Below are 123,346 nucleotides of genomic sequence, written 5' to 3'. Positions count from 1 at the left end.
TTGCATCATTATATACAGGGTCCGGCAGAAGTATGGCCTGCTTGAGTGTAGTGGGTAGGGTAATAATATTAATATGGGTGTAATAATTTATAGTTTTAATTTGAACATTTCACCTAAAATGTCATATGGTGTGCTTGAGTGTGATATTGTTATGTTATAGAATTACATGCTTATGATTTTATAATAAAACATTTTGTAATAAAAAATGGGCGTGATTTGTGCCGGACCCTGGATATATGCCTTTTCATGTAAGAAAAGTTTTACCTACATGAAATGGCTGAACAGAAAAAAAAATTCTAGAAAATTTAGAATGCAAAATTTATATTGCATCTCTACCTGATGAATCATAACTACAGACATTTTAGTATTATCTAATAAGTAAATTTCTTGCTTTTAAGGTCCCATTACAGCTTCATTTTTGTAAGTGAGGTTTACTAAGAAGAACACTATATCTCCCTGTCATCAAGAGCCTAGAGCACAGGTGGCGAACATAAGGCCCGTGGGCAGAATCCTGCCCTCCACTTTGGTTTATTCGGCCCAGCCAAGTGGCCATACTGAGCTCTCCCTTAACTGTTAAGGAGTAGTTACATTTATACAGTCCTAAAATTACATTCGGCCCTTTGAAGGCAACCGCAAAGCTGATGTGGCCCCTGGTGGAAATGGCACCTCTGGCCTAGAGTCTAGGGTAAGCTAGGGTGCTCTAATCATGTACTTGGGAGTTTAAGCGGGGGCTTAATAAGTGAAAGTTGATAATATTGGTATGATGCAAAATTGCCGTACCTAAAAATCCTATTTGTCAGTAATTTGTATTTGCAATAGAAATTTAAGGCTAGGTAAAGCATATGCTTGAAATGCTCACAGTAATCAATTATTCTTTTTAAATACTACGCACAAAGGAGGTATATTGTGGGCTGAAGTGGGCTAGGCAAGGCCAGTGAGAATTGAGTTGGACTCACAAAGTCAGAGAAATTATAGTATATTTATTGCATGCTCATTGTGTGCTAGGCACTGTTCTAAGTGCGTTACATCCATTATCTTATTTAAAATGCATGAACAAAGGCATAAGGGTAGTGATCTATATATTATATTTGGGAGATAAAGAATAGACTTATCAGCTCTGGCATGTGTGGTCCAGTGGATTGAGTGCTAGGCCTTTGAACCGAAATGTCACTGATTCGATTCCTGCTCAGGGCACATGCCAGGGTTGTGGGCTAGGTCCCTGGTTGGGGGAAGCAATTGATCTATATATCTCTCACACATCAATGTTCCTTCCCCTCTCTTTCTCCTTCCCTTCACCTCTCCCTCAAAAAAAAAAAACAACAAAAAACCACATCAGATCATGTTTGCCTTTTTAAGCAAATAAAATATATAGGGCCCCCAGTTAAATTTCATTTTCACATAACAGTATTTTGAATACAATATATTCCAAGTACTATACTAAAATTGCATACTAAAAATTGTTGTTTATCTGAAATTCAGATTTAAAATACCAGATGAGCTATAATTTATCTGCAATCTTATATTTGACTGGAGTGGTAGGAGAGGAAGTAAGGTTCAAAATGGACATTGAAAATGAGATTTTTAGAAGGCCCCAAGAGCTAGACCAAGGAGTTTGGGTATTGTTTTGTGTATAACAGCAGCCACTGAAAATTTTAAATGTTTATGTAGCTGGAGAGTCACAATGTTTAGGAATATAAATCTAGTAGTTTTGTATAGAATCATGGGTATTGGGGTCATGGATAGAGATTTAAAGAAAGAATTTCTTTCAAGAGACTGTTAATAATTTAGTTGAGAAAATGAGGACCAAGGAAGGCATAAAGAAAATGAGAAAGAAGTGAGGTAAAATTTATTGGTCAACATATACGACTAGTGGAAGGAGAAGGTATTGAAGAGTTTGATTCTTTATCTAAAAGATAATTATAGCACCATTGATAGAAAACAGGATACACAGCGATTTAAATGAGACACTTCGGTAATTAGGTAAAAGTATCTCACTTATAATCTTGAAAAGAGGAATATTCTTTTCTATAACTATTCTGTCCTAGAGCAGTGCTGTCCAATATAAATATAATGCAAGCCACCTACATACTTTTAAATATTTTAGTAGTACATTTTTAAAAGTAAAAAGAACCTTGGCTGATGTGGCTCAGTGGATTGAGTGCAGGCTTCGAACCAAAGGATTGTCAGTTCGATTCCCAGTCAGGGCACATGCCTGGGTTGTGGGCTGGGTCCCTGGTGGGGGCCACATGAGAGGCAACCACACACTGGTGTTTCTCTACCTCCCTTTCCCACTCTCTAAAAAATAAATAAAGTCTTTTTAAAAAAAAGGTCAAAAGAAACAGGTCAAATCAATTTAATAATGTTTTATTTAACCCAATATATCAAATATATTATTTTAATGTCACCAGTATACAATAATTATTGAGATATTTCACATGCTTTATTTCATGCAAAATCTTCACTATCCAAAAGTGTATTTTTTCTACTTAAAACACATTTCAGTTTGGACTAGCTACATTCCAGTGCTCAATAGCCACACATAGTTACTGGCAATCATATTGCACAGTTCACTGTTAGAGGGTGGTTATTTCTCCCTAATACCATACCTATAATTTCAGTAACTGCACTTGAAGATACCAGTTAAAATCAATGAGATATTGGCAAACTATGGTTTATAAGCCAACTCTGGCCCACTGGCTGTTTTTATAAGTAAAGTTTTATTGGAACCTATCCATGGTCATTTACTAATATTTGTGTGTTGTCTATGGCTGTTTTGCATAGCAAAAGCAGAGCTGAGTAATTATGACAGAGATCATATGACCCACAAAGCCTGAAATGTTCTAGGCCCTAACTAAAGTTTCAAGAATAGAACACATACTTTATACATTTAAATGGATTTTCAGAAAGAAATAATGTAATGGCTAAAAGATGATATATATGTTAATTCATTTATTCATCAAGGATTTATTTAATAGGTTCCAAGCACTGTACTAGGCCATCAAAGCAGAAGTAAATAAGTGTCCTTAATCTTCAAGAAGTTCAGTCTAGTGGAAAAATAGAGATGTATGCACAGATAATTACAAAGGTATGCTATGATAGATGTTGCCCCAGAGAATGGGAGGTAGTCAGAAGAATGGAAGGCTTCTGAAGATGTCCATCTGAGGTGATTTCTAAGGCATGAGCAGGAGTTATTCAGATAAACAAGAGGTGGATGATATTCTAGGCAGCATAATAGCTATGTGCAAAGGCCAGAAGGTGTTAGCATAACACCCTCAAGAATTAACAGCTAGCTTATGCCTGGAGCATAGGGTGAACTGATGATGTGCAATGAAGATGGAAAGATGGTCGGGGTCTGAATCATGAAGTGCCTTTTTTTTTTTTTTTTAAGGAACTTTGATTTTATAATTTGGGTACTGGGAAAACCTTGTAATTTTTTAGCACAAAACTGCATGAAATTTACATTTTAGGGAGCTAACCGACTACTGTGTAAACACTGAGTAAAGATCCTGGGTAGGAAACCTACTTTAAAATTCTTTAATTGAAGCAATGGCTATGGTGGTGGAGAGGGGAGAACAGGTTTGAGAAATACTTGAATGGCATTTTGCGAAGTGTGTTCTGTAGAACACTAATCACAGTCCTTAGAAGAAAGACTTCCAAGCTATTTGGCTAATACTTCATATTTTATTTGCATTTGGGATTCACAAGGTACTTTAGCAATACATGGAAGTATTAGCCAAATACTTCCATGGTGGGCAAAAATAGGTTAAATTACTAGCCGTCATTACTTAAATCATAAGTAAGGATACAAAATAATAATAATAATGAAGACAAATAATACAATAATAAATTATAATATAATAATAAATAGTTTTGTGTACTCATAACTGTAGACCTAATTTTCCCACTCCTGTATTGAAGGTTCTTGGAAGTCCTGCTTTAACTTAGTATTTTCCAAACTAATTTGATCATAGAGCTGCACCCCTCTTCTTAAAACAAGTATCCATCTCTGTTCTGTGAAACAAGGGTTCCAAGGACTACAGTATTTTTTAACTTCCTTCTTTCCTTTTTTTCTTTTCTTTCATTTCCTCTCTTTCATTTCCCTCCTTCCTTCACTCCTTTCCTCCCTCCCTCTCTCCCTCCCTTTCACGCACTCTCTTTCTCTCTGATTCTTTCTTATTTTTAGAGAGAGAGGGGGAGGGGAAGGAATAAAAAAAAGAGATAAACATCAATGTGAGAGAGAGACATCAATCCAATGTCTACTGCACACTCCAGGATTGGTACCTAACTACAACCTATGCATGTGCTCTGACCCAAATGGAACCAGCAATCTTTTGCTTAGCAGGGCAATGCCCAACCAACTGAGCCACATGGGTCAGGGCAGGACTATAGTTTTGGAAGCCCTATTTTAGGAGCAGAATCAGCAAGTTTTGGCCAACAGATTGGCCAACAGAATGAATAGAAACAAGGGGGAAAGTCTGAATGAATGACTGCTAATGAGGTTACATTTATAAAGATATAAATTGGAAGGAAAAGAGCAAGTTTAATGAGAGGAGGGAGATTACATGCCGTTTTGACAGCAGGTTTAGGCACCTATGGCGTGGACATCTATGTGGAAATATGCAGTAGCTAGGTCAGGAGACACTAAGTTTACAGACAGAGGTTTAGGAGTTAACTTGCAAATTCATCTAAAAGCCACAGATGCTAGTAAGATTTCCTGGGAGAAGAATAAAGGGTAGAGGATGGAGCATCTCCTTGGGGAGATGTTTAAGTGATGTAGAAGAAGAGGGTGATACCAGAGAAAATTGGGAAGGAATGGGAGCTAATGATGTCCTATCCCACAAGGAGATTAAGAAGGTGGAAGTTCAAAATGAATTCTGTAGAATCGACATTGGAAAGTCATTGGGACCTTAGGTAAATTTGAGTGAAGTTGTCAGAAACTAGTTTGGAATGAAGGAGACAGGAGGCAGTAGAGAAGCTGCGAATAGAAGTGTTCCAAAAACCTGGAGATGACAGAATGTTAATAGATGTTAAGTGTGTGATAAAAGCAGATATATGTGAAAGTTTGTAAAAACACTGTAATAGAAGAGGGTCATTTAATCTTTAAAACATTAACCATTGTAGGTATTGATTGTTGAGAGTGGAGTGGGGAATAAGGAGCATGTGCCCCCTACCACCAATTTCCTGGAGGTAAGGGGGAGTGAAAAAAAGAATCCATTTGAAAAATGTTAATTCCTTTAAGCTGCTTTTTTTTCATAGTTACAGCTTTCCTCTTGGAAATGACTACAATGACCAAGCCCAAGTAAATTATAGTCCTACTATAATTACAGATATAGACAGTGGCATCCCTATTTCACAAATGCAAATAGGAAGCCATGATGGCAATTACTTGTCCAGGAAATCCCAGCAGTTAGTGATACAGCTGAGACGAGACTCAAAATTTCTTTGTACTTATCACTCTTATAGCTATGGAGTGAAATAGAAAAGAATGTATAATATGCAGGCATCGTGCTGATTAACATGCCTATGAAAATTCTTTTAAGATTTATAAACTGAGGTTTTAATCCTTTCAGTATCAATTCTGAATTTTAGATCACAATTGACCCTTGAACAACTCAAGTGTTGGGGCGCTGACACTCCCCTCCCCCCACCTCAGTTGAAAATCTGTGTATAACTTTTGACTTCCCACAGCATACTGTTGACTAAACAATTCATTAACATATTTTATATGCATTATATACTGTATTATTCCAACAAAATAAGTTACAGAAAGCATGTTATTAAAATAATAATAAGGAAAAGAAACTACATTTACAGTACTGTGTATATTTATCAATACCGTAAGTTTTTAAAAATCCACATATAAGAGGACTCACACGTTTCAAACCCATATTGCTCAACTGACTTTCTTTCACAGTGACTTAGAAGTTAGAAGGAAATAAAATGTACAGGATGACAAAATGGAATATAGAATTAAATAATAGTACCCATTATTGAATAATTATTGTGTTTCTGCCAATGTGCTACGGGCTTTTAAAATGTAACTCTTACAACAGCCTAGCAAAATAGGTGTATTATCTTCCATTTTTACAGATAAATTTAATGCACTAAAATTTAAGTATTTTGTCCATGATACCACAGCTGTTAAATAAGAGAGTCTATATTCAAACCCATCTTGTTGACTCCAAAGCAATAGCCTTTAGGAAGGGAGGGGAATCTAACAAACTGTAATATATTTTTTTAAACATCTAATCCAGTTAAACATTGAATCCATTTAAACATCAAATCTCTTTCTGTCATGCACTTGGCCAGGCATGGTGGCTGTGACCCAACAGATATGTGTCATCAGTACACTTTATCAGGGGCTTGTGTGTGTGCTCCTGGAGACAAAGTAGCATTTTTGAGGGGCAGGGACTTTCTTGAAGTGTATGAGGAAGGTACTTCCCTCCAATGAGTTGAAGGGTTGACAACTTTAAATACTAACTCCCAAACATTTTCTCTATACATCCACTAGCACCTAACAGAAAGGCTTTGGCACAGGGAGTGGGTAATAAATGATGAGAAGGAAGAGGCATTCCTCTTAGTTTACAAGTTGCTCTTTTTGAACAGCAACATCAGTACACATGATTTCTGAACCTTTTATAGCTGGCTAGATCTTGTCTTGCCTGCACTTGGAGAGGAGGAGCCAGATGTGTTTTCTTTCTGTTATGCACCTGCGTAACAGAAAGGCTTTCTGGACATGTGTAGATGTGCCTTTGGTGTATTTGTGTTTAACACTCTTCATTTGTTTTTGTGGGTCTGGACTCTGTGTTAGGTAAATTCATGAACTTATTCATAAGGACCTCAGCATTTGAGACATATAAATATTTTTCAAAATCATGGAAAAGCAAGACTTATTTTCAAACATTTGTGCAGGGTGGCAGAAAAATACACATTTCAACAAAATCATCTTTGTGCCAGTAACAATTAGATTATTCATTTATAAGATGTGGGACAAAACATCACTGAACTTTTTCAGTAACTTTTAGAAAAATTGCGTAGCATGTTTGAGTTTCATCCCCTGTTAATTGAATTATATAATAGGACTTTAATATCAAAAGTATATGAAAGCTCGTAGAAAGACTTAATTTATTTAAAAGATTATAAAGTGGTGGCACAGGAAAGCTAGCTCTATAGTATCAGCAGTTTATTTCCCTTTGTACTGAATTAAAATCGGAAGGGGGAGGGGAAGGCAAAGCAATGTTAAAGCCAGGAGGTTGAATCATCTATTCTAAGGAAATGAGTCAGTGGCCATGAACCAAAACTTTCCTTTTTCTGAGGCTTTAACTTTGAGAGTTTAACATTGAATTATTTTAAAAATCTAGTTTGCTATTGGTAAATTAAAGGTAGAGTTGTTTGTTTTTTATTCTTAATATTTTATTGATTATGCTATTACATTTGTCCCAAGTTTTCTCTTCTGCCCTCTTCTGCCTGGTATGTCCCTTCCATCCAGCAATCTTCCCCCTTAGTTCATATCAATGGGTCACGCATATAAGTTCTTTGGCTGCTCCATTTCCTATACTGTTCTTGACATCCCCCTATTTTGTACCTACCAATTATGGTTCTTAATCGTGTACCTTCCCTCCATTATATCCCTTCACTCCTCCCCACTGATAACCTTCCATATGATCTCCATATGATTCTGTTCCTATTCTAGTTGTTTGCTTAGTTTGTTTTTGTTTTGTTTTTTTTAGATTCAGTTGTTGAATAGTTGTGAGTTTGTTGTCATTTTACTGTCAGAGTTTTGATCTTCTTCTTCTTCTTCTTCTTCTTCTTCTTCTTCTTCTTCTTCTTCTTCTTCTTAAATAAGTCCCTTTAACATTTCATATAGTAAGGGCCTGGTGATGATGAACTCCTTTACCTTTACCTTGTCTGGGAAGCACTTTACCTGTCCTTCCATTCTAAATGATAGCTTTACTGGATAGAGTAATCTTGGATGTAGATTCTTGCTTTTCATCACTCTGAATACTTCTTGCCAGTCCCTTCTTGCCTACAAAGTTTCTGTTGAGAAATCAGCCGATAGTCTTATGGGAACTCCTTTGTAGGTAACTCTTTTCTTTTTCTTGCTGCTTTTAAGATTCTCTCTTTATCTTTAACCTTCTTTATACCAAAACATAACTTATGATATGTCTTGGTATTGTTTTTTGGGGGTCCAATTTGTTTGGGACTCTGTGCTTCATTGACTTATATGTCTATTTCCTTTTGCCAAATTAGGAAAATCTTCTTTCATTATTTTTTCAAATAAGTTTCAAATTCTTGTTCCTCTTCTCCTTCTGACATACCTATAATTTGGATGTTGGCCCTTTTGGAGATATCCCAGAGTCTTCTCATTCTCTCCTCATTTTTTTTAAAATTCTTGTTTCTTCATTCTATACTGGTTGACCATTTATTTCTTCTTTATATTGCAAATTGTTGATTCGAATCCAGGCTTCCTTCCCTTCACTGTTGGCTCCCTGTGGATTTTTCTTTATGTCTCTTAGTAGAATCCTCACTTCTTCCCATATGACTTTGCCACACCCAATTATTTCTCTGAGCGTCCTTATCACCAGTGTTTTGAACTCTGCATCTGATAGGTTGGCTATCTCGTTTCACTTAGTTCTTTTTCTGGAGTTTTGATCTGTTCTTTCATTTGGGCCATATTTCTTTGTCTCCTCAATTTGGCAGCCTTCCTGCAGAGCTATGTTGACTCCCTGTTTTGGAGCACCTGTTTCACTGTAAAAGGTGGAGCCTTAGGTATTTGCCAGGTCAGGGCAATCTTCTCTGCCACTTTGTGGTGCTGTGTGTGGAGGAGGGGTCAGAGAGGGAACCATGCCTATTGCTCAGCCCTTGTGTTGTATCCAGTCACTTCACCCATTTCCCATTTGCAACCGGCTCCCCTCAAGCTGTTGCCCTAGTACTTCCCAGAGTGGGTGGGTTTGCATATATTCTAGGACTGTGGAAGCCCTTTAAACAGACTGTCCTGAGAGACTGACAGTTTCTTCTGCCACCTCAACCCCTACTGGTTTTTATAACCAGAAGTTATAAGGCTTTATTTTTTCAGCACTGGAAATCTGCTCTGAGTGGTCTGGCCTGGGGCTGTCCTGGGCTTACTCCCCAGGTGTCCCTCCCAGCTTTTGCCTACCACATGTAAAGGTGGAACTGCCTGTTCCATCGGCCACCATCACTGTCTTTCCCTCACCACCACTCTACCACATCCTCTCCATCCTGGCTCCCTATCTCTATCCCTCCTACCTGCCTTAATGAATATTTCTTCTTTAAATCTTTAGTTGTTGGACTTCCATATAGTTTGATTTTCTGGCAGTTCTGGTGGTTTTTTGTTTTGAGGTTAGTTATGATCCTTCTTATAGTTGTACAGGAAGACACAGTGTGTCTACCTATGCCTCCATCTTGGCTGGGAGTCCAAGTTTTTCTTTTTGTTTGTTTGTTTTTATAAATCTCTTAATATTAAAATTTGAGATTCATTCATTCTTTCAACAAATATTTAGTACAAAAATAGGGATATTAAAAATAGTTATGTACTTCAAAACAAGAAAATATGTATTGATTTGGTAATAAAGCATTATGTCAGTATCTTTTTTTACATATTTGGCTCTAGGTAACTAATAGTGATTCCTAATCAGCTTTTAAAGCAAGACTTTTGAGGTTAATAACTGATGACAATTTATAGACTTAGGACAAACCTGGGGTGCTGGTAGCTATTGGCACATCATATTTATATTTGATACACTTGAATTTTTTCCTAAAACATGAATTGCTTCTTAGGAACCTTGAGTCCTTAACTAAACTGAATAACTTGCATTATGACTTATTTTTGAAACTTTAAAAATCTGAACTGTAATTATCATGTTTGAGGGTAAACACAGGTAAGTATCTCAGAGTAAACACTAGTACTGTTAATAGAAAAATTTTCGGCTTTTTGTGGCTGATGATTATCTTTATGATTTGAATTCTTCTTTATAAGATTGGGTAGCATTTTTTATTTTCCCCCAGTCATAAATGATACTTAAGACAGTTAATGCATTTCACACAAGAACATAGTATTTAGAAACCTACTTGAAGAATCTTATGTTTTGTTTTGGTTTAATTTTTTTGGTCATTGAGATAAACTTGAATTATAGAACAAAACAATTTATTTTTACTTAGTGTAATAATATTGTAGTGGTGTCTTGAAGAAAATACTTTAAGTAAATGATAATAGGTACTCTTTTATTTGTTGGCCATCTCATTGAATAGAGCATAGATTTTAGACTAGCATGACAAATTTTCTAAGTTATATCCTGGGTAACTAATCTTCTGATTAATATGCTTAGCAGGGCTATTGTTTCCATATGCTTAGACATGTTAATTTTTCTCCTTTCAACCTATGGTGATTTCTAGGCTGGGTTTTGGGGTGGGGTTTCTTGCTGCATGTCCCATCCTAATAAATCCTGAAGAATGTTGCCTACTGGTACACCTCAGAGTCCATGTTGTTTTGCTGAGCATCAAAAGAGTAATTTAGAAAACTGTGAAATTTTTGGATTCTGGATTACAGTGTCACAAATACTAGAGGAATTAGGATCTGGAAATGTCCTGTTTGTGATGCTGTGAATGTCTTTCACAGCAGGAGGGAAGCCCAAAGATTGAAGAGGTACCCCTTTCCTCAAATAGGTTATATAAGACACTTCCTACCTTTTATAAGGCACTTTTAATTCCATGCCTGACATTGTTGATTTGGGAAAAGTGCATGGGGTTTTGAGTCAAACAAACCTAGGTTTGAATCCCAGCCCTGCTAACTCATTAGCTGAGTGATATTGAAATGTTTATCTGTTTCCTTTTTTTAAAAATGAGAATTGAAATGTTCATGCAGGGTGTTCACCCAATAGTACTCAGGAGAAATTCTCCAGCACAACATCTGGCATGATAAGCGCTCAATAGAAGTTAGTTCCATTTTTCCTTCTTCCATCTAGTTTAATCATTAAAAGAATAAGGCAGGAATAAGACTCAAGATTTATAGTTGGCGTTATTGAAATAATTAAAGGTGAAATTATATGACTAAAATTTGCATTAAAATAATCTGGAAGTGGGATTATAGATGAAACAATATTGACCATGAATTGATAATTGTTGAAGTTAAGTGAATGGGTGTATGGGTATTCATTTGCATGTTTGAAATGATCTACAATAAAAAGTTTTTAAAAATATCCTATACATAAAAAGATATTCAGTAAACAAAGACTTTTTCAAGAGAATGAGGAGCCAACTATTTGTTATACTGTACCTTTTTAAAAATCATGATTGAAAACAGTCATTATTGGTTTATGAATGGCAGTAGTTTTTTCCTTCACCTACACAAAATGTGTAGTCATCAATTCTTTGACTTAAGAGGAAGGAATGTCAAGAGGGAAGCCTGAAAAAATCCTGCAGAGGCTTAAATGTTTTTGTTTAATTTATCTGAGTCACTCCTCAGGGTGGAGATTCTGTGGCATGGCTCCTGACCAACTTATTTTTCAGCTGGAAATCAGAGCATTTGGGCCAGAAGCACATTAAACAAAATGACCACAATGACACTGGAACCAGCTTTATATACAGACAATTACTCTGTTATCTCAGGATAATAATAGAGATCTGCCAGTGTTTCCTCTTCTGAACCATATTAATTTTCTAAGAATAAGTGTATACTGAAAAAATTGAAAAAATTCCAGAGAATGACCAAATGTTGATCACTTGCTCATAAGGATGTGGGTATTCCCACACAGCACTGAGATGTCATACTCAAAAAGTCATGCTTTTTTTTCTTTAATGATTGATTAAAGGCCCATCAATTATTGTAAAAAGCTAAAGATCTACTTTTGGGGTTATAAATTTTTGTTATTATTAGGCTCCACAGTAATATATTTTTAACTTCAAGTTATATTTTATTCATTTATATGTTAGTATATCAAACTTTATTGTATTTTTTCTATTAACATTTATCTCCCTTATGCCCTCCTCCACCACCAGTCACACCCCTCTCTCCCATAATCACTATCGTCCATGCCCACAAATTCTTTTTTTTTTTTGCATGATCCTTCCACTCTTCAACCTTCCCCCCACCACCAGAAGTGTCATCTTGCTCTCTATCTATGAGTTTGTCTCTATTTTGCTTCTTAGTTCAGTTTGTTCATTAGATTCCACATATGAGTGAAATCATATGGTACTTGTTTTTCTCTGACTGGTTTATTTCACAGTATATTGTTCTCCAGGTCCATCCATGTTGTTACAAAGGGTAAAATTTTCTTTTTTTAATGACCAAGTAGTACTCCATTGTGTAAATGTACCATAGCTATTTTATCCACTCATCTGCTGATCTAAAGCTTAAGATCTACTTTTCAAAAATTCTTGCAAATCTTATTGAAATAAACTCTGGAGACTAATGTGATTGAGAAACATTCCTGGAAGAAAAAACTGCCATTGGTATATTTAAACAATTGGCATTCATAATATAGGAACATAATTAGATTAATATGCTTCATATCTCAATCAAGCTTGATGTTCTTAATCATTAATTAAAGATTTATTTTTATTTTTCAATTATATTTTATTGTTTATATTATTACAGTTATCCCAAATTTTCTCCCTCTGTCCCCAATCACCCAGTGCCCCCACACTCTCTCAGGCAATCCCCACACCACTGTCCTGTCCATGGGTCCTTCACATATGTTGTTTGGCTACTGTATTTCCTATGCTGCACTTTATATTCTTATGACTGTTCTGTAACTACCGATTTGTACTTCTTATTTTATTATTATTTATTATTTATTTTAATTGTTGTTTAGGTACAGTTTTCTACATTTTACCCCCATCCCAGCCTATCTCCCCAGACCTCTCCACCTCCCTTCCATTCTACACCCCCCTTGTTGTTGTCCCTGTGTCTTTTATACTTGTTCCTGCAAACCCTCCCCCTTTCTCCCTGAAATTCCCTCTTCTCTCCCCTCTGGTTACTGTCAGACTGTTCTCAGTTTCAGTGTCTAGTTATATTTTGCTTGTTTGTTTGTTTTGTTGATTAGGTTCCTGTTAAAGGTGAGATCATATGATATTTGTCTTTCACCGCTTGGCTTATGCATAATGCTGAGCATAGTGCTTTCCAGTTTTATCCATCCTGTCACAAAGGGTAGGAGCTTCTTCTTTCTTTCTGCTGCATAGAAGTCCATTGTGTAAATGTATCATAATTTTTTGATCCATTCATTTACCAGTGGGCACCTAGGTTGCTTCCAGCACTTGGCTATTATAAATTGTGCTGCTATGAACATTGGGGTGCATAGGTTCTTTGAGATTGGTGTTTCAGGATTCTTAGGATCCTAGCAGTGGAATTGCTGGGTCAAAAGGCATAACCATTTTTAGTTTTCTGAGAAAGTTCCATACTGTTTCCATAGTGGTTGTATCAGTTTGCAATCCCACCAGCAGTGCACTAGGGTTCCCTTTTCTCCATTTGTACTTTTTAATCCTTTCACCTTTTTCCCTTATCCCCGCTACCCCTCCCATCTGACTAGCATCAAAATGTTCTCTGTATCTATGATTCTGTTTCTGTTCCCCTTGTTTGTTTATTTATTTCATTTTTTAGATTCAGTTGTTGATAGATATGTAGTTTTTGCCATTTTATTGTTCATATTTTTTATCTTCTTTTTCATCTTCAAGAAGACCCTTTAACATTTTCTATAATACTGGTTTGGTGGTGATGAACTCCGTTAGCTTTTTCTTGTCTGGGAAGCTCTTTATCTGTTATTTGATTCTAAATGATAGCTTTTCTGGGTAGAGTAATGTTGGTTGTAGCTCCCTGCTTTTCATGGCTTTCAGTATTGCCAATCCTTTCTAGCCTGCAAAATTTCTTTTGAGAAATCAGCTAACAGTCTTATGGGAGCTTCCTTGTAGGTAACTAACTTCTTTTCACTTGCTGCTTTTAAGATTCTCTCTTTGTATTTAATTTTTGGCATTTTAATTGTTATGTATCTTGGGGTGTTCCTCTTTGTATCCATCTTGTTTGGGATTCTCTGTGCTTCCAAGACTTTTATGTCTATTTCCTTTACCAAGTTAGTGATATTTTCTTTTCATTATTGTTTCACTTAGGTTTCCAATTTCTTTAATTAAAAATTTATTTTTTCAAGAACAAAATTAAAAGTCAAGTGTCAATTTAATGCGAGTAGGGATTTTCACTTTGCTGCATTTATAAAGTAATTGTTTATTTCTTTTTAAACATTTTTATAAGAGTTTGAGACAAACTGATGATATATACAACAAGCCAAATGTCACATGCTCTAATTGTTTGTTTCTTAAACTTTCCTCAAGGATGTTGGTATTCTCACCGTATCTTGATAAATTGATTTTTAAGTAACTTTTCATTAAAGTTTCAATTTAAGAATTATGATCATTCAACACTGACATCCACTCGTATATTACTGTGAAAGAGGTAAAGCAAAGAACTATGAGCATCTGAAGGGTTTATTTAATTCTAAGGAGGTTGGGGTATAGTAAGGAAAGGAGCAGGACAGGGAAGGAAGACACCTGAAAGGGGAACAACACTGAAAATTTACTGAAGGTACCAAGTCCTTTTACGTATTTATTTGTCTTGCAGAACTGCTTGAAGTACTTGAAGTTAGCGGCAGTTGTTCCAGAGTCAGGCTCTCTGGGTTCCTGTGCTGGTACCTCGCAGCATTTACTACAATGAGACCTCAGGCAAAGATTGCAGAGGACATAGTTATACTAAAAATTAATCATTTTTAAAATCTGAAATTCATATTTAACTGAGTATCCTTCATTTTATCTGACAACCCTACCACAGGGGCTTCAGCTGGTAAAAGCTTAGAAATTACCTAGAACTGTGCTGATGCATGTACGTGCTCAATGAATGTTAGTGTTTATTTTTGAAATTAGCCCATTTTATAAACGATGGAAAATTCAGGTTAAAGAGTTTGCATTTTGTTCCATAGATTAAAGGGTTGTTTATCTGAATTGTAAAATGCTACAGCTACTTTAGAAAAAAAGTTTGGCAGTTTCTCAACATGGCAAACATAGAGTTATCATGGGACTTAGCAACTAAATCCAGCCCACACTCTAGGGTAGCAGATTAAACCAGGTGTATGTATGAAAATGAGGGGAACACTGGGGCCACCTTAGAGGATGGCTGCCATAGCGTGGAATGGTCACCTTTCCAAATCAGGGTGGAGGATACTTCAGTAAATAAAAAAAGAGACAATGGATTGATGATTGTGGAGGATGGATATAGTATAAAATACAATAAAATGGAAATGGTTGAATTAAGGTGGTAGGAATATAGGTCTTCATCACAAAATCCTTTCAACTTTGCTGTTTATAATTTTTCACAATAAGGTATTCGGGGGAAATGCCCTGAGACTGTCTTTAATTTGGTTTGGCTGTGTACTTTACAATTAATATCTCACATAAATGTTTAATCATTTCTTCTCAGGGGGAACTTATGTCACACGTCTGCCAATTTATATAATGTCTAATTTAAAGAATTTCACAGGTTTAATGGCCTTCACTCTAAATATAACTTACTTTGAAATTTAGGTGAATGGCTGTATTTGATACATTTTGCCTTGATGTACTGTGTTCGTGGAGGGATAGTCCCAGGGATATTGCATATGGTACCAGACGTGTGCCCCACACAAGATTCAGGCTTTTGAACATCTCTGATAATTTCAAAATAAACTCAACTTTAGCAACTTTTTTTGATGTTACAGCCAGTTTTTAAAAAATTATTAGTACTTTTAAAATTTTCAATCCTCACCCAAGGATATGTTTATTGATTTTAGAGAGAGGAAGAGGAAGGAAGAGTGAGAGAGAGAGAGAAAGAAAGAGAGAGAAACATCTATGTGAGAAATATCCATTGGTTCCTTTCTGTAAGTGCCCTGACCAGGGATCAAACCTGCAACCTTGGTATGTGCCCTGACTGGGGTTTGAACCTGCAGCTTTTTTGGTATACAGGACAATGATCCAACCAACTGAGCCACCCATTCAGGACAGCTTTAGCAACTTAAAAACATTGAGAAAAGTTCCTCTTATGTTAGCAGAAGACCTGGTAAATCAGTAATGCTGGTGTCAAAACATGTCTCACCCTCTAGCTTGCCCTCTTTTCACTTAACTAGGTTGTAATTCAATAGCCTAATAGACCGAAAGTGTGGGCTGTGGGATATATTTATCCCCAAAAAAGGTTAAGTTAAGTCAGGACCATCTCTAGTTTGTTCTCTATCTGACATTTCGTGTTGATTTAGCACAAAATGATTGCCGAGGTCAGCAAACAGAGGAAGATCCGTCAGCTGGGATGGCTGAGGTGCCTATCAGTTGGGTTTGGGAGGAAGTGGAAGGTGGGTAAGAGAAACCAGCTGATAAGATGGTGTAAGGCAGACTCTTCCCTACATCAGATTTAAACTCCTGTTGTGGCTACTTTTAAGAAGAAAGCAGCTAATGAAAATCATATGCCTCTAAGTAGGTGGACTTCACCAAAAAAAGAAACCTTTGAGTGACTGCCGTGTAATACTTAATAAAGAAATGCTTCAAATTTCAGATAATGCATTGTCTGATTTTAAATATTTAAAAAACCCTCACAAACCACAAGTATTTTATTTTTCATAAATAGGCCTTTGTGTTGCACCACTAGCCTATGCTTTGGGTTTATTCCAAAAGTTTTCATTCTCACTCTCTCATATTCTCTCTCATATTCTCTCTCTCTCTCTCTCCTCACCCCCTCCACTGAGTGCCTACTACAAGCCAGGCACTGACTGATCCAGGTGCTGGGAATGTGGTGATGCCCAAACAGCCCCAATCCTCCTCATCTGGAGTTTGTAACTGAATGAGGAAAGACAGAGAATAAGAAAATGAATAAATGGGTATTTTGGATCAGTGAGATGCTTCCACTGAATGGTCATGGGAAGCCTTTCAGTGGAGTTACCATTTGAACTTGGACCCAAACATGCAGAAGGAAGTAGCCTTGGGGAGATCTGGGAGCAGAGTGTTTAATGAAGACACAGCAAGTGTAAAGACCCTGAATGGAGAGAAGAGCCAGCATTTCTCCATTATGGAGGATTCTAGCTTTGGGATTGGGAGAGAACTTTTGTCACATTAAGGAAATATTCATGTAGTGTTTCTATCTTACTGAGGGTTTTTTGATCAAGAAGTGATAGTGCATTTTTATTAAATCTTTTTATAGCATCTATAGAGATGATTATAGACATGATTTTTCTACCTAGATTTATTAATACAGTAAGTTATATTAATAGGCTCTCTAATATTATGCCAAAATTGCATTCCCTAGAAGGAAACCCATCTGGGGATTATAATTTTAATGCGATGTTGGATTCTATTTGCTGATGCTCAGTTTAGGCCCCTTGGCATGATAACCATTAAGGATATTGGTCGGTGGTTTTTTGTGTATGCATAATATCTTTGTCATATTTTGGTGTCTGTTATAGTCACTGAAATTATCATAAAGTGACACTATCAATAATATTATAAATTAATTATTAATTATATTTAATATAAATATATAATTATAATAAATCATACAAAATAATGCTATTAATATTAAGAATTTAAAATACAAATTTAGTTTGTAAATTATTAATAATTTCCTATATTTTTAATGCAAAGGAGCCATTTAAATAGCATTGTGAATGTCTTTTGCAATTTTATATTGTGGTTCTCAACCTTCGGCTACATCTGAAATCACCTGGGGAGTTTTCTTAAAAACTACCGATACCTCCCACAGATGCTGATTTAATTGGTCTGGGGCACACATAGCCTGGGGTCCTAGATTTTTCAGAAGCTCCCAAGGTAATGGTAATGTAATGGGAGAGCCGAGGCCGACTGGTTTAGTACAAGGCCCCCCGTGAAACCACCTGGGTGGTGAGCTTGTGTAGGACAGAGCTCTGACCTCTTTCTCAGATTCTATTCTAATTGGTCTGTTTAGATTTTCTCTGTTGGGAAGTATCATTAAATTATACTTTCTTAGTCATATCATCAAGATTTTCTAATTTATTTGCAAGGTTGAGCAAAGTCAGCTTTTAGGAGCATTTTAATTTCTTCTGTACCTATGACAATTTTTCCTTGTTTTATTTATTTTGTGTATTCAAGATTTCTCTTTTTCCTCCTTCATTTATTAGATAAGATTTTATTTGCCTTTTTTGTTTTTAAAGCATCAGCTATTGGGATTTATTTATACCCTTTCTCTGTTTTTTAATTCACTGATCTCTACTTTTACCCTTATTGCCTTATTCTGTTTTCCTTAGAAAAGAAACAAGAAAAATAAAACTAACATATCAAATGATCAAAGCTTAAAGTTTTCCATTTTTCTTTCCTATTTATTTTGACATAACTATTATTTATGGCTATGAGATTTCCTGGGACTGCTGTTTTAGTTGTATCCCTAAGGTCTGATTTGTAGTGTTTTCATTGTTGCTATATTTCACATATTCTGAAATGTCAATTTTTATTTCCTCTTTGATCCAAGTTTTGTCTATTGAGATACTATCCTTTAGCCAATATCTATTAATTCTCCATACAAACACCGATGAGATTGTTTCCTCTTTATCTTCCTTCCCTTTCTTCTCCTACCTAATTTTAGTTATATTATCTATTATCTATATTATATTATTATAATAAAGATTATATTATCTTTTTTGGTAACTAGTAATTATGCCCATATTCTCATTAATCAATTTCTCAGTTCGAAGAAACGTTTTGGCGCACGGTTATTTTTTAAAAAATAGAGGAATCAGTATCCTACCTTTTCTTCAATCCCCTCTCCTCTTTCATATTCCAATTGTTTTCACTTTGTCCAAGTTTACAGCATTTAAATTCAGGTCTGTAAGCACAATTCTCACTTTTGTTTTAGTTCTAATCCCACAATTAGATAGATTCAGTGCTCAGAGGTCATTCTTTATGGGAGCTCCTCTGTTTATGTCTTGAGGACTGCAGTTTGTGCTCTGATGGTTCCTGCAGCGAGAGCTCATGGAACAATATTTCCCGAGTGTTTTAGTATTGCATGTTCAAAATCATTTATTGCCTTTAGAAGTGAATGATGGTTTGGAGTATAAACTTCCTGGGAGAGTTTTCTAGACATTGCTACATTCCCTGTCTGCTATTGATTGTTATCATGGAGAAATCTGAGGCAAATCTGATTTTTTTCCCTTGTGAATATCTTGATTCCTCCGTTCCTACATCTCCTTCCACCTTGGCTGGTAAAGGAATTCTTTATTTTATTGATTTCTTTTAAAACGATTTTATTTATTTGTTTTCAGGAGAGGGAAGGGAGGAATTAAGAGAGGGAGAGAAACATCCACCAGTTGCCTCTCTGTTTCTCACATGCCCCCCAACTGAGGACCAGCCTGCAGCCCAGGCATGTGTCCTGACTGGAGACGTTTCGCTTTACAGATGATGCCCAGCCAACTGAGCCACACCAGCCAGGGCCTTTCTTTATTTTAAAATGATCTTTCATCGCCCTGGCCGAGAAGCTCAGTTGGTTACAGCATCGTCCCAATCACCAAGGTTGTGGGTTTGATCCCTGTTCAGGGCACATACAAGAGTCAATCCATGTTTCTTTCTTTCTGTCTTCCTTTCTCTCTCTCTAAAATTCAATTATTAAAAGCCTAGCTTTTAAAAAAAGAAAATAATCTTTTATCTTCAGCATTTAGTAAACTTATGGCCATTTTGGATGAAGATGTTTATGAAATACGGTATGTTATTTCAGTTTATAAATATAAGTCTTCTTTTATTCCAGGAAAGTTTTCTTGAAATGTATTTTTAAATGTCTGTTCTTGTCTATTATTCATGTTATCTTCTCAGGTTCTGTTATTTTGTGAATACTTGTTTACTTCTGCTTTTATATTTATATTTCTCTCTGAACATTTTGTCTTTATTTACATTTTATTTTGTACCTTTTGCTCATTTCCAAACCCTATATTCCATACTGTATCTCTTTACCCTTGCCCGCCTTCCAGTTTTGCATGCATCTCTGCCAGGGTTTTATTTTTTTCTTTTTCATTCACTTTTTCCCTGAGCTCTGTCAGTTTCTGTTTCATCTTTTGTTATCTCATCCTCTGTTTTCTGAGTTGTTTGTTTCATGCTTGTTTTCTGGAAACAGTTGCTTCATTAAATTTCTTTAAAATTTAAGGTAAAAGATGTGTTGAAAATTGTCCTCTGCTCTGAGGTAACATTTTCATGGTAACTCTTCATCTGCATTTACTGTTCTGGTTTTTTTCCCTTATACTCCTGTCAGTTCCTTTTTATTCTCATCTTTGAATGAGGATAATTTTTCCTAGATTAACTATTTATTTACAGGAGTTTTGTGTTGTGAGGGGGCCCAGGGATGTGAAACACGAGGTCAGTCTGAAAAAGTCTAGCCATTGTTAATACAGCAAGAAAAGTTGGTGTGACATCAGTGTAACCTGGCAACCAAGGAGGCTGGACTGGAACGCGCATGTGTGAACAATGACAACTTCTCTGTACTAGTTAATGGGGGCAGTAAACACCATTGAGTGAGCATGTGTACTGTGTGGCTATTCGAAATGACTGAGCGAGTAGAGCAACAAATCTGCATCAAATTTTACATTAAACTTGAACATTCCTTCACAGAAACAATTTGGAAGATTCACCACAGCTATGGGCAATGGGTGATTGGCAGCTTCATCACAACAACACACCAGCTCATTCATCACGTCTCATGCAGAGTTTTTTGGTGAAACATCAAATTACCCAGGTCACACAGCCCCCTTACAGCCCACATTTGGTGTCCTGCAATTTCTGGCTCTTCCCAAAACTGAAATCACCCTTGAAAGGGAAGAGATTTCAGACTGTCAATAAGATTCAGGAGAATACAACAGGGCTGCTGATGGCAATTAGGAGAACAGTGTGAAATCCCAAGGTGCCTACTTTGAAGGGCACTGAGGTGTCATTGTCCTATGTACAATGCTTCTTCTATCTTGTATCTTCTTCAATAAATGCTTCTATTTTTCATATTACATGGCTGGATACTTTTCTTCTGCCCAGCCAGTAAAGATAGGGAGCTGCAGAGCAGAGGAGAGAAAAGAGACTACACATATGTCCTCATGAACATATGACCGCCTGGGAATATGACTTGTTTGTGGAATTCTATTTAGTCCCGTCTCCCCTGCTATGCAAAACCAAACTAGATCCAGGGAAACTCATGCTACCAGCTGGCCCATCTGAATGAGCTGGTTAAGGCTGTTGTAACAAACTAGCACAGACTAGTTGGCTTAAAAAAATAGAACTATACGCTCTCACAGTTCTGGAGGCTAGAAGTTGGAAAGGTATTAGTAGTGTTGGTTCCTTGCAGAGGTGTCCAAACCATGGCCTGTGGGCCACATGCAGCCCAGGATGGCTATGAATGTGGCCCAACACAAAACTGTAAATTTACTTAAAACGTTATGAGATTATTTTGTGTGTGATAACATGTCACAGTGTGTTTAATGTGTGGCCCAAGACAACTCTTCTTCCAGTGTGGCCCAGAGACCTCAAAAGGTGGGACACCTAGAAACTCTGAGGAAGATATGCCTCCATCGTATTCCCTGGTGGCTGCTGGCAACCCTGGTGTTTCGTGGCCAGTAAGTGCATCACACTCCAATCTCTGTTCCCATCTTCCCATGACATTCTCCTCTCTGTGTCTCATTGTCTACATTTCTGTCTTCTTAGGAAGACACCAGTCTTTGCATTAGGGCCCACCCTAATCCAGGGTGACCTCATCTTACCTCAGTTATATCTGTAAACTCTATTTCCAAATAAGGTTGTATTCATAGATACCAGCGGTTAGAACTTCAACACATCTTTAGTGGGGGACACAATTCAACCCATAATACCACCATATTCCCAGTGCTGTACAAACAGAATCTTTGATTTTTCACCTCAGTGTATGCATCTTATAGGCTGAACTATTAAGCTCTTTCTGAGATATACAACCTTGGGTGCCCTCATTCAGCTTTGTTTCATGCCTTTTCTCAAACTCCACTGCTTTTGGTACCTCTTCCACTTTTTTAAAGAGAGACACCCATTTTAAGTTTTTTATTGAAGACGGGATTTTTATTTCTCTGTCTTGCTTCCTTTTTTGTTGTTGGGTGGCTTCTGAGAGATGGCAGACATCTCCAGACTCAAAATGACTTGGGTTTCTCTCATTCTTTAGGGGTCACTGACACTGAATTGAATAAGAAATGGAAAGTATATGATTTTTGGTGTTTATTTCAGTAAAGTAGCCTTCTAGTGTCCTAGTCTCAGTCTAGTGTGCCAGTTCCACCAACACTGTCTCATAGGTAGAAACTATTCAAATTTGCTTATATTGAAAATTAAATAATTTTTATAAGGATTATATTGAGGTTATATGCAATTGTGATTATTGCATATTGCAATATTGCATATTGCAATTTAATTATATGAGAGCTAAGAAGTTAATATTTATTTTCCTCAGTATATAACAAGTCTGTGTAGTATCTTTGTAACTATGTATTATTGAAAAAAATTTAAGTTTAAATTATTTTTCTTCTAGTTGAGTCTTTCTAAACATTTTAAGAAATCTAAACTGCTCTATCAACTTAAGGAGTTTATTTCCAGTAATAATCATCACTTCTTATATATAGAAAATACTTAAAATATTCTTAGCCCCAAAATATTCCTGGAATCTGCTGATTTACTGAGACTTATTCTTCTATACTTTCTACTATAGTCTACTAAATATCTGATTTTGTTATATGTTAATAACAAGCATGACTGTTCAAGTCTGTCCAAGCTTGTGAATTTTGAACTATTCTCAGTTCAGCTTCAATGTGATTCTTCTTAATGGCAGAGTCAGCAGTTACATGCTGCTACGTAATAGATGCAATCAACATACAGAACTGCTCAGAATTACAGAACACATGAAGCAGCTTATTTCAACCGCTTCCTTGCTCAGGACTTTTGCCAAAGTTGGCTCTTGGGGGTTGTCCGAATTTTGAATAACAGCATTCCTGAGCTACTATTAACCTAATCATGTGAACACCAATGTAGCACAGTGTTTATGAATGTGGACTTGGAGCCCAACTGCCCGGGTTCAGATCTTGACTCTGCAAACTATCTGAGCTTGGGCAAGCTTCTTACCTCTCTTGCACCTCGGTTTCTTCATCTATAAAATTAGGTTGGTGTTGGAGTAAATTGGCTAATGTATGTAAAGCACTTTGATCTGTGCCTGGCTCACCTTAACCAGTTGTGTTAGTTATCATGACAAGCATTAATTATTTTCTTCATTTGCTCCCTGGACCTGCAGTCAAACCAGCAGAGCAGCAACTACTGACTAACTACATCGAGAATTGCTGGTGAAGTGACAGTCAGTGTTCAAAAACCGTTGTTGGAACAAGTCACTGACTGGAGAAGTGGTGTGTAAAGGATGGGACTCTAAGATTGAACCCTCACCTCAACATCTGCCAGACAGGACTCTGCATTCAAAAGATAAAGCACCTCAAATCTCCAAGAACAGTGTCTGGCACAAGAGTGCTCTGTAGCTGCCGGAGGAATCTGCATAGTTAATGAGACTGTTTCAGAGTGGGAATGTTTAACACACTCATTCCAACTATAGAGAAGGAAAAATGAAGTGCTGAACACCAAGGAAGGGATTGTTTCTAATAGGAAGAAATCAACTTGTAATTCTGCCAGCAAATAAAAATTGCTGGTCCAGGAAGTAAGTGTCTGGGGAAAAAAATGAATGAGATTAAGTAATAAGATTAAGTTACTGTATCTGGTCTGTTCTGTGAATAGTTTAACTCTTGTGAGTAAAACTTTCCTATTCCTTTTCAGGAAGGACTTATAAATTTTTAACAATTAAAAGTTCTGAGCAAGGTGTTTGGTTTCCGTTTCTGTCTGTGTGGAAAGGCCAAGGAATGGCGGTTGGAATCACCCATCCTCTCTATATCCCTGACCTCTCTCACAGGCCTCAACTCACTGTTCCTCATGACATACTTCGGTTTTCTTATGGGAAGACAAAGACTTGTAAAGCTATATTGGTGCAGGTAACAGGAGGCCTGCGGATCAGATGGAAAATAAGAGCCCTGTTTAATAGGGCTGATGGTGCCATGAAAAGAACAAAGGCTTTGGAGTTACAGACTGAATTTGCAATCCAGGCTCCAGGACTAACCGGCGGGGGGATTTTATGCTGTTACTTAACCCCTTTGAATCACATTTTTCCTGTCTGGAAAATGGGGTTAATATTACCTTCTGAGGCTCTTGTGAGGATTAAAGATAATCTTTGTAAAATGCTAGGTACAAAGTCGGCCTTCAGTAATAGTATTTTTTCTCAAGAGTAACTGAAGACCCAGCATCTGACCTGATTCTGTTTAAGCCAGCTTGGTATTATTTTCTGTATCCAGTAGTGAAGTGAAAACTAAGAATGCTTATATCATATAAAGATTCTATTCAAGGTCTCTATGCATTAGAGAATAATAAAGGATCTAAACTTTTAGAAAATTTTCTCATATCAAATGATCAGAACAATATGGACATTTGCTTATAATGAAAATAATGAGTTTTGATGTTGGCTGAATAGTGATATAAATAAAATAAAATTTAGACTCTGAGGGTGGAAAATACCTTCTTTCAGATTTCCGGAAACAGCTGCTCTGGTGTGGCATACACAGGAAGTGCTGAAAGATGCTTAAGTATTTTACTAAAGTGCACGTTATACATATTTATACATACATCTTTATTACTTATTTCTGTACCTTTGAGGATGAGTCTTAAAAAATGTAGTCTAGCAAAGCTTTTGCAAGGATTGTCAAGTTTAGGACTGACAATTGATTCATCCTTTGTCATTGTCAACAACTCCTAGTGCTGTAGAAAACAAGCAAGGCTGAGTAGGCAAAAATATGTGAGGGAAGTAAGCAAGAATGTGAGCTGCAGTTCTATTAGTCCCTGGACCTCAGGTAATTTTTTCTACCTATTTTAATTTTCTCGAGTATACCTATTACTTTTATACTTTTATTTTCTGGACTTTTCCTTCTAATCATGGACATATACACATGTATATGTCTCCCCCTACCCCTCTTCCACCCCAATATACACACACCCTTTTACAGATTTATTCTTGGCTAGGCTGAAGGTAAACTAAAAGATTAAACATAGGACTGAAGGACTGAATGAAAAGGTCCTTGTTTCATTGTTCTTTTGGGATTTAAGTACTGATGTTTCAGAACAAAGTCTAAAGAGGTTTGGTTCTTGTATACAGAAGCTGACCTTATAACACATCATTTTGTCCATAGCTTTTTTTATTATTTTTTAAATTATATTTTATTGCCCTGGCTGGTGTAGCTCAGTGGATTGAGCGTGGGCTGTGAACCAAGGGGTTGCTGGTTCAATTCCCAGTAGGGACACATGCCTGGGTTGTGGGCCTGGTCCCCAATGGGGGCCAAATGAGAGGCCACCACACACTGATGTTTCTCTTCTTCTTTTTCTCCCTCCCTTCCACTCTCTCTAAAAATAAATTTAAAAAAATTTAAAATTATGTTTTATTGATTATGCTATTACAGCTGTCTCAGTTTTTGCCCCTTGGTCCCCCTCCACTCAGCACCCCCCACTCCTTCAGGCAAAACCCCCACCATGTTCATGTCCATGGCTCATGTGTGTAAGTTCTTTGGCTCCTCCATTTCCTATACTGTACATCCCCATGACTATTCTGTAACTACCTGTTTGTTCTTCTTATCTCATCTTTTCACCTATTTCTCCACATCCCCCTCCCATCTGGCAACCAGCAAAATGCTCTATGTATCCATGATTCTGTCTCTGTTCTTGTTTGCTTAGTTTGTTTTTTAGATTCAATTGTTGATAGGTATGTATTTTTTGCCATTTTGTTGTTCATAGTTTTCATCTTCTATTTCTTAAGTAAGTCCCTTTAACATTTCATATAATCATGGTTTTGTGATGATTGAACTCCTTTAGTTTCTTCTTGTCTGGGAATCCCTTTATCTGCCTTTCAATTCTAAATGATATCTTTGCTGAGCAGAGCAATCTTGACTATAGGTCCCTGCTTTTCATGACTTGGAATATTTCTTGCCAATTCCTCCTAGCCTGCAAAGTTTCTTCTGAGAAATCAGCTGACAATGTTATGGAAACTCCTCTGTAGGTAACTAACTGCTTTTCTCTGGCCGATTTTAAGATTCTCTCTTTATCTTTAACCTTTCACATTTTAATTATGATATGTCTTGGAGTTGGCCTCTTTGTATCCATCTTGTTTGAGGCTCCCTGTGCTTCCTGTACTTGCATGTCTATTTCCTTTACCAAATTAGGGAATTTTTTTCTGTCATTATTTTTTCAAATAGATTTCAAATTTCTTGCTCTTTCTCTTCTCCTTCTGGCACCCCTATAATGAGAATGTTGGACCTCTTGAAGTTGTTCCAGAGGCTTCTTATACTAGCCTTGCTGTTTTTGGATTCTTTTTTTCTTCTTGTTGTTCTAATTGGTTGTTTTTTGCTTCCTTATATTTCAAACTATAGATTCTATTCTCAGCTCCATCCACTCTACTGTTGTTTCCCAGTAAATTGTCCTTTATTTCAATTAGTGTACCCTTCATTTATGCCTGGATTTTTTTACATTGTTGAGGTCCTCACAAAGTTCCTTGAGCCTGTGTTTCATAATCAGAGCTCATAACCAGTGTTTTGAACTCTGCATCTGACAGATTGCTTATCTCCATTTTCTTTATCTCTTTTTCTTGAATTTTGATCTGTTTTTTCATTTAGGCCTTGTTTCTTTGTCTCCTTGTTTTGGCAGCCTCCCTCTGTTTGTTTCTATGTATTAGGGAGGGATGCTTTGACTCCATGTCTTGGTAGTGTAGGTTAATGTAGTAGATGTCCTTAGGGTCTGGTAGCACAGCCTCCCCTATCACCCAAGCTGGGTACTCAAGGTTCATCCTTTCTGTGGGCTGAGTACACCCTTCTGTTGTAGTTGAGCCTTGGTTGCTGTTGGCGGGTCACTGGGAGGGATTTACCCAGGCCAGTTGACTGCAAGGACTGGCTATGACCACTGACCATTAACTTCCACCATCTGTGGAGGATCAGGTATGCAGGGGAAGGGTGATGGTTGCTCCAATATAGTCCGTAGCTGTCCACTGGGTGTGCTGGCCCTGGGGTTTCCCAGGTGGTACAGGCCAAAGTTAGCCTCCAGCTGTGTTTTGCTTTGGCTGCCCTTCCTGAGTTATAAAGCAATCTGAGATGGCTGCTACTTGTGCTGGGCTTGAAGATTCCCACATGAAGCCAAGCTGTGAAACTAGTCTTGCTGCTGCTAGTGTTGGTCCTGGGGCTTTCTGAAGCCAGCTATTGCTTGTTTGATAGGATTTAGGAAGTTGTGAAGCACGATCCAAGACCAGCCATTCATGTGGCAAAGCAACTTGGGTGGACCTGTAAGTGGAGTGGGACAGAGTCTCTGGGGATCACCATGGTGTGTCAAACAGTGTTAGTAGATTGATGGAGTCTCAAATATGGTACCAGCTTGCTGGCTCTGTGGGGGAAAGGTTTAGAAAAGGGACAGTTGTCTCTGCTCGCTCTGATACCAGACACTTTAATTACTCTCTGTTAAGCCACTGGTGACTTTCAAGCATCTAACCCAGTCTTGTGGCTCAGAGGAAGTGAGTCTGAGTAGGTGAGTATGTGTGTGGGTTCTTTAAGAGGAACTGCTTGGGGCTCCAGAAATTTCTTCTACCAACTCAGTCCCTGCTGGTTTTGCAGCCAGAACTTGCGGGGATTTGTCTTCCTGGCACTGGAACCCTGGGCTGGGAGGCTGGTGTGGAGCTGCGACTCCTTGCTCCTGAAATATTCCTCCCAAATTTTTATTCACCACATGTGGGTGTGGGGTCAGCCTGTTCTGCATCTCTGACCCTCCTACCAGTCTGGAATGGGGTGGTTTCTTTAATTCTGTAGTTGTCAGACTTCCATTCAACTCAATGTCTGATGGTTCTGAGTGATGGTTGTTTTATATTTTAGTTGTAATTTTGATGTGCTTGTGTGAAGAAGTGAGCCACGTCCGCCTACGTCACCAACTGGAAGTCCCTATAGTCTTGAATTTTGATATTTGTTAAGGATCCCAGAAAATATGTCAAAATATTGTACAACAGATTTGAATTTTAAAAATCAAGGTTACATGAGTATGTAATGTACATAGTTTTTGTACTGGTAATCTATTGTTTCATTAAAAATTACCCTAAAATTCAATTCCCTAAAACACTTATCATCTCACAGTCTATAGGTCAAGAATTTAGGACAAGCTCAGCTTGGTGGTTCTGGGGTCTTTCGGGGTCTTTCATGAGGTTGCAATCAAGATGATGGCATTTGGAAGCTACGAAATCTGAAGGCTTGACTGGGGCTGGAGAATCCACTTCCAAAGGGGCTCATTCTTATGGTTGATAAGCTGGTGCTGGATGTTGGCAGAAGGCCTCAGTTTCTCACCACTTGGGCTTCTTCACAGGGCTACTTGCGTGTCTTTATGGCATGACAGCTGGCCTCCCTCAGATCATCTGATCTGAGAAAGAAGGAAGCTGCAATATCTCTTATGACTTAGTCTCAGAAGTCACATTCCACTGTTCCCACAATATCCTATTGTTTGCATGGGTCAGGTCTATACAATATGGAAAGGGACTATACAACAGTGTGAATGCCACCAGGCAAGCATCATCAGGGTCAGTTTGGAGGCTAACTACCAGAATTCTACAAAGTTTGATACATTAAAAAAATCATTTTTTCACACTGTGAAGTAGAGATGGGAGTGTGAGTGTGTGGGGAGGGTTCCTTCTCTTCTGAGACAGTAATTTTCAACTTTAAGCCAATTCTTTTATTACTTTTGGATCTAAATTTTCTCTCCCACTTTTCTCAGTGCTTGTCGCTATCAGTGTGCCTGTTTCTAAAACGTTCTCCCCTCTTTTTATTCACATTCTGGTCTGCCTGGATTTGTGGGCAAATAAAAGTATGGGGTAATGACGAAGGAGCTGAAGTGTCCTTTTCTGAGTAAAACATTTAAGTCTCAGGGAATAATTTCTCTAGAATGATATATTAAAAAAACACAAATTGGACCATGTTTAAAATATGAATATATTGATTGGGTTGGCCAAATAGTTCCTTTGGTTTTTTTGTAAGATGGCTCTAGTGGTGCTTAGTTGAATTTAACTTCATTCAAAACAAATTTTGTTAGATTGTATTATGACAGCTGTCATATCAGCATGCATTTAAAAAACTTATCAAAATGGTAAATTTTTGTGTAGCCATTTTAATATTGAAGATGGAAGAAAATACGCAACATTTTTGGCATATTATGCTTTATTATTTAAAGAAAGGTAAAAAAGCAACTGAAATGCAGAAAAGGATTTGTGCAGTGTATGGAGAATGTGCTGTGACTGATTGAATATGTCAAAAGTGGTTTAAGAAGTTTTGTGCTAAAGATTTCTTGCTGGCTGATACTTCATGGTTTGGGTAGACCAGTTGAAGTTGATAGGGATCAAATCAAGACATTAATTGAGAATAATCAATATTCTTCCACATGGAAGATGGCCAACATACTCAAAATATCCAAATCAATAAAGTTACTGGTGAAAATAAAAAAATGTATCTTTTATTTTACAGGGGAAAAAATCATACAGACTTTTTGTCCAACCCAAGGCAATGGGTTCATGACAGAAAGAAATAGAATTCATTATCTATGCAATAAAGGCACTTGGGCATCAAGCACTCATGCGATACATTATGAAGTTAGATTTATTAGAAGGGATTTCTGGCCTCAAAACTACCACATAGAGAAGAGCCAAGATGAATTTATATATTTGTAAAGACAGTTTGATGGTTGTGTATTTGTAAAAATAATACCTACTTAATCCCCATGTAAGCTCTTTAGTAGACTCATGTTTGCCAACTCTACAGGGCTATGTGTTGCCCCCAGTGTCTGGAAGGACCCACTTTATGAGATGATGCTCTTCTTCAGAGTCTATAGTAGAAGGGCTCCTTGCTCTGAGGGGAGTCTGTGAGTCAGTTAATGAAGAGCCTTGGGAAGGGTGGATTCTGGGTCTTCCTTTAACAGTTTTTCAAGCCATTTCTAACTCTATCTGTTGTCTATCAATGTTTTCTGTGGTCAGCCTTTACTGCACAGTCACTTCTAAGTTTTTATTTCTTCAGAATTGCTGTGAACCAGGAAGGGAAGTGGACAAAAAGGGGTCCTATGGAAAGTAATGTCACAGTGAATAATCTGATCATTAATTCCTAAATGGGTCGTGCCCCAGGCACATAACTTCTTTAGTAAATGGCTTATCTGTGCCTTAAACAAGCCCTGTCCATTGTTCTTGCCCATCTAGGTTAACACAGCTTTTTTTTAAATTTAGTTATTTTTCAAGTACAGTTTTTTGTCTATTTCTCCTATCCCAGTACACAGCTTTGAAATGCCTCTTTTCAGACCCCTCCTGCTAAAGTGAAATGGTGACTACCCTCAAGATAGCACATAATCTTAACCATTTTGTAATCCAATCCATGTCTCGCTTTCTCCCACCTCCATGTAATCTTCCTTCTGTCCCCTCCTTAATTCCAAATGCATAAAAGATGGTGCAAACTGTCATTTCTTAGAAGTGTTTCTCTCAGCCTGTTGAGATCTTGCTTTCAGGCATATCCTCTGTTTGACACAAATAATTTTGATAAAAATTTTCTACAGATTTGGATGTTCTCCTATCCACACAAGCATATTTCATTTAGGCCTAAACATGGATATAATATTATTACTGAAATGAATAATGTAATGCTGCTTAGGCGGTATTACATGAATAAAACCATTGGGACCACCTGGGATTGGCTAGGAGTTGGAGGGAGCCCAGTGCTGGGGGCGTCTCAGTAGAAGACCTGTGAGTTAACCCAGGTAAAACCTGACCTACCTACCAGTCCTAAATTACTTGTGAAGAACAACTCCAAAGGAAGCCTCCTTGGAGCATTCCAAGAAGGCAAATGCATGTGACGAATGTGTGGTGGGCACAGGGGCTGTAAGAGGGCCTTTGGATTCAGTTAGTCTGGCACCTTCAGCTTATCAGGTGTGTGACTTTGAGTAGTTTATTTACCCCTTTTTTAAAAAATGGGAGATAAAAGTACCAAGTAAATAAGATTGTCATAAAAGTTAATGAAAAAATGTGTGTAGGGGTTTTCTTGCCTGATACACAAGTTTTAAAATATTAGCCTTTATTTAAACACACACACACACATCTTGGATTCTCACTATATTTCATTATGGGAGCCCATTTTTAATAGGACAATGAGAATCTTCAGAAATTAAAACCTCTTGGTTAAAGAATAGTGTTTCAAGAATGGGTCTCATGGACTAGTACTTAGGATATAATTATTGGATGAAACGTCTCCATATATGTGTGCATTGAAGACTGTAAGCCTTTGGAAAGTGTGGGTTACTATAGAAAGTGATAGAAAGTGTCCCAATAAGAGTTAGATTTTGACCTTAGTTTAAAGGGCTGCAGGGGAGGATGTGGAAAATTTAAGGCAAAAACCAAAAAAGGAAAGAAGATAACCATCTAAATAAGTCACGCAGAAGCTAGGGAGAAGATGAGGTTAGGTGTTCATTAGTAGGGAAGATTTGGGAGAAAGAACTGCATCCTAGTAGAAGTGGAACTTGATTATTCATGGGAATGAAATCCAGGCTAACCTCAGCTCCAGGTAGGGCTGGATCCAAGGCTCAAATGGTGTGGCGTAGAATGGTTCCTGCCTCCACCTGGTAGTCAGATTCTCTCTAAGTGGTGAGCAAGACACATTTTTTCAGCTCAGTGACCAGCTAGAAAGTATTTTTTGAGAAATCAAATTTCAAAGAGGCCTTCGACCTACCTGGATCATAGGTCCAACTTTCTTTAATCACTGTGGCCTTGGAAGAAATGGGAGTGCCAGGGGAGGGTCATCTGATGGAACCACGTGGGCGGGTTCTCCACCACCAGGAGTTTTGTTTGCTTCCAGCAGGCAGGGCAAAATGTGCTGAGCAGGCGAGAGAAACAGCCACAGCAGGTGCTGCTCTGCCTAACCTCCCACACCATCTGCCAGCACCCCTTGGGCAGACGTAGCTTCTGTTTCAGCTTGACACCAGCCCCCTGAGCCAACGGAAACCTGTGAGGCAATTGTGGAGTTGTGTGCTCACACAAGTTCCTAGAAAACTCATCTTACAGCAGATAGCTGTCGAGAAGACTAAGTGTAGCTTTTTCCGCTCATTTCCCCCACCCACAGAGCACCACTCAGGCTGTGCTGCTCGCTAGAGCTCCGGTCTCCTGCCAGCCAATGCCGCTGTTGTCTCCTCCTGACCGCCACCATGATCATCTACTGAGACCTCATCAGCCATGATGAGATGTTCTCTGGTAGCTACAAGATCCAGGAGGTTGCAGATGCACTGTGTTTGGAGGTAGAGGGGAGGATGGTCAGCAGGACAGAGGGTAACACTGATTGATGACTCACCTGTTGGTGGAAATGCCTCCATGGAAGGCCCCGAGGGCAAGGAACAGAAAGCACAGTAATCGTTGGTATTGATATTGTCATGAACCATAATTTGCAGCAAACCAGCTTCATAAAAGAAGCCTACAAGAAGCACATCAAAGATTACATGAAATCAATCGAGGAGAAACTTGAAGAACAGAGACCAGAAAGAGTAAAGCCTTTTATGACAGGGGCCGAAGGACAAATCAAGCACATCCTTGCTAATTTCAAAAACTACCAGTTCTTTATGGGTGTCAGCATGAATCAAGATGGCGTGGTTGCTCTGCTGGATGACTGTGAGGACAGTGTGACCCTGTATATAATTTTCTTTAAGGATGGTATAGAAATGGAAAAATGTTAACAAATTTGGCAATTTGGATCTATCATACCGTCTGCTGCTTTCATCCCCACAGCAAGACTAGGACAATGGGGCTGATGTTATCTTGAGCTCTTCATTTATTTTGACCTTGATTTATTTGGAGTGGATACATTGTTTTTAAGAAAAAAATGTATCATGTAGGTTATCTAAGAATAAAATGTATTTAAAATTAAAAAAATAAGAGGACTAAGTGTAGGTAGTTCTTTTGTTCCCAGGAATTTGGAGCTATGACAGAACCCACTGAATACCAGGTCAGTGGAATGAAGAGTGGAATGAGGGTATGGCTCAAGTGGTATTAAATGAATGCAGCCCCCAGGACCACCTGGGATGGGCCGCAGGTGGGACCCCAGTGCTGAGGAGGTCACAGGAAAAGAGCTGTGAGTTAACTCAGGGAAAACACTGACCCACTAATACTGAGTTACACGTACAGCTCCCTTGCCAGCGTCCTTCCCATGTACTATGTGGTCTTCAGTTCAATGGGATATTACTATTCGTGCCTAGTAGAAAAATCTCATGAGTATTTTTAGAGAATTGTTTATTGGCCACAAGAATTAGCACACACCCTGTGCTTGACATGCACGCTTCAAAAACATCTGTGTGAGGAGGCATGTGGGACTGGGGCAAGAACCAGCGGAGAGTATGAGCACAGATTACTAGAATGCTTTAGAAATCCTCTCTTGCTTCAGATAAGTGGCTAATTAAATGTGGGGTTGGCTGCTGGAAAAGCGCCAGTTATGGAAAGGAGCATCTGTTGATCACACTTTGCTGCAGCGACTTGGCTCCTTACGAGAGCTGTGTTGGAAAGACAGCAGGGCATGGCTGCTAGCACCAGACAAGCAGGCAGGGTAGGCGGGGTGATTCATCATATTTACTTTCAGGCTTTCGTCTTGTAACGAGATTAATTCAGTAGGACTCAACTTGCAGAGAAAAATGGACCACTCACTGTTTTAGATTCAGGCTTAGGCACAGCAGGTGGGTTTTCCAAGTTGCCTCATCTGACGTTTCCTAGAAATGTAAACTAACATTATTCCATTTTTTGGCAACTGGAAAGTTATATTTGAGCATTCTACAAGTCAGTTGGAAGGACTGGGAATTTCAAATACTCAACTATCTCTCTTGAGCCTGAGCTTGATTTTGTCAAATGATTTTTAACTCTGAGACCATTTTTTTTAGATCTGGAAATTGACTCAGAGAAGTTATTTGCCAAAGGTCACACATTAGAGCTGGGAATTGACAAATATTGTTTAAATCCAGTTCTTTTATATCTTGGAGTCACTTGTAATATGTGACTTTAATTTATGAAGTGTGTCATTTTGTTTAGCACATGACTAAGTGAAGATTTTTGACATCCCTCTTCTCCTGGCTTTTTCCTTTGGTACTTGCAGGGTTTGCTTGCTTACTGTGGTGGCTGTCTTACCGTAAGTGAGCACTGAAAGCTGCAAATCATTTTGCTCTTCCGTAGGCAAACTTTCCTGCTGTGCTGGGCAGATCCCACAGGCAGATCCACTTTGCCAACAGTGATATCATATTCCAGATAATGATGTCCTTTGATCTTTTCAATTGGAAATGGTAGGACTAAGCACATTAAGTTCAAGCAAGCACCATCAGTTAATGACTTCTTAATTGTCAGACATGTCTGATCTTCACTAGTTGACTCTCAGACACCACTTTAATTCACTATTTTAATACGATTTTTATACAACTTCGGGGTTTCTCTATTCAATAATATTTTAGGTCATTCTTTGGTTTTGTTTGTTTTTATGGATGGCACAGATTTCCCCCATATTCCTCTGTACCTTTGGGGTTATTTAATGTAAATGTAATCTTTTCTTGTTTATAGAATTTCTGATATTTGAAAATACTTCTTGGGTTGATGAAACACAGGCATTTTCTGGATGTGTGGGTTTGAGAAGAAGAGATGAACCAGAGAATGAATTTTGATTTAGACTTTTTTACGTAGGCGCCTCTAGTATACCCAGGTGGATATGGCCAACATGCACTTAGAAATGGTTTGGAACTCAGAAGAGAATTTAGGGATAAAGATAGCTCTTTGGAATTATCAGTTTAAGAGTTATATGTGAAACCATGAGAACAGATGTAAATATCCAAGGGAGAAAACATAAGTTGAGAAAGGCTAGTATTAGGGACAGTTGGGTGAGGTATGAGCGACTGGTAAGAGAGAAGACACTATATTCAAAAAGATTGGCAAGTGAGAAGGTGAGAAGTAGAACTGAGAAGTTTTTCAGGGTGAAGGGTGTTGACCACATTTCTTAAACAGAAGAGGAAAAGGGGGGATTGATGGCAAGAAAGAAATTAAAGAAAGAAGAGAATGGGGCCTATGGACGACTTGAGGTTCCAGGATGGTGAGGGTAGTCCCAGGGGCTCCATGGTAAGTCTTGGAGGGGGTCCACATCCTTCAGCTAGAAGAAAGGGCGTGACCGAAAGTCTAAGTTAGGAAGTAGAAAGGAGAGTAATTGTGGGCATTAACTGTCCTGATGCCCTCTCCCGTCTCAATGAAGTGGGAGGCTGAGCACGAAAGGAACACCAGTGGAGCTTGGAAGGTCTTTATCAACTACGATATATGATGCACCTGGATTCTGTGGAGCTCAGAGACTACACTTCCACTTTGAAATGTAAGTCATTTTTCACTTCCTTCTGAACCCTAGGACATCATGATCAAAAGCCAACAACTTACACTAAAGGCCATTCAAGTATGAGGGTCCCCACCACTGCTTATTAAACTCACACTGGAAATTCCTGATGGCTGAAGGCTTGTCTTCAAATGTGGAACTTGATCTAATATAGCAAATCTACGCACCTCGGAGAGATGTAAAGATCAATGGCTGAGTAATTTATGCCTTAACTAATCTGACAAATTGACTCAGTCTTTAAGAGAATGTTATATCTTCTTTGGAGATAGAGTAAAAACTCCTTGGGGCAGGGAGGTCCCCTGAGAAATGTTGGTGTTCCTGAAGTAATAATAGGCTAGAAAGCCTTTTATTATGGGGTGAGTGTGACAGCTAAGAAATGGAAAGAAATAAATGTGAGTCATACAAAGTCCCCATGGCATGACCTTCAGTCACTGTCAATCATATTTAGGAAAATGTGAGGGGTTTCAGTATCATATAGTTTATTTACAGTTTATGTAATAGTTATAAATGCTGTAACTTTAGCTTCCCATCTGGTGAAAATGAGACAAATACAGTTTCACTTTCTTCCTTTGTTTTAATGTTTCTGCTGCTACCAGAGGGAGAAACTCCTTCTTTTACAAAGCGATCAACCATGAGAGAAGGAGCAAGGAAGGAGAGGAGATAAAGATTTTGGCATCTTTTTTTTTAACTTTTTTTATTGATTATGCCATTACATTTGCTCTATTCCCCCCCTCCATTCCCCTCCACCCTGCATACCCCTTCCCCACCATTTCCCCCTTTAGTTCATGAACACGTGTCTCAAATTCTTTAGATTCTGTATTTCCCCTGCTATTCTTACCCTCCCCCATCTATTTTCTATCTACTGTCTATGCTACTTATTTTCTGTACCTTCTCCCCCCTTCCCCTCCTCCCACTCCCCTGTTGCTAACCCTCCATGAGATCTTCATTTCTATGGTTCTGCTCCTGATCTAGCTGTCCTCTTAGTTTGCTTTTGTTTTAGGTGTGGTTGTTAATAACTGTGAGTTTGCTGTCCTTTCACTGTTCATCTTTTTTATCTTCTTTTTCTTAGGTAAGTCCCTTTAACATTTCATATAATAAGGGCTTGGTGATGATGAACTCCTTGAATTTGGTCTTATCTGAGAAGCACTTTATCTGTCCTTCCATTCTAAATGAAAACTTTGCTGGGTAGAGCAATCTTGGTTGTAGATCTTTGGTTTTCATGACTTGGAATACCTCTTTCCAGCCCCTTCTTGCCTGTAAGGTCTCTTTTGAGAAATCAGCTGACAGTCTGATGGGGACTCCTTTGTAGGTGACTGTCCCCTTAGCTCTTGCTGCTTCTAGGATTTTCTCCTTCATTTGAATCTTGGCTAATGTAATGATGATGTGCCTTGGTGTGTCCCTTCTTGGGTCCAACTTCTTTGGGACTCTCTGAGCTTCCTGGATTTCTTGGAAGTCTATTTCCTTTGCCAGATTGGGGAAATTCTCCTTTATTATTTGTTCAAATAAGTTTTCCACTGGTGGCTGTGCCTTTCCCCCTTCTGGTACCCCTATAATTCAGATGTTGGAACGTTTAAAGATGTCCTGGAGGTTCCTAAGCTTCTCCTCATTTTTCTGAATTCTTATTTCTTCATTCTTTTCTGTTTGATCACTTTTTTCTTCCTTCTGGCCCCTCCCTTGGTTTGAGTCCCAATTTTCTTTCCATTACTGTTGGTTTCCTTTGTATTACCATTCATTTCAATTAGTTTAGCTTCCATATGTTTCTCTAATTTGTGACTAAAATCAACCAGTTCTGTAAGGATCCTGATAACCAGTGTTTTGAACTGTGCATCTGAAAGACTGGCTATTTCTTCATCGCTTAGATCTATTGGTTCTGGGGCTCTGAGTTGTCCTAGAGCCATTTTTGGTCTATTCGTGCTGTTAAGTAAGCGGAGCGAAGCCTTAGTTGTTTACCAGGACGGGGCGACCCAGTTCCCTGGTTTGTGATGCTGTGTGTGGGGGCGTGGTCAGAGAGGGAGCAATGGCGGTCCTCTCCGCTAGCCCAGCCCGTCCAGTCACAGCACACGCCTCGGGCCTGTTTATCCAATCGGAATTGTGTGAGCCTGCTGCCCCGCGCAGGCTTCCCTTCTCACTGGTTTCTCCCCACGCAGATGCGGACCCACCGCAGACAGCCCACCACGCCTCTTCCCTGTGTGCTCCCGTAGCTCTCTCTCGATCAGCGCTTTCGGCTGCTTGCGCGTGCACCTCGCACCACCCGGGAATTTTTTCTTGCTAACCTGTTCCGCTGCTGGCTTCACTCCTCGTACCAGTCCAGCTGAGTATCTAGTTGTCCTTTGGACTCCATATTGTCGATTTTCCGTGTGGCTTGGTTGTGACTGCTGTTAAAAATAGTTGTTCTTAGATTTGGTTGTGCACAGAGGCAAGGTGGTTCCTCCACCTATGTCTCCATCTTGGCCGGCCGCCCAGATTTTGGCATCTTAGTGGAGCCCTTAGAATTTTAAATTTTTCATTTGTTTCCTTTTGGGACTTCTTACCTTTACCACAGGTTTCCCATTGCAGAGACTAATTCGGAGGAGGCCCAGAGCAGGCTTACGCCACGCATCCCCAGAACTCAGCAGAAGCCTGCCTGTTCTTGTCCAGGCTTCTCACTGCACCTCAGGGTAGGTACTAAGTAGCTTTCAAAACCTCAGGTATGGCTGGCCAGAACCTGTTTATTCTTGGCCAGTGGCCAACTTTGAGGCCAGTGGCACTGTGGCTCTCAAGGTCCTGCTAATTGGCACATTTGGTTACACACTGGTTGGGGACAGTGGACAGCCTGGGGGGACTTTGCCCTTCCTTTGGCCAAACTAGTAACACAAGACCCTTAAATATGGAGCAAACTAAGTGAAAGAATTAGGGAAAATTAGAACCAGAAGCACTGGAAAATTTTTGCCTTTATGTAAAATTTCCCAACCTTTTCTTCTCAAAAGAAAATTAGCTAAGAAACATTTACTAATCATTGGTCATTTATGGCTTATAAAACTTTCGAAGACTCAGTGGCACTTGCTGTTGCACAGCTGTAGGTTTGAATGTGCCCTTGGACCTCACCTGGTTTTTCCTTTCGCAGGGCATATGTCTACGTTGTCATGTCATGGAGACCAATGGACCTCCAGAAAATGGGAGATTCTTTTGTCAGACACATATCCTGAGGCTTTTTCCATCCAGTGCTGCCAGATGTCAGAGAGCCCTTCTTTCCAGCCTCAGAAGTCACACAAGGCTCTGCCTGCTCATTGTGCCCATCACTCAAAGCTAGCGAAGCAGTGAGGAGCGGTCATAGATGTGGGAGTGACATACCCCCACCATTGTCGTGATCTCTTGGACATATTCCTCCTGTGCCCATGAACGAATCTGAAGGTAGTCTATGAGGATCTTTTTTTCCTGTTTTTAATGAGTGTTCTTTGTTTTCTACTGCATCTTCAAATACAGCCTGCGTCTTATTTACAGTTGGATATATCAAGAATAGTGTTTTCCTGCTTCTGAAGGGCTTAAAAAATAGGCCATATTCCTATTTTTCTGAGAATTTAGTTCTGCTTGTAAGTAAGGCGATAACAGTAGCCTTCTCAACCTATATGGTTCTTAAGTTTATCTTCCCTCTTCACTTTACCAGGAAGTCAACAGGACCCGAGTACATTCAGGGTGGAGGTAAGAGGTGAGGAGTGAAGTGAAGAGGTTGTTCTGCACTGAGAGGCCTGGCGAGTGTTTCAGCCCGGGAGCCCGGAGCTGCTGCAGTAATCTAAAATCAACAGAAGAAGCAATCCAGGGCCAATGAGCAGGGCAGAGTACACAGCGGGACTCAGAGTCAGAGCTTACAAATGGATCTGAGGGTGAAGTTATGAGCCTGCATAAAGCTTTTACAGGGCTTGACTCCAGGAACTAAGGTGATTACATTTCCAGGGTAGTTCATTTAAAGCTGGAACTTTCAGAACTTTAACAGCTTTCTGTTTTCCATAAGTGGTTGGGAACATGCTGGGCATTTGCCTGGTATGTGTTCTGTTCAGCATTCCCCTTTCATCTGGAGGGAATTGCCCACTGCATGTGGTTTTGGGGAGGTTATTGGACCAAGGGTGATTGCCCTCTTCCTACCCTAGACATCCAATGTTTGGTGTAAGACCCAGGCTCAGTGCCTCCTTTCTGGGCCTTTGAATTTCAAGAGAATGAAATAAATATTCAAGAAGATTTCAGAAGCCACTTATGTTGCCAGTGTCACCCTGTGGGCAGCAGTGGGGTACCAGCAGGGGCAGATTGTCCTGTGGCATGACCTTGACTATGATCCTTACTGCCCATTCTCTCTTGGTTTTCAGCCTTCCCATCCAATCTGTGAACTATTCAGTATCTTTCTAATACAGTCCCGTTAAGAGAAAACTAGCCAGGGCTGGCTTTTGTTGCTAGCGACCAAGAATCAGACTGGGCCACCTGAAGTTTCTGTCCTCGAATCTAAAGAGGTATTCCCAGTACTGTTGGTTGGTCTCTGTTTGGAATCATTTGGATGCAAGCATGAGAGAAGCTGGCACATTCCCAAAATGGACACAGCCAACAATGGAGAGAAATTTAATTGAGTATGGGCTCCAAATAGTCAATGGTTGCTGGTGGGGATCCCAGGCCACAGACCTAGGGGGCAAGAGGTACTAAGTTTTTCATGTGTATAAATCAACCTAATTTCAACTTCATCTTTTCTTACACAGCAAGAAGGAAATGTATTCCCAAGTATACCTGACTGGCCCCAAAGCCCCCTCACCTCAAGGGTCATTTGGAAGCCCAGGGTCTCAAAGTGCCAAGATCTGGGAGAGGCCCTCTGGTCACAAGCCATTGGACTGTCTTGGTGACTGCTGAGCCACCCATTGTCCTGGCCAGTGCAGTCCCTTTAAGCCTATAGGCTACTTGTTCCCCTGTGGCACTGTAAGCTTGGGAATCTTTGGCGAGGCTACTACCTAGAGTGTTATCTCCCTTGGTGTCCCACAGAGATAAACTTTTGAAGATTCAGTCACCTCCTTAGGGAACTATTAAAGAGGTGGCTCTTGTCACTAAAGCTTCAGGAACCCAGAGAACTCTGTCCCTCTTTCCTATCTGTAAGAATCTTTTAGTACGATGAACATCCCACTTTCCTCAGGTTTCCCTTTCAAGCCCCCACACCCAACTTCTGAAGAAAAAAAAAGAAGGAAGGTGTCTCACAGGCCAATTGTGCTTTCTGCTCTGCCATGAACCTCCTTGGAAACGAGGAGGCCCGGAACCTATCAAAAGGGAGGAGGGTAGGGAAGGAGGTTTTAAAGTTTTGCCAATAAAATGTAAAATGAGTGAAGGGGAAATAAAATAGAAGTGTGAAAGGCCATGGCTGCCTAGCAGGAGGATTAATTGTATCTGTCATCGGTATCTTCTGTGACTCCTTAAACTTCATAAAAGAGGCACAGTCTGTTTGGGTATGACTACTGTCACTCCCTCCTTTCACACCCTGACTTTTTCGAGTCAGGAATGGGGAGTGTTTCTTGTCTACGTTCTGGAAAACAAGTCAGCATTTCTATCTCTAATTAATATGGGACTTCTACTCTAGCTAGAAACAAATATTTGTGTTATAAATGAAAGCACCAAGATACAGGCGTGCAAGAAATGAAAGTGCCACATAATCCACAATCAAGCTTATTACCGAGTCCCATGTTCCAGCTGTTCCTCTGAACAGGATCCACTTCAATCATGGGTAGCAAGGTGGTTTAGGTGACCTAATAGTTCACTGATACCTTTAAAATAAGCATTTGCCAACAATTTTTAATTCATTTTATATGCTGATTCCAAGAAGCAAAGAACCCACAATTTATAGGTCTAGTTTATTTCACACATGTGAAACCTGGATCCTGGTAAAACTGATGAATCAATAGGAAGTGGTGGTGGGTGGGGGCAGTGAATTTTCATAAAATCATAACCACTACTAAGTTCAAGTCACAGAATCTGATTCAAATGGGCTTAAACCATAGCATGTGTTCCATTTAACAAGGCCAGAGGTAGCTTAGGTCTAGGACTGGTCAATCCAGGGGTCAGTGACATCATAGAAGACCCAGATCTGGTCCTTCATTCCCCTCTACCACCCTCTTGTGTTGGCTCTTCCCCTAATAGTCCCAAGACAGCTAAAGCACTTGTAACCATCAAGATTTCTAAAGTGATCCCTCACTGGTGTGGCTCAGTTGGTTGGGTGTCAACCTGCAAAGCAAAAGGTCACCAGTTCAATTCCTGGTCAGGGCACTGCCTGGGTTGTGGGTTCAGTCCCTAGATGACACACACTGATTTATGTTTCTCTCCCTCTCTTGCCCTCTCTCTAAAAAAAATATTAAAAATCTTTAAAAAAAAAAAGACTTCCAGAGTGAGAGGGAAAGAATGGTTTCTTCTTGCTTATCTTTCCTTAATAGCAAGAGAATTTCTCTCAGAACTCTCCCCAACCCCAGAAGATTCCTTCTCTTCTTTCATTGGCTGTAATTGAATCAAGACCACTTTCTTGGGGCTTGACCCAGGGTGCCCTTTCCACAGCACATGGCCACGGGAACCATATCTCTCTTTTCCCAAGGAAAGAAGGGGTACATTTAGACAGGTAACAAGTGGTGTATTTCATGCCAACTTATACTCCATGAGCTTACAAATAGCTTGTAAATGTCTTTTATACATTTCTGTTCCTGTGGGGTTTTTTGGGTTTTTTTTAATTTTTTTATTGATTATGCTGTTACAGTTGTTCTATTCCCCCCTTCATTCTCCTCCACCCTACCCCCCCATCCCCACCATTACCCCCCCTTTAGTTTATGATCATGTGTCTCAAGTCCTTTAGATTCTATATTTCCCGTGCTATTCTTGCCCCCCCATCTATTTTCTATCTACTGTCTATGCTATTTATTTTCTGTACCTTCTCCCCCCCTTCTCCTCCTCCCACTCCCCTGTTGCTAACCCTCCTTGAGATCTTCATTTCTATGTTTCCACTCCTGATCTAGCTGTCCTTTTAGTTTGCTTTCATTTTAGGTGTGGTTGTTAATAACTGTGAGTTTGTTGTCCTTTCACTGTTTATGTCTCTTTAACTTCTTTTTCTTAGATAAGTCCCTTTAACATTTCATATAATAAGGGCTTGGTGATGATGAACTCCTTGAATTTGATCTTATCTGAGAAGCACCTTATCTGTCCTTCCATTCTAAATGAAAGTTTTGCTGGATAGAGCAATCTTGGTTGTAGGTCTTTGGATTTCATGACTTGGAATACCTCTTTCCAGCCCCTTCTTGCCTGTAAGGTCTCTTTTGAGAAATCTGCTGACAGTCTGATGGGAACTCCTTTGTAGGTGACTGTCCCCTTAGCTCTTGCTGCTTCTAGGATTCTCTCCTTCATTTTAATCTTGCCTAATGTAATGATGATGTGCCTTGGTGTGTTCCTTCTTGGGTCCAACTTCTTTGGTACTCTCTGAGCTTCCTGGATTTTCTGGAAGTCTATTTCCTTTGCCAGATTGGGGAAATTCTCCTTTATTATTTGTTCAGATAAGTTTTCTCCACTGGTGGCTGTGCCTTTTCCCCTTCTGGTACCCCTATAATTCGGATGTTGGAGCGTTTAAAGATGTCCTGGAGGTTCCTAAGACTCTCCTCATTTCTTTGAATTCTTGCTTCTTGACTCTTTTCTGTTTGGCCATTATTTGCTTTCTTCTGATCCACTCCATTGATTTGAGTCCCAGTTTACTTTTCATTGCTATTGGTGTCCTGTGCAATTCCATTCATTTCAATTAGTTTCGCCTTCATATATTTGTCTAATTTGTGGCTATAATCAACCATTTCTGTGAGGATCCTGATTACCAGTGTTTTAAACTGTGCATCTGAGAGTTTTGCTATTTCTTCGTCGCTTAGATTTATAGGCTCTGGGGCTCTGAGATCTTCTTGGGCCATTTCTGGTCTGTCACGCCTTTTAAGTGTGAGAAGCGGCGCCTTGGACTCCCAGGTTGCTGGGTTGTGATGTTGTATGTGGGGGCGTGGTCAGAGTGGGGAAATGGTGGCCCCCTCTGCTGTTTCTCACAGCTGGGTGAGGAGCAGCGCCTTAGGTGGTTCACCTGGGCCGGGCCACTCAGAGTCGCTGGGTTATGATGCTGTATGTGGAGGTGGGGTCAGAGCAGGGAAATGGCGGCGCTCTCCCCGCCGCTTGCTGTGGGGACCCGCTGGGTTCCGGTCCAATCGTCCACTCCCTTGCTTGTCTATCTGCGCACAAATGCGCGACCATAGTCAACACGCAGCCCTGCTCCCCTGCTGTCTCCCCCGCGGTCACTCACTTGGTCGCTCACTAGGTCCAACCCTGCGCCTGGATTCCACGTGCCTGAGTCTGTCTGACCGAGTTTTCCTGTGCAACCCTGCTCCACCAGCCGCTGGTTTCACCCCTTACAGGTCAGGCTGAAGAATTTGTTGTTAACAGACTTCCGAAAAGTTCAATTTTCTGTGTTCTGGCTGTGTTTTCTATTGCTAATATTCAGTTGTCTCTAAACTTGGTTGTGTGAGAAGGCACAGCACATCCACCTATGCCTCCATCTTGGCGGAAGTCCAGTGTTCCTGTGTTTCTTGATGATCTATCCACATGCCCCATGCTTGGGGTTACCCCACCTGCCATCATCCTTTCCCTAACGACCTCAAGTGTCTTCTCTCTCCAAACCACACCCCGTCACATACCCCACTGACAAGACTGATGGAGAGCTCACAAGTCTGTTCTCTTAGTTATGTATTCACTTAATATATATTTATCGAGTGTCTACCATATGTCAGTCAGGCAGAGTGCTAAGTACTAAGGATAAAAAGGTACTTAAAGCACACAAAGGTACTTAAAGCACAGCTTCTTCACTTATGGAACTTGAGGAGGAAGTCAGTAAATGGGTGAACCATCTAGTATGAGGATTGTTATAGAAACCACATTATAAGTGAGGAGTAAGAGAACTACTGATAATGTGGTTCAGGGACACTGTGGAAAAAACATGTATTTGCAAGGTGGATTAGGCTTGGTTCCCAATCCACATTGCTGGTGTTTTCAATTAATGGCTTAAGAATGAATTTTTGAAGAATACTCAATTTCTAAATTAGGAGCCATATAAAGTGTTCCGTGTTAAGAGGAAAGCATGAAGGGAAGGGGTTAAATTCTTTAGCTCTTCAAAGCAGTTGGTGACTTTGTCCTTTACTCATCTTATTAGAAACATCTCTTATACAGATTTTAATTAGCAGTAAATATATGATGTTAAATTATGTTCTAACTGCTGAATGTTTCTTGTGAATTTTCATGAAGTTTCAGAAGAAACAAAACATTTTAGAATGAGCCCCTTAGTGATCAGTCTTTCTTACTCAAGATCATTTTCACGTTTTTCAGAGAGTTGTTTCAGGAGTTAAGGAGATGTTGTGTGATTTGGAGGCACCTACTTCAGGAGAATCGTCCTGAATTCCCAGATGGCTTTCTTAGCTCTCCTTCAGACTCATCCAGTCATCATCTCCACAACTTAATCCTTTGCTGTTCTCTGTACATATCCTCTCCCCTGGAGATGGCATCTGCATACGCGATTCTCCTGTCAAAACTACAGGAATTATGCCCAGGTTTACACTTTGGTGGTTCTCTCTCTCTTCCATGTGCTAAATCACATTTCCATATGACTGATGGATATTTCCAATTGGGTATGTTGCTAGTAATTCAAACTTAGTACACTTAAAGTCATCCTACCCTCTTCCATCATCTCCAGTTCTATTCTTAATATTTATCTATTCAAGACCAATCAGTTCAAGTCCCACCTTCCTTATAATGTATCAAGTGCCTTTTATGGGACTTGATCTATCATGGACCAGAGTGCAGAGTGGCAAGCCTAGAGCTAGGTGACAATGTTTCAGGTAGTGACAAATCATCTCAATCATCTTGCTAAAACTGACTTCTTATTTCTGATCTCCTAATACTTTCATTGTCAGATACAGCCATAACAATGGCTTACTTTGAAGAGAATTTGCTTCGTGTTGGGTGCTATCGTGAGTGCTTAACACACAGTAACTCATTTAATCCTCACAATGACCCTGTGAGATTTTAGCACTGTTTCCCCTACCATTTTTTACAGAAGAGGAAACAATGACAGAGTGAGATCAAGCAACTCCCCCAGGATTACAAAGCTAGTAAGTGATGAGTTTGCTTCCATGAAAGCCAAGAAAATAAAATTATAACAAGTTTTATTTGGGATAAAATTAAGTATTTAAATGTAATGTTTTAAACACTTACTTTATAATTTTCAATGTTTTATCAACCACATTAATGTCCTGGAAAAAATCAACCATTAAAACATACACTGAACCATGTACAAAGGGATGCACATTTTTTCTTTGGCCTTGGGCTCCGCTATGACCTAACACAGCATTATTGGAACCTGTCTTTCTTTGAACTTTTGCTATTCTGTGCATCAGAGTTCCTCCATTCATTTGATTTTTAAAAATATTGCATTAAATTTTGTGCCGAAAGTGAGTGCCTTTCTCTAATCTTGTCCTTGAGTGGTAGCCTTAGGGTTCAAACTAAAGCCATCGGGCTCCAAGTCTGTGCTCCTGACCATTACACTACTCATGTCCTAGAGTACTTGATTTTTGTATCTATATCTACATATCACTGCTCTTTCCAATGCAACTAAAAATGACTTGAGGGCACAGACCATTTATTACACTGCCTTCTTTACTCCCAAAGCATCTAGCATAGTGTTTGGTCAGCATGTGGGGGTATTTGATAAAGTTTAGCTGAAAGGAATCAAAAGAAACTTTTCTAATGGGCTGAAATGTACCATCACCACCAGCTACTGTTACCACAACTTGTAGTTTTGCTTTTTTTTCCAATGCAATTCCCCTCTTATATATTGCATTTTAATATTATAAAAATACTTAGCTGAAAGTCTACCTCATATAAAGGTAGTGAATGAACATATTAATAATAACATTATGAAAATAAAATGCTTTCTTCAAACCAATGTTAGTCTTTGGGAAGAAAACCTACAAGTTTCAGTTTTGTGAGTGAACAGATCAGTGTAGTGCAGAGAAGGTACTATGTTCATCGACATCGTTGCCAGCTCTTTAGTTACAATGTGGTAGTTTCTGAAGGCTCAGCAGTTCTGCGGGTTTATGCTTTCCCGCAAACCTGAGGTTCACCTCCTACACCCTGCTGTGCAACCCTCTTCACCTGTGGGTGTGTCCATCTCAGTGTGGTAACACCATGCCTGGCTGATTGATTTTCTCCAGCACTACTTCTGGGAATGACAGCAGGGGAGGAATATTTTCTCTCCTGCCATTGAATGACCAGAAACGTGGCTTTTTGGAGGTGAGATCAATGATGAATACAACAATTTCTTCAGGGGGGTGTTACATAAAACCCCTTGAGAGCTCTGCTCAGGGTGGGAGTCTTGAAGACAAAATGAAGAAACTGTATAGCACCAGGGAGTAGTCACAGCAGGTGACTTCTGGAGGCTCCTCTTGCCGAGCAGCGCTGTCACCTGTCAAAGGGTCCCACACCCCTCCTGCCAGTCCGCTCCCGGGCTGGCTTAGAAAAGATCCATATCACGTTAACTTGTTGGTCTGAATGTTAAAATCCCAGAATAGGTTTGGGCTGCTCTTGAATTTTATTTTTGGAGTATCGTATACTTCCTAGTTTGTAGATTCATTTTACAAAGAGCTTTTAAAGAACTGAGCCAAATGATCACCTGCTTGAAAGTTGGGGTTTGTACTGATGCTTCCTGATGTTCTTGGGTTCTGCAGGGAATAAAATACTGTACTCAGACTAATTTGGAAACCACATTGTTATTCGATATAGTGCGAAGCATTGTGTAATTACCAAAACTCCACAGCTATTATAAATTGCCCACGCTTTGTCTCACTATGAAAAAATGAGGTGTAAGGAGAACTGAATGGAATTGTTAATTTGCTCTAAAGACAGTTTTGCCGAACATCATTCTTCCCAACAAATTCGTGCACTGAAAACCCCGCCCTATCCCTGGTGCAAATACAACTTCATGAATTTGGGGGGAAGAAGAAACACTCCTGGAGAACATAGTGTTTTCTTTATGTTGCTGTTAGCAACTGCAGGGCGCCTTTCTCTGCATCACCTAGACCACTGTCACGAATAATAGGGTGCAAAAATTTTAAACTTTAACTAACACTCAAATCCATGGTAACTTCACTTTTAATAATCCAAGCAAAGAGTTTTTAGACTATCTGGGTTATAGTAAACTGGTAAGAGATAGTCTCCAAATATATGAAGGAGAGTAGCAAGAAGAGTCAGTACAAAGTGAGAAAAAAGGTTGCCAAGGATGGACAGCAGCAGGCCCCGGGCCTGAGCCCTGGTGCCGTGTGTTACCTCTCTGAGTGTCCCCAGGGGAAAGGAGGGAACATTTTGAAAATAAGACAGCCAGAACCTTATCTGGGGTCAGCCAGGCTCAGACCAGGGCACGGCAGTGGTCAACACGTATCTTACTACTCCTTCTGTATCAAGGCCAGTTCTATGTACAGTGGCAGGGTGCTAAAATTTAGAGAAATGAGGATTTAAAGTTGACATCTAGTCTTAGATTTAGATGTCAAAAGGTTAAGAAAGTAATAAATGGGGAGGTCTGGGAGGATGTGATTCAAGAAACACAAAACGAGAGCCCATCACGGGGCAGGCGCTGACACGGGGCTGGAGACACAGACACTGTCAGAATCAGACGTAATGCCATCCTCATGGAGCTGTGATCTATCTGTCCTGGGCCATGTGGCTTACATCCCAGCCTACTGCAGGTTTCCGAGATCGCATGGTGTTAGCTAACCTGCAAGTACTCTTTCAGAGCCACATGCTAATGTGGATGGGAATTTTAACCAGAAAGGTCTGCAGCGATAGCACTCCCTTTTTGCCCCCTACTTCAGTGGCATTGCCTACACTTCAAATAACCTCTGTACCCATCTTCCCCAACTTCCGCACAATGTTTCTTCAACACCTGCCTTGACTTTTCTCCTGCTGAGCTCTGCTCTACCATACCTTTGCCTCCCCAGAGAGCTCATTATAAGCCTCTATTTTTGTGCCTTCTTACAATGAAAGCTTGTGTCACATACCTATACACAAATTTCAAAGGTTATAATTCCAAAACAGTGATGGAGCAATGCTTCTGGATATATTTGCTGTCCAAGTGATGGTTCAGGGAAGTGGAGATAGGTCTGGTCAGGTCAGTGCTGGCCAAGTGGATGCCCCATAAGTGTTTATCGACAATAACCATCATGATCACGATGAGATGACCTAGTGCAAGTTTATTTGGGACATTTTCTATTTATAAAGAGGCAGAGGAATCTCTGCGTTCATCAAGATCAGAGCTTAGGCTACAGCATTCTGGGAGGTAAGTGCACACTTTGCAAGACCACGGAGTTTTTCAGTCCCTCTTCTCTACCTTGAGAAATAATGTTTCTGATCTAACAGTAGCTGGGGATATTTGAACATTGGGTCTTAAGTTTTGGATTTTTAACCACAGCCTTTCTTGTTAATGTTATAACCTCTTTAAGGCCTTTGGTCTCTGATCCAGTTCTAAATGACTGGGCTCCTGTTACCACAGCCTCTTCTCAGTTTCACAGGAATGAGGTGAAAAGTGGGGGAAAGGTAGAAATAGGAACAGTGTAAATGTTGATTTACCTACACTTCGTATTTGGAAAAGGAAACTCAGGTCTTCCAAATTTTCTTTTTTTGTCTATTCAGGGTTGAAGGCTCTATAGAAATACCCCTCCCTTTAACACAAAACAAACAAAACCTCTGTTCAGAGCTTTCATGCACTTTTGTGTTTAAAGATGGAAATACCTGTGGGACTAAAAGTCCTCAAGCCTCACTGCAGACACCTAGTTGCTGTGAGATTCTACAAAACCTTGTATTGCTGAAAACCCTCCTCTGCCTTCCTTCCATTTGGAAGCACAGTCCAGCATTTTATCAGATTGACAGCAGGGGAACGTTCTACCGGCTCGACTTGTTCTCACTATTGTATCCAGGTCTTCACTCAAAGTTTCGACACTTTGCTGGGCGTGGGAGGTGTGACTCATCAGGTGAGAGGGTATGAGCTGTGTGCACGTCCAGGGTGTTGCAGGGTGATTGAGGAACTCCACCTCCCGGCCTGGCGCCATTTTCTTTCTTCTCTTGTTCCTTCTCTTAGATATTCACTTGGCGACTTGACTACTGCTCCCAAGGAGAACCAGTCCATTCAAATATTAAATCAATTCCTCTTTCTGCACAAGTAGCCAAACAAGTTTTTTGTTTTTTGTTTTTTTTTTACTGGAAACACAGACTAATGCCTGAGGAAAGCTAGGACTGAGGAGAAGAAAGACTAAGTTTAAGAGGCAAAGGAACCTGTAGGAAATTGCTTTTCTGACTAATTACAAGTCTGATGACACTTTTTCATTGTCTGTGATCTTTGTGCATAAGCAGACTAAGAAAGTATTTTAGTGAGAGTAACCTCACATTAATTTGTACCAAGAAGCTTCCTCTTTCTGGTCACAGCACCATTCACTTGGCCCAGAGCTCAGAGAGGGACCTGGCCCCTGGCCATCTGATTCCCCTGAGTGGCATTTTGCACATAATACCTCTTCCTTTCACTCTCCTTCAGACTAAGGGCTTGTGTAGATCTCTAGTGGCTACAGATCTGCTATAACTGTGGGAAGAAGCTAATTGAATGGGAGCTACTACAGTCAGATGAAGCTGCTCACAAGTGCACCCTGGTTCCTCCTGTGGGCAGTAAAGTAATTCTAGGGAAGTAATCTCACAGGGTGATCTGATCATAGATTCCTAACTGGGCAGGTCATGGTGGATAGTCATGCCCCAGGCACATAAAAGAAGAACCCATAGCTAACATCATCCTCAATGATGAAAGACTGAAAGCTTTTCTCCTAAGATCAGGAACAAAACAAGGATACCCACTTTTTTCAACATAATATTGGAAGTTCTAGCCAACATGATTAAGCATGAGAAAGAAATAAAAGGCATCCAAATTGGAAAGGAAAGAGTAACATTATTTCTGCTCACAGATGGCATAATCTTCTATGTAGAAAATTCTAAGGACTCACACACTTGTGTGCACACACACCACAGCTAGAGCTGATAAATTTAGTAGTTGCAGGATACAAACTGACACAGAAATGTCAATTATATTTCTATACACTAGCAATACAAAATCTAAAAGGGAAATTAATAAAATAATTTCATTTACCATAGTATTAAAAAGAATATATGCTTGAGAATAATTTTTTTGAGAGAGGAGAAAGGAGGGAGAAAGAGAAGCAGAGAAACATCGATGTGAGAGAGAAACATGGATTGGTTGCCTCACGTACATGCCCCAGTTAGGGACCAAACTTGCAACCCGGGCACTGGCTCTGACTGGAAATCAAACTGGCAGCCTTTCAGTTTGCAGGGCAATGCCCAACCAACTGAGCCACGCCGATCAGGGCAAGAATAAATTTTTATCCAAGGAGGCTAAAGACTTGTACACTGAAAATGATAAAAGACTGCTGACAGAAATTATAGAAAATGTAAATAAATGGAAAGACATACTGTGTTCATGTGTTGCAAACTACTCAAATTGCTCTACATATTGAATGCACTCCCAATCAAAATTCCAACAGCACTATCTGCACAGAATAGAAAAACCCATTCTAAAATTCAAGTGGAATCTCAAAGGACCCTGAATAGTCAAAAACAATCTTGCAAAAGAACAAAGTTGAAGGTCTCATGCTCCCTGATTTTAAAACTTACTACAAAGCTGTAGTAATCAAAGCAGCACGATACTGGCATATAGACAGACATATAGACCAAAGGAATAGAATAGAGAAAACTCTTTCTGCCAGAAACTCTTGCATATACGGTCAAATGATTTTTGAGAAAGGTGCCAAGACCATCCAGTGGGGAAAAGACAATGCTTTCAATAAATAGTGCTGGAAAAACTGGATATCCATAGTCAAAAAGATTAAATTGGAACTTATACCATATACAAAGATCAACTCAAAACAGAACAAAGACCTAAGCTTAAGTGCTAAATTATAAAATTAGAAGTAAAAAAAAGGAGAAATTTTTTATGACATTGGATTTGGTATTATTTTGGATACGACATCAAAAGCACAGACAAAAAAAAAGGAAAATTGGGCTTAAACAAAATAAAAAAATTTAGTGCATCAAAAATCAGTATTAAGAGAGTGAAAATACAATTCAAAGGATGGGAAAAGATATTGGTAAATCGCATATTTGATAAAGGATTAATATCCAGAATATATTAAAAATTGATCTAACTCAGAACTAGAAAAACCAAAACAACATAATTTAAAAATGTGTGAAGAACATGAGTGAGGTCTTCTTGGCTCTTCCAGCCCAGCTCAGGTACCAAATAAATGCAGCTGCATGAGTGACCCCAGCTACAGAATTATCCCCACTCTACCTTCAGAATTGGGAGATATAATAAATTGCTGGGGTTTTTTAGTGGGCAAAAACCTTAAATATTTCTTCAAAGAAGGTATACATATAGCCAATAAGTACATGAAAAGATGATCTACATTACTAGTCATTAAGGAAATCAAAACTACAATGAAATATTGCTTCATAAACCTTTGGATGGCTACTGGAAAGAAAAAGAAAAGAGAAAACAAACAAAACTACCAGAGAATAACAAGAATTGGCAAAGATGTGGAGAAATTAGAACTCTCGTACATTGCTGATGAAAATGTAGAATGGCACAGCTGTTGTGGAAACCAGGTTAGTGCTTCCTCACAAAGTTAAACATAGGATTATCATATGACCCAGAAATTTCTCCTAAAGGAATTGAAAACATGTCCTGTTCTTATAGCTCTGGGAGGGACTGAAAATCCAGAGCTCACCAGAGGATGAGAAACCAGCTTCTTACCATTGCGTTGGTCATCACCACTGCTACCACAGTTGCTGACAAGAAACCTGGTCTTAGCCTCAGTGGAGAATGCTTTCTGTGGGATGGAGAAGACATCTCTTTCTTAGTGGTTTGCCTTCTGGGTGTCAGTGGCACTGATAAGGAGACCTCCCTCTCTTAGAATCAGAGATTGTTTTGCATAATTCTGCCTGTTTGAAATCTATTCAATCTTCAGTCCAGTACAACATCATGTAGCACTGATATGAATAAAAGGACTTACCCAGGTCTGTCTGGAAAATGTCCAGTCATTGTTAATATAATGAGACTGGTTTGTGCAAAATCGATACAACCTGTCAGCCAATGAGAGTGGAGTGGAATACACATGCATGAACAATGATGACTTCATTGTACTAGTCAAGGGGCGATAGATGCCATTGAGCGAGCGTGTGTACTGTGTAGCCACTACATTCAAAATGACTGAGTGAGTAGAGCAGCAAATCTGCATCAAATTTTCTGTTAAGCTTGAACATTCCTTCATGGAAACTATGTGGCTTATACAGAAGTTCACAGCTGTGAACAACTGGTGATTGGCAGCTTCATCATGACCATGCACCCACGCATGCATCATGCCTCATGCAGAGTTTTTTGGTCAAACATCAAATCACCTAGGTCACTCATCCTCCTTACAGCCCAGATTTGATGTCCTGCAACTTCTGGCTTTTCCCAAAACTAAAATAACCTTTGAAAAGGAAGAGATTTCAGATCATCAGTGAAACTCAGGAAAATATGAAAGGGCAGCTGATAGTGATTGGGAGAACAAGGAAATGGACATACAAGTGAATGAAGCACAGAGAATATCAAACAAGTTGGACTCAAAGAGGACCACACCAAGACACATCATAATTAAAATGCCAAAGGTTAAAGATAAGGAGAGAATCTTAAAAGCAGCAAAAGAAAAGCAGACAGTTACCTACAAAAGAGTTCCCATAAGACTATCAGCTGATTTCTCAATAGAAACTTTGCAGGCAAGAAGGGGCTAGCAAGAAGTATTCAGTCATGAAAGGCAAGGACCTACAACTAAGATTACTCTATCCAGCAAAGCTATCATTTAGAATGGAAGGACAGATAAAGTGCTTCCTAGACAAGGTAAAGCTAAAGGGGTTCATCATCACCAAGCTCTTATTATATGAATTGTTAAAGGGACTTATTTAAGAAAAAGATCAAAACTCTGAACAGTAAAATAACAACCAACTCGCAACTCTCAACAACTGAATCTAAAAAATAAAAGTAAACTAAGCAAACAACTATAGAACAGGAACAAAATCATAGATATGGAGATCATTCAGAGGGTTATCAACAGGGAGAGGGAAGGAGAATGGGGCAAAATGTCCAAGGATTATAAAGCATAATTTGTAGGTACAAAATGGACTGGGAGATGTTAAGAATAGTATAGGAAATGAAGAAACATGTATAAAGGACCCATGGACATAGACAGTGGGGTAGGGGGAGGATTGAATGTGGAAAGTGCTGGTTGGCAGGGCGGGGAGAGTAATGGGGGAAAATGGGAACAACTGTAATTGAACAACAATAAAAAAGAGAATAGTATAGCAAATAGAAAAGCCAAAGAACTTATGTGCATGACTCATGAACATGAACTAAGAGGGGGGTTGCTGGAGGGAAGGGAGTACTGGGCAAAGAGAAGCAAAGAAATAAATATTGGGACAACTCTAATAGCATAATCAATAAAATATACTTTGAAAAATCTACAAATGAATGCACGAATAAGTGGAACAATAAATCAATGTTTCTCTTTCTTTCAAAAAAAAAGAAAGAATTCTGAATTTGAAGGTGGAAAATCAACAATGAACTATAGTACCATTCCAATTGCTGAGATTTTCCACCAGTTCTACCTCTCTGACTCTAGCATGCTGCCTGGTATCCAAATGAAATGTTGGGTCCCCACAGAGTGCTATGAACATCAGACAGCATAATAAGAATTTACTCTGTATGTGAGCCCCAGACACCCACTAAGGTCATCATATTGCCAGAAGCAGAAGAGGAACATCTAATATTCAAATAAAAGGAAGGTATAAACTACATCTCTAGGAGAGACAGCAATTGTATTTGACTTTGGACCATTGGCAGCAGTCCCAAAAAATATATTTGGATAAAAAGGCAAAAATTAAGTTGTGGCATACCCACTGCATATCCTATGTGAGAATGGAGAGACTTTTCTTACATACATTAGTGTGTTATACAGCCCTGGGAACATCAGGGAACTGTTAGGTCCATTGCCCACGCATCCTGCAGCTGAAGATAACTATGGCTATAATGCTTGTGGTGTACTCTGCTTACCCTATGTGTCCAACTTCTTCCTGATTGCTGCTGAATAAGGAATGCTGTATTGCTGTGTTGTGCTGCAAGGGGAAGAAGAAGATAACCAATCATCAGAAAAGTCCTGGGATTTCAGGGCTGACTGCATTCCTTCTCTGCATGTGTTGGAGTGTGCTGAGTTGGAGCTTGCCCTGAAACGCATTTGTAGAGAATGATCCCTCTTTGATTCTGACTTTTCTCGTCCAATCAATCTTCACAGAAATCCGAAGTGTCTCTCAAGACTCAGGAAGCTGGTGTACATAGTGTTGGGCTAACTTGGATTTATAAACTTCCAAAATGTCTTGGATCAGATAAAGAAGATAAGGATAGTCTGGGAACTTGCTACTGAACAGAAATGCTCTGTGGAACATGTCCTTTGTACGAAGCACCGCCATGCAGGCAGCCAGTTCCAATTCAAAGGTTCTGGGCCTGAGATGATCTGCACCACCAGTACCTGGGAGATGATCTGCACCACCAGTACCTGCAAGTGCCTCATAAGGCCTTTACTAAGCACAGTACATACAGCATTTCCTCCCCTGCTTCATACCCAAGAAAATGTTGAATTAGTAGAGTAGTCCCTCTAAATTCTGGCTAAAACCACAATTCCTTTGAAAAACACATTAGAAGTACTTTGCAACATACTGTTGAAAATCTAGCATTTTTTAAAAATCATCTGAAAAAGATATGGCTCCCGAAGAATGTCTTCCTCTCAACAGCGGAGCCATCCAGGTGTCCAGAGAACAGTACGTTCTTAAATAGGACTTGGCAAAGGAGATGACTCAGTGGAAGGTCACATTATTATGTGACCCAAAAAAGAAAAAACTAGAAGATCTTGAGAGAGGAAAAGGCTATGAGAAATGGTTGAGCACTTAGCTGACAAATACGAGGAAGCCAAGAAAAAAACCAGACTGTATCATGAAGAGGATGAATAAAGTACTTTGCAGTTTTTATTCTCAGTTCCCAGATCTTTCTGATAGTGAGAGAGAAATGAAGAAACAATTACAGCTAATGCCTGAGCAATTTTGACTTTTGGGCTCTGCCATCAAACAGGTTATTACAAAAAAAGACCATTAGCAGCAAAAGATGGAAAAGGTGCTGAGTCCTCCAAAACCCACTATTACTCTCAGCACCTATGTACCAAGGTATGTTCAGTCCATCCTGAAGGTGGAGGGTGAACACGTAGGAGAAATGCTGAAGCAAATGGATGATATCTGAAATCGTGTGAAGTTCTGAAACCACCAAGAATGCAGTCATACCTGACGTTAAACAAGTGAAGGCTTAAATTCATACTGTAAAACAAACAGGTAGCATGATTTACTTTACAAAGAGGCATTTGGATTTAAAAAATTGAAAACAGAAAAAAATTCAAAACAGGGACTGAAACAGATACTTATACACCAATGTTCATAGTGGCATTATTCACAATAGCCAAAAAGGTAGGAATGACCCAGTGGTCTACCGACAGATGAGTGGATAAACAAAATGTTTTGTGTGTGTGTGTGTGTGTGTGTGTATATAATTTAGCTATAAAAAGGAATAAAATTCTAATACATGCTATGACATAAATAAACCTTGAAAAATCATGTTAAGTGAAATAAGCCAAACATGAAAGGACAAATATTTTATGGTTCCATCTATGCGAGGTGCCCAGAAGGTAGAGCAGAGGTTGCCAGGAGTCTGGGGAAGTCACCGTTGAACAGGTGCAGGATTTCTGTGTGAGATCAGGATGGTGGAGATGATGACACAAATGGCGAATGCACTTAATGGCATAGAACTGTACACTTAAAATGGTTAGTTAAAGTGGTAAATTTCATATGTGTGTTTTATCACAGTACAAAAACATTCTAAAAAACATGCACATGCTGCAGTCTTGCTTGAAGTCCTGTGGACCCGCTCAGGGTGAGGACTGCGTCTGCGCAGCTGCACGCACCGCAGGTTTTCAAACAGGAATCTTTCGCTGTTCCTGAGTGCCTTTTGCTCAGGAACAGCTTCAGCTGCTCCAAAACTTCATGGCAGTATAGATGCACAATGGGACCAGTGGAATCACACACAGGAAACTTTGTGGCTTGAATGAAGAAGGATGCAGGAGAGCAGTGTGGGAGAAGAACATGAAAATGATTGAACAGCACAAAAAGCAATTCAATCTAGGGAAACAGAGCGTCCCCAAGGCAGCAAATGCCTTTGGTGACATGACCAGTGGGAGAATTCAGGCAGGTGATGACTGCTTTTCAAAACCAAAAGCAGCCCTGGCTGGTGTGGCTCAGTGGATTGAGTGTGGCCTGTGAATCAAAGTGTTGCTGGTTCGATTCCCAATCAGGGCACACACCTGGGTTGTGGGCCCGGTCCCCAGTAGGGCAACCACACACTGATGTTTCTCTCCCTCTCTCCTTCCTTTCCCCTCTGTCTAAAAATAAATAAATAAAATCTAAAAAAAAAAAAGCACAAGAAGCTGAAATTCCCCTAACAGTGGACTGGAGAGAGGAAGTCTATGTAATTCCTGTGAAGGGTCAGAACTACTGTGATTCTTGGGCTTCTAGTGCATCCGGTGCTCCTGAAAGACAGATATTCCAGAAAACTGTCCAACTTAGTTCACTGAGCGAGCGGGACCTTGTGGATGGCTCTCAGTCTTAAGGCAACGAGGGCTGCCGTGGTGGCCTAATGCATAATGTCGTCCAGTGCGTTAAGTCCCGCCAGGCCTGGACTTGGAGGAATCCTATCCACATCATGCAAAGGTTGGATCCTCCAAACACAAGCCTGACAATTCTGTTGGCAATGACAGTGGCTTCATTGACATTCGTCAGCAACAGTGGTCCCTCATGAAGACTCTGAGGCCCATCTCTGTTGCTATACAGGAAGGCTATGGCAGCTCCAGGTTCTATGAACAAGGCGTTTATTATGATCTGCACTGCAGCAGCGAAGACCCAAATTGTGGTGTTCTGGTGGGTTGCTATCACTTTAAAGGAGCAGTATAAGCTAACAAAAAACATGGGATTTTCAGGGGCAGCTGGAGTATGGCCTGGGGCGAGAATGGCTAGGTGAAGATGGCTGAAGACTGGAACAGCCACTGTGGACCTGCCTCCCAGGCCAGCTATGCTACCGTGTAAAATGCTGGTGACAAAGAAAGACTTCATTGAGAACAGGATAACCAGAGGAGGAAATTTGTGTTAAAACTGACCACATTTTAGTTCGATCAGTAGCAAGAGCAGAGAGCGGACCCTCAGAGAGCCCCGAGCAGCCCCACGGCCGTTGACCTGGTTACCACCACACCACGGGGGAGCTGCGACTGCTGCAACCGACCCCAGTCGCCATCACTGCAACCATGCGCAGCAGTGCAGGGAGCAGCAGCGGGCAGCCTCACCTTGGCGGGACGAGAAGATCGTTGCAACGAAGGTTTTGGGAACACTAAAATGGTTCAGTGTAAGAAACAGATATGGTTTCATCAACAGGAATGACACCAAGGAAGATGTATTTGTCCACCAGACTTCCATACATAAGAATAACCCCAGGAAGTACCTTCACAGGGTAGGAGCTGGAGAGACTGTGCAGTTTGATGCTGTTGAAGGAGAAAAGGGTGCGGAGGCAGCAAATGTTACAGGCACTGGTGGAGTTCCAGTGGATTCCAGTGCAAGGCAGTAAATATGCAGCAGATCATAACCATTACAGGTTATGCTGTAATGGTCCACGTTGCAGGGGTCCTCCACGCAATTACCAGCAGAATTACCAGAAGAGTGACAGTGGGGGAGTGAGGCATCAGAGAGTGCTCCTGAAGGCCAGGCCCAAGGGCGCCGGCCCTACCGCAGGCGACAGTTCCCACCTTACTATGTGCAGAGACCCCATGGGCTTGACCACAACATGCCAGCCCTCCTGTGCAGGGAGAAGTGATGGGGGTGCTGACAAGCAGGGTGCGTGAGAGCAAGGTAGACCAGTGAGACAGAATATGTATCGGGCCCACAGACCACATTTCGCAGAGACCCTCTTTGCCAAAGATAGCCCAGAGAGGACGGCAATGAAGAAGATAAGGAAATCAAGGAGCTGAAACCAAAGGTCAGCAGCCACCTCAACGGTAACTTCAATTACTGACGGGGACACCCAGAAAACCCTAAATCACAAGATGGCAAAGAGACAAAAGCAGTGGATCCACCAGCTGAGAATTTGTCTGCTGCTGAGGTTGAACAGGGCAGGGCTGAATAAATGCTGGCTTACTGTCTCTGCCATCATCCGGTTTAGTCATCCAACAAGGAGAAAGGAATATGAAATTCCAGCAATAAGAAGTGAACAAAAGATCGGAGGTGAAGACCTTCAGTGCTTGCTTTTTGCCGGTTGACCAGATGAGTAGAACTATCTGCATTATCTATGCAGCATGGGGTTTTTATTATTTTTATTTAAAGACATCTCTTTTTGGTAATGACAAATGTGGTGTTTTTTGTTGTTGTTGTTGCTTTTAAATAAGTTTAGTTTTTCTCAATACACCTTTAGAGGTTTTTTTAATTGTTTCATATCTGGTAAAGTTGAGATTTTTAAAAACTTTATTTTAAAATTGTAATAAAAGTTTACAACTTGATTTTTTCCCAACAAAGTCAGCAAACTGCAAGCACCTGTTAATAAAGACCTTAAATATTTGTAAAACAAAACAGAACGAAAACTGGCCACATTTTACTGCATGCAATAAAACACTTGAATCTTGAAGATCCAAGTTGTGGTTTGAATTCCGTGATGTTTTGCACCGGTAAAATGTTACCATGTCTTTAATTACTGCTGTTAACAGCTTTGTATGACTGACTTGCCTAATACTTTTGAAATTTTATGTTTTAAAGGTACGTATAAAGTTTAACCTTTTAAAATAAAACTTAGTCTATGGCCATACCACCCTGAATGCACCCGATCTCGTCTAAGATAAAACTTAATTTTATATGCAACAAAAAGAAGTACACATACCCCAGTCATGATGAGGCTAATCAACTGAAGCAGTAAATACGGGTTGGGAACCTGGAATCGGTATTTTTTAAAAGGCCTTCCTGTCTTTCTCAGGCATGGCTAGGCTTGAAAACTGAGGATTAATATCTGCCAGTTCTTTCTAAGGGAACCGGTGCCCGTCTGTGAGGAAATGTTCACCAATCCATGTGAAATATGTGTGTATTTTTGTAGATCTAAGTGTATTAAACTTAAAGTGCTGTTTTTAAAGTCTGAGATCATTGTGACCACTCATGGTAAGGTGCCCAAACATTTAAAATGATGGTGACAATCATTCAGGTTGCTTTTTATTTTTATTATTTTTTCAGGGGAGAACATGAACACAGCCCCCCCATGACCACAAGTTATGCAGTCGAGTTCCCCACATTTGGGGACGTGGCAGGGGTCAGCACAGCCGGAGTGCGGTGGGTGAGCCCGGCCCTGGGAAAGCCACTGCTGTGATCACAGTATCTCCCCTGCCAGTGTAACAGTTCAGGTTGTACTTCACAAAATAAAAATCAGCCACCCTAAATTTTTGGAATTTTAATGGTTCATTAAATTCCAAAGTCAGGGCAACTTTGCTCCAGACACCAATGTTTTGAAAATAATGTAATAGAGACTATGTCTGCTATTTATTTTATTTGCACAATAAGAAGTAGAAAGGACGGTACATTTTTCTGTTGATCATAGGATCCTGGAGCAAAAACCGGCAGTCAAAATTGACGGTAGTAGGATGTTTCTCTCGCTGCCTGTTGCCATGTTCCTCCTCAGCCCGCAGGAAGAAGGTTAGGCCAGGAGGACATAGGTGGAGGTGGGGCCCGGAGAGTACAGAACAGCGTAACTCTTCCTGGAGAACAGACAGGCCGGGACGGTGCCTTGAAGGCCCTCTTCATCTTGCCCAGCGGAATTTGGGAGCTGAGGGAGGGCAGGGGCTGAGGAACAGCCATTTCTGGGGAACGAACGCCTTGGCATTCCAGAGAGAGGAGCAGGGGGCAGAGGGGAGGGAGCGCTCAGTCCTCGGGAGCCCAGCCCCGTCCTATAGGCGGATTCGTTAATTACTGGAAAGCACCTCTGCAGCAGGAGGATCTGGAGACACTGGCTGTGCTGCCGCTCAGGCCTGTGTGGGAGCTGGCATTTCGCAGGCGCCAAGGCTCTTCCAGGAGGCGGCTGTGGACAAAGAAACAGCTCCTTCCTGTTGTGGGGCAGTCCTTTCAGAGAGAGACTCAGAGAGTTCTCCTGCGCTGCAATCTGTTTCAAGAGGGAAGCTGAGTTTATTTTGTGAGATATTTGAGTAAATGAGTCACGCCAGATTTTAGTTTTGTTTTCCATTTTTTGTGAGTTTTTAAAGTTTACATTCAGGCCATTTATACATAAACAAGATCATGCAACATGTTCTGTTCTGGGATTTTTTTTTCCCTTTTACTTTAACAATGTAAAAGTAAATCCCTGTAGCTCTTCCTGTGTTGGTACATATCGGCTTCCCCCATTAACAGCCACATTCCTTCCAGACTGTACAGCTGTATTACTGTTTCTTTACCTACTGCTCTAGCACCATTGTAACACACATTCTTGTATACAAATTTGTGTGCATATGTGTATTTCTAAAAGATATATTCCGAGGAATGGACCAAAGGACATGCACATTCAATTTTTGGTAAATAATATCAAGGCTCTCTCCTAAAACTCTTCTAATTTAGATAGGCACCATCATACTCATCAACACTGGACATTATCAGTTTTTTTTAACTGCCAGCATCATGTACAGAAAAGGTTATGTCATTTTAAATTTCATCCCTCTGATTTACTAGTTCGATTGTGTATCTTTTCATAGGCCTACTGATCATCTGGATTTTTTGAACTTTTTTCTTGAATTTTAAAATACAAAAAAGGTACTCAATTCACAAGTAGACTGCCTAAGGAATTAATACAAGGCAAATTCTTCTTGTAATCACCACCCGAATCAAGAAATAGATATTACCAGGCCTTCTCCCACTTCCCCCAAAGGAGTCACTATCCTGATATCTAACCCCTACAGATTAGTCGTGCCTGTTTTTGAACTTCGGATAAATGGAATTAAAGAGCATGTACTCTTTTGCGTCTGGCTTTCTTTATTCAACATTATGTTTATGAGTCATTCATGTTCTTGCCTGTAACTGTAGTATATTCATTTACATTTCTTACTATATTCCATTATGTCAATATACCAAAATTTATTCACTGATGGACATGTGGATTGTTTCCAACTTAAAGCTATTAGCAAATAATGTTGCCATGAATATTCTTACACCTATCTTTTTGTATATATATGCATATAAAGTTCTACTGGGTACATATCTAAAAATAAAACTTGGGGTTGTGAACAGTGTTTGACCAACGTACCCTGGCCAATTATATTTGTGAATTTCCAATGAATATTCCTTACACATTAAATATTGGGTTGTTTGTTTTTATTATTGATTTGTATGTGCTGTGTTTATTCTGGATATTAATTCTATATTATATCTGTTGTAAGTATTTCTCCTAGTCTTTACTTATATTGCCTTTTACTTTCTAAAGCTTAAAACTTTACACAGTGAAATCTGTAAATCTTTTTCTTTATAGTTTTTGAGTTTTATATCTTGCTTGGAAAATCCTTCCCTATGTCAAGGTGATAAATATTCTCTTATGTTTCTTTCTAATACTCATTTTATTTTGATTTTCACTTTAGGCTCTTTGATCAGTCTGGAATTTATTTTGCGGGGATGAGAGACAGAAGCTAGTTTATTATCTAACACTTGGGGAATGAACGAAATCATACCATTTGTTGCCTAGATTTTTTAAATATTTATTTTTCAAAATCTCAAGGGAGATGATAACACCAAAGAGGTAAGAAACCATAAAAAATTAAGGGTTTTTTGTTTGCTTGTTTTTTTACTGTAGGCTAGTCTTCCCAAAGTTGAGTCCAAGTTAACATCTAAACAGGCACATGCTCTAAATCGGCAGTTGGCACCCAAACTGCCTTGCGCACGAATGGCCAGTGACTGGTCATTCACTGTGTATGTACGGAACTTTAAAGGGCAGTTCTCACAGGTTATGTGTCCAGTGAGGAGGAAGACTCCATTGTGGCCCCCTCCAGGGGTCCAGGCTGCACACCAGACCTACGCTGGGAAAACCACAACTGCTTATCCCTCCTAACAGCCCCTATCCTCCCAATCTGAGTAGATTATGAGCTCTGAGCTCATCTCCAGTATAGACTGAGGTCCAGTTTGAACCTCATTGCAAACCCCCAGGGTCAGCTATGGGTTACTCACATGACTTCCCTAGGCAAGACTGACCACTTGAAGGAAACTACTCTCTTGGCTGGCTTGGCAATGGGTGTAGAGTCATATATATGGGAAATGTGTCCATTTTGCCCCTTTGTCTAAAACCAAGCACTGGCTTGCCCTGCCTATTAACTTGCAGAGCTCAGCGTGGAATTAATTGGTTGTATGCATATTCTCCAGTTGCTCATGGTGTGAGGTGGTTTTGTCCAGCTTGCCCCTCCTCTTTCCTTTTTCCTTACACATTTTTGGGAAGGTCGATTACTTGAGATTTAGTTGATTACTTGGAGCTCGAGCTGGGGTGAGGAGAAGAAATGTTCCCCTCAGTGTGACAAAGAGCTTGGTTTAAGACTAGTGAGCTGATGAGCAACTGTGAACTGCCTGAGCTGGTTTTCTTGGAAATTGCTGTGCTGGCCAAGCTCCAGAAATGTAATCAAAAGTGGCCTGAAATCACATATTTTACTGCTTGTGTTCTTAGTTTTGCAATTTAAGGATTTGACTGGTGCCTGTTCTGAAAGCCCAGAATTTTCTACTGTTAGTAGCACATGTCACTGAGTATGTGCATATGTATGTGTATGCATGGACATGTGCAGTGCACACGAGCTTGGGCTTGTCTGCACGGGCATGTTTTGCAGCTGAACTGGTTATGCCTACTGGGAGGCAGTGACTAAAGAACAGTTATGGCAAATTTTCTTTGATTTCCAGAACTGCACATCCGGGTTTGTAAGTCCGTGTCTTTGGGGAAATGCAGTGGAGAATCTTGCATGTAAGTGTAACTGATCCAGTGGGCACGGGGCCTTACCTCAGAAATATCTGAGGATGATTTACTTAGGAGAATTCACCTACCATTTTTGGGGGGACAGGTATGTTTGGCCACACATTGGGGGAAGTGAAGACGTGAGCTTTAAGGAAGTCAAGTTTGAGACTACCGCAGGCAGTTATTTATATCGGAATGATGTGTATTGAAAGCAGAAGACTTTCACTCCACCACTGTCACCGAACTTTTTTGAGAAGAGGAAGGGCGTGCATTTCACCCTATTAAAGATCTACTGCACTGAGAGTTTTCGGTGCCGTTCAGATTTCTGGCAATCTTACCCAGCCTCCATTGTCACTGGATGGGATGCTTGCACTCTTCCTTCGGCCTACTTTGCAGATAAAGTGGCTCACTTCCAATTGATTGATAGGTGCCTGACTTGATTCTTGCTTCCTTTCCCAAAATGCACCCCACCTCCTCATGGGAGCAGCCTGGTATGTAAGTGTGGAGGGAGGGGAATGACTCCTCACTATGTCTAAGCTCAAAATAAGGACCCTGGACTCTAACAATGACCAAAAACAATAACCTAGGAACTTTTGTGTTTGCTATTATAATAAATGAAGCCTCACATAACTAGTGTCCATTGTTTATATTTCTTGAGTTCTAAAGTCTGTCCCCACCCCGCCCCCCACCTACCATCTCATTAAGCTCTTCTGATTTGGGGGAATGAGTGTGTTTTGGGACAAGCATGGCAGAATCATGAGGGAGAAACTCGGCAGTAGAACAAACTACGTGATATGCTTGACAAGAACTGAGAAACAATACACTGAAGATTTTCTGACACAGTCCTTCAATTTTAGGTTCATAAATGACACCGAGAAGCCACAAAAGGGAAGTACCTTACAGCTTCATTAGGGCCATTAACAGTTTTCTCTAAGGAGCCAACAAAAAATATTTCTGCACAGAAAGATGAAAGGCCTGTAGGAGGGAAACTTCATCCTGCTTCCACCAGGGGTAGATGGAAATTGGAGGGAGAGAACATGTGGTTGGTCATTTGCTTTAGATGGGAAGGCTCAGGAGATAGATGTCCCAAAAGCAGAATACTTGAGCGGTGAGGAAGTGCTAGGTGGGAGGAAACACGAGCTTGTTTGCATAAATGTTGAGATTTTTCTGGGTTTGCCTAATCCCAGGCCTTTCAGACCTTGCCTTTCGTGAGGGCAAATATGGTTTCATAGTGAGCAAATATTAGTTCACGTAATTAAAACCTATTGAGTCGACCAGGAAACATTCAAGAGAAATCTGCAGGTACTTGCAAGCAAGGGGGACAATAGCAGAAACTTGGTATGTCGACTCCTTCTCCCCAGGGTTGTCCCTGGAATGAAGCCACCAACGACAGGAGGAGAGAGGAAACAGATGGTGTGTAAAAAGTATGAGCAGCACAGAAAGGTCCTGAACTTATTAATAAGCTGCTCACCCTGGAGAGAGGGTAACAGGCATCTGGGGTATTTGCATGTTTGTTTATTGAAGGGAGGAAGTCTTCTCACAATTTCTCTCTAATTCATTCAGGACATGACACTTCCAAGACTACTGCCAGCTGAGGGTTTGAATCTGTTTTCAGCTTCCCTCCAGGTTTCGCCATGCGTGTTAAAGAAAGATGTTCCAGGATGACATCGAAAAGGAACACCAGTCTGACTTCTAAAACGCCACTTCCCATCATGCATGGAGCCGTGGGTTTCTCCCTCCACACCACGCCGCATTCTTTCCATTCTGAGGCCTGGTCACGTCAAGACAGAAACCTTAATGCCCAGGCTTTTGGTGATGAATGGAAGGCGTGCCCTGCTCAAGCTCGGCCTGAAGTTTCTTTCAAACCCAAGTGGAGACAAATGGGTGTGTAACTCACCATAATCCACGGCAAGATATGATACTCGCCTTGAGAGAAAAATAAACAGAGTGCTGATGGAAAATTAATCTCACTAGGGAGATTTGCTTGTGGTACATCTGAAAGGAGCCTGAAAAAGCAGTAGGATTTTGACAGATGCGGAAGAGCATCTTTGGCATTATTATGGTATTTATGTTTGATAACATCTAAAGGGATCTGGACTTGAGCAGGGCACTTCGAGCTTTTGCAAGGCCTGGCCACAGCACACTACCATGCTGGCAGGAGCCACCCAACGAGCCTTTGGAAGACCATCTTTTTTCCACTCTCAACCTAAGTGGTTTAAAGGAGGCTGACCTCACCCTGGGATCCAGGCTCAGGCATGTGACCCAGACTAGCCAGTAAGAGAACCATATTTCCTTAGTTTGCTGACTGGCTCAAGGATGGGCCTGTGACCCACACCGGGTCAGTCCTGACGCTTTTCCTGGAACCACTGGGGAAAATGCCTCCTCTTTCTGTTGGGGTTGCTGCACTGGTGGAGTGTAATTTAGGAGCTGCCAGGGACCTATTTAGTCATTGAAACTACTGTTGGGCATTTTAGTCACTCAAGCCAATAAACTCACTTTTTAACAAGCCATTTTATGCTTTTCCTCGGCAAACAAAAAAGTCTTAGCCAAAATAAAAGTCTTGAAATAATTTGCAAAAATAAGCAAAAACAACAACAAAAAAATGAGCCCAAACACACAACCAGCAAAAACAAATAAACAGTAACAGAAAATACACACAAAAAACTGTGAGGGTACGTGGAGGTGGCAGATTCACAGCACAGGTTACTAGCACAAGGAAATCTAACTATTGCTAACATTTTTCCAGGTCAGCTTCTTTGGGCCCCAGTGACTTAGATATTGGAAACTTTATTTTTATACCCCCTGGTCTGAGGCCTCTTGCCAATATAGCTGACTCTCACGTGCTGGATATTTTTCCATGAATCAGAAGTGAAATATGCGAGTGCCGGAGCCACAAAGTGATGAGAACGGCTCGTTTGCTTTTTGTGTCTCTCGGAGCTTTGTTCTCCCAGGGTCACACGTCGTAAGTGAAGAGTCACAGTGATAAATCCGTTTGGACTTATTAACAGTTGAACAGATGATTGAGAGAGGCTTGTTAATCACAGGCAAATCCACTGCAGGAGAATGGCAGGCAGAGAGCGGGACAACTGCCTTGAGCCAACTAATTTTCTGGCCCTTCAGAGAAAATCCTTAGATGTTTAAATTCAAATGCCACATCTGGAAATGTGGGAAGGTGATTGCTTTGATCAAATGCTTATATGTCCTTGGTACTAAAAACAATACATTGCCTGCATTTCCTTAATCCTGATCCTGTGTCCCAGGTGAGGAACGAGGAGGTACTACCAGTTGCTATGCAGCATCCATTTTCTCTCTGTTCCCTGCAGAGTCAGCTCCACACAGTTACTGCTTCTGGTCCAAAGTTTAGGTTCTCAGAACAGTTATTGTAGCCTCTTCCGCAGTTACCAATGGCTCTGTGATTCAGTTCTGGCCAGTGAGACCCGAAAGAAAGTCTTCTGGGAGACTTCAGGGAAAGTGCTGCTTTCCTGACGCCGGCATTGCCTTCTCTTCCCTGCTCCTTCCTTCTCCCGGCCTGGAACGTAGAGATGAGGCTGCTGGCAGGACAGCCCAGTTGTGGGCATGTGAAGGAGAGCCGTATTCTATGGGGGGTGGAGCAGGAAGACAGAAGGAAACTGGGATATTGCTGACATTGCAAAGCCACTGTTTCTGCCCTGGAAACACTAGTTTTAAACTCTTAATGTGAAGGGGAAAAAAAAAACAACATTATTTGTTTAAAACAGTGAAGTTGGCTTCTGTTATAGGCAACTGAATGCAGTCCCTAACTGATGAGGGAAAACTGGACGAGTTTAAGGGACTTGCTCTCACTTCCAAATAAAGTGGTACCTCAAAGCCAAATAAGACGTAGTATCCACAATTTAAGAATTCAAGCCCGGTTTGGGAGGCAGATACATAAAGAAACAATTGCAGTATAATGTCTTTGGTGCAATGAGAGTGGTTTGTACAAGTTACCATGAGTGCCAAGGAGAAGAAAAAATGAAACAAAAGTGGAACAGAAGTTAACCAAGCAAAGGAGAGAGATGGGAAAAGGAGTTACAGCTCTAAAAAAGTAAGGAAATGAGACACAGCATAGCATATACAACAAACCACAAGCTGGTGGGAGTTGCTGGAGCATAAAGTATAAGGCAGGCAATGGGGAGAGATGCAGCTGGAGAGGTGTGTCACTTAGCTGTGGCTGCACAATAAGCTACCCCCACAACTTAGTGGCTTAAAGCTACATTTAGCATTTAGCATAATTCCACAATCTGAGCTTGAATTCAGCTGGGTGGTTCTTCCATTTGTGGAGTATCTGTTGGGGTTGCAACACCCAAGAAAACTTAACTTCCGTGTCTGGGATACATGAAATAGCTGGTGCTGAGTTTGCATCTCTCTCTCTCTCTCTCTTTCTCGCCTTCTCTCCCCACCCCCAGCCCCCGCCTTCCCTCACCTCTCCCTGTGGATAGCTAGGACTTCCTCGAAGCATGATGATCTCAGGGTGGTGGTTGGACTTCTTACACAGTAGATGGCTTCTCACTGAGAGAAAGAGGAAGCTGCCAGTGCATTTCAGATCTTGGCTCAGAAGCACCAGAACATCACTTCCACTGCACTCTGTTGATCAAAGCAAGCAAGTCACAAGGCCATCCCTGAATCAGGGAGAGGAAGTAGCTTCTACTTCTTGATGGGAGGGGCAATGAGCACATACAGGGAGAGATGAATTAACAGTGGTTATCTTTGCAGACGCCCCACCACAGAGATAAGAAGGGTACAGATGAAGGACAACCTTGTCTGCCGGTCAGGTAGGTTGATGTGCACACCAGATGTAGGGGATTTGCCCTGCCTCATATTTGGGATCTGAAAGGGGGATGCCTTTCAGACTGCCCTGACCCATCAGAGTGAAACAGACAGAGTAGTGTGACTGGGCAGAGGAAGGGCTGGAGTTTGACTTCCCTGAACCCTCATTCAGTTTCCACATGGCATGGACAGCACTCAGAAGTTCCCATATGTCGTGGGAGATGGTTGAGTTGAGAATCAGAGCGCCTTCCCTGGGGTCTGATTCAGTGAAGGGCAAGGTGAGCCCATAACAGAGGTCAGGTGGGCCTCTTAGGCCACAGGCTACAGGGGTGACTAGAAGAGAACCCCCGGAGTCAGGGTGGCGGGGGGAGCTAAGCAGGCCAGGCTGAGTCTACCTGGGAGAAGGGCTGAGGCCCTGGCTAAGCTGAGGGTCCAGAGGAGGAGCCACCCTGCAACAGAAATCGGTGAGCATCTGGAGGATGTGGTAAAATTGTTTTTGTTCCAAACTGAAATTAAGACAATTTGGGAAGACCCAAAACTACAAAGTTGCATTTTAGACATAACAGTGTCTCTAAGTTTTTCTCAAAAAAAAAAAGTAGATTTCAATTATGGTATGAAATCTATGGATAGAAATGTTAAAAGGGTCTTGGTTTTCTAAAACCAATACTATGTTCAAAAGTAACACAGCTATGAAATAAGATAATCAAGAAAGGAAAGTTTTCATACAAAAAGCATTTGAATGAATCAGTCCAAACTATTATGGCATCTCCTTTGAGACGTTAGAATTGCTTTCTGAGTGCTTTTCTTACTAGCACTTTGGAACCCAGTTGTATAAACTGTAACCTGGTCTACGATATGTGCCTATAAGAATAGGCATGGGCAAATAAGCCCGAGACTTCTGTCTTCACCCCATCCTTGCACTTTCCCAGACCTGTGCAGGGGCTTTCCCAAGGCCCGCCGCTTTACTTCTCTGCTTCCAGACGTTGAACACAAGCCATCTCAGACAGCGGGGTGCTTGTTTCCTTTCAAGGACTCCTCTGAAAACCTGCCCACCCTTTTGGTTTTGGTTTTCTTATCTTGAGCATCTGATTTTTTTTTATGTCCTTTTAGCTCTCAGGACCTTCACTGCTGCCTCTTATTCTGGGCTGGTCCTTCTGGGGTGGTCGTTCTGACTCAGACCTTCCGTCCAGGCCTTATTCTGAGCCAGGTGTATAACAGCCAGCTGATCGGATCAATGACCTGGGGGAAAGGCCGAGGTCTTGGAATTGAATGTGGTGCTTTTCACAGGTAACATGTTTACATTTTAATAGTGTCTCCTGTGGGGAAGAGGTGTTCATTTAAAGGGGTTTCTAGGCATTGAATAAGCTGGAATGCATTGAGGGGGGGAGGGGGACGGTGTCTGTCAGAGAGAAGGAGGAGGAGGAGGAGGAGATAAAGGAAGAGGACAAGGAGGAGAAGGAAAAAGAGGAGGAGGAGGAAGCAGAAATAAGTGGATCAATGCAACAAAAAGAACATGGAGAATATTTTCAATCCCTTCCATTCAGAAGCTAACACTATTAATATTTTGTATAGATATGAATGAACATCTTTACCTCCAGAAGTCAAATTGAAACACTTTCATAAAACTTAGAAGTTGCATACTTGGTATCCATGTGTATCTTTTAGTAACACACTCCTTGTTTCAGTAATCCCACTTCTAGGAATTTATCCTAAAGAAAAATCTAGAACAGTAAGAATAACATTAGCTGTCACATACTGAATTTTAATTGTGTACCAAGAGCTCTGTACACATTGGCTCATTTAATTCTTCCGCGGAGACTTTAGAACAGAAAACATCATCCACTGCCTGAGGCTGCAGAAGTGAAGGACCTCGTCCAGAGCTGGCAGGTCGGCCTGGGACTGGGGCTCAGTGTGGGGGAGGGAACCCCAGGAAAAGACCTCGTCTGCCTGGACCCTCTCGGAGATGAGTGTAACTCCTTGTCCCAGAGTCTCCTGTCCTCCCCCAATTCTCCAAAGGCCCTGGGTGGGGGGCAGTGTGACCGGAAGTCTGGCCCTCACCTTCAGGGCTTGGGTGGCAGCTGGTGACAGTGCCTCTTCCACGAAGCCTTCCCTCAGTGTCTCAGACCAATTCCGTCTCTTCTTTCTCTGTTGGTTTGTGGCTTTGGAGCTGCCTCAGTACAACACAGAAGATACTCTACAGCCTTCCAACTCATCGAAGTGTTTCACAAAATGCGCTCTTAGGATCCCAGTCAGAATCCTCTGGGAGCTGCTAAAAGCTCAGACCACCTGAGTCATCCGCTGGTGACGGAGCCTGGGAACCTGCATCTCATACACGCGTAGTGGCGCTGGGAGCCCACTCCTCAGAGCGGGGCTCCCGCAGGGCCCTCGGTGTCCCCCAGCGCGCTCAGCACCGCGATGCACAGCAGACACGGTGTTCGGTGAATTCAGTGCACAGATGTATTTCTTAGGAAGGAAATGAGAGGGGGGAAGTGGAAAAATAGGGTTATGGGTGTGGAATAACTACAGAGGGTGTAATTTGAGAGCTGTTGTAGGAGAGTAAATAAAATGGGAACTCTCAGGGCTGATTCGGGGCCCACTGTTGAGATCTCCGGAGTGCTGCCATAGAAATTCAGTCAACACCTCTTCCCCTCCTTTTTTTCTTCAGACACATACTTTAGTCACAGGAAATTTTTTTTTGAAACCTGAACTTTCTATGCCAGAATGAGAAATTGTGTACAAAGTGGGTCACGAGGAAGTGATAACTAATGCACAGACTATTTTAACTGCTGAATCAGAAATCCCTACATTATGAAATATGCAGGAAGGAAAATAAGCAGATGATAAGAGTGGAAGGAATCCTAAAATAATATTTTCACAAACAATTCTGGCCCAACATATGTCTGGGGTGGGGGTGGAGGAACAGAATAAAATTGCTGAGCCGGAAATTTTTCCAAATGACGTAGGACCTCCCGAGGCACGTGACCACTCAAACCCTCAGCCCCAAAGGCAGCGTCTTGGGGTCATCTCAGTCACTCTGCTTCTTGGCGCAGGCAGGCAGGGCTTGAAGAAAGCAAGGACGAGAAGAAGCAAAACCCGCGTACAAAATTTAAAATCTGGTTCCCACCATTTGGGTTTAATTTCTCTCAGAGATATTTTTTATTGTGGCAAAGTATACACAACACAGAAATTACCGTTTTAACCATGTGTAAATGTAAAGCTCAGTGGCCAGTCAGTGCATTCACAATGCTGTGCAACTGTCCTCACGATCTATTTCTAGAACTTTTCATCATCCTAACAGTAACTGTATACCCAATAAGCAACAGCTTCCCATCCCCCATCCTGTAGTCCCTGGTACCCATCATGCTCCTTTCTGTCTCTGCACATTTGCCTATTCTGGGTACCTCGTGTAAATGGAATCATATAATATTTACCCTTTTGCGTCTGCTTATTTCACTTAGCCTGATGTTTTCAAGGTCCCTCCATGTTGTAGCCTGTACACCAGAATTCCACTCCTCTTTAGGACTAACATTCCACTGCGTGTACCCGCATTTTATTCCAGTTCTTCACGTCTCAGGCGTGTGTATCCCTGGACCACCCCCACCCACCGCCCTGCTCAGGCATACACGGGGCCAGACTCTGTCGGTAAATATATTATTTTCAGATTGCTCCCACTCCAATCCCCTGCTTATTTTCCTTTTATAATGTAGACAGAGATCTTTGGTTCAGCTGTAAGTCTGTGGTAACACCAAGTTTTGTTGATCCCTTCATGTGCCCATGGAGAGTGGGGGGTCTCCACCGCCAGCTATTGTGAACAATGCTGTCAACATGGGTGTGCAATCCCCATCTGCAGTTCTTCTGAGTATGTACTAAGGAGCAGAGTTACTGAACTACATGGTGATTTTATGTTGAACTCCCAAGGAACCACAAGTTGTTTTTCCCTAGTGGCACTCTATTTTACATTCCTACCAATGGCCCAGAAGAGCTCCAGTTTCTCCACATTCTTGCCAGTATTTGCTCTTTTTCTATTTCTTAATAAAATAATAGCCATCTTAATGGGTGTGAAATGGTATCTCTTTGTGGTTTGGATAGAGGTTTAAACAGAAATCATACTGAGGGCACATATTATCGGCAATTTCACATTGTTTCAGTTTTTGAACAGAAAATAAGAATCATTGTAATGTACTGAAAATAATATGAGGTCTTTCCAGAAGGTATCCAGCCATGCACTATGAAAAATAGAGACATTTATTAAAGAAGATACAAGAAAGATTGTACATAGGACAACAGTGCCTCAGTCCCCTTCAAAGTAGGCCCCTTGGGACCTCACACAGTTCTCCCAATCACTATCAGCTGCCTCGTCATATTTTCCTGGATCTCATCGACAAATCTCTTCCCTTCCAAAGGTGGTTTTGGTAAAGCCAGAGGTGAGTTTGGGAAAAGCCAGAAGTTACAGGGCCTCAAATCTGGGCTGTAGGGGAGCTGCGTGACCTGGGTGATTTGATGTTTCACAAAAAAATGCTGCACAAGACATAATGCATGAGTGGGCACATTGTTGTAATGAAGCTGTCAATCACCAGTTGCCCATACCTGCAGCCTTCTGTATCATCCAAATTGTTTCTGCGGAGGAATGTTCAAGCTTAACACAAAATCTGATGCAGATTTGTTGCTCTACCTGCTCAGCCATTTAAAATGCAATGGCCACACAACACACATGTTCAATCAGTGACGTCTGCCACCCCCCTGATTAGTACAATGAAGTCGTCATTGTTTGCACATGTGCATTCGAGTCCACTCTCCTTGGCTGCCAGGTTACATCGATGTTGCACAAACTGTTCTCATTAGATTAACGATGGCTAGACTTTATTCAACCAGACTTCAAACAAAGGATATTTGTAACTCATCTTATTATGCACAGTATCTTTTTGTTTATCCTGTTTTTGGTGTAAAAGTCTACATTGTTCTATATTCTCATCTTGTGTTTTAATTTTTCTTCCTGATACAAGTTTTGAATTTTTTTCCAATGTTTTAAAAATAACTTTTGTACATGACTTTCAAAGATGTTTTGATCTCTGATGACAACGATTATTACTTCTGGTATCCTATTGAAGCAGACTTTGAGGTTGTGTGGGCTTTTTAAAAAAATTTTAATACTTACCTGAGGATATGTTTAAGAATTCTTTAAATTTATGTTTTAAAATATTTTATTTATTTATTTTGAGAGAGGGGGGAAGAGAGGGAGAAAGAGAGGGTGAGAAACATCAGGGTGTGGTCGCCTCTCCCATGCCCCGCACTGGGGACCTGGCCTGCAACCCAGGCATGTGCCCTGACTGGGGATCAAACCAGCGACTCATTGGTTCACAGGCCAGTGCTCAAGCCACTGAGCCACACCAGCCAGAGCTGTTTAATGATTTTAGAGAGAGAGAAAGAGAGAGGCAGAGAGAAAATTGATGTGAGAGAGAAACGTCAATTGGTTGCATCCCATATACACCGCAGTGGAGGATCAAACCCACAACATAGGTATGTGCCCTGACTGGGAATCGAACACGCCACATTTTGGTGTACAGGGTGACACTCCAACCAACTGAGCCACTCAGCCAGGGCAAGAATCTTTTGATTCCGTTGTTATGTGGCATCTTGTTGTCCTTAGGAACAAAGCTAAGAAATTGGTTCTTTGAAGCTGAGCTACGGTGTTTTTCTTAACACACTTACTGTAGTCAAATGACAGACCTAACATATTGAAATACTCTCTGTTAAATGTTAATTTTCTTTGGGCCTAACCAGCACATTTGATAAAGAGACACCTTTCAAGAGCACTTTGTCCGTAAATTTTTGAAAGCCTACTCTCAGCCAGCCATTATGCTGGGAGCTATATAACATTGGTGAGTGAATAGGCCTCAAGCACCAGGTATAAGTTTGCAGAGAGGAGAAGTTCTATTGTTTTCCCTTCTTGATTAATAACTTAAGAGACAACTTAGGAAAGTTCAGGGACACATTTGGCCTGGGACCAAATTGTATTTATTGAATTGATTTTTTACACATCTTTCCCAGAAGGGTTTGAGTTCATTTATAAGAGATACATACAATAATGTTAAGATAGAGAAAGATAGAAATAGGACCAATAAGTAAGGAAGACAGCAACATACTAGCATATGTTTGACACAGTTCCTATTATGTAATCACTGTGTTATCAAGTTTGACACAAACTCTAGGGATGCATTTGCCTGAAACAAAAACAAAACCAATGCTGACATAACCAAGTCAGAGGCTCATTTATCTCAGAGAACCAGAACCTGAAATTCATTACGCAATCCAGGGCTAGTGCAGCAACTCTCTGTTAGGGACCCAGAGTCTTCGTGTTTCTTCTCTGCCATCCCATCTTCAGATGTAGACTTTGTCTTCACGCTGTCACCTTGTGGTTCCAAATGGGTCACTGTACCTCAAGGCAGGAGGAAAGGGGAAGGGCCAAGAGGCCAGAGCTTTCTCCTGCCTCACTTCTATATTCTGAAAGGAATATCTTGTCAAGAACTATGGAGAGTCTGAGGTTTCACCCTACTAACAAACTAAAAGTTAGTCTGCCATGGTTTCATGGATGCTGGCAGAAGTCGAGAGACTCCTGGGGCAGAGGGAAAGGACTTTATTACCCACAACACATCAAGTAGCAGAAGTATCAGCATTATCTGTAGCAGTTCTCCTTGCCCTCAAGACCCAAAGGAGCAATACAGAGAGGCCCGCAGGAATGCACGACAGGAGAGGAAGCTGAACTTAGGGAACTCAAATCTTGCAAAACGGTCAGTAGGTAAGCTTGACCTTTGCCCTGCGGTAAAACAGGATCTCTGTCTTCCAAGGTTTGGAGAGGCGATATGCCTCTCTTCCAGGATTGTATGCCATGCAACCATCCTTGGGAGGAGAATGTAAAACAAAAGATAGTGCCTCTGCTCGCAGGATAAACAGATACATGAGAGACCAGGGAGAATTGTCTCCCAACAATACCCTCCTCAGGGACTTCTGCCTGAATCCTATTGGCCAGAACTACATCACGTGGCCACCTCTAACGGCAAGGGAGGTGAAACAGTATTTTTGGCTGAGCGCACTGCTCCTCTAAATAAAATTGTGGTTCTGTTAGTAAGGGAATGCAAGCGAGGGATGGAGCTTGGCAAAAACTGTGCACAAGTATCTTCATCTGTGTCCCCGATGTCTTTTCCCCAGTGCATAACACATTTTATGACACTTTATTTATTGAACCTGCCAGAAATAATTTGTACAACTTAGAAGAAAACTCCTAGTCAAATACTGCTTTACATATTCCAAATAAGCCGTTGGTAACTTAGTGCAGAATGTTAATGTCACAACTGCATTAAATATCTAAGTGGACAAGCCCATAAATCCTTAGAACTCTCTTCATTTAAAAAATCCATATTATTTTACAGACTATTTTTTGAGAGATGAGAATAATAATTCTTTTAAGAAAATGTTTATGGCATGAAATTTCCCCTAAATCTTTGAATATCTATAGCCTAAAGGATGCATTCTACTTTGTGAACAGATAGGTGTTCGGTAAGAGGTTTATAAATATAACTTTTCCTGCTTTCATTTATTTTAAGAAGGTTTTTTCACCTCATGACAGTCATTTGGGGCTGACAATGTTACCATGGTAACCATGCTCCAAAATGCTGGTCACCAGTAAATATTGATCCTTGGCACATCAGCGCCTTTCACTGCAGTGCTCACCCCCTTCCCAGAAGGGGGCTTTGCTCAGAAGCATTTGGGCCAAGGAGCCCACACCCCGTGGCGAGTAGGTACGGTAACAGAAATTGACTGGATTTTCCTCCCAGGAACCAGTCTAAGGATTCCATTGAGAATTCTGGCTCAGCCTACATCATTACGGCTTTGCATTTCCACAGACACACAGACAGGGCAAAACTTTATTTATTTTTTTTTCAGCTGCATTGTGAGAGCTCGGTGGCTCAGTCAGTGCACCACCTAAGGCATTGAGGGAAAATTTCAGATGTGAATGGACTTGCCTTCCCCAGAGGTAAAGAAGTTTGTAAATTAATTTTCAAGGTCCTTATTTCATGATTTTGAAATTAAAAGAAGATGCTTCTCCCCTGTAAGGAAGGCCAAGATTTGGGTCTGGGCAGTGTGCACTGGGAACTTAATGATTGACCTGGATCAGGTCCAGGGATGTCATGAAGCAGGTTGACCACAGTTGTCCACCTCTGTCCTGTAAGTGGGGAGAACCTCTGCCCTTCAGTGAGGATCTGTGAGGATGAGAAAAGGGAGACTGGTTAGAGAGAGTGGATCTGAGAACTTAGCCTCCTTGCCAAGAACTAATGGACAGTCTTCAACGTGCATGAGAAATATGCTCTGCTCGGGACCAGAGAATCCATGATGAGGCCTCCACAGACTTGATTTGGTGTCAGTCTATTGCCATGTGTGGGGACCTGGATGTGCTTACTTTACTCTCTGCCATAACTGAGAAAAAAAAAAAAACAACCTGCAAAGGTTCAATGAGACAGCAGTCGGGTCAAGCAAAAGGAATTTGAACCAAGATAACGTTAGTTACATTTTATCCACGTGTTCCTGAAGCCTGTGCACTTTCAGTTGAACAGATGTGACTTAGCCTTTCATCATTAGATTAAAATGGAATCAGATCAGCATAGACTTTGTATAATTAAGAAAATCTACATATACACATGGGCACGCAGGTATCTTTTGATAGGTCAAGAACTACTGACAGAATTAAAGGATAGTAAGATGTTTCCCTTTCTTATCATCTCTGTCCTGTGTCAGGAGGGGCCAATGTTTGTTTCAGTGAAGTATCCAGGGCGAAAGTGGAGTAGAAACCGTTCCCCTCTTGGTGAAAGCTTGCAGTTGTGGTGCTGACTGGGAGCCAGGCACTGTTCTTAAGTGCTCTGCAGCAAGATTTTGTTGAATGCTCCTTAACAGTCCTATCGGGTGAATGTGATTATAAGTCCCACTATATATTTGTGGCAACTGAGGCACAGAGAAGGGACTTGCCCAGGATCACACAGCTGGTTGGACAGGTCCCCTGTCTCTTGTGCAAAATGATGTACACCACAGCTCTTCTCCTCACCTCCCACCAGCTTCATGGCTCAGGGTCCTCTGGGCAAAATACTGCAGCAGGGAGGGGAGAGGATGTCAGGCTGTGGTATGCTGGAGTGGAAAAAAACAAAGGGAGGTCCTTAAAGTCGAGGCAAGAACAGTGTCTCCAAGGACGGTGCAATGTCTCACCAGTGAGGTAGTGGTCAGGCTCCCCAGCCTCAGAGGCCCGTCCAGGCTTTCTCTGCCGCCAGGGTCACGTTGCTCAACTGCCTGTAGGGAGCTGCAGCCCTGGAAAGGAGCCCAGGCTGTCGGGCTGCCAGGTCCTGGCTGGTTTTCTACTCAGCGACAGAGGCGAATGTCATTCCTCGGTAAGTTCTCCTTCAAATGACCTTTCTGAGATAAGTCCTATCTGTTTCACTGTCTGCACGCCTCAGTATTTCTTCATCAGCACCAAAAGGACATATCCTCTGATATCCAACCATTTCCCCGGTGTCCTTGGGTGCCGGTGACTGTTTGCACTCCTAGGGGAGTGGAGTCATTCCCAGTATTGCCTTTCTGACAGTGCTGTGACGCCCAAGAACAGACCGGCTTATCAGCAAAATGCATTTCTTTTTAGTTGATGCTGCCTGCTTTCCCGGGAGAATAAAGCTCTGTGTAAGCCAAGTACTATATGGGAAATACTTGGAACTGTGATGTCACCATCTGTTGTTGGAAACTGAAAAGCAGAGGGGACGTATGCCAACACCTTCTTTTGGAATTTATGTGCCCTTTCGATATAGGAACAGAGCTTCTTGCAGTTCGGACCTTTCCACCCTGGAGCATTTGGCCGTCACGATAATGAATGCTTTGGCCCCGAAACACGCGCTATCACAAACGTTTGTTTAGAATCAATACGACCAGACCAGTCAACGAGCTTTCTAAATCCAGATCAAGCCCTCTCGGCTAAACCTACAAAGTCAGGTCTCATAGATTTAGTTTTAAATTTAAAGCAATGCTTTAAAGCATAATTTAGCCCTGGCCTGTGCGGCTCACCTGGTTGGGCGTTGTCCCACCCATGATCGCAGTTCAGGTTCCCTGGTCAGGGCCCGCGTGGGAGGCAACCGATCCAGGTTTCCCTCTCACATCAGTGCTTCTCTCCCTCCCTTCCCCTTCCTCTAAAATCAATGAGCATGTCCCCAGGTGAGGATTAAAAAAATAAAAGTAAAATGCTAAAGCATAATGTACCTATTCTTCTGAAATCTTGAACTAAAAAAAAAAACAGTTGGGGATAATTGTTCATGTCTGCTTAAGGATGTTTTTATTTGAAAAGACATAATAGAAAGTAAAATTTTGTGTTTTTTACAACAGCTTTTAGTTAATTATTAAAACCAAAATGGGAAAATTTGTGTGAAAGAACTAAATAGTTCTGAAAGGTATTCTTTATATGAGGACTCAAAATAACGCATTTTGTTGGCATTATCAGACATTATTTGTATGCTTTGTGCAGGTGAGGTAGGGAGGAGACGTTCTGTCTCTGTCTAGACAATAATTCACTTCATTATCATTGTCTGACTTTTCCTTGTGTATGCTCTTTATGGATGACTGAGCCCTGCAATGCTATCTATGAGGCCTGAAATGTACCATTAGGGTCAGAAGAATTTGAGAGAATAAAAAATATATATCATCACCCTGGCCTCCCTCAGTTACCTATACCTGGGCAAAATCGTACCTGTTATCCATGAAGATGTGCAGAAGCCCAGCCCTGGCTCAGTTGCTGCTGCTGACCATGACCATGTTGCCCTAGGCCACGCAGGCCTCATCCATGGCGTTTAGAGTATTGAGGACAGAAGGAAGTTACAAACCGACTCTTGAAGAGCAGACCTGTGTTGGCAAGCACATAGTTCCAGGGAAAGACTAGTGAATGAAGAAGGATAAGTATAAATGAAGTCTAACTGGAACACTGACAGAGACGAAGTTCAAGTGTGCAACGAGTTAAATTGAAGCCAAGGTTCTCATGAAAGACTAATGTTGTCTAATAAAAGATAGTCGCTGCTCAAAACATGCTTCTTAACTGAATAAATCAGAAGCTGCTGGTCAGGGCTTCCTGGGTGGGGTGCAGTAGGGAACCAGCATGGGATGTGAAGGGTCCATGGAGAGGATAATTGCAGTTTGAACCAGGAGGTCTCCTTGGAAACAGGAACCAAGGAGCAGAACTAAACACAGAAGCCCAACTTGTCTGATAAGTAGGGTGGGGCAGAAATTGCTAGTTGCCTACCTAGTGTCTACTCTCCCATTTTACTGTAGGAACACAACCCAGATTTTAATCTGGGTGGCAATGTACCCAGCTTAAAGACTACATTTGTCAGTCACATTTGTAGCTGGACTGGCCATTGAGATATAAACAGAAGTTGTTGGGTGGGTCTTTTGTGAAGGCTCCTTGAGGGGAGCTGGACTACAAGCACATTCATTTTTTTCTCCTTCTTCCTTCCTTCTGTACCTTCCTGGAATAGGAAGATCAATGTGATGGCTGGAGCTCCAGCTGCCACACTGGACCATGAAGTGAATCTAAAGATAAAAGCTATGTAAGAATAGCAGAACATAAAGAAAAAGGAAACCTGGGACCTTGATGACATGATAGCTCCCACACCAGACAGATTCCAGCTGCCTTTTATATGATAGAAAAATAAGTTTCTATCTTATTGAAATCACTGTTGTTTTCTCATTTACCTGAGACAGCACAAGCCTAGGGATCTTGGGAAGGCTTTGACTACAGAGTGAAAAATTAGGAGGCTTTTTTTTTTTTGATGTGTTTATTTAAGTTACATAAGCTGTAAGATAAAGGTAATTTAAGATAAAAAAAAACACAGCCTCTGAGATCAATTATAAAAAAGAATCAAGGGGTTATAATATTGTGTTGTATGTTTATTTAGCTTAAACCAAAAAGAGGCTTTCTCTGTTATGTCACTGAAAAGTCCAGAAGTCAGGTAGGCTCATGTAGTAGCTGGACAAGTCAGTGAAGTCTCAGTGGCTTCATGGTACTGGTCTGCCGTGGCACTGTTTACCCTATCTGCAGTGGGTCTGCCTTGGGCCCGCCAGTAGTGTGTGGGTTCTTGACATCATGCAGAGAAGATTTCACAACACAAGTCCTGGTGATTTTGAGAGTATGTTTATTACAGCTGAGGACAGTGAAACAAGGAAGGGCTTATTAAGGTAGAAGAAGCAACAAGAGAGATTTAGTCAGGGAAAAGGAGGCCTTGAAGATAGATAGGTTCAGGGTGTAAGCTGGGGATGAGCTGCCTCTGCCCAATGCTTCCCTCTTTACAAGTCTCCTGGGGTCCCTTCCAGTTTAGGAGAAAAACAGCAGAGATGCAAGGCTTGGGTGTGCTGTAGTGAGATCCCCAAAAGTTCTTTATGGATTTTCTATTGGATTAAAGGTTCTTTTGGCTTTTTATCTTTCTTTGGTCCGCCCACCCAAATCCCAGGGGAGGGTCTTAACAGAATATTCATTAGCTTTTCAAAGAAAGACCAGGACTAAGGCCATTCTGTCCTGGGACCGTGTAGAATGTGTAAACCATTTATCCTAAGTGTCCTTGATTAAGGAAGATGAAACCTTGTGTTTCTTTAGCTGACTGTAAATTGCTCAAATCTTTTGGCCTTGTTTAGTTCTTTTGTTTCAGTTTCCCTTATTCCATTTGTCAAGGAATTTCCCTCGCTTCTTACTATCCTGTCACAGCACTGGCTTCATTCTTAGGCTGGCTCACCTGATGCCCTCAAGATCCCAGAGGCCCTTGGTAAAGCCGCCTTGCATCGGGGCCAGGGGGCCATCTCCAAACCAGTATCTGTGGCAAGGATGGCAAGGACCATGGAGCCCGCTGGATGGTGGAGGACTACCAAGGTCCACCCAGACAACGGCAACTACATTAATCCCTCCCAACTGCATGGGTGGGAAGTATGGAACCTTGATAGGAAGTGGAGGAAAGGGAATGCGTGTGGGGAGGCCGTCCCGTGTCCTGTATCTCTCCTGGCCTTTCCCGCCGTGTTATTTAAAAGTCTTCCACTTTTAAAAAGGCAAAGGCCTTTTGCTCCCAAATTCATTTTTACCAGCCAGTATGCTAATATTAGTTTGGGGTAAGGCATGGGATTTCCAGAGAATCTTTGCTATTCTTACTGTCATTCATTAATTCAACAATGAACTTTTCTGGGATACTGGCTATGTGTGATACAACCAGACGGTCTTGCCCGAGAGGATGGGCACATCTTAGCACATTATGATTAGTGGGTAGCCCACGGGGGCACACATACTGTTCATGAAGGTCAGAAGCAAGTACGAGGGTGTGGGAAATAGGACAGGTCAGCCTTGCTAGTGATGGGAAAATGGAAGGAGGAACTGGGTACTGGGGAGGCCCAGAGACAGTGAACATGTGTGGGCCCCTCACCAAGGCCCCTGGGGAGGTCGTTGGTTCTGTGAACCTGAGAAAGGGAAAGCAGGATGGGAGGGGCACAAGGAGGGGCTTCAAACTGTGCCTGTTTTGCTGTTTTACCAGGGCTGGCTTTTTGATAGGGGTTCTGAGTCCCCCCTGGAAGTCTCTGGGTAGAGTTAGTGGTTCTTAACTTGGGCTTTATGGGTATAATGCTAGGAAGTGAGAGAAATTCCTGAAACTCCCCGGGAGAATCTTCCCCAGTCCAGCTAGCCTGCTGCTCTCCTGACCCTGGAACAGCTTCCTGGGCTTTTCAGTTTATCATGACACAATTCTTTCTTTCTGCAAGAGTCAGGGAATAAGGGCTTCATAACCGAAATAGTTCACACAGCATGCTATTTGTCTCTATTTAAAATCATCTCCCATGGGGTTCAATTAACACTGTACATGTCAAATTATGTCACACCCATTACTTGCTCTAATTTGGCGAGGCTGGGTCAGGCAGTCCCTGAACTGACAGAGCTGTGCCCCTCCCAGCACACCGTCACAGCTGCAGTGCCCCACTGTCCTTGGCCTACGTTGCATCAGGGTGTAACATCGACTAGGACGTATAAGGCAGTGCTACAGGAAAGGTCAAGCTCATGACAACAGTGGCCTGTCATTAACCTTGTGTGTCAGATCTTTGCCCCTAGACCTGAAGGATGTGGGCTTGAATCATGGCTCTGTCATTTAGCAGACATGTGATCTTGGGCAAGTTCTTTAAATATTTTGAGTCTTATTTTCCACATCTGTAAACGGGAATGCTCACAACACTTCATTTATATGAGGATTAAATATGATAATATATATGAAGTGTCTGGCAGAATGCCTGTACTTAATAACAACTCAGTGCTAGCTATTTATTATTAGTAGTAGTATTTAATTTCTTATCTTGTTCAGTCCTTCAAAATTGGGGCTCCTCCCATGATTGCCCACAGGAAATATTTTACCAGGCCTCCAGAAACCGAGAGAAGGCAGTTGGCCCTTCCTGGAGGACATGCAGGGTAGCCAGAAGAACCACAATGATATTTTGACATCCAAATTATTTAAAAGGTGCCAGGAGTGACCTGGACTTCAAGAATAACTTTGTGTGGGTACAGAAGGCTTCTTTTTCTCCCTAGGAGTGAATCACCAGATGCCTTCCCATTCAATGAGTCTGCAGAGCGCTGAAGAAGCAGACATAAGGGTGCCAGTCATTCTCTACATGGTCTAAAGAGGTGAACTGAGGCACAGAGAAGTCTACACTCACACACACAGTTCTCTCCCCTACCTTGCAGAGAACTAGTGAAACTGTGGTGATGATAGAGCCAGAAGCAGAATCTGCTGCTCAGATGACTTGAAACTGAGACATCTGGGTCATAAACCACAACGGAAGCCAATATGGGGAAATTGCCTGGGGTTACTTTACATGCACAAAGACTATGCTTCTGACCCTCTTTCGCATTCAGAATCTCTGGGTAGTGTGGAAGCCCCTTCGTGAGCTCACCCAGGAGGAGGTGGTGTGCTGTGGAAAAAGCCCTGGGTTACAGTCAAGAGACCAGTCCTGTCGAACCAGCTGAGGGGCCTGGGAAAAGTTAGGTAACCTGGGATTATATTTCAGAAACAGAGGTGAGACTATGGACAATATCAGTGGTTCCCAAAGCTGCCTGCTCAGGAGAATCACTGTGTATGGTGTGTGTGTGTGTGTGTGTGTGTGTGTGTGTGTGTGTGTGTGTGTGTGTTGGGGACAAAAGATATGAGAGCTGCAGCCTGGGAACCCATATTTTGAACATGTTCTAGGTGATTCTGAAGAGCAGCCATAATTGGTAACCCCAGAGCAGATGTTATCTAAGATGCTCACAGAGCTCTGATGTTTTCTGACTCTGGAGTCCCTTTCAGCACATTCCACACTATTCAGTCCAGAGAAAATGGCAGCCCTCATAGTGGACCCCCAGGAGAAAGTCAGTGTGTGACTTCAGGGAGCAGCCAATGTGGCCCAGCGTCCTGCTCCAGGGCGGCCCCTTGTGCTTGGGCTCCAGGACAAACCTGTGTCTTGGCTGGTTCAGCTTTGGAGCCTGCAGATAGGGCTCTCTGGGGCCAGCAGTGCTGGGCCCTGACTGTGGTCATCCACTGCCTTGTTCCTGAAGATGTGGGCCTTGTCACCACTGTGCCGTGGTCTGGGACACAGAGTCAACCTCGAGTCTGAAAAGCACGTCAAGAATCTTGACAAGCAGGCCTTGCCTTATTGAGGCAGGTCTCCTTCACATGAGCTTTGGAATTCGGTCATGTGTCTCCAGTTGTCCCAGGACTGTGGAATGCTAAGGCTAAAGCTGCCTTTAGCTCTTCTTTTGAAAGTTTCAATTATGGCTTAATCCTGACATTCTTTGGCTTTAGTGAATGGGGAGGAGGCTTTTATGTTTTACACAGTGGCTCCCAGGGCTGACTTTAATCTGGAAATGTGTCTAGACTCCCTCCGAGTGGCAGAAAGAACAGGGGAGTGTGTTCCCTCACTGCCCGCAGGTACCCAAGCAGGAAGGGGGGCAGCATGCACGTGTGCTGTGGGGAGGAGAGGAGAGGGCATTCTGTTAAAAAAATAAATGAACATGTATTTTTTTAAAAAGGGACTTCTGATCAAGATGGTGGCATAGGTAAACATGGCTTCCCACCTCACACAATCACATCAAAATTACAACTAAAGTATAGAACCACCGTCACTCAGAAACATCAGAAATTGATTTGATTGGAAGTCTGACAACTATAGAATTAAAGAAACAACAACCGTCCAGACTGGTAGGAGGGGCAGAGATGTGGAACAGGCTGGTGTCAGATCCACATACAGTGGATAAAATATTGGGAGGGGTATCTTGGGAGTGAGGAGTCCCAGTCCCACTCCTGGTCCCCCAGCCCAAAGTTCCAGTGCCAGGAAGATAAGTCCCCATAACTTCTGGCTACAAAAACCAGCAGGGATTTAGTTGGCGGAAGACATTCCTGGAGTCCCAAGTAGTTCCTCTTCAAGAGCCCACGCAAGGATTTCCTCAGACTCACTCCCTCTGAGCTCTGGCATTGGGGTGGCAGCTTGGAAGGCACCAGTGGCACACAGGGAGGAACTGAAGTGTCTGCCATCAATGTGGGAGCTGGGAGACAGTTTTCTCTCAGGCAGAAAGGCAGGCAGAGGCCCTTGTCCCTTTGTTGAGCCCTCCCCTAATAGAACTACAGAGCCAGCAGGTGGGTGCCATGTCTGTAACACTATCAACCTGGCTAACACTGTTTCCCCTGCCTTGCAGGTCCCCTGAGACCTCATGACACCCAACTTGGGAGCCTACCCACACTGTTAACTGTGATTTTTCTGTAAGAATGGCTGATTTTTGCTCATGCTTCACAACTCCTTAAATCCTATCAAACAAGCAATGGACGATCTCAACCCCCAACCCCATACTTCTTATTAAGTGGCCCCAGGCCCAACATTAGCAGCAGCCAGACTAGATTCATAGCTTAGCTTTGTCTGGGAATCTTCAAGCCCAGCAAAAGTAGCAGCCATCTCAGATTGCTTTATGGCTTAGGAAGGGCAGCCAAGGCAAAACATAGGTGAGGGCTAACCTTGGTTTGCACCACCCAGGAAACCCCATGGCCAGTGCACCCAGTGGACATCTACAGACTATGTCAGAGCACCACCACCCTGCCCCTGCACACCTGATCCTCCACAGATGGTAGAAGTTGGTGGTCAGTGGTCACAGCTAATCCTTGCAGGTGGATGGCCTGGGTAAAGCGCTCCCATTGATCTGCCAACAGCAACCAAGGCTCAACTACAAGAGGAGGGTGTACTCAGCCCACACCCAAGGTGAACCTCAAGTACCCAGCTTGAGTGACAGGGAAGGCTGTGCCACCGGACCCTACAGGACACCTACTGCATTAGGCCAACTACCAAGACACAAAGTCAAAGCAACTCTACCTAATACATAGAAACAAACACAGGGAGGCTGCCAGAATGAGGAGACAAAGAAACAAGACCTGAATGAAAGAACAGATCAAAACTCCAGAAAAAGAACTAAACAAAATGGAGATAAACAATCTGTCAGATGCAGAGCTCAAAACACTGGTTATAAGGATGCTCAAGAAGCTTAGTGAGGACCTCAAGAGCATAAAAAAGATCTAGTCAGAAACGAAAAATACACTAATTGAAATAAAGAACAATTTACAGGGAAACGATAGCAGAATGAAGCTGAGAATCAAATTGATGATTTGAAACATAAGGAAGCAAAAAACAACCAACCAGAACAAGAAGAAGAGAATATTCAGAAAACAAGGATAGTGTAATCAGCCTCTGTGACAACTTTAAGCATTCCAACATTTGCATCATAGGGGTGCCAGGAGGAGAAGAGAAAGAGCAAGAAGTTGGAAATCTATTTGAAAAATGATGACAGAAAACCTCCCTAATTTGGTGAAGGAAATAGACATGTAAGTCCAGGAAGCACAGACAGTCCCAAACAAGATGGATGCAAAGAGGCCCACTCCAAGACACATCATAATTAAAATGCCAAAGTTAAAAATAAACTTAAAAGCAGCAAGAGAAAAGAAGTTAGTTACCTATAGGAGAGTTCCCATAAGACTGTTAGCTGATATCTCAAAAAAACTTTGCAGGCTAGACTGGTCTAGAATAATATTCAAAGTCATGACAAACAGGGACCTACAACCGAGATTGCTCTACCCAGCAAAGCTATCATTTAGTTTCGAAGGGCAAATGAAGTGCTTCCTAGATAAGAAAAAACTAAAGGAGTTCATATTACCAAACCATTATTACATGAAATGTTAAAGGGACTTATTTAAGAAAAAGATCAAAACTATGGACAATAAAATGGTAAAAAAAAAATACAAATCTATCAACAATTGAATCTAAAAAACAAACTAAGCAAAAAGAAGAAGAGACAGAACCATGGATATAGAGAGCATTTTGATGTTTACCAGATGGAGGTGTGAGATAAGGGGGAATGGGTAAGGACATGAATGGATTAAGAAGTACAAATAAGTAATTACAGAACAGCCACAGGGTTGTAAAGTACAGTATAAAAAATGGAGCAACCAAAGAACTTATATGCATGACCCGTGGACATGAACAATGGTGTGGGACTGCCAGAGGGAGTGGGGGTGCAGGGCGGAGGGGGGCAAAGGGGCAAAAACTGAGACAACTGTAATAGTGTAATCAATCAATAAAAAAAATAATAAACCTGATTTGGTTGATGTTAAACAAACAAACAAAAAACAGCCTCTAGGAGCCAAGTGTTGGCCCTGCCATTGTGATTTGTCAGGGCGTTGTGAATGGGGAGAGACGTGGGCAGGATGAGCTCCCAGAACATCCCAGGTGCAACACTGGCCCCACTGCTCAAGAACATATTCAATTTGGTGGTTAAGAATTTTGAGCCTTGTCCTTGAAAGTATCCTGGACCAAAAAGATCCATCCTGACCTCTAGGCTGTGCCATTCAAGGTAAAATCAAACCGACTCCTTGGCAAAGGTCAGCGGTAATGTCAGTAACATCCCAGACACCTGTTCCCATGGGATTCTTCTGCCAGGTGGCCAGATGGCTCATTACGCCAACACATAGCCCTCCAGGCCCAGTGCCATGGATGGTTGGCAACAGATAGCATGAGGGACCGGGACTCAATCTCATTCCTCAGAATATACCCCAGAGGATCCTGCCCATGATCCCCTTGCTGGGATCAGCAAACTTAAGGGAGACTAGGGAAGATTTCCTTAGAGTTTATTTCAAAGTGACTTCTAAACTTTAGAAAGGCAGTACAAAGTGAAATACTTGTTATTGCCAGGAAGTGGTTGAGTTCTCCCTGTCACCATAATGCCATTATTTGGTATTATTTCAAGTAAGTGATCTATGCATAACTCAGAGGGCTTCAATATTTTAAAATAAATACATAAACAAATTGGTGGTTGTCATCATACTTATTAACGGCCTCAACGGCACACAGTTCTGTTCTGGAAAACTGGCCATCAGCACCTGGCAGGAACTTGCACCGTTCTCGCTTAAATGTATCTGTTAATAGATGGTTTGACTGCACTGTTTTCCTTTGACTTTTCAAGCAGTAGTAATTCAACACTGAAAAGGAATGTGATGTTTGTAGCTTATGTTTCTCCTCAGGAACAAAGACATCTGGCAGCACATACTCACGGGTATGGATGTTCACACAGGTGTGGACCTGCCTTCAGAGTTATGCACAATTATTATTTTTTAGTTGGAGTGTGTGTCTGGGGGACAAAGCCACCTCGGCAGAGGGGGTGCTCCACGCCGCATCTTCCTCTATCCTAAGCCAGCTCCCTGTGCCGCTCCGGGTGTGAGCTACGCTTTCATCTGCCTCGCTGAGCTCACCCACACCCCTTCCTCCGCCGCCTCCCTCGGGTCTGACCGACCAGGAAGTCCCACCCCAGTAGAGAGGCTGACGGTGAGCATGTGCCCTGGCCCTTGAGGCGGATGGTGACCTCGAGGACAGGACTGAGGCTTGAGGCCACTTCACAGCATGACCATCTTTCCACTTTACACTTTGCCGTAGAACTCCATTGGTTTTCTTTGTCTCAAATACCCTCATCAGTCTGCATGTCTCCTAAAGTCTCTTCTGGTTTGCTACATCTGAGTCTGCTGAACACAGATAATAAAATGGTGGCTGAGACAAGAGGTTTGGCAACATTAGTTCCCAGTGATATGAGATATAGACAATATATGTGCAATTTTTCAACATGCACGTGGCCTAAACACTGTCACACGCATCTTGAGAATAGAGCGACTTTAATTTTTTTTTTAAGGAATCATTGTAATCCAACAAACACGAATCACCTGAGAACACTTATTCCTTTCCAGGCACTGTCATAAGACCATGAAATTCATTGTCAGAGAACCCCTGCCCTCTAGAGTTTCACAGTTTGTTGGAAAGAGATTCTTGTTAAAAAGGGAATGTTGGGTCCTTCTATCTAGGGGTCAGCCACAGCCTGCCAAGTGCCAGGAGAGCATGGAGCCACAGGCTGGCCGTGGCTCACACTCTCCTGGAATCAAATGTTCTCAAAGATTTGGAGGGAACATTGATTTTTTTTTTTAAATTAAAATAACCACAAACCTATTCTGGAATAACATAGAAAACCACATAGCTCACCCCATCCCCAATTGCATACCCTCCTTTACACATGTTTCCTCAGTGGATGGGGGCTGCTCCTTAAGGTAAGGGGTTGGGGGGGGGGGAACAGAGGAGCGGAGGACACGCGTGGGGAAGAGGGAGGACGCAGGGCCTGGCGGAGGGGCAGCGGAGCGGGAAGAAACAGCAAAACGGTGCCGGCCACAGACAGGAGCCTCCTGTCGGGGCTCGTGGGCCCACTCAGGGGGAGAAATACAGAAATGTCCTTGGGGACCTTGTAAACACCAACAGCTCTTCATTTTGTCTCAGAAATGAGGGAGAAACATTCACTGAGTGCTTCTGACAGGGAGGAGACACAGCCTTTGAAGCAAGCCAGGGTCTTCTCAGCGGCAGCCTTGTCCGCTTTGAAGTTCTCAGCCACTCTTCCCAGGAAGCGGGGAGGCTCTCCAGCGACTGAAGCAGAGAATTGGTGTAGAACAGAAAGAGCGGAGGGAGGCGCGCATGCCCTCCGGCACGGCAGCCTGGCAGGAAGCTCTGCTGAGTAACTTTGGTTTTAGTTGGAAACCTTCTGTCATGTTCCTGTGGTGGCAGCAGCCGTGGGGAGTGTGGTTTGATTTCCTCCTTCCTTGCAGTAGACAGGGGCGGTGGGCGAGGGGATGGAGCAAAGGACAAGTGGAGAAGTGACCTTGGGAGGAGGTGGAGGTCACCACAGAAGGTTTTCAATTCATAAAAGCACTTCTGCTGTGAGGAGCACTTCATTCGCCCATGGAACAGGCCACTAGAGATTCCAGAGGAGGGACCCGCCCAGGCCTCTTGACTTGTGGCTTTAATTATCCAGTTACTCATTGGTTTACTGTCATCCAAGTTTAATAATGACCTGTGAGCAAAAATGTTGCCCAGGCCCAAAAAAGAAAGGAAGAAATGAAATGAAACCACGCTGGGCTGCCTAGCAGGCTGAGGCCGAACCCTCAGAGCCCGCCAGCCTTGCAGAAGTGGGGACTGTGTGTTTTTTCTCCTCTTTCTTTGGAGCTGTGATCTTGAACTCAGGGCCTCAAGCACAGGCCAGTCAGGTCAAACTGGAAAAATTCAGGAGTCAACAGCTCAGAGAGAAATTTCACTAGCACAGGGCACCCTTGAATGGCAGAAGCCAGATTCACAAGCCTAGGAGGGTGTGGGTGAGGTGCTGGGACTCTGCCACCAGCTGCTCACCCAGTTTTTCACGGGAACTGGCAGATCTCCGTCAGCCCTGGCCCCCTGCCCATGCCCTGGGAGGAACGGGTGTGTTTGGATGGCGTCCTCCTCGGTGGGAATAGGCAGGTTTTTGTCCACCTGACCTTGAGCAAAGCCTGAAACTCACCATGCAGAGCTCAGGCTTCAATGCTGAGAAATGTGATCCTTGGACCTGAACACTCTGCTCTTTGTGTTTCGTACAACAGGATGGTCCTGCTCCTTGCTCAGCTCAGTGAACGTTCTGGCTTCAGCTTCCCTGCTGAGCACCTGCTGGTGGCTGTCGGTTCACTGGGACTCGCTGCCATTATATCTGCCTGGATTTATGTTTCATTTCCAGCCTCTCACCAGAGCTGCCGGGACACTTCTCCCCAACAAGGCTTTCCACCCAGAGGCTGCCAGGCCGGCAGGAAGGGGACCTCCAATCCATGTGTCATGAAAAATTTCATCCATACATACTTCTCTTCGAACCCCCCGGGCTATTTTAGTTTCCCTGAACCATAAAAGCCAGAGGCGCCATCAGCCTGCTCCTCCTCAGGAGCAGGGCGCCCGCCTGAGTGCCCCAGGATCCCCAGCACACTGGTTTCTTTGTGAGGTCATCTCTGCGGTGGTACCCGGCACTCTGGCCTCCTTCCTGGTAGCTTCACGCATTCTGGTTTGCCAGAGTTCTGAAGCCGTTTCAGTTTAGTAAAAACGTCCGGGCATTCTGAGCATACACCCCTGTGCTCCGCGTGGTGGAGGACACGGAAGTCCCCAGGGGACTTATTGAAGACTTACTTAAGACTTATCAAAGTTGTGTCCACCCAACGAGAACCCTCAAAAGAAAGAGTTCTATTGTCAATTAGATTGGGAAGTCTTAATGACTGAAAACACGTGTTTATAAAAGGGGTGGGCAAAAGTATAGATTTATAGTTGTGAGTACGTGGATCAGTTTATTCTTATATTATTAATTATTGAGTTATTTATTCATATTACAAGTGTAAACCTACTTTCGACAATCCCATATTAAAGGCTCTGAGAAGTCCTGTACTCGAGAAATTCTGTCCCTTTTTTTAAACCCACCATTTCCCAACCATGGCATAACACTGACCATGGTCTCTTTTCATAGCATACCCACTTACATCTCAAGGAACTAGCTAATATCTTTCAGAATGTAGTTTAGGAAAGGAGGCACCTCAATCTCTAAAGCGTATGTGGACATAGGTGGAGGCATCTTTGGTCAGCACAAAGGTGGGGAGGTGCTACCGGCATTTAACGCAGGTGGAAGCAGCGATGCTACACGTTCTGCAAAGCAGCCCGGTCTCCATTAGGCCAAGAAGTGCCCTGCCCCCGGTGCCCGCGGCGCTTTCTCCCCCACTGCGAGGCAGCGGTTGGACGAGGGCTCCGCACTGTGTTTTTAAAACCTCCTCTGCAGGTTTAAACACCTCCGTTGCTATTTTTTGCCCTCCTCCCGCCCCCACCCGCACCCCCTTCCTTACTTCCCCCTGTTCGGGGCGCCTGCCTGGGGTTACTGCGGAGAGTTCATTCTTGGCCTGTCGTGGGTCTGGTCCCATTCGGAGGCTACTACGGAGAGGAAACGCGGACGTGGCCTTCACCTCTCCTCCCCCGGCAGGGAAAGGGGTGTGCATGGCTCAAGCCTAAGAGAAAACACCAGGAACTCAGCCAAGGTCAGGGGACTTGAGAAGTGAGAACGGCAGGCGCCGATCTCCGTTCTTCCGGACGAAGCGGCGGAGACGCCGGCATCCACAACCCGCGACTCCCAGTCCAGGGGTTCGTGTGTCCCTGCTTCTGTCAAAACAGAAAACGCCCATGGCAACCGGCGAGTGTTGCCTGAAACCGCGGTGTGTGTTTAACAAAACAAGGGCGGCTCATTGATACAGTCAATCCGGGAGGTTCTGGCTCCGAGCCCGGGAGGCAGCAGGTCCCCGCTGGCGGGGAGGACGGGTCTGGGCCGCCCCGGCTGGGTTTCCGGTACCGCCCGCAGGGAGGGGTCGCGGGGCGGGGCCGGAGGGGCCGCGGGGCGGGGCCTGGGGGAGGGGCGGGGCGCCCGGCGGTCCGCGCGCAGCCGAGGCTGCCGCGCGGGCGGGGGAAGTGAGTAACCGACTTCGGCCGAGAAGCGTGACGTCACCAGCCTCCTGCCGCACTCAGCTCGAGAGGCAACGCCTGTCAACTTGCAACGATCCTCTCCCAGCCCAGAGCGTTTCACATACGTTGCCTCTGTGGCTGTTTCCCGCTTCCTTTTTTTGAAAAGGGTGTGGTGCATTTTTTAATTATTATTTTGAAAATGACTCTTAGGGCAAAGTCTTGCCAAGTGTGCAGTTCAATAGCCCCATTTTATAGATGAGGACACTGAGCTCCAGTTAGATCAGATTTAGGGCCACACTGCCCGGCAGCTGCCAAGCCAGGGAGAGAGCCCTGGGGCCCCACTCCACATTCACTGTGGTTTTTCCTTCCTTGATACCCATTAAAGCAAAAGGGTGATTATTCTCTCTGTTAAGAAGAATTATTAAAACTTGGGGTGGAGGGCAAAAAACTCTCAATATTAAAATAAAACAACGTCTAACAAGCCCATCTGGGGGTCATCTGGCTCCCTAGGGGAAGGTAACTTCTGCTTGCTATTTACTATCAAATGGAGTCCAAACATGCATAACTCTGTAAAACTAGATGATACTGTATAAAAGCTGTTAAAATGTAAATGACTCTTCTGTTCACTAGAGATGCAAATGATTTCTGTCTGGTAGAACAAAATAACCCTGAGGTTACAGTTTTGTTACTCTGCAGGACATTAACCAGTTTTGTATCTAACTTTGCAATCTTACTTCAGCATCCCTTTGTGTTCTCGGAGTTCTCACATCCTCTTTTACAGTAGCGTTGTAATCCTGCAGATTCCTTTATTAATGAATTATTGAAATCATTGGCATACCATCTTTTGTCAAGGCTTCATATTCCTCTTCCTCTATAGTCCCCTCCCTCACCCACTGTCAGCTACAATGCACACTACACACCCACCGCTGATTCTCTGGCCCGAGGGGAGCGTACCTAGAACATTGGGGGGACCTGGGGATATGCATGTGCTCCCTACCTTTGCAGAGTAAAGGAAATCTCTGTGATTGTCAGAAACACACTAGAACTGTCAAAACTGCAAACTCAACGTGTTACTTCAAGTAATCTGTTCCCCTCCCCTCTCACATGTTTTATCCTTTTTATTGAATTTATTGGGCTGTCACTGGTTAACAAAATTGTACATGTCTCAGTCCTGATTGGGCAGCTCAGCTGGTTAGAGCATTGTCCTGATAAGCCAAGGTTGTGGATTCGATCCCCCTTCAGCGCACACACAAGAATCAACCAATGAATGCATAAGTGGGACAACAAATCGATGTCTCTCTCTCCCCCTTCCTCTCTCTCTAAAATCAATCAATCAATCAATAATTTTTTAAAAAGGAAAGGAAAGCATCATTAAAAAATGCCTGTTGCAGGTGCACAATTCCACAACACATCATCTGTGCACTGTATTGTGTTTTCACCCCCAAGCCAAGACTCTGTCCATCGCCATTTATCACCCTTCTCCGCCCCGCTCCCTGCAGTCCGTACACTGTTGTCCATGTCCATGAGTTTTTTTTCTCTTTTTCTTTTTTCTCATTCCTTCCACCCACCCAACCAACTCACCAATCCCTCCCCCCAACAGCTGTCAGCCTACTCTGTCTGTGGGTCTGTCTCTATTTTGCTTGATAGTTCATTTTGTCACATTTTAATTATGTCAGGTCTGTGATCAGCGGCGAAGGGCTCTGGCCCTCAGGACAACTACTGTGCCTTCAAATACCCAGCCTTCAGTCTCTGTGAAGAACCTCTGGTCAGACATACAGTCATACCTATGACCCCACCACCCTCGGCTGAGCACACGGCCCGGCAGCAACTCACTTACTTGTTGGTTGGCCAGGGAAGGCTTAGCCCAACTATACCAATGAGATCCTCTGGTTTGGCAAACTTGACAAGGAGAGTTAGAGGGAACACTTGGTAGTAAATGAGACTGAGACAAGGCAGGCGTTTGAGGTCCTAAAGCAGTAGATGCTTAAATAAAGTAGCAGGAAGAACAGAGGCAGAAAAAGGAATACCCGAGTTGCCCTAGTAGCAGACAAGGGCAAGGACTGATGGAGTCTGCTGCTGCTGCTGCTGCTGCTGCTGCTGAGCTAGACGGGAGATGGAGTGTCTCCTTTTTTGAAGCTCTGTCTGATCATGTGGACGAAAAAAAAAAGGGTTTTACAGAAAGTAACCTCACAGGGTGAGCTGATCATAAATTCCTAAATGGGTAGGTTATAGTGGGTAGTCATGCCCCAGGCATGGAACTTCTTTGGAGAAAGGTTTATCTCTGCCTTAAACAATCCCTGTCCATTGTTCTTATGCATCTAGGTTAACACACTTTTGAAGTAGGTGTGACCACCCTCCAAGAGCACGTGATCTTAACTACCCTGTAGTCCAGTCCTTGCTTTCTTTCTCCCACCTTCCTGTCATCTTCCTTAAATCCCCTCCTTAATTTCAAATGCACAGAATAAACTGCAAAACTGTTATTCTCTGGGGCATTTGAGATCTCGCTTCTAGGTATTTGAGCCACAGTTTTGGCTCAAATAAAGTCATAAAAATTCTCTACAGTTTAGAAGTTTATTACGCAGACAGTCTTGAAAGACTTCCTGAGCTTTGTCTTGGACTCTGTCAGGCTCCGCTCAGGTTCAACACTCCTATTCCCCCCAATAGGCTGAGCCATGTGACTTGTCCTGGGTTGCCCTTAGACCCATCATTTGGTCTATAGCCCTTACTTTCTTACCTGTATGTGGCCCTAAAATAAATCCCACAAGCTGGAGGGAACCTAGTGAATCTCTGCTCCTTCTAATAAAATTGTTTTAAAAAAAACCTCTCAGCTTTTCTAGTAACTTAAGTACTAATACAAGAGTTTTATTACTTTTTGTTCTGCCAGTTCTCTCCAGGATCATTAAGAATTTTCTAGGAAAGAGCAAGTTTCCTTGATGAGAGCTGCCCTCCCTCTCCGTCTCCCTCCATTCATTTATGTTCAATCATGAATTCATTCTCTCCATAAGCACACCATGGATTCTAAAATGAGTAAGGCAATATTCATGCTATGAAGGAGCTCACAATCTTGCAAGTGTTAAAAGAGGGCTTGGTGCAGGAGTGAAGTGATAGGATGGGTGTTGTGTGCACTCTGAGGTGGGAGTCCCAGAACCTGGGTGTCAGCATGGAGTGGGGAGGGGCTCACTCATGGCCTGCATTGGCAGTTTCTCTCTCTGGCTCTCCCATGACCCTTGCCTTTCATGCCTCTGGCCTGGAACCACTTGTAACCAAAGCCATATGTTCAAGTTGGATTAATTAAAAGGGGGCCTCAGCAAATTTCTGGTGTTGCTTCAGATGCTTTTGTGATATAATATCTTTAATATTTGTTACTGTGTGTTGTTTCTTATGTTTAACCCTGTGGCTGAGATTTTTATTAGTCTTTAAAATGTAAATGGTGAAAGACTTGAGAGGTCTTGATTGTTAAAAATAATGGCTTATTCTATGAGAATATATCTTCTCTCTTCCTTGTTGGTCCTCAGAGGGTCCAAAGTCCTGATTTTTAATGACTGCAATCTTAACTATAATATTATTTGTAAAAATTTATTTATTTTTGAATTATATTTTATTGATTATACTATTATAGTTGCCCCAGCCAGGGCTTCTTCTTTTTCTTAAATAAGACCCTTTAACATTTCACATCATAATGGTTTGGTGATGATGAACTCCTTTAGTTTTTTCTTTTCTAGGAAGATCTTCATCTAATTTTGGATTCTAAATGATAGCTTTGCTGGGTAGAGCACTCTTGACTGTAGGGCCCTATTTGTCATGACTTTGAATATTTCTTGCCAATCTCTTCTAGCCTGCAAAGTTTCTTTTGAGAAATCAGCTAACAGTCTTATGGGAACTCTCCTATAGGTAACTAACTTCTTTTCTCTTGCTGCTTTTAAGTTTTTCTCTTTATTTTTAACTTTTGGCATTTTAATTATGATGTGTCTTGGAGTGGGGTCTTTTTGCATTCATCTTGTTTGGGATTCTCTGTGCTTCCTGGACTTACATGTCTATTTCCTTTACCAAATTAGGGAAGTTTTCTGTCATCATTTTTTTCAAATAGATTTCCAACTTCTTGCTCTTTCTCTTCTCCTCCTGGCACCCCTATGATGCAAATGTTGGAATGCTTAAAGTTATCACAGAGGCTGATTACACTATCCTTGTTTTCTGAATATTCTCTTCTTCTTGTTCTGGTTGGTTGTTTTTTGCTTCCTTATGTTTCAAATCATCAATTTGATTCTCAGCTTCATTCTGCTATCGTTTCCCTGTAAATTGTTCTTTATTTCAATTAGTGTATTTTTCGTTTCTGACTAGATCTTTTTTATGCTCTTGAGGTCCTCACTAAGCTTCTTGAGCATCCTTATAACCAGTGTTTTGAGCTCTGCATCTGACAGATTGTTTATCTCCATTTTGTTTAGTTCTTTTTCTGGAGTTTTGATCTGTTCTTTCATTTGGGCTATGTTTCTTTGTCTCTTCATTTTGGCGGCCACCCTGTGTTTGTTTCTGTGTATTAGGTAGAGCTCCTATGACTCCCTGTCTTGGTAGAGTGGCCTAATGACCAGCAACCTCTGTCCCCTGCCAAGGATCAGCTGTGCAGGGGCAGGGTGGTGGTGCTTTGACATAGTCTGTAGCTATCCACTGGGTGCACTGACCCAGGAGTTTCCTGAGGGGTGGAGACCAAAGTCAGCTCCCACCAGCTCCCATGGTGGCCAGGGGCCACCACGCCTGGGCTATAAAGCAATCTGAGATGGCTGCTACTCTTGCTGGGCTTGGAGATGCCCAGGTGAAGCCAAGCTATGAATCTAACCTGGCTACTGCTAGCACTGGGCCTGGGGCCACTTAGCAAGAGCTACAGAGGCTCAGGGCTCAGGGCTTACTGAGATTGTCTGTTGCTTGTTTGATAGGATTTAGGAATTTGTGAAGCATGAGCCAAAACCAGCTATTCATATGGAAAAGTCGTGGTTAACAGCTTGGGTGGGTCTGTGAATTGGGTGGGATGGAGCCTCAGGATCTTTAGGGCAGGGCAAACAGTGTTAGCCAAGTTGATAGTGTTTCATGTATGACACTCACCTGCTGGCTCTGTGGAAGGAGGGTTTAGACAAGGGATAATGACCTTTCTGCCTGGAAGAAAGCTGTCTCCCAGCTCTTACCTTGATATCAGACCCTTCACTTCCTTCCTGTATGTCACTGGTGCCTTTCAAGCTGCTACCACAGTGCCAGAGCTCAGAGGGAATGAGTCTCAGAAGGTGAGTCCATGTGTGAGTTCTTGAAAAGGAATGGTTTGGGACTCCAGCAGTGTCTTCCACTGACTGAGTCCCTGCTGGTTTTTGCAGACAGAAGTTATGGAGACTTTTATTTATGTCACTGGAACCCTGGGCTGGGAAGCCATGTATGGGGCTGGGACTCCTCATTCCTGAGATATCCTTCCCTAATTCTTATCCACTACACATGGATGCATATGGGACCAGCCTGTTCCATGTTTCTGCCCCTCCTACCAGTCTAGGTGGATGTGGTTTCTTTAATTCCTTAGTCGTCAGACTTCCATTTGACTTGATGTGATGGCTCTGAGTAATGGTTGTTCTATATTTTAGTTGTAATTTTGATGTGGTTGTGCAAGAAGGTTTACCTATGCTGTCATCTTGACCGGAAGTCTCTTAACTATAATCTTATGTAAGATGGGAGATGACTAATCTTAACTGATTTTAGGAAGTGGTATAAGAACAGGCTGTGCTATGAACTCAAAATCCTGATCCTCAGTTCTTAGTACCAAGCTGAAGAAAAGAATTAAATTCCCAGTCCAGTTTCTAACTGCAGGTGTCCAAGCACCCAAGATGCCAGGAAGAAGGAAAAGGATGTGCCCTTTTTAGCAATGGGCCCCTGAGATTTGGTCCAGGCCTGAGCCGGCAGATGAGGCCAGCAGCATTTACCCAGAGAGCACGTATACACATGGATCCCACTGTGTCCCTAGACAGCAGAGCTTGACAGGGGCAGTGGTGCCACTGCCCTGGCCATTCTCCTGCTCTCCCACACAGATCAGCACACCAGTGCTGGTGACATAATGGCAGGGTTGGTCATTATTATACAGAAAAGGCATATTGTCACAGTGATGAAGAGTCCCTGTACCTTGTGCAGGTCCCCTAAAATGCAGGTCTCATTCTCAACTTCCTCCTCTGCAGTATGAGAAGGGAAGCACCTGCTTCCTAAGGTGACAATGACAGAGTATATGTGTGAGTGTTTGAGTGTGCACATAAAGGACCTGCTCTGCTCTCCTGGCTGTGAGGCCTGGCCTTTCCCTGAGGCCTCCAATCCCTAGGCAGGGTGGGGGTGGGGGTGAGGTGCTGACAGCTGTGCCCCGCACCCCCCACCACCACCCAGTATAGTAATATCTATTTGCATATCTTGCTGGGCCAGTTTTGCATGGAACTGGATTCCCTCATTTCCTGCTTAACATCTCTTTGCATCCAGCTCTCCTGTCCAGGGAAATTTGGCCATGATTTCAAATCAGCAATTATGATTCAGAAGACATGCTTATCCAGAGCTCCAAGGTGCCTGCCACACTGTACAGCAAGGGACCACAGCCTTAGCACCTCCCTTGCCTTATCTGGACTGTTCTAGCTTTCAACTTGGAAACAAATGAATTCTGTTCCATCTCTCTCCTAGTTTCCTTTTCTATCATGTATGTGTCTCTCTAATGAACAGCACAAATACTAGTAAACCAGGTTTGCCTCCTGGGCAGGATTTATGAAATCCACGTGTCCCTGGATGTAACAGCTTTAAAACTTTGTTTTGGCTGCTCAGCATTGTCCTGATTTTTCTCAGAGCATTGCCCCTCCCCTGCTCACTGCTGAGGCTGACTGCACCCCAGCTCAGCACAGAAATCCACTGGGCTGGTCAGCAATGTGTTCAGGGATAGGCCCAGGCTTAAGTCCTGCAAAGAGTCGGTCCCAGGATTTGTGCTGACACTATTAGCAGAGAGGGTCTGGTTTTCCACAGGGCTTGCGAAACTGGAACAATGTGACAGACACTAAGGCTTCTGGTGGCCACCTTGACACCACCTGGGGAGGGAGAGGCAAATAGAAAAAAGCAAATGTGAGAGATATTCTTGGTGACACTGTTTAAGCACGTGAATCCAGCTGTGTGTGAAGCCTCTGGTTATATGAGCTGGTGAATTTTGTTTTTTGCTTAAGTCTTTTTGAATTGGCATTTATATCGTTTTCAATTTAAAGAGAGCTGGCTGCTAGCTGGATGAAGTGTAAACTGATTTCTGGCAATCAAAGACAATGCGTTCCTTCAGGTAAAAGAGAGAAAATAAGAGGTGAGGAAGAGAATAACAGCGAAACCTGGGCAGAGAGGCTGGAGTCTGTGAAATATGGCCTTACATTTTCTCTCTGCTTATTAAAACCATTCATTCCCCTCTTTCCCTCAGAACCTTGTAATCTGTGTCTACTGTGCCTTCAGCAGCACACCCTTGAAAAGGAGACTTGGAGAGACTTGCTCTGGTCATGGAGAACCTTTAGAACATAGTAGGTTTTCTCCCCAAGGGTCCTTTCCTTGAGAATCCCTCCAGAGACTGTTCTGACCCCTAACCGTCACTCCAAGCTGACAGGCAGCGGCCGTGGGGAAGGAGATCTGGTTCCCCCATTACCGACTTGGAAAAACAGTTCTTGGAGTAAGCCTTCCACTTCCAGAAGTCTTCAAACAAGCAGCCTCATTCCCCATCCAGGTGCCAGGGAGAATTAGATTCGGCTTTTAATGGCCGCACCCTCCACCCCCAAAGGAGTTTAAACAAGATACAAATCTATTTTCTTCTCATGTAAATGAAGTTTGGATTTAGGCTTCCTGAAGTTGTCAAGAACCCAGGATCTTTTTATCTTGCCTTCTCACCATCCTCAGCATTTGGCATATGCACTCACTCCTCCCTCCCCTCCTCCCTCTCTCCTTCCACCCCCACAAACCGCTTCTACTTACATCATTGGGCGGACATGGACGCAACCAGCAAGGGCTCTGGAAAGGCACCCTTTTTCCTGTGTGTGCACCAGGGGGGCCGTATTACTAAGGAAGAAAGGTAGAATGGATAGTGGGGACACTAGGAGTCTGCCATATGGGTTACCCCATGATGTGCCAAAGCAGAGCTCTTCACAGGGACAGGGACATGCTGATGGGGCCACTGGGGAAAAGGATGACTAACTCCAGACACAGGGATACAGACACCCTCCTGTTGCAAATGCTGAGAGGGTGGCCTGGGACCACCCAGGGAAGCCTACCCCATCATTAGCCGTCCTGACAATTCAGGGGTCACTGCCCTTAGGGAGTAAGGCCTCAAATCCCATCTCAATGCCTCAAGGACAGCTGGACTTACAATGGCATTAGATCTGCAGAAATATCTTAGGAAACTCACTGGGAGCCAGAGAGCAGGCAAAGGAGCCATGTCCCTACATGACCCCGTCTCAGCTGAGAATAAACAATAGCAGCTTTCTTAGTGGAAAAATAAAGTGGAGTGTGTTTCTTGATATATTTCACTACCATTTGACATTGGGTTCATTTATGAATAAGTGAACTGTGAAATTCCACACCGGGCTGTTTGATCCCTGAGTGCCTTCTTTGGCTCAGAACTGTCACTGCCTTGGAAGGTCATGCATGTGCAACCGTATGACAAACTGCGTTTAGGGAAGGACCCCAACCTCTCCACTCACTGCTTAACATTTGCAAAGTGCTTAAAATGCTGGTTGGCACTTGTTAGGGACTCAGTCAATATTAGTGGAATATGGGCCTGAGTGTTGTGGGTAAGAAAAGGACTTATTATTAATGTTTTATGAAATGTTTATGACACATCAACTTTGTATAAGGGACTGCTCGAAGCACCGTGGTGGGTCACAGAGATGGAAAAGGCACCAGTCTTTGCCCTCAAGTTTACAATTCTAATAAAAATTATTTTAACAAGCTGTTTAATTCATGTTGATTATCAAAACAAATCAAAAATTAATCCAGAAAAGAAGCTGGGGCTCCTGCTCTCTGTATTTGTCATTGTGCCTGTGAACAGGCCGGTGTCCCAAACCCAATTCTGTCCCCTGGAGGAAATAGAGAGGATTCCATGTAGCTCCCGTGGGCCAGGGTTTGGGGAATCTCAGGCAGAACAATGTCCTTGGAAACAGGGGCGGTGGTGCCTTCGGTTTGCTCCAGGCACCTCCTCTCCCTGGGTGAGCCCCTGCCTCAGTTCCCGCCTCTCCAAGCTGAGAGCCACTGCAGTGGTTTCTTCCCAGCCCCCGCCCTCCCTCTCTCGCCATCTGTACTGATGGAAGCAGCGATATCTGTGAATCGTGGGGAACTTCCTGAGAACTGGTTTCACAGCAAATCTTTCTTTGGAATGTAGGACTGAAACAGCTGGCTTTTCGACATAGCAGCTTTGTTTTGAATTAATCTTGACACCAGCTCTTCCCAGGAAAAAACGATGGAGGAGGAAATAGAGGGCAGGATAAAATGCCCAACGGAGAGTAAAACGAGATGCCAGAGACCTGGGGGAAGACTGGAAATTTCCCGAGCTGAAGCCTCTGCCACCAGACCTGAGGGCAGCTCTTTGATCTGTGGGCACCTGTGTCCTCCACGTCTGCGCCTGGTGCAGCCACTTTCCCTGCCCCAGGGCCACTCCCCTCCCCACCGCACAGCACCTTTGCTGTGCCAGCAGACTATGGCTACAGTGCCATCATGCACATTTTTCTTCCATTCATTTAGTGACTCATTTACTCCTTCTATATCCATTCAGTGTTTATTGAGCACCAATAGGCGCCATCTGGAAATCTTGCCTCCATTTGCTACCAGGAAGGGCATGTATTTGCATCAACATTTCTGTACAGTTAGTGTCATTTCTCAAGCATGGTTTTGGACTTGAAAGTAGAAACTTTTCTGAAAGCTGTGTCTACAGTTCGGAGGGCGGGGCCCACTTCTCCAAAATAGTCTTACATATCCTTAGCCCAGCTGAGTGCCCGCCTCCCAGCTCCCCCCACGGGCATGCAAAACCAGAAGTATCTCCGTACAGTCCAAGCTGTCCCCAGGGAAGTCAGAGGTGACTGGTTGGAACTAATAAAGACTCTTTGTGTGGACGGGGCTGAGTCACCTGACACAGTCTGAAGTGTAACTTCCTCCTCTGGGACCAGAGGAGCTAAATCTGAAAGAGTAGAAGGATGGGTCAAAGTGAAAATAAAATTTAAAAGAATAACAGTAGAGTTTTGCACTTAGTGATTTAAAAAATAAAGGGGAAAGAAGAAGAAATCCCATCTTGATGATGTTCTATGTGAAACTGACTGAGAGATTTTGGTAGACTGCAAGCTCAGTATGAACCAAGGGCTAATCTGGCAACTTGAGACCCAAACAACCTTGGACTGAGTGACAAGTGTCTAGAGAAGAAGATAGAAGCCCCTGGGCTTGTCTCGGGGCAGGACATATCTGAAATGTTTAAGCTTAGTTCTGAATTCATATTGTAAGAGACAGTTTAATATACTCGAAGGATCCCTGAGGAGGATGATATTAGTGTAGAAAGTACACCACACGAGAAATCGTTGATACTCGGTCTATAAAAACAATTTATGGACATGACAACTTTCTTCAGATATTTGACTGGTCATATGGAAAAGGCAGCCTGGAGAACTGAAGGCTGAGAAGGGCCACGTCATTCTCAGATTATTGTGGAAACCTTCTAATGGGGACTTCTGCAACTTCAAGCCCCTCAACATTTGATCTGCATTTTTCTCCTTTCACTTCCTCCTGTTTCAGAAGAAGGATTATTTCTCCTCCTTCTTTTGTCTGAACTCATGCTCTCCCATCTCCTCTAGGACATATCCCACCAATTACCACTGCCTCCAGAATCTTTAATTTTTCCATTTCCACTGGTTTTTCCCATGAGCCTGGGAATGTAAGGGAGACACCGGTTTTGGTTCATATTATGTTCCAGGTTCATAGTGATTTATCTGCCTTAGCTTGATTAATCCTTACACCAGCCCAGTGATATCCTTTCTATGTACAGACGAGGAAACTGAGGCTTTGAGGAGCCCAGTGACATCCCCAAGTACACACAGTTGCAAAGTGGTGAAATTAGGAGTCAATTCCAGGCCCATCTGCCTCTCATGCTCTGAACTTCACTTGTATTTGGGCTGTGAAACACTCTCTGCTTCCTTCCCCAGCCTGATTTCTTTAAAGATGTCTCTTTCCGTGGGTCTACTTCCTCACCTCTAATTCATTCCTCAGCCTGTGCAGCCTGCTTTCTGCATTCACCCCCTGCAGAGACAGCCTTACCAAAGGTCATCACGGACCCAATGATGCATTCCAACAACCTTCCCTCAGCCCTCGTTCTACCTGGCCCCTCTGCAGCACCTGACATTGCTGACCATGCAGCCCTTTCTGCCTCCCTCCTGTGCCTGGCTGAGCTCATCTACTCCCATCACTTTGCCTCTCAACCTTCTAATCCTTACCTTGGGCCCCTATTTCCATGTATCACTAGTTTTTTTTAAGGTATCTGAGGACTCAGCTGAAGTTGGAAACCAGGAATCTATGTGTAAGATTTCCCTGGTAGGTGGGAGGGTAAGATACGGAGTGCAAAGAATTGAGTGTGCTGGAGACCACAGCCCCAGTGATTTAACTGTCCTCACCCATGTAGGTGGCATTAGAGTGGATAGAGGAAAGTTTTAAGGCAAAACAAAGGAACAGAATGGGAATTGGTATAGTTTCAAAAACCAGAAGTCTGGAAGGGCAGAAGGCAGTGCATAAGAAATGAGATGATGAAGTTCAAGGAGAAAGCAGGCTGACGCTGGGAAAGGATGACCCTGATACAGATCAGATGAATATTGCTGCAATGACGGAGGTCAAGGAATTAACAGTCTAGAGTGTTGGCTGGCTCATCTACCTAGACTCTAAAACCCCTACAATCATGGTAGCAAGTGGGTTAAAATTCCCCGACTTGTGCCTGTAGCCCGGATGAAGCTGTGTCCTCAGCAGCAACAAGGTTTCATATCCCTTGGACCCATCTTCAATTCTCCAGTTTGCCCAGAGCTCAGCATTCCTGCTGCAGTTAAGCAGGGCCATACATAAGTCCAGTGCTGTACTCAGTGGCATAACTTCAGCAGTGCCCCGCCCACTGAACCACTCTGATAGGACAGTGTATAGCACACATAAGCACTTATGAATGAAGAATGAATGAATGAGTTCATTTCCTGTGAATCTTATTTCAATGTAGTTTACCAACGTTACTTGAGTGCTTACTGATGTCAGGCTTTTTGTGAGGGATTGAGACAGATCAGGATGAGAGAAGGGAGCAGAAACAGCCTGATGCCCGGGTGCTAATATCCTAGATTCTAAATTAGTCCAACACCTTAGTTTACAGGATTCTAGATGCAGCTTTAATCTCTCCTGGGCTCAGCATTTTCAAATCTCCTTTAGAATCCCAGAAACACTTTAGCTTGATAAATGACAAGAAGATAGTCTCCATGAGACAACTCAAGACTGTTTGGCTTTTCTCAGGGACTGGGCTTCTCCACCAAGAGTCACCAGGTGAATGAAGTCGAAATGTCATAGTGAGGCTTGGTCAGAGCTGCTGCTGGGCCCTCATTGGAAGGCCCTGGAGGCTGCATCCAGTAGGCATTCCCCTTGCTTCATCTCTCATCTCATTGTATTCTAAAAGGAGTCTGAAGATCACTTTTCATTTACATGGAAACAATTCCCACTTCCAAAACCCTCCCACTATTTCTTGGAGAATTACCTCTAGGCTGTTTCTGGAGAATTACCTCTTGGAGATTTACACCAACAAGAGCTATAGCATCACAAGAGCCTTTTCCTCTCAATTTCCAGAAGAGTGAAGGAAAAGAGCCTTGCAAGGAGAGCCCCCAAATACTTCCTGCTGTGCGCACATTAAAGTAGCTGTGTCCCCTCACTCTCCCGTTCTAAGCAGTGATGCATCAGGAGAGGAGGCTGAGGATTCAGCTAGACAGAAGATAGGTCTTGAAGGCTGACACCACAGGCCTTTCTTCAGAGACTTCTAGAAGAGCTTCCCTCTTTGTTACTTTCCTGGCTGGCTATTAATGTCTCTGATACCCAGGTTCCTGCTATACGAGCTATAAGTACCCAAGCAAAACTGGAGCATCCAACACCAGGGTGGGGGGTCACTTTTGGCCGCCAGTGCCCCACCCTCAAAAACATGAAAAAAGGAAAGCTAGGGTCAGGGGAAGAAGCCAAAGAGAGGAGCTTAGAACACTAATGAGGAGGGGACTTGTCCAACAGACAACGGGAAATCCCTTTCCAGAGGCCAGCTTTGATGTGGAGGGTGGAGCAGGGGAATCCAGAAACCCTCCGGAAGAGTTCGAACCCCAGGCCTGAACTCCTGGGCTAGTTCCCCTACAGGACAACCCTAGAACTGGACACATTCTATGGTGATAACAGGCAATGCTGGGGACACATTCATCTACACATGTGTTGTACAATATTGCAAGAACTGGGCTGTCATGACAAACTGGTCTGTGCTGGTTACACAGAGTGCATGCCTGACAATTCTCCACACTCTCCACCACACCCTGTGACATCCCTCACACAGTGACAGGGTGCTATTGGCCTTGCACTTGCCCTGCTGCTTTCCTTAGAGTAGAGAAAGATTTCTCTACATGCCCTTTGCCATCAAAAATAATTTTTCAACCGCCAACAATTATTTTTCAACACTGGGCTTCCCAGCTCCCATTGGAGTTGGAATTTGCAAACCCTGACCTAAGGCACCTAGATTAGCTAAGACTGTGTTGATCACAAAAAAACAGAAAATAAACCCACCCAATTTAAGCAGAAATAAAAAGAGGGGTGGCTGGCTCGTGAAGTTGGAAGGATACATGGGTAGCTACAGAAGTAAAGGAAGGACTGCAGGCATCACAGAAAATGGCCATTCAGCCCCCAGGACTCTCTCCAGCTCTCCGCTCTGCTTGTCTCTGCATCTCTTTGCACATTGCCCTCATTCTCTTTCAGCAGAGAAGCCTTGTCCACATGGTGCGGACCATGGCCACCTGAAGCCCTAATTTAGAAATCCCAGTAGAAAAAAGAGCTTCCTTTCTCCACTTCTGAAAATTAATCCCAGGAAAGGATGCTGGCCTCACTTGGGCACATGTCTTAGAGCTGCAGGATGTTTCCTTTTAAATCCAACACCAAAGTAGCTGTTCGGTCTTCTAAGCAGGTCACAAATATTAATTTATTTAATCCCTATTTTTAAAAAAGCCTATGAGTTAGGTCGCATTGCAAATGAAGAAACTGAGGCCCAGATCAGTTAAGTGGCTTTCCTAAGGCTACATAGCTATTAATTGGTGGAAAGGGAATCTGGGCCCAGGCTGTGTGGCTCCAGAGTTCATGCTGTACCTCCACGCTAGGACTTTGCAGGTTTGCTGCCTGACCCTAGGGAAGCAAATCCTGGACTCAGGAGACCTGGGCTTAGAAGCATGACCGGCACAGGCAACATGAAGGGCCAGCATGTCCCCACCCCTTGGGCCAGTCACTGTTGTCAGGGTGGATGGGAACCTGATGGAGGCTCATAGGTGGTGTGGGGGGGGGGGTGGCCCTGTGACTGACAGCCCCCTGTGCCACATCTATGGAGGGACAAGTGGTTCCCCAAAGACAGAAACCCAGGCATGTGGTAACACATGACCATCTCAGGAGCATCTAGGGTCAGTCTTAACTACAGCATCTGCTTGTCTTCTGGTCCCCCAAAGATGTCCGAGGTCTGAAATGGCCTCTGGGAAGATATTCTGGTTTGGGGTCTCTTTTCTGAAAATGACAGATTTTACCAACTAAACCATAAAAGGTAAACAGACATAGTTCAATGACAATAACACAAGAAGGCTCAAAAGAAAACTCTCCCAATCACTGCCTGTGTACATTCTCTGAGGCTCGTGTAACTCTGCCTTTTCGTTGAGATGCCCCACACAAGCTACCTCCCCTTTCTGAATCTCACTTTCTTCATCTGTGCAGTGGGAGGGAGTACAAGGCCTATCTTCTGGCACTGTTAGGATTTGGCGAGATACACAACCATCTAGCATGGCTCATGACACGTGGAAGTCTCTAGAAAAATGTTAGCATTAAGGGACTAATTTTCACTTTTGCTCTCATGGGCAAGTGCCATTCAGAACGTTCTTGTCTCATTTCGACCATATCTAGTATGGACCTCTAAGAGCTACACAGGCCTTATGCATCCGCCCTCCCCATGGTCCTCCACATGTGGCTCCTGGGAACTAAGTTTGAAAACCAGATCTCAATCGATCCGGGAATTCAACACCATCACAAATATCAACTCTACTTGTATTCCACAAATGAATTATCTAGTTTGTTGTCCACCCGAAAACTTAATGTCTGAAAACAACTGCCATTGTATTTGCTCTTGGTCTTATGGGTCAGCCGTTTGGGCTGAGCTCAGCAAGGGGGAGGGGCCTCCTGGAGTTACTCATATAGCTGCTGTCATACAGAGCAGGGGTCCCCAACCCCTGGGGCTGCAGACAGTGTTAGGAACCCTTCCACGAGGAAAGCTTGCCTGGAGCCAACCTCCACTTTCTGGCCCCAAATTTGTCCCTTCCCCACCAACCCAGTCCACAGCGGGAGGTGAGCCAAGATGGCCTCACTCTTGCATCTGGTAGTCCATGCTGGCTGCTGGCTAGGTTTCTGTATATATATGGTCTCTCATGCTAAGAGAGCTCCTCTGAGCCTCTTTGTATGTAGCGCTGAGTGCTAGGAGGGCAAGCATTGAGGCTGAAAGACCTCTTGAGGTATGAGCTAGGCAGTCACATAGCATCACTTTTGCCACATTCTACTGGTCAAAACTGTAGGGAGGAATGTCAAAGTCACACTGGAAGGAGTTATTTATGCAAGAATGGGAGGACATTTTGACTATGTTTTGTAATCAACCACTTCTTATTTTCTACAACCTTTAACAAATAAATTTGGCATGCGTCTTGTATACAAGGTTGACAAGTTGTCGTATGTGTGGGAGGACGTGGCTGCCAGTTCTCTACTCATTGTTCCTTCGCCATGTTTTCTCATTTACAGAACCTTAATTCTTTTCACCAAGGTGGCAATGTGCCCAGTTACAAACATTCACCTTCCTAGATGCCCTAATAGTGGGGGTGACCATGTGGCCATTCTGGCCAATGAATGTAACTAGAAGTCTCCCAGGCAAGGCCTCCAGGAAGGCTGTTGTTTTCCCAATAAAAAGAAACAGGCTATACGCCACTTGCCTTTTGCCTTTTTCCCTCCTTCCTTCCTGTCTGATTCCTGCCTGGATCTTGTATGTAACACTTATGGCAGAGGGGCCTTCTTGAAATCACGAGATGCTTGAAGGATGGCAGGAGAGAAGCACAGAAGAACCCTGACCTCCCATGGCACCACGGGACATCAATCCTAGTCCTGGGCTCTCACCTCTGAGCTTCTTGGTGCCAGAGGAAAGTAAACCTTACTTGGTTAAGTCACAGTTGGAGCTGTGCTTTCTGATACTGACACAGGGAATGACAAGGAGAGGAGACTGGACATGAGTTTCTGCCTGTTGTGATACAATTGTGTGTTTGTATGTATTTGGATGTGCATGAGTCTGGATATGTGTGTGTTTGGGTGTGGGGGTGAATGTGTGCACATCAGGAAATGCCATAACTGTTACAAAATTTGAAACCAAAATGAAGCCCTGACCAGTGTGGCTCATTTGGTTGGTCATTATCCCACAAAGCCAAAGGTTGATGGCTTGATTCCCAGTCAAGGCACACGCCTGGCTTGCAGGCTTGTCGTGGGTTGGGGCTCATGAGAAAGGCAACTAATTGATGTTTCTCTCACATATGGATGTTTCTCTCCCTCTCTTTCTCCCTCCCTTCCCCTCTCTCTAGGAATAAATAAATAAAATTTTTAACATCAAATTGGAATCCAGATTTTAAAAGGCCAAGATAATAAGTCGAAAGTGAAAAGGTAAGTTTAATGGTGATGAATATAAACCCTTATACTTAGATTAAAATAAAAAGACGTTAGATTGAGAGAGCTTAGTTTCACAGCTGGGGGTGGGGTGGGGGTGTTGAGTTAACAGCAAAGGCTTAGAATGAGCCCTTGGAATGACGCACAAATGCCAAAATCTCTGGCTCACCCTTCCTGCTGCAATGATCATCTAGGATACAGAACACAGAGGGCAGACGTCGCTCAGCCTCTGCATGTTAGAGCACTGCAAGCCAGCACCATGTCCCTTCCAGGGCTGGTGAATGGAGCCCATCCAGGGGAAGACCAGGAAGCCACCCAGAGATCTGGGGAAGTTTAACTTGGGTGAGAAGACATGGAGGAGCCTGATACAACAATAACTGTAATAAGTCATCTATCTCTGTGTCTCAACCACACCTAAGATTTAGTGATTTAAATCAACAATAACCATTCATTTGCTCATGATTCTGCAGCCTGGGCTGGAGAGGTTCTCTGCCCCACATGGTGTAGTGGTGTGGGCGGGGCTCTCTGATACAGGTGCAGCCAGCTGGCAGGTCCACTGAGGCTGGAGGAGACATTGTCTTACTCGCAGTCTGTCACCTCAGATGGGATGGTTGGAATGGCCACACCTCCCTGCTCATGCTCTTTCAGCCTCCTTCTCCACATGGCCCCTCATCCTCAAGGAAGCAGCCCAGGCCTCATGGCTTCTGAGGACAAAGAGACAGTGAAAGCAGATGCTACAAGGCTCCTAATGTCCAGGACTACTAATTTTTGTCACATTCTACTGGACCAAGCAAGTCATAAGAACAGTCCAGATATAATATGGAAAGGGACTACACAAAAGGGTGGACCCAGGCTCTGACGGTGTGGCTCCGTTGGTTGGAGTGATGTCCTGTGTGCTAGAAGTTTACAGGTTTGATTCCCTCCCAGTCAGGGGGCCTGTGGGAGGCAACCATTCATTTTCTCTGTTACATCGATCTCTCTCTCTCTCTCTCTCTCTAGCCCTCCGCCTTCCTCTCCCTGGAAGAAATGCAAAAAAATGTACTCAGGTGAGGATTAAAAAAAAGTGTGAACACAGGAATGTGGTTCATTTGGGACTGTTTTGCAGCAGTCTTTCAAAAAAACTAACATCCATTTTTTCTAAAGTCTGTATTGTTCACAAAGAACATTTCTTGTACTATTTTATTTGATCCTTACAATTAAGTTAAGATATGGTCAGTAGTGTGCTGGTAAAACAAAAGTAAACCAACAAAAACCTTGATTCATCACATTTTCCACTTCCCATGGTATAAATACTCCCGCCATAGCTCATTTTAAGAGACTAATGTGAGATTACTGAATGCAGAGCTGAGAGGAGATACATTCAACACACCAGTGGTTCCAACACACCACTATGTACAGTGGGTATTATCTCTACTTGCAGATGAGGTTATGGGACTTTTTCAAAAATCACACACTACCAATAATAGCAGCACTGGGACTCAACCCAGATCTAAACTGTAGGCTTTGGATCAATTTTCTTCAAACAGCTAACAGGCTGCTATAGAGGAGGAGTAACTAAAGTCTAGGTTGTCCCAGAAGGAAAAATAAGAGTCAATGTGAGTAAGTTTCAGAGAGGCAGATTTCAGTATTAGAAAGTCTATATGAAGATGGATCCTTCGGTAATAGAGCCATCTGAAGAGAATGAATGGCTTTGTGCCATAGTGTTGTCCCTTTCATAAAGTGACAAAGGCCAGACCTTTGAAGATTTCTGAATTATGAAAGAGGTTGAACTAGACAACCACAAAGACCCCTTCTATGTCTTAGATTCTGGGTGCAAGAATGTTCTGAGCTTCCACATCTGAAATCATTTAATGTCCTTTTGAGACCAAAGAAGGCCAGGGAAGGGAAGGAGGCAAGTGAAAGGAGAGAAGATTAGGGGTGAAATAAAGGAGGTAAGTGTTAAATCCTGGGAGAAGCTTAGCCAGATGAGAAGGTCCAGCCCTGGAGATCTAGGTCTCCTGAATATATTCAGAGGTGAGAAATGGATCTTCACTAGGGTAGCTCTGGTCTCAGGGACAGAGTCATATAACTCATTATACAGATTCACCTCTTTTATTTACCCCCAGTCCATTGAAATGACAACATACAGTCCCAGACCTTGTGTCTGAAACACTAGGATGTTCTCAGTGTAGTAGAATGCAACCCCTGATGTTGCCTGACTGTTTAGATAATGCTCTTTCTTTCCAAATGAGTTCCTTTAACTTTTCTCAGAAGGAAAACTTGCCGAGGAATTAGTGTTTCATCTTTTTGGCTCAACCAGAACCCAACTGCTTCTCCTCCTGGCTACACGCAACCCCAGCTCAGCAAAAGTACAGATGACTTGCCTGATGGTCTGGCAGCCTTGGGCACTCCCCCTCAGTCCTGAGGGCTTCCTAAAGCAGTTAAAAGTTCTGGTTTTATTATGAGAAGCACAAAACTAGATTTCCAGAAGGAACAGCTCAAAACTTGAGGAATAAATCTTAGTATTTGGGAATAAACACCTGGGATATTTTCTGGGATGACTCAGGCATCACCAACAGTGCCAAGAAATTACACGGGTAATCATAATGCCTGAGAGCTTTCAGAGAATGCCCAAGACAGTTACTGAAGTAGCTAACTCATCTCTGAGAACATGTCTTTTAGCTCAAAAACTGCAAAAGTCCATGCATCTCTGGTTCTGAGGAGCTGCTCTTTCCCTGTGCTGAACCCGAAGAAAGGAAGACAAGTTGACCAAGTGTAGCCTGGCTCTGCTCTTCCTGCAGGCAGCTCCCCCAAGCAGGACTGGCCCCATGAAAGACTTTCAAGGACACCTTCATATCAAAGTTCCTAGGTGCCCACTGGGTGACAGGCCCCCCAAAGTCCAATGGATCCATCACCCGTGGGGAGAAGGGCCTGGAATAGCTGGGCAGGATGTACAATAAGCAATGATGGTCTTAAAAGCTGCTCCCCAGAGACAGGTGCCGGGTGGCTGTACTCCCCTCTGAGAAACATTTATACAATAAGGAACTATCACTGATTTAGACACAAACTGGCACCAGCTCTGGAAAACAGAGGAGCCCTATCCCCAGGCTCAGAATGCCCTCAGTTATCGCTGTTTTGCTCTTGTACAGAAATAGATCTAAAAACCTCAGGGAAACAGGGTATAAGCTATTAAATTAGAGCTTCCTGCTCCCATTTCCTCCCTCAGCGAATGGCAGGACTTGGGCATTCAGCCTGAGCCTGGTACTGTGGGGCACTTGAGTCTGGGACCTGGAGCTAGCTCAGGGCTCAGGTTTTGGGGCTGCTTCACAAAACCCACGTTCCTTTCTCTTCCTGCTCCTTCTCTTCTTTGCTCCTCTCTTCACCAGCATCAAGCCACTAGAATCACATACCTTAAGGCAATTAAAGATCGTGCTAGTTTAAACACCTGCCTTTACAGGAGAGGCCCAGAGATGAGGAGCAGAGGAGCCAACTTTTGAAACACATTCAACTGGTTAATAAATGAGTCTGTCACTAGCCAGTTCATACCATTCACCTTATTAGTGCATGACCCTCTTCCCCATTTCTCTTTCCTAAACAGGGTGTGGTAGCCAGCCTCTAAGATGGTCCCTAAGGTCTCTGCCTTCAGGTATTTGTACCCTGGTATAGCCCCCTCTCTCCCTGTACCAAGATTATTCTGTATGACCAATAGAATATAACAGATATGATGATATGTTGCTCCTGAGATTCTGCCTTGGATTCTCTCTCTTTCTCTTGGTCACTCATTTTGGGGGGAGCCAGCTGCCACATCATAGAAACACTCAGTCAGGTGAGAGCTTCACGTTGTGAGGAACTGAATTCTCTGGCCAGCGACCAATGAGGAACTGAGATCTCTGCACAACCACCCGAGCTTGCAGACAAATCCTTCCCCAGCTGAACCTTCAAATGACTGCCGCTGCGGGCAAGCAACAGCTTAACTGCGAGCTCAGGAGACCATGAGTCAGAACCAGCATCTGAGCCACTCCTGGATGCCTAACTCTCAGAAACTATTGAGATGATAAATGTCATCTCATAGATGATAAAAGCTTTGTTGCTTTAAACTGGTAAATCTCATAGTCATTTGTTAAATAAGAGAGGAAAACTGGGGTTTTTTTCTTTGAAAAAAAAATAGAGAGATGAAATAAAATCCCAGGTTACCCCTCAACAAGGCCTTGTCCCACACTAGGAAAAAGGAAGCTTCCCTGGAGGCCTAGGGCAAGTGTGTCATTGGGACAGGACTGGGTGTCTTTCCAGGCCTAAGTGAAAGAGTTCCAGTTCGTGGGTGGCTAGAAGGCACCAGCTCCCTTTCCAGAAGTTGTAAGCATGTGGCCTATGTGAACACTGAGCATGAAACGTGCATCATGTATAAACCTTACAAAGCTGTAGAAATGGAATTTCTCATTGGTGGCTGTTCTGTAACTTAAGGGCACTCTCTTTTAAGCTAAAGGTGATTTCCTGTAATCCTGGCTTCCCAGTTGGGACTGAGTTTCCATGTGATGTTTTTCAAAGGCTTTGACTAAGGCAGAGCCTGCATTTAACATGTCCTCCCCACCCCTATTCATTCTTACTATGGACCAGCCCAACCCTATCTGCCATATACACACCAAGAAAAGAAACTCTCTGAAAGGTGCCTGAGCAAAAAGCATCTTACAAATGCATACATTCAACAGAGTATGGTCACAAGTGTTCTTTTTCATGGATCTACTCATTGGAGGGTCCCAAACTGTAAGGTCCTTAAGTAACAAGCTCTATCCTACACACTCTGCCCACTGCTCAAAGATAAGCTCTGTCTCGTATTCTTTTCCAGAAAACCTATAGCTAGAAGCATAATGTGCTTTCTGGTACCCAGCAGTTGTTTCCTAAAATATAGCTAAACTAGGTTAATCCTTTTCTTTTTTTGCCCTTGGAATGTAGATTCAAGGGAAACTTCCTAACTTCTTATTTTAAAGGTCCATCGAGAATATAGCTGTTACCTTCCTTTTGGGAGGGATTTCAGTTGAATACCCTAGAAACAGATAAGCCAGAGAGGTGAGCCTGATTGGCTCTCCCAGGTGGGTTAGAGACAGTGAGCTGGCTGGTGCTCACTCTGCAATGTCATGGTGTCTTACTGTACAAAATAATGCCAAGTTCACTTGGCTGGGAGAGGGCTAGAGGCAATTTCAGGACCTATTATATGCAAGCCAACAACCTCATCTCTCCAGCTGTTCTTTGGTCTCCTAAAGGAGACCAGGAAGCAGAAGAAAATAAAGAAGTTAGAGCCAGAAGTCAGTTTCTGCCAGCAGGAACAATGGGTACAATTGTGCTTCTCACATAGCAGCAACTGCTCTCAAGAAGCATTAAATGAAATTATGCACAAGCTGTTACCATCATGAGAACCTAACCATGGGAATTTCCGGATCTAGTCTTTTGGAATCTGAGCCGTCTGGGAAGACCATTCCAGTCAAACAGAGATTCTATGGAAAACTCAAGTAGTGGTCAGTTCTTGAGTGACCTCTCCAAGTGAGAGAAAATGCAAATATATGCTTTAGGAGTTTCCTCAAAATTAGTGGAAATCTTTGTTAGTGCAAAAGACATACTTTCTCCTAATACTGAGATAGTCCTGGCTCAACTGTTACCAAATTCAGAGGAAAGAAAGAGACCCTCAGAGCTTTACATGGTCATCACTTTACATGGTCCCTTGTCCTTTTCTTGATCTGTGCTCATGCCCAACTCTGCAAAGTCTACGAATGTGGGGTCCTGTGTATATGTTGGGATTCTGAGACTTTTCAGGGGTAAGACTGAAGTGGAATCTCAGAGGCAGTGTGGTATGCCAATAATGATAAATAACAAGTTCTGCTCCAGGTTGATAACTTGAGTTCTGCTAAGCTCAAGAAAGTTCCTTAACTTCTCCCAGCCTCTGTTTCATTTGCTTTACAATGGAGATTATAACAAGTTTCTGGGTTTTCTTTTTCTTTTTTTCTTTTGAGACATTAATGAGACAATGCATGTGAATGAGGTTCAAAAACTAAAGAATAATCTCTGTATTACATTTGATTGTGCCTGATCCACAACATTAGTAGTTCAATGACCCAGGCTCAGTAGAGGAAGCCTTGCCATGTGCCACATACCATGTGAGACCTCATCCCAGGACTGCCTGGGAGACCTGTTCTACTACATGATGAGAAGTCTTGAGTGGGCAGACTTCCTTTTCCTAGGGCCTACTCAAGGCAGTGGAGTGATGCTTCTGGAAGATCTTCATTCTTCTTCTTCCTTTTGTCCATCCAGTGTTGCTTTCTCTCTCCTAATGTGTCTGTGTTCCATAACTCACAGCCTGTTACATTTATAGATCAAGAGACCGTTTCAAAAAACTCTGACCCAGCTCTCACCCTTCTTCTGATGACTCTCAAATCTCTGTCTCTAGCCCTGGCCCCAATCCCAAATGCCTACTGAAAAACACTATCTAAATATCTATTCTACCTTTAATTCTATTTTTTAAAAAGGATAGTTTCCTCTCAAAGTGGTTCCAACTCCCAACTATGGTAGGCTAGTAAAATAAGTGTTCCGATTTTTATTTACTTATTTTACTCTTACTCTTTTTTATTCTCTATTTCAACCTGTTACAAAAACCTGGTACATCTTCCTTTCAAATGACTCTTAAAATTCCCTCATTCTTTCCAGGTCTTTTCTTGCTTCAGATCTTCCTTCCTGCACATCGGAATTCATGTCCCTTCTTCTCATCATCTCTTTATCTCCAGCTTTCTCTCTCCCATTTATTTGAATGCATCTTGATCTTCATATCACTCAGGCTAGGTTAGGTTATGCTGCAGTAACAAATGACTCCAAAATCTAACTGGCTTAACATAATAAAGGTTTGCTTCTTGTTTACACTATCTATCCATCATGGACTTGCTCTGGTTCTGCTCCAAGTTGTTTTCACCCTGGGAGCCAAGCTGATGGAACATTCCTCATCTGGGACAGCATTGCTCTCAATGCCAAGGGAAAAGAGTGCATGGTGATCCATGCAACAGCTATGAAAGCTGTTGCCTAGGGATGACAGACACCCTTTTTACTCATATTTTATTGGAAAAGTCATATGACCAAGTCTGTTGTCATCTGCGTAGGGATGTATAACCCTTCCAATAGGGAGAAGAAACAAATAATTGTGAATACTACTGTAATCTGTCACAGTACTTATTCCTGCATTTCCATTTTCCTCTTCTCTCCCACAACTCAAATGTCATATATTGAAACCCCAACAATCTCACTGCCCTATGAAGCCTACTCTCTGTAGCTCAGAGTGCTTTTTCTTCTTAATGACCTTCAGGGGACTTTATAATCAGTAGTCCCCATACTGGATTTATTTTTGGTGTCTATCTGCCCATAGCCCCTTAAATGATGTTGTGATCCACTACTCTGGGCCATCACTGACTGGACCTTTGGAGATGGCAAATGACTTCAGGATAGCCAAAATATAAGCTCACAGATGCCTAGGAGTCGGACCAATCAAGTATAAAGAGAACTACCAAACAACTACCAGATACAGAAAGAATATACCACTTGGGGTAGTACTGAAGGTTGAAAGGATGCCTTGAGGTAGCATCAGAGCAGGTAGAAGCTATTTGTAAATTGAGGTTAGGAGAGAGGGGAGAAGGCTTGCCAGTCCCTAGAGCTGTCGTAAGTCCTGTGCCAACCACACAACTCTTTAATGCATCCCTATTTCCTTGGGACAGTTTGAGGGGTCTCTGTCCTTACCATCAGCAAGTCCTGAATAAAACTCCTTTGAGTTTAGAGAAACATCCAATGATAATTGTTTCACATGAGTTTAGTTTGGTCTTCCCATTGAGACTTTAGGGCCCTAAAAAAAGGTGAATGTTTGCATTCTCTGGGTATAGTGTAGATCTGCGTAAATATTCTGCAAATGGCTTACCATCAATTTCCTTATACTTTTGCCCCATTATTAGCATTGTCTGCCTTGAAGCTAACTCTTGAAAATCAACCCAAAGCACTACTTTTGTGCAAATGGGGAAAAAAAAATAGTCCCTGTGCCCACTTAGCACAAACTTCTTTCTGGGACCTTTGTAGGTGATGTGCTGTGGATTATGGGCACAGAGTAGACTTTTCAGAATTGCTATAGCCCAGTCTCCAAATCTCCCACTTGGGTATCCCAGGTAAATTGCTGAGTTTCAGATTCAGCCTCTTAAAAATGGGCTAACAGCTGGTTATGGTGAGGGGTAAATAGTAAAAATGAAGAACCATCAACAGGACAAGAAGCAACACAGGTGCTTAGTAGCAGCAAGTCCTCACTTTGTTTTTAAAAATGCCCTGTGTGCTCAAAGCTGTCTCAGCCTAGACTGTCACGTTATGAGATGGATAAAGCGAGCAGATGAGAGGAGCAGCCGGTGGCCACTTGGCCTGCTGGCCTGTTTCTGCAGAGCCCTTGGAAGTCCTGTGTCCCTCCTCCCCCATCCCTTCTGCCTTTCAATCCCCCAAGTGGAAAGCAGAGTTGGAGGGATAGGGGAGGAGCACAGCACTTGGGGTTTTTTTCACACTTGTGTTTGTGTATACAATCATTCAACAGAGAAGGGCTTTAGTTGGGGTCTTAAAAGACTGCATACCACTTTTCCCACCCATCTAAACATTAATTTTCTGCCAAGAAAAGGAAAGCAAACACACATATGGTAGATAGATAGATAGACAGATAGATAGACAGACAGACATATTCACAGATAGACCATGCCAGTTAGCATCAGCCCTTTATCCTTAGGAAGCATCCTTAAAGTGACTCCCAGGAGGCGAGCAGAAATGGTTCTTCTGAAGAATCTGATCTCACTGGCTAAGCCTCTGGTTGTTGTCTGCCTGCAGGTGGAGAGAGGATTCCTTGAGGTTCTCTGTTAAGAGTAATGACCAAGGGAGACTCCGGCTGCTCTCAACTTCGTATCCCGACATGAGGCAGCAGGGAAATTCTTTGAGACCAGTGGCTATCCCCAAACCCCTCTGTTTGCTTGGGCTGTCCTAATAAAAATCCAGAAACGATGTAGCTTAAACAACAGAAATTCATTGTCTCAAAGTTCTGGAAGCTAGAAGCCTGAGATAAAGGTGTCCACAGGGTTGGTTCCTTCTGAGGCCTGTAAGGGAGACATGGTCCCAGGTTTTTCTCCTGGTTTCTGGTGGTTTTCTGGCAATCATTGGCATTCCTTGGCATGAAAAACATCACTCCATCTTTGCCTTCATGTTAACACAGCATTCTCCCTCTGTGCCTGTTTGTCTCCAAGTGTCCCCTTTTTATAAGGACAGAAGACATATTGGGATAGGGCCTACCCCAATGACCTTATTTTAACTTGATTCCCTCGGCAGCCCCATCTCCAGATAAAATCATATTCTGAGATACTAGAGGTTAAGACTTTCACATATTTTTTTGTGGTTGGGGGGGACGACAAAATTTAGTTCACACCAGGCCTCGCCTCGTCTGACCCAGCCTGCTGAAGTCTGCACCCACTCCTACCAGCCCTGAGTTTTATGATCAGCCACACACACTGACCTTCTCCCTTTGAATCTTGACCTCTTGGACTCAGTTAGCCAGAGGCTAGGGAAACAGACAGATTAAAGCCTGAACAGCTTGAAAAGCCCCATGGAGAGAGGTGTCGTTTAAGTGTCTCTAATTATTTTTGTGGTTTCTCCAAATTGGCACATGTTCTCCAATTATAACTTTTTTGAGGTAGTTTTTTAAAATTAAATTTACCGAGGTGACATTGGTTAATAAAATTATATAGGTTTCAAATGTACATTTCTATGATACATGATGTGTACATCACATTGTGTTCCCAACATGCGGTCAAATCTTCCTTCACCATACATTTGACCCTCTTTACCGTTTACCGCCCCCCCCCCCTTTCCCCTCTGGTAACCACTGTGCTGTTGTCTGTGTCTAGGAGTTGCAGTTTTATATCCCACGTATGAGTGAGATCATATGGTTCTTGACTTTTTCTGTCTGACGTATTTCGCTTAGCCCATTTGCAAGATCCATCCGTGCTGTTGCAAATGGCAGTATTACATCTTTTCTTTTTTTAATATTTTATTTATTTATCTTTAGAGGGGAAGGGAAGGAGAGAGGGAGAGAAGCATCAATGTATGGTTGCCTTTCGTGCATCCCCTGCTGGGAACTGGTGTGCAACCCAGGCATGTGCCCTGACTGGGAATCGAACCGCGATTGTCTGCTTCGCAGGCCCGTGCTCAATCCACTGAGCTACACCAGCCAGGGCTATTACATCTTTTCTTATGGCTGAGTTGTATTCCATCGTATACATGCACCACATCTTTATCCAATCTTCTGTCAAAGGACACTTCAACTTCGGTGTCTCCGAGTCTTGGCCACTGTGAGTAATGCTGCAATGAACACAGGGGTGCATGTATCTTTCTGAATAAATGTTTTCAAATTTTGAGGGTAGATACCCAGAAGAAGGTTGCTAGGTTATATGGTAATTTTATTCTTTATTCTTTTCCTGTTTTCCTTAGTGGCTGACCAGTGGCTTCCCATCAGCAATGAATGAGGGTTTCTTTTTCTCCGCAACCTCTCCAACTCTTGTGATTGTCTTGTTGATGATAGCCATTCTAACAGGTGTGAAGTGGTATCTCATTGTGGTTGTGATTTGCAGTTTCCTAATAGCTAGTGAAGTGGAACATCTTTTCATATATCTGTTCGTCATTTGTATGTCTTCTTGGGAGAAATATCTGTTCAGTTCCTCTGCTCATTTTTTTAAAATAAAATTGTTCTATGTAAATATCGTAAATAAATACACTCAGCTTTAAAAAATTTTATTTATTTACTTTTAGAGAGAGAGAGGAAGGGAGGGAGAAAGGGAGAGAAACATCAATGTGTGGTTGCCTCTCACGTGACCCCCAATGGGGGACTTGGCCTGCAACCCAGGCATCTGCCCTGACTGGGAATCGAACTCTCAACCCTTTGGTTCATAGCCCGCGCTCAATCCACTGAGCTACACCAGCCAGGGCACTCTGCTCATTTTTTAATTTATTTGTTTGGGGTTGAATTATATGAGTTCCTTATATATTTTGAATATTAACCCCTTGTTGGAGCTGTTGTTTACAAACATCCCAGTTAGGTGCTTTTTTGTTTTGCTGGCACTTTCTTTTGCTATGCAAAACTTTCAGCTTGATGTAGACCCATTCATGTGTTTTTGCTTTTACTTCCCTTGCCTTTGAGGTCAAATTCATAAAAATCCTGCGTAAGACCAAGGTCTCTAAGTTTAGTACCTATGTTTTCTTCTGTGTAATTTATTGTTTCAGGTCTTATATTTGATCCATTCTAATTCTTCACACCTCCTTGGGAAGGACAAGAAGGAACTCAGAAGGCTGGCTGTCGCCCTGGGCTTTGTGCGACTTACTCTCTGTAGTGGGACTCTTGCCAGGCAGCCACTAAGGGAAGGAGCAGGAGTCCAAGAATGTCTGGGCTGTGAGCGTGTCAGTTCGTGGAGGTGGAAACACTGAGGTCAGGCCTGGCTTTGGTGGGGGACTCAGAAACAGAGGAAGCACAGGGGACATGGGGAGGATAGGGGGACCAGGGAGGGCACAACGGGGTTTGGAAAAAGAGATATTATGACAGAATTTTCTATAAAATAGGTAATTTCTGGGTAGTCCAGATAAATGAAATTTTTGTTAAGCTGAAAGGAAATTGTGCGTAATGGTTGGTATTATATTTGGGTTTGTGTAACAGAAAATCCCCAAATAACAGAGGCTTTATAAAGATTGATATTAATTTCTCCCTTACATAAAAGAGGTCTGGAGATAGTCAATCCAGTGTTGGTAAGGCCTTCCTGTGATGATCAGGAAATCAGGCTCCACTTAATATACTGCTCTCCGAACGCCAGCATGTCTCCTCGTGGTCCCTAATGGCTGCTCAGCCTCCAGCCATCACACCCAGATACCAGGCAGCAGAAAAGTGGCTTCTCAGACACCCTATACAGTACTTATGTCTATCCCTCATTGGCCAGAACTTAGTAATGTGGCTATATAATCTTTTCTCTTGGTAGCTATTTAATTAGCAAAAACTAAGGATTTGTTATGATGAAAAGAAGAAATTTTGGAGAGCAAACTGTGGTCTCTGCCACTGTACTGGACATGAAGGGAGAAATTACTATTTAAATTGCTAAGTTATCCTTGAAAAGAGAATATTTCTGAAGCACAATTTCTTCATGTCCTGGAGTATCTCCCCTTCTCACCTCATTTTCCACCACATCTGAATGGTCCCTTGGGTTTCAGCTCCAACCACAGCTCCTCAAGGAGTCCCCCCAACCTCTTAGCCTGCGTTATGAGCCCAGCGAACCCTGCGTTTCTCCTTCAAAGCACTTTGCACTCTAGTCATTACCGAACTCTCTGAAGTTGTTAGTGTAAGGACTGCCCTCCCTGTGAACAAGACGGTGAGCTCTGTGTCAGCAGGGACCCTGCCCTGCTCCCCGTTATCTCTGCAACTGATGGGGGTAGGAGAGGAGCAACTTCCTTCTACCCTTTTAGGTTCTGTAGGTGGACCTGCCAATTAAACTGACATAAAACATGTTAACAAGATTGAGAAAAGTATACACACTTTATTTAATATTTTTACATGGACATAGGAGTCTTCAAAAGGGAAAATGAAGACCTAAAGAAGCCATTAGGCCCCAAATCTTATATACATTTTAAAACAAAGAACAATACATCATGCAGATGTGACGAGACAAAGGGGCTTGGGCTAGGGGCAGTAAATTTGGGACTAGTGACTAGGAAATACCTGGGGGAAATGAAAGGAAGACAAGTGCTATTTGAGTAGGTAGGTGTGTTGGCAGAGGCCCATTTGGCCCTGTCTCCCAGTCTCTGGCGATAAGAACATTCTTCTCTCCCTGGTGGGGTGGGGGTGGGGGGATGGAAGGAAGGCACCTTTCTCAGGGGAAAATCAATAACCTGATTTCAGGTAGAAAGGGGGAAATCAGAGAGCCTTGCTGTACCCGCTGTTCCTCAAGTGCCTTCAGCGAAAAATAATCAATAATTTGGGGTGGCATGTTCTGAAACTCCTTCATGCGCCCTCAATAAATATTTGTTAACTGGCTGACTTTGAGAGATTAGAATACTAGAGAAGCCCCCGATTCAAGTCCCATTTCCAAGGCGACTTCTCTTGAACAGCTTCCTGGCTGAGACCAGGGCAACGCCAGACTCTCCAGGGCTGCACATTGGCATGGACTTGAGCAGCCTGAGCGCCCACGACGATGCTGGGAGGGACGTGGATTGGGGTTGTCAGAACGGCCTCCCCGGGGAAGACTCCCACAGCCGACTCCACTTTACAGAACCAGCAGTGCCAGAAGCACACCCAGGAGGCAGGGGAACAAACACTGCAGCAGTGTGGGTGAGTTTTAGATCTGAAAATGCAACCAGCTGCCCAGTGTTTGGGAGGAAAAAGTAGGTCACTGTCTTCCCTCGGTCCAGTGACGTCCCCAGGCTCTAAAGGGGAAGGAAGAGTTGTGTGATCTCTGGCGTCACAGGCTGTGGGCAAGTTTGGTCATGCTCAGCTTTATGAGAACGGCTTGCTCCACATCTCCTCATGTTTAAGACTCCCCAAAAAGTCAGGAAAAGATCAGTCCACGCTGGTCAGCCTACAGAGAGTCTTTCTGAAGCCAGGTTTTTAAGCAAGAATCTCTTTGAGTACCATACGAGTGAAAAGGCAGGATCCAGAATCCAGAATGGCTCCCAAACCCCCCATGGTAAACTTAAGGAAGGGGCTTTCCTTTATCTGGCCTGGGACCACAAGGTTTTAAAAGAGAGGGCAAGAAAGAGGGAGTGGTTATGGAGGCTTCAAGCCAAGCCCTGCCTTGAAGCTCAA

General features: G+C 42.6%; 2 long non-coding RNA genes, 1 other non-coding gene and 4 pseudogenes across 3 annotated transcripts; 6 read left to right on the top strand and 1 right to left on the bottom strand.

Annotated features, from left to right (window-relative positions):
* Positions 1-32,349: 32,349 nt before the first annotated feature.
* LOC119057125 (translationally-controlled tumor protein-like) lies at positions 32,350-32,914 on the top strand (annotated as a pseudogene).
* Positions 32,915-51,891: 18,977 nt separating this feature from the next.
* On the top strand, positions 51,892-56,016 carry LOC119057027 (nuclear pore complex protein Nup88-like; annotated as a pseudogene).
* A 511-nt stretch (positions 56,017-56,527) lies between these two features.
* Positions 56,528-57,905, top strand: LOC119057026 (procathepsin L-like; annotated as a pseudogene).
* A 1-nt stretch (position 57,906) lies between these two features.
* LOC119057025 (Y-box-binding protein 1-like) lies at positions 57,907-58,992 on the top strand (annotated as a pseudogene).
* A 1,085-nt stretch (positions 58,993-60,077) lies between these two features.
* Positions 60,078-60,239, bottom strand: LOC119057160 (U1 spliceosomal RNA). The gene has a single exon (XR_005084025.1). It is a non-coding gene; the product is annotated as a U1 spliceosomal RNA (small nuclear RNA).
* Positions 60,240-68,525: 8,286 nt separating this feature from the next.
* LOC128628120 (uncharacterized) lies at positions 68,526-72,701 on the top strand. Its single transcript, XR_008392448.1, has 3 exons — positions 68,526-68,597; positions 69,703-69,879; positions 70,410-72,701. It is a non-coding gene; the product is annotated as an uncharacterized LOC128628120 (long non-coding RNA).
* A 5,131-nt stretch (positions 72,702-77,832) lies between these two features.
* LOC119056949 (uncharacterized) lies at positions 77,833-87,201 on the top strand. Its single transcript, XR_005083978.2, has 3 exons — positions 77,833-78,023; positions 83,213-83,699; positions 85,355-87,201. It is a non-coding gene; the product is annotated as an uncharacterized LOC119056949 (long non-coding RNA).
* Positions 87,202-123,346: the final 36,145 nt, after the last annotated feature.

The sequence above is a fragment of the Artibeus jamaicensis genome, unplaced genomic scaffold (assembly GCF_021234435.1).
Source record: "Artibeus jamaicensis isolate MK-2021 breed Jamaican fruit bat unplaced genomic scaffold, CSHL_Jam_final contig_548, whole genome shotgun sequence".
In the NCBI taxonomy this organism is placed as follows: Eukaryota; Metazoa; Chordata; class Mammalia; order Chiroptera; family Phyllostomidae; genus Artibeus; species Artibeus jamaicensis.
The sequence above is the reverse complement of the archived record's forward strand: the minus strand, read 5'-3'. Positions and strand labels throughout refer to the sequence as shown.